The sequence below is a fragment of the Hoplias malabaricus genome, chromosome 5 (genome assembly GCF_029633855.1).
Source record: "Hoplias malabaricus isolate fHopMal1 chromosome 5, fHopMal1.hap1, whole genome shotgun sequence".
NCBI lineage: Eukaryota > Metazoa > Chordata > Actinopteri > Characiformes > Erythrinidae > Hoplias > Hoplias malabaricus.
Window position 1 is genome coordinate 8,159,820 of NC_089804.1, and position 144,179 is coordinate 8,303,998.

Genomic DNA, 144,179 nt, shown 5'->3' on the forward strand with positions numbered 1-144,179 from the left:
CATTTGTAGAAAGCCACATTCCCCAAATACACATCTTAAAAGAGGGTAATTCTGGGACCTTTATCCCCCTTTTTCTGCAGTAAGTGCATATATTAGATTCTATAATGACTTTACACTATAGGCTTTAGAATATTTCTAAGGGCTTTATTGCATTCAGATGAAGTACAGATATTGGATGATTAATTCTTCATCAGAAAAAACACTCCAGTTCACCTTAGAAGTGAGCTTCATTACTCCAGAGAATGTAATTCCACTGGTGGGGATTATACCCCACTAGTCAGTGCTTAACACTGGGCAGCACATGCAAAATTAAATGCTTGAGTCAGCAATGAGTGCACCTAAAAGAAGCATGAATCACTCAGGAGGTGTCTTCTAACTTCTGGACACAGTGTATAAAGGCCCACAAGAACATTGTCCTGCCGTTTGATTTGATCCACTTTGTCCCCCGAGTGTTTGAGTTGAGTTCAATACGACTGTATTGTCTGTTCTTCCACTGAGATGATCAATGTGGTCACTGTACAGCCAATTGAATGTGCCGTTATTAATAGGCCTCCTATTAACGTCACAGATGATGTCCACTTGTCATGCCTTCTGTAAACCTGCCATAGATTTGAAGCCAGAGAACATAACTCTGGGCACAAATATTCAGTTTAAATCTAAGGGGGGTACTTTCAATTTGCAATATACTATATCAGTGCAGTTTATTTTAGTGGCGTGAGACTCACTGTACCCACAGGAGTTAAGAACAAAAGTATTCAAATCTGTTAATTTTATCTGTCATCATGTGGTTCTCACCCCTCATTGCTCACTAGCAGCTCAGTGCGGAAGCACAATATTTCTGGCATAGAGTGAACTAGTAAATCTGATAAATATTCCATATATTTTTGGTCAAATTATCACTACTTTGGAAGCTTATGTGTGTTTAATTATTTTGAAGAATTTAATTAGAGACTCACAGAAGTAATATTTTGTAAAAATTACTGCAAATATATAGAGGGAAGTGAAAAGGTGTTAAAGGTATGAAAATTCTGCATCTGCATTTTAAATGCAAAAGACTCGCATTGTACAAGTGTTCATACATAATAACTCTCTAGAGCTCTCTGTTCATGGCTTATTCCTATTTACTCATGAATTTCATTCATTCCTATATGTAAAGATCCAGGCTCCATTGGATGAGATATGCAGATGGCGGCTCCTAATAGAGAATTTCATACAGGTATACACATTACAGTTCTCTAATTCCAAATGTGAAAAGCCTGTTTATTAGATCCAATACCCTGTAAGAGGCACTTCAGGCACAATTACATTCAAGTATACACACTGTTGTTCTCGGTTATTTATTTATTAACATGTAACACTCCAGAATGCATTTAAAAATGTGAGGAGGCGGGTTCTGTTTTAGATCAAATATCACAAATATATTTCATTATAGAGGATCTAATCCAAGCATGCACACTGTAGACCTGAAGTCACTGTTTATGTGCTAGTATTTTGTTAGCATTTATTAATGTAACTTATTACACTTTTGGGAAATTGGACATTATTTTAGGATCGGAAAAATGTCTTTGCCAAGTAGCTGCTAGAATGCTAAATTTACAGAAGGAAAATTTCAAAAAAGCTACTGATTTTAAATTAACATCAATACAGCTGTTTCTATGGTTTCAATTGTCATTCATAGTTACAATTTTTAAGTAAAGCTGAAGCTTTAAGTGAATACATATATTAAAGATTTTTGTTGTGAAGTTCTCTCTCTCTTTCTGCTTAAGGCCTGGCTCGGCCATCTTCCTGACCAGGCTGAGAACAGACAAACAACACAGAGAGAACATGACAGCTGACAGGCTGCACACGCTACTGACACATAAGCTAATGGTGAGTGGCTCACACTGAGTATGCCATACTGCCACAAGCTATCTACTGCCAACAGCTCGCATACAGCCACCACTAGCCGCTAAGTAGCTACCCTTACATACTCTACCTAACCAAAAGCTACAGATACCAGACAAGTATTTGAAGATTTTGAGACATTTAGCTTGAAACATGTGAGTTAGAATATCATTTTGTTTCCATGTTTTGTTTAGCTCTCACAGTGGTGCTTAAAGTGCTGTCTCTTAAAATTAGCCTAGCTGGGCTCATGAATGCCTACTCTGTCCCCAATTTAGCTGTTGGGGTTTTTACAGGGAAAATTAAACTAATTTCTAATTACTTCTCTCAAATTATAATGGTATTATTTAACTTATTACCTGGGATACCTGGGATATTACTATAACTCTACATTACACTGGATTAGGAATACCCACTCATTGTCCATTTTATCAACTCCACTGACCATACAGGCACAGTTTGTAGTTTCACTGTATACTATCTTATCCCCATTTAACCCTGCTCTTCAATGGGCAAGACCCCGACAGGGCCACCATAGAGCAGGTACGATTTGGGTGATGGATCATTCTCAGCACTGCAGTGACATTGTAGTGGTAGTGGTGTGTTAGTGTGTGTAGGACTAGTACAAGGGGATCAGACACAGAAATGCTGCTTGAGTTTTTAAACACTTTGTCTACTTACTGTCCACTCTGTCAGACACAACTACTTTGTTGGTCATGTAAAGTCAGTCATCTGTTGCTGCACAGTTTGTGTTGGTCATCCTCTAGTTCTGGACACAGAACACTGCCCACAGGACACTGTTGGGTGGATATTTTTGCTTGGTGGACTATTCTCAGTCCAGTGGTATCACTTGAGAACTCTAGAAGCCCTCAGTGTCTAATCCACTTGTAGCAGAACAATACACACTAACCCACCACCACCATCACATCAATGTCACTGCAGCACTGTGTCCATCACCCAAATCATACCTGGTCTGTGGAGGTCCTGAGGGGGTCCTGACCATTGAAGAGCATGGTGAAATGATAGGAAAGTATGCAAAAAATAGGTGGTCTACGTTTTTGGACTATGTAATTGTAGAACTACAAAGTGCTCCTGTATGGCAAGTGGAGATGATAAAAATGGAAAATGAGATAGATAGGTGTTCCTAATCCAGCAGTCGCTCAGTATTTATCAGCTGTATACAGGAAATAATTGTTTAAAATGGTTTAAAATTTGCTATTCTCCCCATGTCCGCGTGGGTTTACTCCAGGTGCTCTGGTTTCCTCCCATGGTCCAAAAACAGTCCTCTGTGAAAGACTGGCGCCCCCTCCAGGGTGTTTTCCTGCCTTGCACCCAATGATTTCAGGTAGGCTCCGGACCCACCGTGACCCTGAATTCGAAGCGGTTTCAGACAATGAATGGAAGAATTCATAATATAATAATGCAAAAGGATGAATTTTATGTTTGTCGAAATGTGCAAAGAAGCAAAGAAAGTATAGGTTGCACTGGCTAAAGAGGGCACATTTTTCACATTTCCAAAAACAAATCCTATGTGCTGTGTAAATGTAGGGATTCTATTGAGACTCCGCCCAGACAAGAACTAGCACAAATTTAAAAGTAAAGTAGTGTAAGGGTTAACTGTTTAAAGCAGTGCAAGATTATATACATTTATATAAATATTATATATTTATAGAACAACAGGAAAAAGGAAATTATATCCTGCACAGTTATGTTTGGTCACTGCCCCCTAGTGCACACAATTATGTTACATTAAAATACACTGTAAGGCCAAATGATTGTGAACGTCAAGTCATTCAAAGTATCATCTGAAATCAAGAGTTTAAATAGGTGTGTATGTCCCCTTTGCCACATTTACATAGTCTGCTCTTCTTCTCGGAAGGATTTAGGCTAGATGTTGGAAGATTTTGTGAAGAATTGATGGCATTCAACCCCAGAAGTATTAGTGAGGTTGAGTACTGATGTTGGACGATCAAATCTGGATCAGAAGCGCCACTGCAGTTTATCCCAAAATGTTGGCTAGAGCTCAGAGCTACAGAGAACACAGTTCCACTGCTCCACAGACCAATGCTGGGGGGATTTATACCATTCCAGCTGTCATTTCGCATCGAAGATTGTGATTAATAAATAGTGCCTCACATCACATTTCATTTCAAGTTTTTCTACAGAGGTTATACAAGCTGTGTGTGTGCAACTGAACATCTGTTTTTGGAGTGGGTGCACCTTACAGTAGCTAAATATACTTATTAAAATTCTGAATATATTATAATATATAATATTATAACTTATTAAAATATAATCATCAATTACCCTAACATTTGAATATATTTAGAACTAGAAGAGGAAATATTTTTATAGAAATCGTAGAATTTGTAAGTTTTTTTTTACAGAATGAAAGATTTAAAGATTTACCATGCATTTGTTCTTGAAACACAGAGAACGTTTAACATTTCAAAAGTGCAAGTTCAGAGCTGTTGATACAGAATATACACTGGATTCTGTAATGAGCTCTGAGGCAGAGTGCAGGTGCACAGTAGCTGCATTAGGACAAATCCAACAATCATCAAGTCTAGTACGTGCTGTGATGCCATCTAGATTTGACAGCAGAGACTTTAGGAGGCAGAAGGAAAGGGGATAGACTACAGGTGTATGAAGCTAATAATGGGAGGAGCTGGACCAGGAGAGAGCCAATACAAACAAGTCCTTTGTCTTGCCAGAGGGGAGGCCTACACTCTAAAAAATAAAACATTGGGTCAACGTTTTGCGACAGTCTTTTTGAGTTGTGTCAACTTCTGGTAAAATTACAGTGAACAAAGTGTTTTGAGTACAGTGAGTTACTTTGACAGACAGTAAAAAGCATTTTTATCTAACATGAACTTAATAAATGTCACCATCAAAAGATATTCAACAGTGTGATTACTTTTATTCCGTACTGTGGTCACGTCTCACATCTTTCACATACTTGAAACAGTAAAAAATATGTATTATGTTTACTGTATAAATGTCACAGTTATAAGGCTCGATTTCAGTCAATTGAGTGAGAGACAATTTAAACAACATGAGAACATTCATAAAAACAGGAATAGAAACTTAACTTCTCTCTCCTTCGTATTCATCTCCCTCTGTTTAACTTGTTGTGCCTTCAGTCTCAAAGCAAGTAAATAATTAAATAATAATTTTTAAAAAACGCAGAGGGTCATAAAGGTGTCCTTGGTGATTGTAACACTGCCTCTTACAGAGTTATGTAAAGCTAGCTGGCTAATTCTGCCTATATCCACCAAACACAGGCCATCAAAACAACAGAAAAACAGGCAACCCTTAACATACGAATAAAATAAACCACCTATATGGGCCATGAAAATGGTTATAACCCTCACCCTTGTAGCTTTTTTGTGCCTTATCCACAACAAGGTGTGTCTTCTCCGGTAAAATCCATCTTGTCCGAGTGGGCGGGAGAAAGCAAATGAATGAGAAAATGGCGTTGTCCAATACAAATAACTGCCAGAAAATTATTTTTGCTTTTTAGTATTTAATGGGGGCGGCACGGTGGTGCAGCAGGTAGTGTCGCAGTCACACAGCTCCAGGGGCCTGGAGGTTGTGGGGTCGATTCCCGCTCCGGGTGACTGTCTCTGAGGAGGTAGTGTGTTCTCCCCGTGTCCGCGTGGGTTTCCTCCGGGTGCTCCGGTTTGCTCCCACAGTCCAAAAACACACGATGCAGGTGGATTGGCGACTCAAAAGTGTCCGTAGGTGTGAATGTGTGTGTGTGTCTGTGTTGCCCTGTGAAGGACTGGCGCCCCTTCCAGGGTTTATTCCTGCCTTGCGCCCAATGATTCGAGGTAGGCTCTGGACCCACCGCGACCCTGATTCGGTTACAGATAATGAATGAATGAATGAATGAGTATTTAATGGAATATATTGAGTTCAGGGTAGTCAGGAAATTGTGTTGAAACAACATTATTTTTCTAATTATTTTAGCTGCATTCAGTCATTATATAATTTTTGATTCATTGTTCGGATAAAGAATGTTCACATACTTTTAGCTAAACTTTTTACCTTGCGTTAGATATAACAATCCTTATAACAATACATACAAGATATAACAAACCTTCGCAGGAATTTGAAAAACCTGCTGATGGAATTGTTGTGTAACTAGAGTGGCTGAAGTCTTCTAACAGTCCATCCATGTAATAACTTGCTATGTAATTAAACATGCAATATCATCAATATCAAACTCTTCCTGACTTGCCTGAGTAGACCTTAACATGCTAAAAACCCTCTGTTTATTTGTAATATGTTTTTATTTTCTTTTTAATTGGCAGTCGGTAGTCACCATTTGCTGGGCATTGCTTGTGCTAGGCCAGCACGGCATTTTTAATCCAACACTTGCCTTTTGTGCAGGTTTACAGTGGCTCAGTAAGTCACACAGCAACATTTAGCAGGATTTATGTCCACTGGATGTTAAAGAGCTTACCTTGCAACTACTGCACCAGTTCACTGAGTAAGCTACAAACCCTAATAGACGTAATGGAAGCAAGGATCATTAGGCCTATTGTGCATTGCTAAAGCACACGTTAGTGTGATACAGCTTTGAGATTATATGGACTTAACAGAGGATTTCATATCCCATTAAAACACAGAAACATAAAGGCCAGCTGTAAATGCAGCATTTGAAGGGTGTTTTTTATAATATATCTCTATAACTGTTACATTTAGTAGAGCACTGATGTTTTTTTCGGAAGCAGTCAAAATTGCACTTTCAATTTTTAGCCAAAATTTTGACCAGAAAATAAGATTCTAAGAATAGGAATCTAAGACTTGTAGACACCTCTATACTGCACCTGCACATGAGTTTAAGGCTACCATGCTCAAAGCCGGTCATTGACTACAGAGGTATCAGGTCCTCCAGCACTGGGGCTTGATGCTGTTGAGAAATTGAAATCTTGCTCCCTGAGAGAGCACCATTCAATATCTTATGGAGCTAATCAAAACATCATTACCTAACCTAAGAAATGTTCATGTGACTGAATGCAATGTGGATAAGTAGGTGTATAAAAATGTAATATAGAGGGTGGCACAGTGGGGAAAGGGCTAGTATCACTGCCACATATCTCTGGTCCAGGGAGTTGATTCTCACCTCAGGTCACACTCTGTGAAGAGTTTGTTGTGTTCCCCCTGTCTGTATGGGTTCCCTCTAGCTGCTCTATGCTCTGTGAGTAAATGTGTGAGGTTGTGATGCCCTGCCTTGCACCAAGTGATTCCGTGGGCTCTGGTATGGAGTCAAAAAAGAGTCAAAATGATTTTGAGATTTTGACTCCATATGTCTGGACCCACTATGACCTTGCTCAGGATAAAGCACTTACAAGAGGCAAATAAATACATCTAAAACATCATAGGCCTGAATGTGTGACAGGCTTCACCTTCTTGATGACATCATTGCTTTAATAAAATCGAGTGAGAGAGTGAGAACAAAGCTTTTTATCAGAACCTTGAGATATTGTGCATTTAATTAAAATGAGTCAGAAATGTGAAACTGTGTTTTACGCTCTCATATGAGTTCTAACTGTTTGTTTATTACAGATTTTATCTTACGCAGTGTTTTCCTTAAGTGTCCCAAGCAGCCTCATTAGTGCTGAGGTCTTTTGAGGAGTAAATCTATTTGTGACTTTCTGTTTGTTTACTACGACAATACAACAACCACTTCAAAGAGTAAATTAATTTGATTAATTATTCATTCATAATTAAATAGTTAATTATTTACAGGTTTTTAATTATTACTGTAGAGAATTAAGAAAAGATCTAGGAGCCAAGATAACCCCCTATTAGTGAAAACCATGGGGAATTGTTGAAAAAATGATAGATGTAGAGTTTTCTAGTCAGGGCTTTTACATTCATTTGAACCATTCATTCACTGTCCGTAAGCACTTATCCAATTCAGGGTCGCAGTGGGTCCGGAGCCTACGCGGAATCACTGGGTGCAAGGTGGGAACACACCCTGTTGGGGGCACCAGTCCTTCACATGGCAACACACACTAATACATTTACTCACACCTATGGACATTTTAGAGCAGCCAATCCACCTACCAACATGGGTTTTTGGACCGCAGGAGGAAACCGGAACACCTGGAGAAAACCCACCCAGACACAGGGAGAACACACCAAACACAGTCACCCGGAAGGTGGGGCTGGGGGTGTGTTATAACTAGCACAGACATTTTTGTGCTTTGTAAATCATTTAGAAAGGTTCTTTGTGAGACCACGTGTACAATGTTTGAGCAATGGATGTAAAAGGTGGCAAAGAGGTTTGTCACTGTGCCAGAAAATATGTGGATATATTTTTTTTGTCCAGAAAATGTACGTCTACAACAAATTTCACCATCAGAATAATACATATACACATACTGCAAATAGTGAACCACCCTCAGACTACAGAGCAGACTCTAAAGCCCTATTCAGACAGGATTAGTTTTACATGGTGGGGGGGGTAATGCAATTTTTACCACATGAATATGTATCTGTAATTTTCATAGTTGAAATGCCTATAAGGAACCTCTGTATACACTGTGTCATCACACCAAAAACAGGGTCACTGCTGGACTGAGAATAACCAACACTATAACCCACTAAAGGGAGTAATAACAGGTTTGAGACTAGCAGCCTACAGGAATTTATCTAATGCTGTCAGATCTGTTGCTCCTCTGGGGAGTGCTCTGGGTCTTCTTCAAGAGTGTAGAGTAAGCAATGTTCCAACATCTAGTGTTGAATCTTCCCAAGTGTATGCAACAAAAAGGACAAAGTATACTCTTGATTTCTGAAGATATGTTGGATGAGCAGCTGTCAGTACTAGTTCTTTTCCACCAAAACTTTCCTTTCTGGATTTATTGGAGCCTTGCTGTTTTCCAGTGAACCAGCACATATTTCCACCAGTTTAGATGGGACCCAAGGATACGTCATCAGTGGGGGGGCATTGTGGGGGCTCAGTCCCATCATCACTGTGGCTGAATTCAGAGCCAGGGCCAGAGATAAACAGAGTCAAGAGAGCGCCATTTTTGACCCTTTGTTTACAGTGGTTAAGATCAGAGTGAAATCTGACACATGTACATTTTGCCAGGTTCTGAGCTATCCTGCTGAGCTTGTGAACAGCAGAGAAATGTAGCCAACATGTGTTTCACTGAAACACACACACACAGAGCATGTTTTTTTTTTTACCTAATATTTATTTATATAGCACTGGGTAAATGACACCCTCCAGCACCAATGTGAGATAACACTTTATTTGAGGCTCTGAGCTCTTTCTAGAGCTCCTTATTTTGACATGCCGATGGACTACTTAATGGTTCGTGTTGAGGAACCAACTCTGCTTTCGTTTCATGTGTGAACAAACTTTTCTGGTTTCGCTAACCTTATATCGGTGGAAATGCACAGAACAGTTCCAAATTAGGTTCACGAATAGGAAACATTCTGGTTCTTCATTGGTGGAAAGGTGCTGTACCTGATTTCACTGAAGTTCCTACAGTTTAATATTTTCATGTTTTTATTGGAAAGATTTGCTTCCAAATTTAGTCAAAAGCCTTCAAAGAAAAACAGAAGAAGCTGGGTGCAGCCAAGGGGATTTGATGTCCAGCGTGCCACCATATTGTTGTTATTTGTTGTTAGGTAGGCGGGGCAGTTGTTTTAGCCTTGTTTTAGTAATCCACTTTCCCAGTGTAGCTACCCTTATGTACTTATCTTCCCTCATTTGGTGTGTATTTGGTGTGCTGTGTGGGGTGATCTTGTGCCTGGTTGCCAGGTTTGTTAATACAACAATTTTATCTAACCACCATGTTGCCCTTGCCTCTTTTGATGCAGATGCAACACTGGTGTCAGAAGTGGGATATGAGATGAGTTGCTCAAAGAAACTTAGCCCAGCAAGCTGGTCTAATGAGGGAATCAAGCTTCATGCCTGCCCACAGTATGATGGACTCAGACAGTAGCAGACCAAACACAAAGCCGGAGACAGTAACCCGATGGTTTCCCGAGCATGCCCCTCTGCAGTGTCCTGAAGCCAGCACTGATGGCAGACTGAAAATGGTGTGAAACCCAGCAATGGTGGCCCTGAGCTTCATACTCAATGGCAAGCTAAGCAAAACAACAACCAGGAGCGGTGGACTCAAATCCCTCACCACATCCACAGAAGACGGAGAGCTGGAGGTTACGACATGGACAGCGATGATCCAACAAATTCATTACGAATGCAACAGAGGGATCTTGGGATCCCTTCCACACTCAGCTCTGGGTAGAGGCACTCCACACCATGAATGGCTGGAGTAGGCAGCACATATCAGCAGCATATCAGCCAAGCTTTGGCTCCAGCAGCAGCAAAGGAGACACTGTGAGAGCGGCAGTGGGGAGTGGGGATGAGGCAAGCAGCTTGGTACTTTATCCATTGAGCTGGTGAAGCAGGCCTACCCTTGTTTTGAGGGCCATAGGGTTAGCTGACACAGGAGGTACTCAAGCAAAATGGCGGACATTACCAAGGACTCATGAATGAGTGTTTGGTGAGGTGGAGCAAGCAGAGCTCATACAGGGCATGGAACAACCACAGCGAACAGACCCGTGTAGCATAGCAGTGATAGTGAATGGAGGTTCGGCAGTGCCTCGGGTAGTGAAAGCCACAGCAATTTATGCATTCAAATAGTTCTAGTTTATAAGCCTCAGAACCTTTAAAGGAACTAAGAAGTGAAATCTGGATATAAATGAAAATTACGTGTCTCAAGAGAATCAGCTGTGTTCAGTTCCTCAGAGTCGCTACAGACGCTGTGTAAAAGTGTCTGTAGAATTGAACACTGACTCTATATTAGAGTGAAAAAGCACTGATGGCAAACAAAATATGAAATATTAGATTTTTTCTCTCAGCCTTTCCTTCACTTTCTCACCCTTACTCCCTTTTCCTTTATCTTTTTTTCTTCTCGCCTCTTTCCCCTTTTTCTCTTCCTTTCTCCCTACGTGTTTATTCTTTTTCTCTCAATATTTTGTTTCACTTTTTCTTTCATATCTCTATTTCTCTTTCTATTTACTCACTGATGCTCCCTCTTGTCTCTTTCCTTTCTCTTCTCTCTCTCTCACACTCCCATATATTCGATCCCTCCATCTCTCTCTCTCTCTCTCTCTCTCTCGCACACACACACACACACACACACACACACATACGCGCGCGCACACACACACACCCCTCCCCTCTCATCCTATCTCTCTCGCGCTCCTTTTCTTTCTAACCAACCAACCAACCAGCCAACATGGCCGCTAAATCGGACGGAGCGGCGGGGCGCGCAGCGGAGCCGGAGCGCGAGCTGCTGGATGCCGAGCACGCCGAGGATGCCGCCGCGAGCGCGGTGAGCAGGGAGCGCGAGCGCGCGCGCGCGGGCCGCTCACCGCTGCTGGACTCCTGCTGGGTGGTGTGCGCGCTGCTCGTGCTCTTCTCGGACAGCGCCACGGACCTGTGGCTGGCGGCGGACTACTACGCGCGGCGGGAGTACTGGTGGTGCGCGCTCACGCTCGTGTTCGTGGCCGTGCCCTCGGCCGTGGTGCAGGTACTCAGCTTCAGGTGGTTCGTGTACGACTACACGGAGATTGAGGAACGCGGGGATGAGGACAGGCGCGGGGAACCGGAGGCAACGACGGACGAAGGGGGCGACTGCCATCTCATCGGCGGGAGTAAAGGAGGAAGAGGAGGAGGAGGAGGAACAGCAGGAGGAGGAACCCTGCGGTGCTGCAGGGCGTGCATGTGGCTCTTCCAGTCCGTTGTCCACATCCTGCAGCTGGGCCAGGTCTGGAGGTGAGACCGCCTCTCTCTCTCTCTCTCTCTCTCTCTCTCTCACTCTCTCCCACACACACACACACACGGTTCTACCACCGCGTGCACTGGCAAATTACGATCAATGCACTCAGCTGAACTGAATGGGTTTGTTTTATTTTTTAGGCGCGTGCTCGCGGTGCGGTAGTAGTTTGCGGTTTGCGGGAGACAGATGGGCGCGCGACTCGATCGCTCTCCCTCGGATGCACGCGTGTATGTGTAAGTGTATAACAGAGCGTGTATTTAGCACCTGGTGGGGACCGAATTTCCCCCGTATGGTAAAGAAACATTAGGGGGTATTCAGTGGAGACTTTACATTCTTTTCAGTGGACGTTCGTGTCAGAAGGTGTAATTCCACGTTCATTTCTATTGGCCCATTCGTAAAATCACAGTATGTAAAGCAGCGCGTATTTGCATATGTTAAAATGAGAAGTGAATTTGTTCCAATATTGTTGACGTGTGCTTCTCACGTGTTGTATTTTGTGACGCTGGGTCCTTGTTGATTGTACGCTGTGTACACCTGCTCCACACACACCTGGTCCGAGAGATCATTAACCATATCCCGTGTTGAAGCGGGTGTGTCCGCGGGGAAGGGCAGCACTTGAAGGGGCAGGACTCAGGGACCAGGGAACCTCCCACTTAGGTTTTTATTTTTTTCTTCACCAAAAATGTACCTTTTTCAGCTAATGACTTGATTCTGGTCACTGACGCTAACGTCGGGTTTCCGGTCAAACATTAGTCCGTGGAAATAACCTGTGTTAGCTAATGCAAAAATAGGTTATGTACGATGAATTTCAGCCAATCATCTCTGTTTGTCCATTTCAAAATGACTAAATTCTGTTTTCAATTCTGAAGATAAATTATGCAACTCATTTGGTAAACGACTGAGTTCAGGTGCAGTCCACAATAGACTAGAAACTGAGGAATACATTATTTCATTGTCTGTAAACGCTTATACAGTTCAGAGTCGTGGTGGGTCCAGTGCCAACCCGGAATCACTGGGCACAGGGCGGGAACACACCCCGGAGGGGGCAGCAGTCCTTCACAGGGCGACACATACTCACACATTCACTCATACAGTCACGCCTATGGACACTTTTGAGTCGTCAATCCACCTAGCAATATGTGTATTTGTACTGTGGGAGGAATCCAGAGCACCTGGAGGAAACCCATGCGGACAAGGGGAGAACACATCAAACTCCCTACAGACCTGACCTGGAGCGGGTCCCTGGAGCTGTGTGACTGCAACACTACCTGCTTCACCACTGTGCCACCCCCAGAGGAATAGAAATACATACAGAAAGAGAGAGAGAGAGAGAGAGAGAGAGAGAGAGAGAGAGGGACCACAGGCTCTCACACAGTGTTACAGTTCAGCTCTGGAACGGATATGATTGGTAAAGGCGGCTGCTTCGTGTGCCAGATTCCTCATAGAAACCAAACCTGTGAGTGACAGAGCTGCTATTAATCACACCCTTAAATAACTAAGGGTTTAAAATGGTGCAATGTCCTTTCTATTAATCAGCCTATTGTCCATTCTATTACTTAGCTCATTCCATTTAATGCTGTTTGATTGACAGAAGTTTGAATCCATTCTCCAATTAAAAGATAAAAAGTGTACATTAAAACAACTTGAAATACACACCCAAACATCCTCAGAATAACTTCCAATACCTGTCAGGATAGAAACCGAAGAGTTTCAACCCTGTTTTTCTATTTATATATCTTCTGGTCAAAAATAAACACACAGGTAAGCTCCAGAAATCTAGGTTTGTTGCCAGTACAGACACTTTCCAAAACAAAAACAATTAAAACCCCCATAAATGAATCACTTTAAAAAACCACAAAGTATATTACTGAGTAAAATGTAGCTTCAAATATGTGTGCCCCCTTACACTGGGTAAGAAAATTTGAGGCGTTGGTGAAAGGAGGCCGTGTATGTTTTCTGTAAAATAAAAAAGCAATGGAAGAGATGTAAACATTGGGCCTACTCTCAGCTCATGGGGAGTAGCAAGCGAGCTAAGTGGCTACCCATAGTTAGCAGTGAGACCCTGCAGCCCTCCAGGTAGGAAGACAAGCTCTGGCTCATGCCGGGCCTGGGTGCATTGTTGGAAAGTTGTAGCAGAGGTTACAATGTGTCGACACATTGGACATCTATGATACTTTGCTCTGGACTGACATTAGACATTGGGGCTTTGTACGGTTCAAATGGGGTGGTCATGTGTTATGAGACTTGGAGAGACAGAACTAGGAAGTGCAGCCAACTGGGATGTCCCTGGCCCTGGGTCAGAGAGTTTCAGGAGTTGGTGATTCACAGTTTCAAGACCTGTGATTGTGTTTTGTAAATTGGCTACAAAGGGGCCATGTCGTCCTTGTCTGATTTCAGTGTGAAAACATTTGACAGAAGGGCGGCACGGAGGCTCAGCAGGTAGTGTCGCAGTCACACAGCTCCAGGGACCTGCAGGTTGTGGGTCCAAGTCTGGCTCCAGGTGACTGTCTGTGTTCTCCCTGTGTCCCCATGGGTTTCCTGTCATGATCCAAAAACATGTTGGTAGGTGGATTGGTGACTCAAAAGTGTCTGTAGGTGTGAGTGTGTGTTGCCCTGTGAAGGGTGTGATCCTGTCTTGCACCCAGTGATTCTGGGTAGGCTCTGATCCCACCTCAACCCTGAACTGGATAAGCAGTTACAGACAATCAATGAATGAACATTTGACAGACCAGGCTATCAGATGCAGTTCTGGCTCCACTGGTCACAGCATTTTCTCTGTTCATTTCTTGATCTTGTCAGTTTTATCTCATGTTGGTCCCATTTATAGCTATATCTCAGCCTTCCATAGATGTGGATGCCTTCAGAGTGGCCTTTTTCTATTCACTCAGTTACCACTCTGCAACTGCTTGGATGCCCTGCCCATCTGAGCTTGCTCTTATGGTGCACTGTGATAGCATCTGTCACTCAAACTCTGACTCTGATCTCCTCATTCTGGGTGTGATCTCACAGCGTTCTTCCCCACATTCATCTCTCCATGGCCCTCTGTGCCATTGAAAGGTGCTTTTTACCCCCTCTTGGCCGTTGCCCATGTCTCACTTTCATACAGCACTGCAGGCAAGATTGTGCTGTTGAAGGGGACAGCACAGGTAGCCATGTCCAATTATTCCTTCAGCACATCCTTGATCAAGTTGAATGCCCTACATCCTGCTCTTATTCAGTACAAGATTTCCTCCTTAAACGTGCCATATTCACCTCCTATCCCAGGTAGATGTACTCCTTTACCACCTCTATTTCATCACCTCCTACCATTATCTGACCCAGTGCTATGCCATCAGACTACAAGAACATTATTTTAATGCTAAAGATCTTCAGGCCAGCTGCTGAGCTCCTGGTGTTTAACTCACTCAGCTTGTTCTGTAGCTGACCTATGCTTTCTGCGATGAGCTCAATGACGTCTGCCAACAGTAGGTGAGTCATTAATACGTACACCACCATCCCAGTCATTGTCTCTAATGATCATTTTGAGACTTTGACTAGATGCTGTCTCTTTGTTTAATGCCTTTCTCAACCAGGTCTCGTACAGGTGATGACAACAGTGCCATGTCGGTGGAACAGTTAGAAGTCGTCATTTTATGGAGGTTCAAATACTGTGCTGTATCTCCTTGCTTCTTGAGGGACTGCAGGAATGCAATTATCTCTGAAAAAAAATACTACACTATAATAATTTGATAATACTCAGAAACGACAAGTCCTATCAATATTGAATACATTCATTTATTCATTATCTGGAACCGCTTATCCAGTTCAGGGTCAGTGTGGGTCTGGAGCCTACCCAGAATCATTGGGTGCAAGGCAGGAATAGACCCTGGAGGAGACGCCAGTCCTTCACAGGGCAACACACACACACTCACACTTTGAGTCATCAATCCACCTATGGTGGAAGGAAACCGGAGCACCCGGAAGAAACCCATGCAGACACGGGCAGAACACACCAAACTCCTCACAGACAGTCACCCAGAGTGGGACCTGAACCCACAACCTCCAGGTCACTACCTGCTGCACCACTGTGCCGCCTTATTTTAAAACATATACTTGAATAAATGTCATTTTCATTATATTATTTGTTTGAACCTGAACATACTAGACTGCTAGTACAGGGCCAGATCAACATCGTTCTACTTAATAGGCACAAAAGTAGAAGAGTAAAAGTTATTACTGCTACAAACAATGACAAACTGCCAGTTAACTCCTTTATTTTAGAGGAAATGCATGAGTGTACACAAACATTTGGATATATAGTAAAACTGCTGAAAGAAAGGCACAAAATTTGTCCCAGCTAACTCAATAGGGTTCAAAAGAGCTGCTTCATAGATTAAATATTTATTTTTTGGCATCTATTTAATCATGCCTAATTATTTTACGTTACTTTATATTTTATTTATCTCTGATCTGTGATCTAATGGCTACAAAAACTGGCACGGTCCTGACAGGGTGTATTTAGCACCTTGGATGATGATGGGCCAATCGGGGTCAGTTTTGAACTCAGAATTTGATGTGGTTCAGTTTGGGTCATTTTCAAAAAGAATTTGAAACAGAAAGACTCTTGGACACACATCTGAAGATATGGTTCAGGTCATGGCAGATTCAAACAGAAAATTCGAAAGCTGTATTTGACTTCAGAATTAAACTGTCCATGTCCAAATTTTCCAGCTATCACAAATCAAAAACCCAAACTAGCCTGTTCATTATGCTGTACAACACACTGGATACAGCCATCATTTTTCTTCATCTGAATACGCTTTAGTCAAGTGTTATGAATCAAATCAAACCATCTGCCTATATTGTTACAGCTGGTACTTGCCTAAATAAAATCTGTAAGTTAGGGCAAGGTTAAGCTGCGTGAATATGATCACATATTACAAAAATAAACCTGCCCATTGTAAAACCGTGTGTTCATGGCAGTTTTATGTGTAAATGTAATGTTTCACAGGAAATATATGTCATAGAATCACCCATATCTGGAATTGTTTTTGTTTTTGATGTGTTATTCAAAATAAAGCCATTCTGCTCTGTTGGCCAGTTAGCCTAAACTTTTGTTACTAAAATTTCATAATACGGAAAACTTTTCCTCAGACTCTGAAAGCTCTCTGGCTGGCTGTGTTGTTCACAGACTTCAGAACTGGTGTGATAAATAATGAATGTGGGACTACACCGAGTCTCCCTCAGAGAACACAGAGAAAGCACACTCTGCTCCAGTCCGCCCCCACAGATTTGGCCGCCGTCTCGCCGCTCCGGCATGTTTGCTAATGCTAACTGGAGGGAGGCTCGAACTGCTCGTTCAAAGCGCCTTCGCTGTCGGCCAGCTTTCTTCCTCCTGAGAGGAATCATTCCCTCATCCTCTCCTAGCAGGCAGCCTCTTTTTTGTCGTGGTCATGTCTTAATCTGCCTTTCTATGGCTTGAAGGGTTTCTCTATTCCATTTTAGAGAGGGAAATGGAGTTGAAGGAAGAGCAGCTTCAGTGAAACTGGCACGTTTCACTCTGTATGCTCTGGGTAATGTTAACTTACTCTGTGTGTATTCTGAGTAACATTTATCTCACTGTCCATGTGCTCTTGCAGCTCTAACATTAACTCATGCTGCTCTTATAAATAAAGCTGCTACAAAAGGTTCATTGGGTGATGCCATAGAAAAACCATTTTTGGTTCTAATATGAACCTTTTTTACTAATATGTTTAAATGGGTAAAGTATCTTCACACATGCATTTCTTAAACAAAAACAGTTCTTTATGGAACCAAAAGTGGTTCTTCTATGGCATCGCTCAAAGAAACTTTTGTAGCACCTTTACTTTTAAGAGTGTATCTCTGTGTGCTTTGGGTAATGCTAACCCACCTTGGACCTTGAGTATTGCTAACACTTTCCATGTGCTCTTTGTAACATTGATTCACTGTGAGCATGGAGTAAGGTAACCCACTCTCTGTGTGCTAACACTGACTCTTGGTGGTGTTTTGGTAATGTTACCACAGTGTGTGCTTTGGGTAATGCTAACTCTGTCCTTGGGCTTTAGGGTAAATACTATTATACACTCAGTGTAACAGTAACTCATTCTTTGTATACTTTGGCTAAACTCTCCAAATCTACGTCTCTAACTAACTGTCAGTACTTTGTGTAATGCTAACTCTGTGTGGTTTATGTAAAGATAACTCACTGTGTGATATGAATAAGGCTAACCCACTGTTCTTGGGCTTTGGGTATGGCATCAAAATAAGGCCAAATGTTTAACTGCTAACAGTGTAATGCTAACTGACTCTGTGTGCTTTGGGTAATGCTAACTCTGTGTGTGTGTTCTTGCTCTGTCCATATTATCGCAAGATGCAATGAGATATTACTTCTGTAGACTTGAGAGAGTCAGTTATCCCAGAATTCTTTTCGCATCAACCTCAGTGCGATGACATTTTTTCTTCCCTCTGCTGTGATGGTGAATCACCAATACGCTTGCGTTCCAATTGCCGAATGACCATTCCTCCTGTTGTTAGGAGTTTGTACACGGCAGTTGAACTTGCCCAGTCTGTACTACCAAGTACAGCAGTCCGAACTTGATGTAATTGTATTTAAAAACAGCTGGAGTATTTTCTGGTGTACCATGTGAGTTCATCAAGCTGAACAGTGTTGATAATATAATCTGTAGATAAAACTCATCAGTGGCAGTTTGGCCTGCATCTGATCCAGGCCCCTGGCGAGAGAAAGCGAAAGAGGGAAGATCTGGACCTCAGCCCAAAATCAGCCTTCATTCACAGGGGATCTCTCATAGTATATGAGTGCCTGGACGAGGGGCTTGAATTATTAACACAGAGCTACAGAGGACTTGTGAGCCTCAGCGATTGTCTAGGAGAGGATATAGCATTTCCTGTTATCCTTTTCCTAAATGAAATCGTTTCTCTCTCTCTCTCTCTCTCTCTCTCTCTTTCTCTCTCTCTCTCTCTCTCTCTCTCTCTCTCTCTCTCTCTCTCTCTCTCTCTCTCTCTCTCTCTCTCTCTGTCATCTATGCCCCCAAAACAGGTCAGTCTAGTTGTCCTATACCAATTCAGGTTCAATCATGACATTTGCTATTCATAAACACGAAAATAAATCAACTGCTGTGACAAAGCAGGGGATCATGCAATGCCAGAACAATGATAATTGTGAGAAGAGTGTGTAATTACAATTAGAAGTTGAGGTAAACATATCAGTGATAATAGCAAGCTGAGGTATTGAGCTGTCACAATATTTGTCAGAGACTCAAACGGATAGGTATGAGCTTTGTGTGTGTGTGTGTGTGTGTACTTGCTTGTTCATGGGTAATAGAGTCTCTCACTGTCTCTTGGTCTGGGGCAGGCAAAGACATACTGTACGGTCAGTGTCCAGTGCTGCTCTTCTCCTAGCATGTATATAGATTGTAGATTTTATAGAGTATAGTTTTTCAGCAAGTATTGGAGAGTTCCAAGTACAAAAGTTTGTAATGTACAGTGATCCCTCGTTTTTCGCGGGGGGAATGCGTTCCAAGACCACCAGCGAAAAATGAATTTCCGCGAAGTAGAGGAAAGATATATTTTTTAATGTATTTAATGAGTATTTGGACTTTTAAAACCCTCCCTGTGCTGTTAACAACCCACCCTTTGCATTAAACAGTCATTCTATAATGTTTTTCAGCTGGAACTACAAGTGATATCCTACCAGTTTCTTTAATAGAGTCATTCCTGAGCTGTGATTTAGCGTCAGTAAATTTCACTCAGATGTAGACATGAACAACACATGTAGTGTACGTAAAATACTTGTAAATGATATATTGATATGTCAGCAAGACGTTACTGTGCAGTATAAGGCATGTCGTCTGCTACCAAGAGGTTGCACAGGGTCTACTACATTATTCAAATGAATAACATATAGAATAATAAATGAACTAAAAAGAAGAGGAAAAGGTTTTGAAAAACGAAATCATAAAGATTTGTGCACTCTTCTTTGCTGACAACGGGCAAATAATATAGAAAAATTTTATGAAATTTTAATGGATTTAATGAAATATTTTGGCTATTCATCTTAAAAGTTTTTCCTAGATTTTCCCTCAATATCCGCGATATAGCGGCCATAAGCCCCCTTGCAAAAACCCGCGAAGTAGCGAATCCGCGAAAGATGAACTGCGAAGTAGTGAGGGATTACTGTATTTTGTATATATATTATATTTTTTATTTTGTGTACAAGTAGTCTCATTTGGACTGCCTTCTTTTTTTTTTTTTAAATGTGGTCAGTTGAGGTGGGCATTGTGATGCTAAGTTTTGTTGTGGTGATTAACAGTATGTTTTTGTGAGCATATTCCAGATATCACTGACAAATTGCAGGTTTCATTATTCTTAATTCATTAATTCATTATCTGTAACCACTTATCCACTTCAGGGTTGCGGTGGGTTCAGAGCCTACCTGGAATCATTGGGTGCAAGGCGGGAACACACCCTGGAGGGGGTGCCAGTGCTTCACAGGGCAACACACACACTCACACCTATGGACACTTTTGAGTCTCCAATCCACCTACCAACGTGTGTTTTTGGACTGTGGGAGGAACCCGGAGCACCCAAAGGAAACCCACGCCGACATGGGGAGAACACCAAACTCCTCACAGACAGTCACCCGGAGCGGGAATTGAACCCACAACCTCCAGGTCCCTGGAGCTGTGTGACTGCGACACTATTTAATTATTTCTTTATTTTCCTAAACAAAAACAAAAAAAAAGTAAAAGCAAAATTGGCTTCTAAGTTCCCAATACTACTATTAAGCTTTTTTAAAAATACATGCTATTCACAGGACAACATTAAATGAAGTGCTCTGGAGCAGCTGCACATGAACCTAATGTCCCACACCACGCCTAATGCCAAACATGGTAAGAAAGGTATACAGTCTCCCAACACTGGACCATGGAGCAGTAGAATTGCCTTCTCTAGAGCAAGGGAGTACCATTCAATCACTGTAATTGTAATTATCCAATATCAGCAATTGATTTCACTAATGCTCTCATGGCTAAACACTACCAAAGCTTCAAAGAAAATGTTCCAATATCCAGAAGAGCAGAAGCTGTTACTGCAGCAATGTGGTGAATACGACCTATAAATAGAAGCAATGCTGGATGAGCAAGTGTCCAGAAAACAATATATATTGAAGTACGTGTTTGTTTTGTACTGTGTCCCATTGCATGCAAACATCTGTTCATGCTATATCTCTCCATGTTTGTTGTTTATCATTGGCCACTTCTGTTGTCCTACATACATGTGACACATGTGGCACCACATGAGCTCATCTGTTTGGTGGACTTGGCAAGTCAGCACTGTTTTGATTGACTGTGGCAAGTACATTTCACTTCCACTGCTGTTTATATCAGAGGTTCTCTGCTTATTTAAGGGTTAGAGAAGATACTAATTGTTTCCCATCTGTATCAGATAATCAGTTTGTTACATATGTAAAAAGGTTCACAGACACTCATTCTAGTGAAAGACTTCAGCTGTTTTAATGCACAGTGTAGGGCTTTAATTAAAACAATAGTGTGAATAATGTTTAAAAAGGCATTGACCAATAGAATGGTGAGTAGCTGCACATGAACCCAATGTCAAGTATGGGGTACGGTGGCATAAATATCTCCAGCATTGGGCATGAATGATCGAAATACTTCCAGTGCATTTAGGATGAGCTGAAATGGTCTCTACATTTAGGAACTAATCATCTAACATCTGTACCTGAAATCACTATGGCTCTTGTTGCTAAATGCAATCAGATTAACTTATATAAGAACTGTTTTACAATTAGATGTTGAAAGATTGCTGTATATTGCACAGAGCAGGGAAGGGCAGAGGGAGGATTTATTCAGGAGAAAAAAATGCAGTGGACTTGTTGTCTTTTATTACGACAGAGTTTTATGGTCACGGCATTAAAAAAAAAAAAAAAAAAACAAGATTCAGAGAATAAAGTCAGAATTCTGAGAATATTCTCTGAATAATTCTGAGAAAAATCTTGGAATATTTGAGTAAAATATGTCTGTAAAATTCAGAGAATATAATCAGAATATGTAGAGAAACACTCTTTGGGTTATTATTAATTATAATATGTAGACAGACAAACTCACAGTGTGTGCGCCATGAGTGAGTTGTGAAAGAAGCAGTCAGTGAGGTGAACAGAATTATTTATTAATCGCATCCACGCGACATGACGACCCCGTCAGTGCGGCCCCTGACTGCGATGCATAAGGCTTTAGTTTATTGTACGAGTCCGAGCCGTAACGCGATGGAGCCTCGTGGGTACACCGGAGTTCCACTCGCTCTGGATCCATCATTTTCGTGATCATTAACTGTATCCTGTCAAACTACATGCCATGGGTTCGTGCACCGATTCAGGGTTTAAGTACTAATCACGATCTGGTCCTGATGTGGAAGAGAACTGTTTATTCCTGTTTTTAATCCTGAAATCTATACCATAGTATGACTTAAGCAAAACACTGCATTCCACAGTAACACTGTGTGTCAGCTCCATTATACGCAACAAATTATTCAGAGAATAAGATTTTTTCTCAGAGTTATTCCAAAAATATTCTCAGAATTCTGACTTTATTCACGGAATCTTTTTTATTTTTTCAATGCCGTGGCCCTAAAACTCCATCATATTTTATAATGGTTCTCCTCCAGGATCATTTTATTCCTACTGTTTTAGCCATACAAGATTTTTAGGGAGCTTACGTTATCACATTCCAGATTTGTGATTTGTGTGATAGTTTTACAGGTTTAACTGTGTCTTTGATTTATGAAATAAAGTAATCCACCATGTCTGTATTAACAAAGTATACGTTATATGCTTAAACATCATGTCTTTAAATTCCTACCGTTTTTTTATCTTTATTTAGGCAAAAGCTGTTGAATCGTGTTGAATTTGTGTCTATAAATAACCATGACTTTCTTTGCTATGCCCAAATTCCTGGGATTGCAAGTATCCAATTTAGAATAATTCCACATGCAAAGCTGCAGAATGGTTTCTAGTCAGAAGTGTTTGTTCATGCATAGTTACAGTTGCTAAGTGAAGGTTTGTCAGTGTGTGTGACAAGCAATGTGAGCATGCTAAAACATAAGGGAATACAGGACTTGAACACACAGGGAACCAAGGCAAGGTTAATCTGAAGAAACAAAAGGGCAAAAACGAATTCCTTTGAAATGAGCATGGTGTAGAACAAGACAGATAGATGGTATATATACACACCAGTCAATATAATAAAATATTACAACATTTGATGAAGAGAATAACACTGATTGTCTTGTCACAATGATAAACGTTAGGGTTTGAGATAGAATAGGCATCAAGTGAACAGTCCATTCTTGTTTTTGGATGCAGGTAAAATGGGCAAGTGTAAGGTTGTGAGTGACTCTGACATAGGTCAAATTGTGATGGCTAGATGATTGGGACAAAGCATCTTCAGAATGGCAGGCCTTGTGGGTCATTCCTGGTATGCAGTGCTTAGTATCTACCAAACATGGCCCAAGGACAGGCAAGCAGTGAACCAGGGACAGGTCATGTATTTAAGGTTAACTAACGTGCATGGAGGAGAGATGGACAGCCTGTCTTGTCTGATCCCACAGAAGAGCTACTGTGGCAAATTATACTGAAAAATGTAAATGTGGCTTTGGTAGAAAGGTCCGGCGAGAAACCGGCGACAGGGTCATTAATGCATGTGGCGAGCTAAGGCTAGTTTTTCAGGTCCGAGCCCATGGAGGAGGTACTGTAGCACAAACTGCTAAACATTATAGCTGGCTATGAAAGAATGGTGTCAAAACACACAGTACATTGCAGCTTGCTGTGTTTGAGGCCGCATAGCGAGAGACTGGTCAGCACACCTGTGCTAACCCCATGTGTGTCACTGGAAGTATCTACAATAGACACATGAGCATCAGAGCTTGGCCATGGGCGATAAAAGAATATGGCCTGGTTTTATGAATCCCCTTTTCTTTTACATCATGTGGATGGCTAGGTGCTTTACTGGGGATAAGATGACATCGGGAGACAATCTTGAGGAAAAAGGCAAGTCAGTGGAAGAGGTGTGAGACCCAGTGAAATGTTCTGTTGAGAAGTCTTGGGTCCTGGCATTCATGAGGATGTTACTTTGATATATACCACCTACCCTACACACACCCCTACAGGGCAACACTTATCCTAATGGTATCAACCTCTTTCAACAGGATTATGCATCCTGCCACCCTACAAAACTTGACACGACAAAGAGATTGGAGTTTTAACTTCAAAACTTGATCTCCAAATTCCTCAGATCTCTGCAATCAATCATCTGTAGTTCTGTTAAAGGATCTGTTGCTAATGTCGTTGTACCAGGAAAAACTGGACAGAATTCAGTAACAGAATTGAATGCATGGTTTGGTCGCTCATTGCTTTCCATCTGCTCTGGATGTGTACACAACACGTGTACACTTTACAATTCGGGGTATAAGAAAATATCCATACATTTGAGTTTCGCAGAATTATGTTTTGCAATACTGCATTGATTCTCAAAAACACAGTATCGATTTTAATTAACGAACATGCAAAGATTGTTGGCAGGTGGTGGGGCATTTTGTGTTGTGTTTAAACTTCTGACCACAATAAAACATGTGATTTAGAAACTATGGGACATTTCCCGGTCCGTTCTCACATGCACTGACTCTGACTTTAGCCGGAATCATTACTAGGGTGAAGAGGATAAAGTCTGGGTAATATCCGTGACAAATGTTGCAGGCGTTTACACCAGCAGCGTTTCAGAGTAAACTCCGGAACTTTCCTGGGTCTTTTTTTTCTTTACGAATGCTGCAATATCTCTTATTTTTTAGATAGAAACTTCTGATAGATACATTTCCCTCAGATTGCTTAAGAAGTACAGTTACATTGGATGTTACAGGAACTATGTATTTTTTTTTATTTAACTAATTGAGATTGAGAAAATATAAACAAACTACATGCTGTAATTTATATACTTCAGGAAAACGTGGAAACCTTTTAAAGCAGGATCCAAAATAAACCCATATTTCGTATCTGTACACTTTTCTTTTAAATAGAACAGTGGGATTTGCAAGTGCCTTAATCACAGTCCCTGCAACATCCAACATCATTTCACTACTTATATTGGTTAAAGAAAAAAAAAATAGTAATAAAATAAAAAAGCTTGCAGGATCCTTTAATAAACATTCATTCACTGTCTGTAACCGCTTATCCAGTTCAGGGCTGGAGCCTGCCTGGAGTCATTGGGAGCAAGGCGGGAATGCTCCCTGGAGATCCCTGGAGCTGTGTGACAGCGACACTACCTGCTGAAAATTGAAAACAATGTTGCACGTATCCAACTGTTATAATTAAAAGAAAAGCGTATCTTTATGCACACAGATTTTATGCTTAATGTGGTTTCTTTCTTGTACCATGACACTTTTCCTAATAATTACAATAAATCGCCTTGCTTACAATAGTGCAATATCACAATATATTTATTGAATCATAATCATACCCCTTTATCGTGTTATGTATTATATCGCCAGGTTCTTGTCAATACACAGCCCTATTCACAATGGGTAGCGTACACTGATGTATCCTCTTATCACCCAGGGTACAGCAAAAAAAGGACAATATGTTATTGTTGTTTCTGTGTAATGTGCTAAAGTTAAATTAAAGGATGACAAAGACACTTGACTTGCAGCTGTTTTGGCATGTGTTTGAAGTTGCTTTAATGGTCTCCTCCAGTATTTGGACACCTAGCAAGACGGCATCACAAAAGGTGTTTCCTTGGGGTCATTTCAGAGTTTCACTGTCTAAGGGTGGGTTTGGGAAAGAATGGTAAGGGATTATTGGCCACCTGAGTAATGCTCAGTACATTCATTACCCAAGCCAAGCACTTACAGTACATAAAAAAGCTTAATAAAAATACATATATCACCAATATTGTTTTCAATGGCTTTTTGCCTTTTGTGCCTTTTAGCTTTTGTGGACAGAGCAGCCCTGATTTTCATCATGAATTCCTTACAGAAATCAGTGGAAATCATCAAAAATCAGCCATCAGTTGCATAACTGAAGCCTGTTTTGGCCAGGAATGCACCAGCCTGATGTTAGAAGTTTAGACTTTCTGTTACACCTTAATGTTACACTGTCATGCCAAGGTGCTGTGTAATTGCTCCACTATTTAAGGTGGAATAGCAAATTCAAATTAACATAATCTCCAGAATGCAGCTGCTACATCATTTATCTTGGACTTCCAGCTGAATGTAAATTTCAAATTCAAATAAAAGTTTAGGCATTGGATTGTATTGTTGTCCAAAATCTTTGCTATTTTCACATGCAGCACTATCACACACACACACATACACACACACTTACACACAGAGCAGCTGTGGCGGGAGCATGATATGTGTGTTGCAGGTGTTGGGAACTGGTGGTGTGTGTCCGTGGGGTCATTAAAGGAGTTGATGGGGATAGTCTTTGAGCTGCAGGCAGCAGAGCCGTGAGGAGAATTATAAAGCAGGATGGCCTCTCTCGGCCCTCTGTCCCCTCAGCTGCCCATCAGTGCCACATTCTCTCTCACCCAGAACGACAGCACCTTTCTGCGGTTGGTGGTGTCTGTTTGTTTGTTTTTGTTTGCTTGTGTTGTCTCTTAGTTGATATGGTTTGTGTGTTTTTTTGTGTTTACAGAGCTTGGTCATTCTCTCTGGGAATACATTAATAAATGGCAAGTCATTTCCTCTGTGTGTCACTCCTCTTTCCTTCCTAACTTTGAGACACTCTATTTTGTTTGTCTGGCCCAGTGTCTCCCTGTGACTCCTTAAATGTGCTCTATTTTGCTCTCTCTCTCTCTCTCTCTCTCTCTCTCTCTCTCTCTCTCTCTCTCTCTCTCGCTTTTTTCTGATTTTGAGGCTGCCTGAGCTGACCTAGTTCTCCCGAGCTCCTTACAGATGCTGGTAACACAAACATCATAGCAGAGTGACATGAAGATTGATATGTGTGTGTGTGTGTGTGTGTGTGTGTGTGTGTGTGAGCATGTGGGATGTTTGCAGATATCTGTCTTATATTCAACAAGGTTGATTTATTTGAGTGGCAAGTTTCTGTGTCAGTGAGTACTGTGCATTTATGCAGAAATGATACATCAGGTGGGTTTTGGAGTACTTTTCAAGGTCTTTTCTGTCTTAGTGAAGAATACAGATGTATGTGGGAGCACGGTTCATTTGTCCAAAAGTTTGTAGACACCTGCTGATCCAATGTTTCTTCTTAAATCCAGGGTGTTAACAGGTTGTATTTTCCCCTTTTGTAGCAGTAACAGCTTAAACACCACTGGAAATGCTCCATTACATGAAGATGAACCATTGCTATGATTATTTGATTGCATTTAGACATGAAACCACAAGTGGGTTCGCATACTGATGTTGGATTGATGCTTATGGATCACAAATGCCACTACAACTGAAAGCAAATGTAATGAATGGTGTTCCTTGACTTCAGAGAATGCATTTCCACAGCTCCACAGCCCAATTTTGAGAGGCTTTACACCTTTCGTGTTGATGGTTTGATGGTTATTGGGCTAGATGACCATAGGATTGTGAATTCTCATGTGTGTCCATAGCTGCATCCCATTCTGTTTTACTTTTCTTGCAGTTTCTCCCACCTTCAAGATGTATCTGTTGCTGTGTTTCTCTTACTTTGTTCATGTTCCTCTGAATGTACGGTAGCACTATTTATACTAACTTGCAGGGAGAGGTTAGTCAGTACAAGACTCTATGGGAGAGGAAGCGTGTGTTTGTGTGAGTTTAGTTCTGTTAGTTACCCCGTTCTATAGGTTGCAATGGTCCTGAAGCAGCAGTAGATATTAATATGGGCCAATAGACACAGGGCTGCAGGCACGTTATGGTCGAGTAAGTCACGCAGATACAGTATAGCAGCTCCCTGCAGAGAGTAATTGTTCACTGGAGCCAGCAGCTTTCATCTGGGACATCATGGGGTTAACAGAGCTGCACTCAAAGTTTATGACGCTCTTTAATATAAGAATGTGAGGCTGTTACTACATTGTAAGGGACACTAATTTAAAAAAAAATTGATTTCTAGATTACACTTGTAATATTTTAAACTACAGTCAGTAATTTGAGAATAAAAGTCTACTGAGAACAAAGTCATTACTTTAAGATTAAAGTACATTTTTGAAAAATTAAAGTGAGATTTTTGACGTTTTTAGATGTCTCCATCCAGATCTGAGCAACACACACCACCACTAAGACACAGACACAAACACAAACACTGACACACAATCACACACAGACACAAACATTGACACACACACACAAACACACACACACACAGACTTATAACAATATTTTAACAAAACACTTTAAAAAATAGAATAAGGTCAAACTAATTATTGATTTTTTTTTAACAGTCTCCATTAATTGTTGTCATAAGCCTCTTTAGTTTATTTGTGTTTGAGTGTGTGTGTGTGTGTGTGTGTGTGTGTGTGTGTGTGTGTGTGCTGCTCAGATTCAGGATTCATGCATCTAAGCATAAAGGCCAAAAATCTTCTCCCTCAGGCAGAGCTTCAGAAATTGGGACGTTATCCTGAAACCATCAACTGAAGCGATACATCCTGGTAAAAAAGAAAAAGCCTAACGTGCTAATTTTTATAATCTGCTTAAGCCCTGGAATGAGGAGAGGGCTGGCTCACAGCTTTTTCTGTAATGTCACATGGAGGATGAGCTTCAGTCCCCTTACATCCCATCCACTGCTCTTTCACTATTACACTTGTCCATCACATTAGCACACACTGATTGGCTGTGACTGCTGTGTGCGCCCAACATCTGGATTAATTACCAGATCACAGGTGCTGGAGAATGATGTTTATATAGCATGTGTGTGGTTGTGTGTGTGTGTGTGTGTGTGTGTGTGCGTGTGTGTGTGTGTGTGTGTGTGCGTGTGTGTGCATGCATACGTGCCAAGGAACAGATAGACCAACACACACATATATATATATTCCACTCTCTTGTTCTGTAATAGAATATAGATTGAAATTTCCATCACTCACATGGTGTCTCTTTCTCCCTCTGTCTTTATCCGTCATTCTTCCTTTCTGTCTCCTGTTTTCTGACTCTCTCTCTCTCTCTCTCTCTCTCTCTCTCTCTCTCTCTCTCTCTCTCTCAGCTACTCAGCTATGTTTGCTACAGTGTAGAGAGTAGGTTGTAAACTCTTTACTGCTGTAGAGCTGATCAGTCATTTGGTTTTATTTGGCTGTTTGTCCTGGTTGCTTTGTGATGAAGTTTTTTTCTAAATTCATCAGTGGCTGTGGCACGGTTTGAAGTTAAAGTTGCTTTATAAAATGGGCATGCACATCTGTTATGTTAAATATCAAAATCCACATGGTTCCTCTCTCTTTGTCTGTCTGTCTGTCTGTCTGTCTGTGTCTTCCCATTACATTAGCATCTTCACTTTCATGCTCTCTATTTTTGGCACCTTTCGGCGGTACAGTAGGGCCTCCCCTGTGGCATCCCGTGACATATCTCCATTGTCATCAGAAAAAGAGAAAGAGACACACAGACAGAAATAAGAGAAATGTCCCATGGGGAACTGAGGGAGAAGTACAGAAATGGAGCGGTAAATCATTGAGGCATTTCTCATTTCAGTCCTCAATGGCTTTGTTTACATAGAGCCTGATAATCCATTGTTAATTCTGATAGAACTAATAGCGCAATAACAGAAACATAAAAGGCTCATGTAGAATAGAGTAAACTGATTGAGACAAAAGAGGATTAAATTTCTTTTAGACTGAATGAGGTGGGCTTTGTAGTTTGTTAAGTAGAAGAATTATAGCGACTTTTAAGCCTGCATCTGATTATAGTCCCATGCACATTTTAACTGAATTTCAAATGGTTTCATACTCACTTTCATAGAAACAAATGTAAAATGTCACTTTTATATTTACACTGCTACATTTTGGTGGTAAAAAGTTCAAAATGGCTTTAACTCTAAATAGTACATTTTTAGGCCGGTTGTTCCATTTGTCATTCATTCATTCATTCATTCATCTGTAAGCACTTATCTAATTCAGGGTTGCAGTGGGTCCAGAGCCCACCTGGAATTACTGGGCGTAAGGCAGGAACACACCCTGGAGGGGGCGCCAGTCCTTCACAGGGCGACAATCACTCACACATTCACTCACACACTCACACCTATGGGCAATTTTGAGTCGCCAATCCACCTACCAACGTGTGTTTTTGGACTGTGGGAGGAAACCGGAGCACCCGGAGGAAACCCACGCGGACACGGGGAGAACACACCAACTCCTCACAGACAGTCACCCGGAGCTGGGTTTGAACCCACAAGCTGTGTGACTGCGACACTACCTGCTGTGCCACCCTCCCATCATTCATATCACTCATAAAGTAAAATCGATTAGTGAAAATTTCATCATAGCCAAACTTGAAACCTTCGCTTGTTTATAAAACTGACATACTGTTCTCAAGGAGGCTATGAGAAAGGAATTCAGAGATAGTAGGTGAGAACAGTTGGGAGTTCATAACCTCTATTTGACTCTGCCCTATACATATTCATGACCTTGTGATTATATTCAGGTTCATCAGGACTGAGGTTTGATTACACTGTATCTGTAGCTTTCCTGAATGTCTGGTCTGGTTTTTAGTGTCTCACTTGGTGATAATGAGCTCATAAACAGAGCAGAGAAGCCATGTTTACTGACAGACATTGAGCAGTTCATCAGCTAAGTTTTAAAATGCTGTCAATAATTCACAGAAACTCAAGAAGCAGGTTCTGAGAATATGCTGATTTTCTATCACTTACTCTGTCAGTTCCAGATGGAGCTTTAGTTATGGTGAAGGAAATGCATTTCTAGGCTGTGCAGTGGAGTACATCATGAGGAAACTCTCTTATTCTGTCATCTATCATTTGCCTTTCCTGAAGATCTCGATAGATGAAGTGTTGCAAGTATATATATATATGTATGTATGTGTGTGTGTGTGTGTGTGTGTGTTTGTGTTTGTGTGTGTGTGAGAGAGAGAAAGAGAGACAGAAAGAAAGAGAGATATTGAAAATCATATAGATATAGTCAGATCTTGCACAAAGACTAAACAATATACATTATGTCGCAAAGAGTATGTGGGCATCTGCTCATTCAGCATTTCTTCTGAAAGGGGTATTAAAGTTCAGCAAGCTTCAGCAAGATGGATGTAACTCCATCTGCACTTGAGTAAAGGAGCCCCATCCAGTACCTTTGGATTGAGCCGAGTTAAGTTAATGCAGTGCTTGTGAGCCAGGAATAATCATCTAACCTCAGTGTCCTTACCAATGCCTTTGTGTCTGAATGCAGTCAGAGCCCCACAGCAATGTCCAGAGTAGTCGTAACTCAGGACCTCACACCATAGGACTCAAAAACACCAAATCCCTGGCTTGTTATCCAGCTTATATTGTTAGAGTTCACTTTGTTTCCTCAGTGCTGTTTCTTTTGTGAAGAATATGTTCACATGAGGATTAACAGATAGAGGGTCTGGAACAGAGAACGGAGTCTGCATCGTACAAATCAGTGGCCGAGTCACAGAGCCAAGAAGTTTAGTCGGACTGCATATTTTGTCATCGTTATTCACACAATACTACGGCTGGTAAAGCTGAGCGTTTAGCTTTAATAGCGCAGGCTATTGCGGGTTGTTTAGGTTTTGTGCCTCCGTCTACTGATAAATGGATGTATAAATAAATGTGGAGTGGAAGGTGTATTTTAAGGCCAGGGCTGGGAGAATGTTACACTATTCCCACTGGTGCTAGGTTTGCTGTGGTGGTAGTTTCACAGGCCAAACAATACATAGTGAAGCGTCTGCATTTCATGCACACACATACAGAGAGAAAGAGAGAGAGAGAGAGAGAGAGAGAGAGAGACCACAGCTGCCCTGGATTTCTCTCAGAGCAACACCCCCCCCCCACACACAAATGAACACCTCAGTGCACCTTTTGATACACATTTTTTATTCCGGTGAGTATTAATTCTGTGGCTCCAGTTTGTGCCATAAATGTGAAAGACAAGGCAAAACAACAAATCTACAATAAGCCTTAGCTCAGTGATGCTGCTGCTGTTTTTCATGTCTAACAACTGCACTCTGGTTAGAATCCCACTCCTCTTCCGTCTGTGGCATATTTAAGACTTCCAGAAAGCCTGGAGTAAAGTGGTTTCCACATAAATTTGTCCCAGCCGTTGTAAATCAAAACAGCGGTTAGTCTGAAATTCAAGGCTTTCCATTCAGCTCCTGAAATTATAACCAAAGGAGAGCCAGCTTAACTCTGCCTCTGTTGACAGAAAAAAAACATTCACAGGTCGGTTCAAATCATTTTTGACACAAGATTGAAATGAGGGTATCACTACAGCACATGCAACATTTAAAAACAGCAAGCCTGGAGATGAAATTATGGGGAAAAGGATTTGAATTCCAAATATATGTCCTCGTACATCACAAACATAGAAATACCGTTTTTAATACTATAACATATGGATGACAAGGCAGCTTAGAAGAGATTAGGTGATTTCCATCTGGTGTTCTGAAAGACATAGTACACTATAAATCTAAAAGTATGTTGACACTTGTTTTTTCTAAAATCCAAGGTTTCATTAAGTGTGTGTGTCCCCATTTGGTGCAGTAATCATTCTTAGGCTGTACACCAGTTGTGGACAGTAACAAAGTAAATGTAATTCGTTACCCTACCTAAGTACTTTGTTCGTGTATCTGTACTTTACTGAAGTATTTCAGTTTTAGGCGACTTTTTTACTTTAACTCCACTACTTTTCAAAGTTAAACATCTTACTTTTTAATCCACTACATTATGAAAATCTGCCATTCCTTTTAGTTTATGTGGAATAACTGTAACATGTCTCCCTGCTCCACACAGCTCTCCACATGACACACAGCGGCACCGTTGCTAGGAGACAAACGAACACAGTCACTGCGCTAAAACAAGAGAATATGTTTATCCACCTAAAACCAATATTACTAAAGGCAGGCTTTTTTATCAACTCTTGTGTGAATTTGAGACTGTAAGTAAACATTTTCAGTTCTTAGAACTGTTATGAATTAACGAAATGATTTGTAGCCTTTAATATTAGAGTCATCAGTAACTACTATTTATTCATATATGTGTCACAAATCACTCACAGAGGGTGAGAGTCACTTGGAGATTTATTAAACACAATACTAGGTCAAAACCAGAAGAAATATTCCAAAACCCAAAATCAGGACAGAGATATAAACAGCCAAAAGACTGAAATGAGTATCAGGCAAAAAAGTCAGAAAAACAAAACCGTAGCTGCTTTAAGAAACAGGTGTCTTAGAATTACAGAAATAGCTCACACTATATAATATATATACACTACACTAAACAGAGGGCTTAAAGGAACACTAATTAATATTTTTACCTTAAAACTACAACTTCAAAATCATTGCGATGCTGCACTGACCTACAGGGGTTGGACAATGAAACTGAAACACCTGGTTTGTCACTTTAAGGGATAATGTTGTCCAGTCAAATGGCAGAGAGACTGAACAGGAAGTTGCTGGTAGACCGGGTCAGTGCTGAGAGATATGTGGGGAGAGTTAGAGATAAAGATTGGCATGGCTTTTGATACCATGGGTGCCAATTAGGCCAGTTCCTCTGCTGTGATGACAACTCTCCTCTCTCACTCTCCCCCAAATCTACCCCACCACCCCCTCCTCTGCTTTCATTGATTCAGACTGATATGGTCGGTGCGGCTTTAAAACTACAATCAGGGAGCTGTGATCAATAAAGTGGCAGATCTAGTGCTGTATTTTCCAACACACTGCTGGGAGAGGACAAGTATTGCTTCACACTGACTCACACTGAATTCACACTGAGAGGAAAAACTCAGTTGTGAGAACTGAAATTTAAAAACCCTGGTTAATACAATTCAGAGTGTTTGTATGTGTATTCATTTATTGTAAGGGTACGTTTTATAGGAGGCTTTTTCAACTGTGGAGAGGTGAACAGAATTTTCTGTTTAGTTAAAGTATTTAGTTTTGGTGTCCTCACTAAAGACTGACAACGTACTGCACTAAGGGTCCTCTGACTGAAAGATACTCTACACCGCACACTGGAGGAGGGTGACCATCTGGTACATGAAATAAAATGATGGTGGATTACACAAAAGAGGGAACTAGACAAAGCACAGAACACAGATTCAACACATTACACACAAACAACTGTCAGCAACAACTGGAAAAACCTTAAACACTGAATAAACAAGAGGAAGGCAGTAATGCATCATGTTTTTACTCTCTCTCTCTCTATCTCTCTTTCTCTCTCTTTATCTCTCTCTCACTCTCTCTCTATCTCTCTTTATCTCTCTCTCTCTCTCACTCTCTCTCACTCTCTCTCTCTCTCACTCTCTCTCTCTCACTCTCTCTCTATCTCTCTTTCTCTCTTTATCTCTCTCTCTCTCTCACTCTCTCTCTATCTCTCTCTCTCTCTCTCACTCTCTCTATCTCTCTTTATCTCTCTCTCTCACTCTCTCTCTCTATCTCTCTTTCTCTCTTTATCTCTCTCTCTCTCTCACTCTCTCTCTCTATCTCTCTTTCTCTCTCTTTATCTCTCTCTCTCTCTCTCTCTCTCTCTCTCCCAACCCTCCCTTTTTCACACACAAACATACGACTGAATGCCTGCTGCTCAACATCTTCGGTAAGGGACACGGCAGTATTCAGCAATGTCTCTTTTGGTTGAAATCTGAAAGTGCCATTTTTAGGCCTTTATCTCCCACAGATTTTCAGCTGCCAGATCTGAGTCCATTGTAAGTGCTAAAGATTTACACAGCAATATTTCAAATAGCATCCATAGAGCAACAACTACTGTACAGTTTCTATTTCATATGGGAAAATGAATCAATTCATCAGAGCAGCGGCAAATAAAAAAGACAGTACAAAACTACTGCATGGGCGATATTTTATGATTTTTTTCCCAGTCTGATTAATGCAGACAGTACACAGTAATATTGGATCAAACTGTATACTAGTGTGCTCTCTGTAGAGCATTTGTAATTATATTCAGATTTGCATACAATTGTATATACAGGAGTCTCTGGTGGTTTTTGTGAATATGAATATTTATTTTTGAGTGCGTGTCCTGCTCCTCCCACAACAAACATGCAATGTGTTCATCTATGTGTTCATTTCACCATGTTCTATTTGAATGGTGCATTCTGAAGGCACACATTGAATGAACAAATATCAGCAGATTAGGCTTTTACACAGTGTTTTGCAACACTCTGAGAACACAAGGATGGTACACATACTGTACGAGTGCATTTTACAGCACTGTTGTTTTCACAGAAGGTTTGTTATAAGAATGTTTTGTCATTCACATGTCGGTCGCCCCAGGTTGTTTTTTCAGTTATTATCTATAAGCCTCTTCAGACCTCATCACAGTGGCTATTTAATTGAAGCAGTTGACTGTGTTTGAAACATCAATGTGAGGCAATGGACAGAGGTCTTTTCCTGTCATTACATCCCCGCCGTGGCACCTTATTAAGCACAGAGATAGATAAAAAAAAAACTAACTAATCAACACAAAACATTGACATTGAGACAGGTTCATTGATTCAGTGTGTTGTTTAGGACCCCCCCCCCCCCACCCCAGACACAAACACAAACACACACACACATGCTGCAGGCCTGAAGTGTAAGCAGAAATTGCCCTGGAAAAGTCGTCAACTAAGCTAATTAATCTGGGTGTGATTGTGTGTGTGTGTGTGTGTCACAATAAATGTTAAAATTTGTTTGTTTGTCCAACACACACACACAGCAGGTAAGGGTTTGGACATCACCTATAGAATGGAAAATTGCTATGTGCATTTGATAGTGAAGTTAGGCACTTCCATCAGCTTCCATGGGAGGTTTTCTATTGAAGCTAAACAAAAGGTGCTTCTTTGTACGCTGCATGGCACCTGGAACCAGGTCATTTTTTAGTACCTGCTCACTTGTGGTTCCAAGTGGGCCAAGTAGGGACCAAACGTGACATGTGAACCTTGCACAACGCTGATTGATCAAAGACTCTTCAGTCATGAAGAAATGCAGGCACCTAGCACAAAATAACCATTTGACCAATCCCTGTGCTATAGTATGGAGAACCTTGCGGGGGGTCCCACACTGTATTGGTGCTTTTCCACTGCATGGAACCTACACAACTCTGCTTGACTCGGAACAGCTCTTTTGCTTTTTCACTTGCCAAATCTGGTGCCTGGTCCCTGGAACCGGGTATGTTTTCAGTCCTGAATCACTACGGGTTCCAACCATGCCAAGTATGTACTAAATCATGATGTGTAACCCCTACAGAGTGCTGAGTGGCCAGAGAGATGTGTCTATCACCAGGAAACACAGAGCTCATTAAAAATCCAGCACAAACCACCACTTGTAAAATCTCTTAAGTTACAGCAGCTTTCACATTTGTTTTTATCGGACTCACAACAGCAGCTTGTAACTTTACCTTGCGGTGGTTTGAAGAGGTTTATATGCTCCTTTGGCCGATGGCTGACAAAAATTTCCAGTGAAAGCTGAACGTGCAACAAGTAAAACTGATCTGTGGGAACTGGGGCGCAGAGCGGTGTTTAGTCCAAAAAACTAAAACAACACACAAATACACAATAAGTAAACAGTGCCTAACTTTACCCGTGCCGTTGTTGTGGTTTTCAAAGCCAGCAATTCCTGAGAGACAGGGTTTCGTGACGTTACTGGCTCCATTTTGCAGTGAAGCCCTGCTAGTGGAAAAGCGACAAGCTTTTAACGTGCCAAGCTGTGTCGAGTCGAGTCGTGTGGAGCAGGACCCATGTGGTGGAAAAGCACCATGAAGCCTGAACAAAGCAAATAGCATCTTCATTTCATGGGAGTTTTCCTTTATAGAAAACAAGACCATGCAAGCCTAGATTTACCGGTCCAGCACTGGCTACAAAGCATTCAGCATGCAAGCATCGCTGATGTTTTAGAAATGATAATGATGAGGATTAAATTTTGTACAACCTGTGAGCTACCGTTGTGTGATTTAACCTCGGTATGTAAACCCCTAACTTCCTCAGGAGATCCCATTTCAGAGACCCATCTCACATATGTGCATTTCAATACAGTTAGTCAGGCCAAATGGTAAATGCTTCTTCTAGATATTATTTACTACATTCTGGTGACTCATTTGCCCTGTGCAGTATCTCACTTTACATACCTTAATACCTGCTACCACTGTACTGTGATACGTAGCACAAGGCACTAATGGGACGCAAGCTAATGGCTTTGGTGCAGCAAACTGCACACTGAAGTCATTTCATCTCCTCTTGATCTACTTGAGTGAACAGAGACACAATGGTGTTTTCAACCTTACTTCTTCACCAAACACACACAGGTGAATATAGAGAGTGACGAGATGCTGTTCTATTCTGTCCCATATACCAGCAGCAGTGTAGGACATGACATGTTTTTAGTATCATTAAAGATATTACAAGGAGAGAGGGTGTATGTGTGTGTGTGTGTGTGTGAGTGAGAGAGAGAGAGAGAGACAGGGAGGGAAGAAGGGAAGACGTGTTCCTGTGGCTTCAATGTGGAGATGAGCTGAAGAAAGCTGGTTTTATTGAACCTCATAGACACACTAGAAGAATTCCAGCAGGCAAAATACACACACACACACACGTTAGGTTTTTGTGCTCTGTTCTGTTTAATTCTCCACTGACATCCTGCCAAAGTCAGCATGTATTGTTGTGTTTGTTTTCATATATTTTCTGGAATTTTCTACTAAAATGAAAGCAATTGGGCGGTTGCAAATGAGTCTAAGGTCATGCCAAATACTAAGAGTCTACTAGAAGGATATAAAAATTCTGTGGAGCAGTGTCCTCTGAACACATCAGATTTGAGCTGGAGTGGTGTTTGTGATCCAGAACTCAGAACTCAACATCAGTACCTGACCTCGCATAATATATATGTGGCTGGATGCAGTCAGAGTCTCACAGCAGTGTTCAGACATGTAGACTAAATCTTTCCTGGAAAAGCAGAGGGTGTTACTGCAGCAAAGTGGGACCAACTTCATACTAATACCCTACACCCTGGATGAGCCAAATCACGTACTATGATGAGAACATGAGGTTTTATCCCAACAGAGATGATAGGATGTCATATGTATCACTCTGAGTCCTAACAAGGTAGAGTTTGCTCAGCGGATGGGTGTCAGACCAAACGCAGTGTCCTTAATGAAGCTGTAAACGTATTAGTGGATCAGAGGAGGAAGGAAAACATTACGCATGACACAATCGCGCCCCTATGCAAAGCCTCCTGGGAATTCACTACAGGCTAAAAGATTCTCCAAATCTGTCACCCAAGCTTAATTTTCCATCCCTGTGTGTGTTTGTGTGTGTGTGTGTGTGTGTGATTTTATCTGAGCACACAGTGTATAATTTATGTGTCAGCAGCGTGCTATCACTTACAGTTCTGCTCTCTGATGTTGTGATGATTATGTACAGGAGGGGCTCATACAAATAAAGGCTATAATCCCTCTTGAGCATGGTAGAATACTAATAGTCTCTCTCTCTCTCTCTCTCTGTAATGTCCTGTTGTCCTTGTTTCCTTTTGAAATAGTGGCTTGGGAACTGTTGCCAAGTGCCCTTAAAGTATCAAGGAACATAAAATATTAAAAATATTTGTGTGGTACTAAACCCCAAATGAAACAAGATAGGAATATAATAAAAAAATAATAAAACATGGCTCTGAAACCAGCTGAATTTGCTGTTCAGAACCGGTGGAGAATATATTCCATTTACAACATTGTCCAGAGTGATTCACTAAGTTAATAATGCTACACAGGTGTTTTAGGAGTCCTGCCCAAGCTTGTCAATGGTATAGAAGAGTGCCCAGGTTGGAACTGCCCCCAGGCCCCATGAATGTAAATCTAGTGAATCCAAACATGCCAAACAAAACCGGCCTGCTGTGCTGTATTACAGGTGAATTGTGTCAAACTGAGTTTGATGTGAACGCCGTGACACAAATTTTCAAAACAACGTCAGTTATCACCTGAGCAAATCATTTTGGCCATTATCGACATGTCCTCATGTTTTCACACATGTCCATATACTCAACAGATTTACTTCATCTTAATGTTTTGGTTTCTGAGAGTAATAAATGTGTTGCCACTTTCATAAAGCATGTTACAATCTTAAAAAAAAAAGAACAAGGGACACGTTTAAGGTATAGGCTGCCTGAGCCCCCAGACATGGGATGGAGGGGGCTTGCTAAAGCCTCAGAGCTGGCCATGCACAGCCTCCCCAGTGAGGTAATGCACTGCGGAAGAAGTCAGAGCTTTGATCCTAGAGGCATAGCTCAAAATATAAGCCTCAAGGTTTACGGACTAAGGCAGGGAGGGCTATGGCCCCATGACTTTCCTCAGTTGGTTCTGGCCCTAAATATTGGTTCTGGCGTGAGCTCAGTGAGAAAAGTCTCCCTGACAGGTATAAAGGGCTGAGGAGGCTTGAGGAAAGGAACAGGGTTGTTTAAGGTTTAGCTAAAAGTCTGGTTTATTCTGATGGTGTAGCATGTGAATAAACAGCAAGAAGGCCAAAATCCTCCTGTCCCTTTCTTTTCTTCCACTTCTTTGAGGTGGCAAACTGTTTACCACACTGCACACTTTAATTTCAGTTTGGCAGCTCTTCAAAACTTAGGATAGTATGTAAACCTCAGCAGTCCCCTGAGGAAATTCAGGGTAAAATTCACTGGTGATGTTTTTATGATAATGCTCTCATTTATGGTACATTTCAATCTACTACATTGTGCATATGTTTTATGCAGTGTGACTTATAGTTTCAGTTACATGTGGGCGACTGTAGCGTTAAGAGTCTTGCCCCAGGTTTTCTATTGGTAGTGTTCCTACCCAAGCCAAAAGCTGAACCCATGTCTGCCATGTGGAAAGCAAGGCCCGGACAATAATTCAGTATCAATAAATATCGCAGTTCAGTATTTTTTAAACTAAATTTAAAATTAATATTGAAATAGCCAAGATGTTTATGTTTGATGGTGATGTCATGTTTCTTGTTTTTTTGGGGGGTGTTTTTGGGCAGTTTTGTGGCTTTATATTGTTCATATCGATATCAGAATTTTATCGTATCGACCATATCGTCCAACCCTATGTATATAGATTTTTTTTTTTAAATTTAATCTGATATATATATATATATATATATATATAAACACTTTAAATGTATTATCACATTAATGTATGGATCTACAACTCCTACCATTCCACAAACTGTGAGATAAAATTCAACAGGGCTGTTCAGACAGAACAACATGAGCAGTATGCTTTTAGATCCTTGTGGTAATTTAACCTTAATATGTCACAGACATTTAATTATGACTCCAAATACCTGTGGTAACTTACAGAAAAGGTGCTTTAACTTTTCACTTTCCTATAGCAACAAAATGTGGAAATCAGAAGAGCTTTAAGACGAGCTGCTGAATGCAGTGTCTTTTTAACTGGAGATTTACTAAATAAAGGGTTCTCTCTGACTTGTATTCAATAATTTATGAGTTCAGTTTTACTCGGAGGCCATTGTGGCCCTGTGTGCATGTGCTCTTTATCCCTCCTTTATGATACTAAGCTGATAAAGCTGTAATTAAGTAGTGCTGCCAGTTTTCAGGGGGAAGTAAGCCAGGCCTACTGTTCAGTTTGCCTCGGCGTAGCAGCTGAGAGGCTTGGCTTTGCTCTCATGTTCTGATGTCAGCAAAAGTTGAGCTTGGATACTCTCCATGGTCCTGAAGGGCAAACGGGTGCCAGTGACAGTATCTGTGTATGTGTGTGATACACCCTATGACCAAAAGTTTCTGGACACACGCTGATCTTATATTTCTTCTGAAAGTAACAGTATTAAGTGACTGTTGCCTGCATCTGTGTTGGGGTTGTGGGTGGATGATGGGTCTTTATACTACATACTGAGACATTTCTCTGAGGGTCTGATGACTGTGAAAACATTAGTGATGTACTGATGTTGGATGATAAGTTGTGGATCACAAACACCCCTTTAACTCAGACCAGATGTATTTGTTTATGCTCCAACATTTCAGATAAAGACATAGAAGGCTCTGTACCCATCTTTTCAACACTTGGCTTTGAGTATGCTGACATTATCCTCTTGTGTTAGGATCTTGACCGACCTGTTTTTAGGTTTTAAATGCATCCATAGATTCCATAGATTTGTTTACTGCATCAAGACATTTTGTCAGGAACTTCTATTAAAAAAAAGAAAATTATTAAATTATAAAATGCTCTTGTTAAAATACTGGCTTTTCTGTTGTTAGGGTCAGTTTCGACCCAGGAGGTATAATTTTAAATCAGAAATCAAAAACAAGTGCCAAATCTGTAATCATAACACACTGTACACCAACAGCCTACAGCTAGATCTTCCTACAACCACTTGAGCTTCAGTTAGGGGCTTCTATCTTTGCCTGTCTCACAAAACAAGAAAAGACAGACATGTCCAGACATGTAAGGCCAAGTCAGTTTAGAGTTTGTGTTTTGTCGAGTATATATCTCCAGTTTACAGTATGAGATGGCAACCGAAAGCTAACACAGGAGGAAGGTTAAGCTCATGTGCATCTGCTCTGGAGTGTCCCATTTCATTGCACACTTTTCTATAAAGGTTATAAGAGATGTGTCACAGGACCTCACACCAGAATCGTGTGCTGAAGCTGATGAATTCTCAAACACTATAAGGACATGTGGTGCTTTCACTTTAACTCATGCAAGAGAGAGAGAGAGAGAGAGAGAGAGAGAGAGAGAGACTGCAGCACTTGTAAGCTAATTCTGGAGTGGTTCAGATTGACAAAGAGAAAAGACAGGCATTGTCCTACAAAGAAAGAGGAACAATCGACAGAATGTTCTTGGGAGGATAACACAGCTGAGTCTACACAAACAGAACATTCTCACAAGCTCTTGACCAGAGTGTGAAAAAAACACACAGTTCTGTTTATGCTTTTTATTGTACAATTATCATACAAGCTGGTAGGAGTCAGCTACTCTAATATATGCTGTCTCTCTCTCTCTCTCTCTCTCTCTATCTCACTCTCTCTCTCTCTCTCTCACTCACTCTCTCATGAGCAATTTAGCCTATCAACTTTGAATACAGATATCATTTATGCGTTTCATGAATATTCATACAAATACTTGCTGTTTTATGATTTCAAGTTATGTATGTGTAACTGAATATGTGTGTGTGTGTGTGTGTGTGTGTGTGTGTGTGTGTATGTGTGTGTGTGTGTGTGAGAGAGAGAGAGAGTAGGTATATGCGTGATTGCATTTCACTAGGCATTTTACGATGAGGTGTAGCTTAATAAAAGTTCAGATAGCAGATAATAATGTAGATGTTGTGTGAAATGTTATGAGGGGGCTGTAATGCTAATGGTAGTGTTATGTGGGGGGTTCAGCTTCTAAAACACTAATGACTTAAGTAAACTGAACAAAAGACTTAAGCATCCTCTTCTTTCATTTCATTTAATTATTTCTCCTTTTTTGCGTCACTTTCCTGACACATGCTGCGGTAGCATAGCCAAGCACAAGGTCTGACACACAGTACCTGACAAGCTGTTGATGCCTTTATGAGATATATAAACACACACACGCACGCACACACACACACACAGACACTCATCTTTTGCTGGCTCATTAAAGCTTCATTCAACATCAAGTTTAATTTCTGAAACAGGGCTGGTGTGTGTGGGAGTGTTTGGCCAAAATGTCGTTCAGCATTCTGCAGGTAATCAAAGCAGTCATCTCCCACCCCATCAGACTTCAGCAGGAGAGTAATGGGTTGTATGTGTGTGTGTGTGTGTGTGTGTGTATACACATAGAACAGACATGTGTGTAAATAAGAGAAAGAGAAAAGCTGCATCATGAAACCTTTGGGCCCTGTTCACACCAGGCATTAACACGGGTGGCATGTGTGAGCCCTAGCTGTTTCCACCTGGCATTTTGAATGTGTTTCAAGTGACCAATTAGTGACTGGATTTCTCACATAAACACATTTATTGCTTCACATGGTTTGGTTTGTCACTGTTGAGGTTTCGTGAGGATTCATTACCATTCTCACTGCAGACATGACGTGGCCTGAGGCATCCTAGAGCAACTCTGAAGGTAGCATTAGTGATCAGATTACTCAGTGCTCAGAGATGCATTTTAACCCCCGTCATTCTTGTGCTCAGTAATGGGCAAGAATGTTCCAATCATCCAGGATGCATGTTAATGTCAGGTCTAAACAGGGTCATGAGCTGCTTCTCATCTGGGGGAAATGTGGTGAAAAAATAACAGGGAAACTGCGGGTCTGTCCCAAAACCTAGAGAGCTGTCTAACTAGAGAGCATTTTATGTCTCAGGGCAAGGGTAGTTAATTAAAATTCATTAAGATCCAGTTAGAGAAAATTTTCTCAAGGTCCTGAACATGGCGTATAATTTGACTTATGATCGGTGCCATATCCTGTACACTAAAATAGCATTATAATTATAGTATCTTTTTATGTAGTTAACAATTGAATGTCAAATCAAATACACTTTCACTTACATTTCAATATATTTCAACAAGATTTATCAATAATTATTAATAACAAATACTCTAAATAAAATGGAAATTAAAATTTCCAAATAAAACAATGATTCTGAGAAAAAAAGGCATATTTAAATAAAGTCCCTAATGACTTGTGTTGTAGTTGCAGTTGACTTTACTGCTTTTCCATAACCAGCAGTCTGATTGGCTCTTATTGTTAAAGGGCGTTATCCATTATCCATTAACAGAACCCATGTTCAGCTTTATGAGAATTTGAACCAGTTTCTGGTTTTATGTCACACAACACCGTCGTCCCGAAAGTATCCCAATAGAGTGCCCCTTGGACTATTTTTACTGGCCCCAGGACAGCGGTGTCTGGAGCTCTGCTCTGTGTGTGTCATTCCTACAAGTCACAGCTCTTAATGCAGAGATCTGATTGGCTGAGTAGCCAACGTGTGATATGCAGAAAAACACGTGATTAGTCTGTGCATTTCCTGGAGCGCTAAACCTGAACCGTAATGACTAGAAGGGTCACACCACTTAAAACAAACATACTCTTCAAATTTAAACAGCTCTTAATAGTTTTTTTAGTTACAGGTCCAGGTCCAGATAGGACAGCGTCTGAGCCCGGATTCGAACCGTGGTCCGCCTATTCGTGACCCCATCATTGGGTCTGTCCTAAAACATAGTGAGCTGTCTAACTAGAGAGCATTTTACGTCAAAGTGTGCGCGCTCCCAATTTTGATACCCCATTATGCTGCCAACTGAGATACTTTAATCTGGCTGAATTCTAAGGCAGTATCATCGCAAGGCATTTAATGCATTTAACGCAAGAACAACTCCCGTCTATTTCCCTCTTCTTCCAGAATAAAAATAATTAAAATGGCGATAAAAACAGGAAAACTAGATGTCAGGCACGAGGGGTGGACTGACTGAAGCGGACGCACTTGCTAAAACACCGTAAACTTTTAATTAAACAAAACAGAATACTACAGAACAGACTTAAACAGAAAGGAAACACGATGACGGAAAAACAAAGGAAACAAAACAAGGACATGAAAAACAATGAACTAGAAACAGCGGAGACAGACAGACTTGAGAACACAACCGACTAGACACGATACAAAGAACAAATGACCAACAAACAGGAAGTGCAGGAAGGGGACTTAAATACAAAACACAGACGAGACGCACCTGAGACAGATAACAAGGTGGCAGGGTAAAAAATGACACAGACGAGGAGGCGGGACTAGAACAACAACAAACATAGCCATGTGCTAAAAGAGCACATGGTCAGGGAAAACAGACATGACGAGATGAGGGCGTGACGCTAGACTTCATTGCACTGAAATGTCAAAAGACTAAATGCTAAAATACTAAATATTAAATACTTAAATGCAAGAGAACAGGGAATAAGGCAAAATGAAACACCAAAGAGCTGATTTATGGTAGTAGATTAAATGACATCATATCCTGTATTCATTAATTTAGCAATTGTTTCTTAGTGAAGCAGATGCCAGTAACTAACAGACATCACCAACTTTCAGCTGAAAACATCCCTCTGGTTCCCTTTTTGCAAACTCCAGTTAACACAGGGTGCTCTCCTTTGTTTCTTCCACTGCATATTCTTCTTTTTAAATAAAGTACAAAATTCTTGCAATGCAGAGTTTGTACACGTACAAACATGGCACAGAATTTAAAGCATGTCTGGACACCTCCGTGTTGATCGTGCTAACTGGGCGTACACTGTGGTGTCTCTCTGAAATCTGGTAAAGTGTTTTTCTGGGTAGCCACTTCAGTGGGGATTTAAAGTGGCTTCTCTCTTCTCTGCAAGTATTTGGACAGCTGGCAAGATGGCATCACAAAAGCTGTTTCCCGGTCAGGGAGGAGAGGAGGAGGACTGGTAATAAAAAGGAATAACTTTTAGAGTTTCTAGATGCAGCCAAAGTGAGAGAGAGAAAATAAGGGAGAAAAAAATGACAACGAGAGAGGGAGTGGGGGAGTCTCTTCACAAGAGTCTTTCTGTTCTTGGCCGATAAGTCGGGAGAGAGAAAAGAAAGGAAACGGGCAGATTTGTGTTGGTAATCTTGTGGAGAAGGTCTACTTTGATTGCAAAGAGAAAAGTGCAAGCATTAACTTTTCCCTCCATGCATCAGCACATCAGCAATGGCTGACTAATGGCCTTTAGTGATGTGCCTCATTCAACAGCTGATTTACATCACCCCTCATTACACACACACACACACACACAGATTCACAATAAATGTGGGCAATATGACAATTTGTAATCATTGCCATGATAAATGGTGGTATGATATGCTTTTCTGATTATATCATGTTGTCAGTCCACGCAGAAAACTACACAGCTGCTTGTATCATAAATACAGAGCCTATAAACAGCAGTGTTTATAGTGTTTGCTATGTAGGGCGGCACAGTGGTGCAGCAGGTAGTGTCACACAGCTCCAGGGACCTGGAGGTTGTGGGTTCAAGTCCCGCTCAACGTGACTGTCTGTGAGGAGTTTGGTGTGTTCTCCCAGTGTCTGCTTGGGTTTCCTCCCATGGTCCAAAACCACACTTTGGTAGGTAGATTGGCGACTCAAAAGTGTTTGTAGGTGTGAGTGTGTGTTACCCTGTGAAGAACTAGTGCCCCCTCCAGGGTGTGTTTCTGCCTTGCGCCCAGTGATTCTGGGTAGACTCTGGACCCACCGTAACCCTGAACGAGACCCTGGATAAGTGGTTACAGACAATGAATGGATAATTGTTTGCTTTGTATCAATTAACTTAGAGTATTTAGACTTTGAAGCTTTTATTTCATAATTACACCAAAGTATATTGGCACTACTCATTATAATTATAACTGACCAATCCATTTTTCTTTCTTTGCCTTCTTATAATCATTACTGCCAAAAGAAAAACATGTGTCTGTCTCTGTCCTCCTTTATATTTTGCTACTTTTGTAATTACTTCAACACTGGACATGGCAGGGGCCAGACACAGAAGTCTTATTAGGCCAATATGTTTTTAAAAATCATAAAATAAAATGATGGCACGGTGGCGCAGCAGGTAGTGTCGCAGTCACACAGCTCCAGGGACCTGGAGGTTGTGGGTTCGATTCCAGCTCCGGGTGACTGTCTGTGAGGAGTTGGTGTGTTCTCCCCGTGTCCGCGTGGGTTTCCTCCGGGTGCTCCGGTTACCTCCCACAGTCCAAAAACACACGTTGGTAGGTGGATTGGCGAATCAAAAGTGTCTGTAGGTGTGAGTGAATGTGTGTGTGTCTGTGTTGCCCTGTGAAGGACTGGTGCCCCCTACAGGGTGTATTCCCGCCTTGTGCCCAATGATTCCAGGTAGGCTCTGGACCCACCGTGACCCTGAACTGGATAAGTGCTTACAGATAATGAATGAATGAATGAAAAATGATGGCCGGCAACAGATTGACTATGTGACAGGACAAGAATTAACAAAGCTAGGACTTGGAATGAAAACTGCTTTACAGACAATGAATTAATATGAATGAGTATTTCATACTTGCAACACACTGATACACTGACAGATTTTGTTGAAAGCTGATGTCACATTCTAAACCTACACGGTCTATTGATTTATAAACCTATATACACCCTGTATGACTAGGTAAAGTCTGAACATTGCTGTTTTGGATGTCCAACATAAAGTGATTAAATACAAGGGGAATCTGCAAACTTTTGGACACATGGTATAAGTAATTACATTCAGTTTACAACAGCAGCCATAACTGTTATTTCAGCTGTGGTGTACTCAGGGCGATTGCTGACACCAGTTACTTGCTACATACCTTTACAATCCTCTTTACCAACAAACGTCAAATAAAGGTCAGTTTATGAGAGCTGCCGATCGATTAAAGCTAGTAATTACACTGAATCCCATTCCCTTGATTAAATGGAGACATTGACTTAATTGAGACTGCGTTAAATGGCAAGGCCACCACAGCATTGGTCTTGAGAGCATCAGCACTGAGCGGTCAGTCAGTCAAAAGAGAAGGAGCAGTCAGTCAGTTTAGGAGACTGTAGGAGACGATGGATTTCTCAGGCAAAGAAAAGGAGCCAAAATCTCCTTTCTGAAGCGTGTGTGGGCTTGGGGCAGAGAATATTGCCATCGATCAGCACAATTATTCACCTGAACGCCATTAGAGTGGAGGAAATGAGGCTGTCTGAGGCAGTGTCTGGCTTCTCGGGCCCATTCGTTTCAGTTAGAGGCCGAGCCAGACAGGAAGGAAGTCTCCACAGCAGCGAGAGTCTTATTAGAGCCTGAATTACACCTCTGCCTTTTTTTTACCTCTTTACCTTGTCTCTGGCAAAAGGCAGATCAGGGTTTACACTTTAAGCTTTTGTTTATCCCATGCACAAAGTACACATATAACACACTGTAAGAAGCACGTACTGTAAAGGTACATTTCCATTCATCAATGTACAAAGTGTATGTGCTATTAAGGATACAACAATGGCCTGAAGGTAGGGTTGTGTCCATCTTTTGTGGCATCTACTCTTCCAGCTAAATTAAATATTAGTAAGATAGAGACGGTGAGCACGGTGGTGCAGCAGGTAGTGTCGCAGTCACACAGCTCCAGGGACCTGGAGGTTGTGGATTCGATTCCTGCTCCGGGTGACTGTCTGTGAGGAGTTGGTGTGTTCTCCCCGTGTCCGTGTGGGTTTCCTCCGGGTGCTCTGGTTTCCTCCCACAGTCCAAAAACACACGTTGCAGGTGGATTGGTGACTCAAAAGTGTCTGTAGGTATGAGTTAATGTGTGTGTTGCCCTGTGAAGGACTGGCGCCCCCTCCAGGGTCTATTCCCGCCTTGCGCCCAATGATTCCAGGTAGGCTCTGGACACACCGTGACCCTGAACTGGATAAGCGCTTACAGATAATGAATGAAAGATAGAGACATAAAGTCATAAACAATAACAGTTAGAAAACTAGACACTTCTTCCACTTGGAAGTTAAATGTTTTAAATGAACACTAGGTAGTATTTTACCTTAAAATTGCAGCTTAAATGTCATTATGATGTTCTACTGACTTGTAACAGTGAGAACAGAGCCTCTGTCAATGCTACTCCGGGCTCAGCAATGCAGAAACTGTGCTATGAAACCTTTGGAGGAGGGTAGCAAAACAATCCCCGCCCCCTTGATTCAGGACAGAGCTAAAAATGTGAACTAGCACATGTGAACTAGCACTAGGTAAGATCTGGCGTTTTTGTTCCTGGGCTCCCCCTACAGTTACTCTGCAACTGTAGGGGGAGCCCAGGAACAAAAACGCCAGATCTTACCTAGTGCTACTTTAAGTGCATCTGAGGTGCTTTTAGACTTTATTCATTCAAGTAATAGCTATCCTTATATTCAGGAAGCCTGAAATGAGCAGGTGTAAACAGGGTCATTCAGGAGACAAATATATAGAGTATACGGCCTTACATACATTCACACATTCACACGAGTGGTAAGTGAAATATGGATGCCAATTTATATAATAGTGTTACAAACACTGCAATTTACTTCCAGAAGTCTGAGTATTAACTGCAAATAGAAAGAAACAACAAATAAACAAGCTAATGAATGTCACTGCCTCTGTGCATAAGCAAAATAGAAAGCCATTAAAAGGTAATAACAACAGTTAAGGCAGATATGAAACAACAATCAGAGTCACATTAGCACACCACTTAGGAGAACACACACACACACCCAAGATTGTTTTTATGTACGGTGGGGACGTTGGTTAGACTTTATTTTTGTGGAAATTTGCCCTCACCTTATCCACAATGACTATTAGTCTAAACTTAACCTTTACCCTAACTCTAAAACATGTCATCACCTTAAAATGAAATGCTTGATGTTCTGGGGTCCAGTCTGTGGACCCCACAAGAGAAGAGATGCCTCTAGAGTGTGAGTTGAGTGGTACCCACTATGCAATATAAACCAGGCACACAGACACACACACACTAACACACATAAACCTTGAAAGCAGGGCAAAATTACTTTTTGGATATTGGTTACCTCTCTCAACTTATTAGCTATTGGAAATGACATATTTATTGGCTGTTTAAGCCCCCTGCTGGATGTTTTTTCACAATGGAGGACAGTAATTGAGTAATAATAAAAGCTAATTCTAGTCACCAACACATCTCTAGGAGGGCATAATTAATAGAGGAAACAGCACAGAACAAACATTTCCATGATTTAATATGGACCATTAATGATTCAATACAGCAGAACGATATCAGTGGGCTCACGCAGGGTCTGATCGCTGGTGAGTGTGTGTGTGTGTGTGTGTGTGTGTGTGTGTGTGTGTATGGTGAGAGCAGCGCTTTGTTTTCATACAGCTGCGCAGAATAAATAAATGAACTGGCTGCAGTACACAATTTCATGTTTGATAAATGTTACATGACTTCCTACTTAGAATGAGACATTTATCTGTGGCAATGAGATTTCACCACACCTCCAAACACTTATGGACACCCACACAAAGCAGTGAATAACATGCTCCTATTGTGGAGTTCAGCTTGTATAATCTTAATAGAAAAGCAGCTACACAGAGGTTTAAAGTCCCACGCCCAATGCCATAATATAGTTCAGGGTCGCGGTGGGTCCGGAGCCGGAATCATTGGGCGCAATGCAGGAACACACCCTGGAGGCGGCGCCAGTCCTTCACAGGGCAATACACACTCACACCTATGAACATTCCTGAGCTTCCAATCCACCTACCAACGTGTGTTTTTGGTCTGTTGGAGGAAACAGGAACACCCAGAAGAAACCCACACTGACACAGGGAAAACACACCACACTTCTCACAGACAGTCAACTGGAGCAGGACTTGAACCCACAATCTCCAGGTCTCTGGAGCTATGTGACTGTGACGCCACCTGCTGCACCATGGAGCTGCCTAAGTATGAACTATTATAGAAATGATATTTTTCATGATTATCATATTATATAAGGATCAATATCTATAGCACAGGGGTAATTAATTCAAATCCTTTAAGGTCCAGTTAGAAAGATGTCTTGAGATGTCTCTCAAGCCAAGGTCCGGAACATAATGTATAACATAAAGTATAATATGCCTTATCCTGTACATTTTAATCGCCTTTTAGGTATAGTATCAATTTATGTAGTTAACAACTGAATATCAAATCTAATTACACTTTATGCTGAAGGACAGAACTTAGTCCGTAAATAGAATCCATGTTCAGCTTTATGAGAATTTCAACCAGTAATTGTTCCCATATTTTTAATATTTCTGGTTTTACGTCAAACAACACCGTCGTCCCGAAGGTATCCCAAAAGAGCTTTTATCATGTCCCTTGGAGTATTTTTACTGGCCCAGGTCTATTTTATAGATCCAGGTCTGGATAGGACAGCGTCTGGGTCTGGACCGTGGTCCATCTATTCGTGACCCCTGATATAGCCCATAGTGAACATTTTCATTCATTCATTATCTGTAACCGCTTATCCAAATCAGGGTCATGGTGGGTCCAGAGCCTACCTGGAATCATTGGGCGCAAGGCAGGAATACACCCTGGAGGGGGCGCCAGTCCTTTACAGGGCAACAAAGACACACACACACACATTCACTAACACCTACGGACACTTTTGAGTCGCCAATCCACCTGCAACGTGTGTTTTTGGACTGTGGGAGGAAACCAGAGCACCCGGAGGAAACCCACGCGGACGGGGAGAACACACCAACTCTTCACAGACAGTCACCTGGAGCGGGAATCGAACCCACAACCTCCAGGCCCCTGGAGCTGTGTGACTGCGACACTACCTGCTGCACCACCGTGCCGCCCATAGTGAACATTTGTAAACAGTTAATGCACTGTTTGTCCTGAAACTCGTCGTCCTGTTGGATATATCCCAGAAGTTAGGCCAGCTGAGAAGGAAAGTGAGCGTGTCCAAGTTTTGAAAGTTCACTCTGGGTCCTCCTGGGAGCTGTTTGTATATGAACAGAAGGCTAATATATTCTAAAAGGACTTTTCATCATTTGCACACACATTTATCTCTTGGGAGCCTGCTGAAAAAGCTGCTCTTGAACTCATTCTGGTTCCTGCATAATCAACTTACAGAGCTGTCTGAAGTCGTATTGCTTGGTCGTCTATTCAGTATTACCATTCAACTTCTGGTAATGGGCCGAATCATTGCTGTGGGAAGGAAAACACCAAAACACAACTGTTTCAATTGTCTTTTACTGCCATTTTGGCCAAAATAGAGAAAATCTTCATCTACCTCTGTCAGAAGAGCTTTCATTTGATGTTCAAAGTTGCCAGAGGGAAATGTGCTGTAATCCACTCAGGAATTAAGTGACGATGTTCTATTTCTACCCCCAAAGTGATTTGAATATGGAGTATTGGCATGTGGGGATATGGGAGTGTTGGGATTTTTCCTGTATATGAATGGAGTTAAAATTGGATTTTAAAAAAATCTGTCTGGATGTGATTGGATTTGTGTGTGTGTGTGTGTGTGTGTGTGTGTGTGTGTGTGTGTGTGTGTGTGTGTGTGTGTGAGAGAGAGAGAGAGTACATGCCCACACACACACACACACATACATGTGTGGACTCAGCACCTTAATACTACGCCTGAAGTCTCCATAAATATTTCTATTTCTGCAAGTAGAACAAGCTATGCATTTTTAAATCACACAGATTTTGTTGCTGTAAACCTACAGACTACTATCCATTCCTTGAACTATCCATTCCTTCATTCCTTGTATGTAACCATTTCACCATATTCAGGGTAAAGAGCCTACATGGAAACACTGGGCACAAGGCAGGAACACACCATGGATGGGGCGCCAGTCCATCACAGACCATTTCACAGTCACACATTCACTCACAACTATGGACACATTTGCTTGGACAATCCACCTATCAGTGTGTTTTTGGACTGTGAGTAAACAACAACACTACCTGTACCTGTGTGAAAACAACACTACCTGTAGCTGTGTGACAACAACACTACTTGTACCTGTGTGACTACACTACCTTTACCTGTGTTACAACAACACTACCTGTACCTGTGTGAAAACCACACTACCTGTACCTGTGTGAAAACCACACTACATGTACCTGTGTGAAAACAACACTACCTGTAGCTGTGTGACAACAACTCTACTTGTACCTGTGTAACTACACTACCTGTACCTGTGTGACTACCCTACCTTTACCTGTGTTACAACAACACTACCTTTACCTGTGTTACAACAACACTACCTTTACCTGTGTGACAACAACACTACTTGTACCTGTGTAACTACACTACCTGTACCTGTGTGACTACCCTACCTTTACCTGCGTTACAACAACACTACCTTTACCTGTGTTACAACAACACTACCTGTACCTGTGTAAAAACCACACTACCTGTACCTGTGTGAAAACCACACTACATGTACCTGTGTGACTACACTACCTGTACCTGTGTGACAACAACCCTACCTGTAGCTGTGTGACAACAACACTACTTGTACCTGTGTGACTACATTACCTGTACCTGTGTGACTACCCTACCTTTACCTGTGTTACAACAACACTACCTGTACCTGTGTGAAAACCACACTACCTGTACCTGTGTGAAAACAACACTACCTGTAGCTGTGTGACAACAACTCTACTTGTACCTGTGTAACTACACTACCTGTACCTGTGTGACTACCTTACCTTTACCTGTGTTACAACAACACTACCTTTACCTGTGTTACAACAACACTACCTGTACCTGTGTGAAAACCACACTACCTGTACCTGTGTGAAAACCACACTACATGTACCTGTGTGACTACACTACCTGTACCTGTGTGACAACAACCCTACCTGTACCCGTGTGACTACACTACCTGTATGACAACAGCAGTACCTGTACCTGTTTGACTACACTACCTGTACCTATGTTACTACACTACCTGTACCTGTGTGAAAACCACACTACATGTACTTGTGTGACTACTCTACCTCTACTTGTGTGACAACACTACCTGTACCTGTGTGACAACAAGACTACCTGTACCTGTGTGACTAGTCTACCTGTACCTGTGTGACTACACTACCTGTACCTGTGTGACTACTCTACCTGTACCTGTGTGATTACTCTACCTGTACCTGTGTGACTATACTACCTGTGCCTGTGTGAAAACCACACTACATGTACCTGTGTGATTACACTACCTGTATCTGTGTGACAACAACACTACCTGTACCTGTGTGACTACTCTACCTGTACCTGTGTGAGAACTACACTACATGTACCTGTGTGAAAACCGCACTACCTGTACCTGTGTGACTACTCTTCCTGTACCTGTGTGACAACACTACCTGTACCTGTGTGTCTACACTACATGTACCTGTGTGAAAACCACACTACCTGTACCTGTGTGGCTACACTACCTGTACCTGTGTGACAACAACACTACCTGTACCTGTGTGAAAACAACACTACCTGTACCTGTGTGATTACACTACCTGTACCTGTGTGACTACACTACCTGTACCTGTGTGACTACACTACCTGTACCTGTGTGAAAACAACACTACCTGTACCTGTGTGACTACACTATGTGTACCTGTGTGAAAACTACACTACCTGTAACTGTGTGACAGCAACAATACCTGTACCTGTGTGACTACACTACCTGTACCTGTGTGACAACAACACTACATGTACCTGTTTGACAACAACAATACCTGTACCTGTGTGACTACACTACATGTACCTGTGTGAAAACCACACTACCTGTACCTGTGTGACAACAAAACTACCTGTACATGCCTAAAAAACTACGCTACCTGTAGCACCACCGTACCCCTGCATATTTTTGCAAGACTCTATACAATTTTGTGTAAATTATTAAGTAGAATTACAGGAATATGTGCAGTCTTCAGTTTAGATGTGTGACTAATTTATTCCACATGTAAATCAAGTTAGTGGTTAATCTGACACAGCCCCTGAAGGCCTCACAAATTGGATCACTCACTTGGCCGTTGCTACCTAGATACCACATAAAAAAGAAACGGACTGGACCACTTTAAAATGGATATTTAAAGATCGTAACACTTTTGCATCCAACCAAACTTGGCGTCATTGCTAGTGTGCTTTCAAAGATTAAATACATAAAGCATGATGAATACGAATGAGCTGAAGTTTACAGATTAGGCTGTCTATGATGGCCTAGTGGGTCCTGAGGAAGTAATTAATGGGCATACAAATGAAGGATAAGTGTGTGTGTGTGTGTGTGTGTGTGTGAGAGAGAGAGAGAGAGAAATTGTTTTTTCAAATTGGATTTTAGTAGGATGTGATTGGATGTGTATGTTAGGGGAGGGGTGAGGGTGGGCTTTTTGACATTGGAAGTGTTTTCTTTTTTTTTAACTGAATGTATTTTAATTAGTTAAGTCATAATAAAGTTAATCATTCCAGTCTCTTGAAGTGTATGTGCATGTGTGTGTGTGTGTGTGTGTGTGTGTGTGTGTGTGCACCTGCTGTGTGTGTGTGTGTGTGTATGTCTGCGTAGAGGAGGGCTGAAGAGCAGTCACTCTGTGGTTGAGTGGGCAAGTGGGCCAGCAGCTTCAGGAAAGACAGCTGATTCATACTGAGTGGCACTGGAGAGGGTGCTATTTATAGGCACATACACTCTTGCCCACTGTAGGTACACCCCTGCATTACAAATAAATAAATAAATATATATATATATATATATATATATATATATATATATATATATATATATATATATATATATATTGTCACGCCTGTAGCGGCGGACGTCTCGCTTCCTCCCTCTGATCAGGACACTGCAATACTTGACTCTGGGAGAGACTTAGAGAACTTCAACTCCCAGGATTCAGCTGATGGTCACCTGACATCAACAGCCAATAGAACTCCTCTCACACGATCCAAGTCACCTGAGTTCTGATTCACAGCTGTTTCGTTTTTACCTTAATCACTCACTCACCATATAAACCCGGACTCTTACCTTCACTCTTTGCGAAGTATTGCTAACTCATGTTACGTACCGAGCGACCTTTATCTCTGAAAGCCTACCCGTGTATGACCCTTGTTTACGTTTCTCTGGACTCTGTGTTTTGGATTACGGACTGCTACTATTTATTACTTCGTGTGTCTGACCCTAGCCTGTCCCTCACTATTCTTTGGATTACCCCTTTTGTTGTAATTGTCTTCTCTCTACGGTGTGCTTTGCACATCCTGAAAGTAAAGCTCTTTTTGTTAAACACCCGCGAGCGTCTCAGTTGTTTACCAAGCCTGACAGAATACTTCGCCATTAAAATGCAGACGGCGGGTTCTGGTGATTTAACAACTGCGATCGGAAACCAAGGTCAGTTGTTAGGAGAACATCACTCCATATTGCAGCAATTGTCTGAGTCGGTCACTCTATTAAGACAACAGCAGAGCCAGCAACAAGAGCAGATGGCAGTGATTTCTGAACATTTAAAAAATCTCGTTCCCCAGCGACCTTTTGCGCCTCTGCTCGAGCCTCCGTCAACCCCGAGTGAAGTTTCACCTGTTTCTGTTCCATCATCTCCTTATAGCGTGAGTAAGCCGGAGAAATATGACGGTTGTATGGACAAATGTCGTGGATTTTTGTTGCAATGCTCATTATATTTCAATAGCTCCCCTCCATGCTCTGATTTCGCTCGGATATCATTTCTAATATCGCGCTTAACTGGTAAAGCTCTCGATTGGGCTACGGCCGTGTGGCCTAACATACAGAGCATTTCCTATGATCGTTTTGAAAAGGACTTTAAGACTGTTTTTGATCGTCCTAATGAGGGGAGGTCTAATGGAGAAATAATCGCAAAGATTCGTCAAGGCAGTAGATCGGTGGCCGACTATGTTTTAGAATTCCGTATCCTCGCTGCTGGTAGCGGCTGGAATGAACCAGCATTAATAATTGTTTTTCGGAACGGACTTAACGGGGATATTCAGTCGGAATTAGCCTGTCGGGATGAGAATCTCTCATTGGAAGGATTATTTGACCTGGCTATTCGTTTGGACCATCTTTTAAGTGCTCGTAGAAGTCGCAATAGTGGAAAGACATCCCAGGTTACCCACATTCCTAACTCACGGCAACAACACCACAGAGTAACTACTACACCTGGTTCTTACAATAACCAAGCATCCGAGTATCCTACTCCCATGCAGTGTGATTCGTCACGGCTTACACCAGAGGAGAGGATTCACCGTCAAGACAACGGGTTATGCATGTATTGTGGCGCAGCTGATCACATACTTCGTCAGTGTTCAGCTCGTCCACGCAAATATCAAGCACCTCTTTCTGGAAAGCACCCGACAACTCCGCAGAGAAAATTGGTGAGTACCGTCACAAAAGGACTCATTTCGAGATCATTCACTATTCCTGTGGACATTCACTGCTCTCAGGCTTGTTCTTCTATATTTCCAGCGTTGATTGATTCGGGAGCAGAGGGAAATTTCATCACTGCGGCAGTGGTAGAGGACTTGAAGATACCTGTTATTTCCATGGAGCAATCTCTACAAGTATCAACTATAGATGGAGACCCTCTAGGAACTGGTTTGGTGTCACAAATGAATGTTCCTGTACTGTTAGAGACAAGTGCTTTGCATAAAGAAAAGATCAGTTTTTTTGTTATAGACTCATCAGACTACCCTGTAATTTTGGGCTTACCTTGGCTAATGAGACACAATCCTGTTATCTCTTGGTCCGAAAGGGAGATTTTGTCTTGGTCTCTGCACTGTTTTAAGCATTGTCTGTCTAGACCCCATATCAACATTCATTCCACTTCGATTGAGAGCCCTGAGACTAGTATCCGGTGTGATATTCCTCATGAATATAGAGACATTAGTGAAGTCTTCAGCAAACTCAAGGCCATTTCCCTTCCTCCACATCGTTCATACGATTGTGCTATAGACATCATTGAGGGAGCTGATCTTCCTAAAGCTCGGATTTATCCACTTACACAAAAGGAAAATCAAGCTATGGAGGAGTACATAAAGGAAGCCTTACAACAGGGTTTTATTCGTCCCTCTACTTCCCCAGTATCGGCAGGATTTTTCTTTGTAGAAAAAAAAGATGGGGGTTTGAGACCTTGCATTGATTATAGAGGCTTAAACCAAATAACTAAGAAATTCACATACCCTTTACCCTTAGTGCCTGAAGCGTTGGAACAGATTAGAGGTGCACATGTCTTTACTAAACTTGACCTCCGTAGCGCTTATAATCTAATAAGAATTAAGGAGGGGGATGAATGGAAGACAGCTTTTTCGACTAGCAATGGACATTATGAATATCTAGTAATGCCGTTTGGTCTGGCAATCGCGCCTTCGGTCTTTCAATCGTTTATCAATGATGTTCTGAGAGAGATGCTGGGAAAGTTTGTAATCGCATATTTAGATGATATATTAATTTATTCACCCGACATTAAGACACATGTTCAACAGGTTCGTCAAGTCCTCAATAGATTACTAGAGAACCAGTTGTACGTAAAAAGAGAAAAATGTGAATTCCATGTACCCAGAATATCGTTTCTAGGATATATAATAAGTAATCAAGGGGTAGTCATGGATGACAATAAGGTGGACGCTGTTATTAACTGGCCAGTTCCCACTACCATAAAGGGTCTACAAAGTTTTTTGGGGTTCGCTAACTTTTACCGCCGTTTTATTAGAGATAATAGCACAATTGCGGCTCCTCTGACCTCCTTACTTAAAGGGTCCCCTAGAAAGCTCCAATGGAACAGTTCTGCTGTCACTGCTTTCCAGAAGCTTAAAGAGGCTTTTACCACAGCACCCATACTTCATCATCCAAATCCGAAGATACCTTTCGTGGTGGAAGTAGATGCTTCAGATGTCGGGATTGGAGCAGTTCTATCCCAACGTTCAGAAGGTGATAATAAACTTCATCCCGTAGCATTTTATTCTCATAAATTAACGTCGACAGAGAGAAACTACGGTATAGGGGACAGGGAATTATTAGCCATTAAATTGGCTCTCGAGGAATGGCGTCATTGGTTGGAGGGGTCACTACATCCCTTCCTAGTTTTAACGGATCATAAGAACCTAGAATACGTACGTAATGCAAAAAGACTCAATCCTCGTCAGGCTCGTTGGTCTCTTTTTTTTTCACGTTTTCAATTTACCATTACTTACCGCCCGGGTTCTCGTAATACCAAAGCTGATACTCTATCTAGACAATTTGTCATGGAGGAGGACTTGGAGAAACAGACAGAAGAAATACTGTCACCCGGGGTGGTAGTAGCGGCAGTTAGATGGGAGATTGATGAGAAAATTGATAAGGCATTAGAAACCACGAATATTCCTCCTCAGTGCCCTGTCGACAAGAAATACGTCCCTAGGGAATTCCGAGATTATTTAATCACTTGGGCTCATTCTTCAATTTCCTCTGGTCATCCAGGAGAGAAACGTACTCAGGAACTCGTAAAGGCTAGGTATTGGTGGGAGAACATGTCAGTTGATATTCACCGTGTTGTAGCCTCCTGTTCAGTTTGCGCACAATGCAAGACACCAAAGACTTTACCTGCCGGGAAGTTGCATCCATTACCTGTTCCTAACCGTCCATGGTCTCACATTGCAATTGACTTTATCACTGACTTACCCCCTTCACAACATTTCACCACTATATTAACAGTGGTAGATAGATTCTCTAGAGCGGTGAGGTTCATTCCATTTTCCCAGATTCCTACAGCCTTTGAAACTGCTGAAGTTTTGTTCAATTATGTGTTCAGAATGTTTGGAATTCCGGAAGACATTGTGTCATACCGTGGTCCACAGTTTACTTCCCAGGTTTGGTCCGCATTTTTTGAACATTTGGGAGTAAATGTAAGCTTGACTTCTGGTTATCACCCTCAGTCTAATGGACAATGTGAAAGAGTTAACCAGGAATTGGGTAAATTTCTTAGGATATATTGTTACAAGAACCAGACAGAATGGGTTCGTTTCCTCCCTTGGGCCGAAATGGCACAAAATTCACTTGTAAACTCCACAACAGGTATTACACCATTTGAATGTGTGTTGGGTTATCAACCTCCGATCATGCCTTGGACAGCGGTGACTACTGAAGTTCCAGCTGTGGACAGCTGGATGAAAAAAAGTGAACAGGTATGGGAACTTACTCATCAACATATTGAAAGAGTTATAGGAAGGTATAAAGACTTTGCTGATCGTCACAGAAAAGAGACTCCAATTTATCAGCAGGGAGATCGGGTCTGGCTTTCTACAAGGGACTTCAGATCTGAAGGCGGTTGCAAAAAACTGACTTCTAAATATATTGGTCCGTTTAAGATTATTGAAAGAATCAATGAGGTTACATACAAGTTGGACTTACCTAAACAATATAAGGTTTCTAGATCTTTTCATGTGTCCCTTTTAAAGCCTGTGGTTCCAGGTCCGTTAGACGAAGAGATACCAGGTGAGACACCTCCGCCTCCGGTGTTCATGGATGGAGATCCGGTGTACCAGGTTCGTGGGTTGCTGGATTCCAGGAGGAGAAGTGGTCAACTGGAATACCTGGTAGACTGGGAGGGTTATGGTCCGGAGGAGAGGAGTTGGGTTCCTGCCAAGGACGTTCTGGATCCTGCATTAGTTTTAGAATTTCACCATCTCCACCCGGACAGACCAGCACCTCGTCTTAGAGGACGCCCTAGGTCTCAACCACTTGGCTCGGGCAGGGTGTTTACTGCTCGACGTTCTGGGAATCGTCGTGGGAGGACTTCTTCAGGTCAACGATCTCTTGACTTAGGTGGTTCAGGAGGCTTACCTCTTCGTTCCGGAGCGAGTCGTCCTGTTCGACCTCGTCCTTCAACTGCGCCGGACTCCTTGGGGGGGGGTACTGTCACGCCTGTAGCGGCGGACGTCTCGCTTCCTCCCTCTGATCAGGACACTGCAATACTTGACTCTGGGAGAGACTTAGAGAACTTCAACTCCCAGGATTCAGCTGATGGTCACCTGACATCAACAGCCAATAGAACTCCTCTCACACGATCCAAGTCACCTGAGTTCTGATTCACAGCTGTTTCGTTTTTACCTTAATCACTCACTCACCATATAAACCCGGACTCTTACCTTCACTCTTTGCGAAGTATTGCTAACTCATGTTACGTACCGAGCGACCTTTATCTCTGAAAGCCTACCCGTGTATGACCCTTGTTTACGTTTCTCTGGACTCTGTGTTTTGGATTACGGACTGCTACTATTTATTACTTCGTGTGTCTGACCCTAGCCTGTCCCTCACTATTCTTTGGATTACCCCTTTTGTTGTAATTGTCTTCTCTCTACGGTGTGCTTTGCACATCCTGAAAGTAAAGCTCTTTTTGTTAAACACCCGCGAGCGTCTCAGTTGTTTACCAAGCCTGACATATATATATATATATATATATATTCCATAAAATTTGGTAAAAAACAGATTCTGCAATGTGTTCGATTTCATGAATATTTTTTGAGCAAAATCTATATATTTTTAATTTTCTGACTTTATTTTGGTGAATAGCAACAAAATAAGAATTTGATACAAATAGTTAGGATAGAAGCAAAATAAGTGTGAATATTTTATAGAACTCAAAACATTCTATAATGAGCAAGTGAACTAATAACAGCCGAGGGGATCATGGTTGGTTACATAGGGGACCAGACTCTCTCTAAGCAAAGACGGCTGTATCTCACCACTTTTTGCCAGACTTTGTGAGAGAATTGTGAAATGGTTCAAAAACTTTTGAACTGTTCAATGGTAGATTTCAGTATATTTCACCATCTACTGCACAATATACTGTAGAAAGATTGAGGTAATCCAAAGAAATCTTTGACTGTGTAGGGTAACACTGTTGAAGTGTCTCAACTTTGAACCCTCAGATAGAATGGCATGAGAAACTGTCATGCTACGGTGAAATATTGGAATTTTTTTATCATATAACACAGTCCAACATTCCAACAATTCTGTTACACAATGAGAAAGCAATATATAAATTTTACGTTGAATGGCTAATGAATTCTCTGGGCCCAAGCTCTGGTCAAATGCTATGGTCAAATGAGTCCATGTTTCAGCCTTTTTGTTGTATTTTCCATGCTATTAATGAAGAGGATCATCTACACTGTTACCAGTGAAAGGTGCAAAAGCCCACATCTCTCATGGTGATTGCATTTTTAGAGAAACAAATGCTGTGATCAAGACAACTTCCTTTTCTGGAAGGTCCGCATTAATTTCAGGAAGAAAATGGCAGGCTTCATTTTGTATGTGCTACAAACATGGCTTCACTGTCACGGAGTGTGTGCTAGACTAAGCTGCAGTCCAGATCCATCTCCTGTGGTGCATAATAAAGAGGACAATCAGAATCTGTTTAGCATCTAAAGTCTTGTTTAAAGCAAGAATGAACAAAACTCCCACTAGCAAAACATTAACAATTAGTATCCTCAGTTCCCAAATGACTAAAGTGTAATTAAAAAGAATAGCAATGTAACACAGTGGTAAACACGACTCTGACCCAACTTTATAAAATGTGTTCATATTTATGAAATGCACTTCAGCTGTTCAGTGAAAACACTGCTAATAATTTATTTGCCTTTTATTTGTCTCTTTGTCACTTAAAGCTTCAAGAGAATTAACTAATCACATATTTTTGCTTTTATTGCATTTTACAAAATGCCCCAACATTTCTGGAAATGTGGATTCCTCCACTTCTGAAGTAATCACAGAACCTATCAACCAAGATGTCTACAGAAAAGTTTATTGTAAACCATGGTCTATACCAACTCTTTATGGATCACCGTGTATTAAAAATGTGATCTTATATCAGACCTGTAAATGATTTTGTCCAGCTAAATATTTACATAAAGATGAGCAGATTTGTTGTGTCTGGACCCCCAGCATAAGCTTTATTAAGCCTGTTTAAACTGATGCTTATATTTTTTTAAAGCTTAAAGAGGGAAGCTAATCCAAACCTGACAAACCAAAAGTCTCACACTGAACAGAATTGGCTATGTATAACTATAACTATCTTTAATTCAGACCCATAGTTAACTCTGCCAATGTGGATTCATATATGTAGTCGAAGAGACACTACAGAAAAGATTTGTGGACACCCACACGTCCGATATTTCTGCAAAATCTAGGCTATCAATATCCACTCTAACACTCTAACTTTTGAGGACAGGTTTTTGCTATTATATATGTACGAATTTGATTGCATCCATCCACATATATATCTGTGTGTCACAAATACCTCTGCAATTCAATTACAAAGGAAATGGATAGAGAATGCATTTCCACAGCCCATTGCTGGCTAACTCTTGGCATTGGGAATAGCCATTGCTGCTTTTCTATGGAGTTCATGCAACTTGCATGTGCTATATGTGTCAGCATTGGATGGATCTAAAAAAGCCTGATTTCACTCTTTAGAAGGAATGTTCACAAACTTTTGGCCATGTAATGAAGTCAGAACATCTGGAAAGTTAGAGAGAGGGAAGAAAAAAAAATCACACGTCTGCACCGTTCTCTGTTTCTCTCTGTCAAATACTCCCACAGGAAGAATGTTGTGAAAAGTCGATGTCAGGTGTTGTAGAAGGTGTTGTTTGGAGAACAAAGGATTAAATTTAGGAGAACTTGAATTGTACAAGGCTGTGGATCCATTGTCTTTTGCAGACAATAAAATGCTTGTGTATATATATCTTTATTACAACATGTATGAGTACACTGTCAGAAAAGCTGTCACTGTTGTGGTACTCTCAAGGGTACATTTCAGTACCTATAGTTAGGGAACATAACTATTCTATAATATTTGTAGAGTCATACACCCAATCTCATCTCCAGGACTTATATTATGTTTTTTTACACATTTCTATAACAAAGTCATATAATTATTCACATCTTCTCCTGGAGAAGAGAATATAATGTACCTTTAGGAATAAAACTGGACTTTCAAGACCATGGCTGTTTTTTTAAATGTACCTCTACCGGACCTTTTTTATGAGAGTGTAGAGTTTGTGAGAAGCCCTACAAGGCTTTCCCTTTCTTGCCTTTCAAACCAAGTTTGACACATTCCTGCAGTTTACATGCTTTCAGCATTTGACCCTCACTTCCATCCTTTGTAAACAAAGCAAAACACCCCAGTGCTTTTCAGGTTTAACATCGCACCACTTTCATGCTTCTATTTTCTGTTTCGGGGCCACGGTTTGGTTGGTATCACTGTTCGGAAGCAGATTTTACCATGAAATATGTTATTATGCTTAATATTAATAATAATAATAATAATAATAATAATAATAATAATAATATGGGCGGCACGGTGGCACAGCAGGTAGTGTCGCAGTCACACAGCTCCAGGGACCTGGAGGTTGTGGGTTCAATTCCCGCTCCGGGTGACTGTCTGTGAGGAGTTGGTGTGTTCGGGTGCTCCGATTTCCTCCCACAGTCCAAAAACACAAGTTGGTAGGTGGATTGGTGACTCCAAAGTGTCCGTGTGTGTGTGTGTGTGTGTGTGTCTGTGTTGCTCTGTGAAGGACTGGCTTCCCCGCCTTGCGCCCAATGATTCCAGGTAGGCTCTGGACCCACCGTGACCCTGAATTGGATAAGCGGTTACAGATAATGAATGAATGAATGAATGAATAATAATATGCAGGATGTACAAATACCAAACCTTACCTTTCAAAATTATAATTAAATAGTTTCCTCTTTTATTCAATGTTTGCAAAATTGAATTAAAGTCAAACAAGTGAATAAACTGCAGACATCAGCAGGAATAACAACAGCTGTGAATATCAAAGTTACTGCAGCAAACATTGGTTTCTAATTTATTCAGCTACATCTTATTTTGCATCAGCTTTGCATCAGTCTTGCGTCAAACAGGACTAGGTCCAATTAGCGAGATCCAAAGAAGGTGGATTCAGTGAGAGAATGGGGTTTTGACAGGGTTTGATTCACACAGAGAGGATCAGTGGGTTGTTAATTGCCCCATGGGAGAGAAACAAATGGAATAGAAGAAGAAAATGCTTGTCTGTGCGAGTGTGGTTTGAACACAGACTGCTTTTGTGTTGTAAAGTTCACTTACAACACAAGATAAATGAAGATATTTTCAAAAATGCTTCTTTACACCAAAAAGACAAAAGATAATGTATGTATATTATATATTTCTTATATATTATTAACTGTCCTTACAATTTTTTTACGGCATACATTCCTTTTACATTTAACTTACAGCTTACAGTTGATCGGCTGTCAGCAGTCTTACACTATATATGAATAGAAGTCTGATATCAGCAGAAATGTCTACAATGGATGTCTGTGAAATTTGGGATTAATTGGAGATTAAATGTGATGCTTGGGTATCAGCTCCAAGAGCTGAACACCTGTGTTAAAAAAAAAAGGTGTTGTGCCTTGGGGTCCTAGGAACATTAACAAACTCTGAATCTGTCTTTGTTATTCTCAGTTCAAGAGCCTAAATCTTCGCTGTACAAGATCCTCTTTTGGAATATTTTATACATATTATTTGTTTTATTTATATATATATATAAATAAATAAAAACTATACACACTACTCAACCCGGCCCATGCCTGTTGCAGGAGCTCCGTTAGTTGGTGGACATTTTATTGGAAAGTTTTAGCCGATTGCACAGCTGCTCCAGCATATCCCAAACATGTTCAAATGGATTGTAGTCATGTGAGTTTGTGTGGCAGTGTGGAGAATTCATTGTTGTGTTCCTCCAACCATTCCTGAGAGTTTCCTTGTCAGGAAAGACCTCTTGAAGATTTGGGATCAGATAGTGAGCTAACAGGTCCCTGTAGCGTTCACCATTTCAAGGATTTTGGTAGGATGACTAACAGTAGTAGGGCAAGAGAAAGTTCCCCAGACCATCACACCACCATCACCAGCTTGTAGCATTCCAACGTTGTAACAAGGACAGCAGAAAATGTAAAGAAGCAAACTGTTGATGCCAGCTATTTCTTGGCCAGGCGATTATGATAAAGCAGGAATTGTACACATTTGCTGAAGAATTTCTTTAATATTCTGTTGGAAAGTTTTAAAGCCTGGGAACACAGCGTAATGTCAGTGATGCTGAGTACACTGTACTTTATGCGATATTTTTGGAGAGATACCTGTCAGTTATGCTAACTTTAAGCCAAGGCCATGTGAATGTGAGGAGCTCTGTGTGTGTGTGTGTGTGTGTGTGTGTGTGTGTCTAATATCTTAAATGAGAATTGATTTTTGGTCTGTTCAGACCGACCTCCAGTTCTCTCTTTTTCACAGCGAGCCCATTCAACACTGACAGCTACACACACACACACACACACACTTAAACTGACAGGCCGACTTTTACTGACTTGTAGGACAACTACTACCAAAGCTTGGTAGTCTTATTAATAGACCATATACCCCCATATAGCAAAGGTGTCCCTTTTAGAAGAATATTTGTCCAAAACTAACTGCTCCCACACCAAGTTTTGTTCCCATTTTGAAGTTTATTTCTTTACGTTATGTTTAGTCTCTTACACCGATCGATGTGACGTGTAGTTAGAGGCACACCCTCATGAAGTTAACACAAACTTTGCATCAAGATGCACAAGGCCCTCAATCATTAAGGAAATATACAGCAAATCAAACGTTAGAAAAGCCAAAGAGATATATTTCATGTGTTGGTCTAAAACAACTATTCTAATTTGTTTAATATTCAAACATCAAAATATCATATCTTCATTCTTGTTCATTTTTTATGTTTAAAACCGTAACATGTCTGAACAAACCTCCTGGCTTCACACAGTTCTCCGCCCTGGCACAGTTGCCAGGAGATGGACAGATACAGTCAGAGCTTTAAAACAAGCGAACCTCAAGTTCTGCCTAAAACCAAGTAATAAGAATGGCAGACTTTATTGTTAGCTGTTGTGCGTATTGTAGACTGTAAGTAATCACTTGTTTCAGTTCTTAAAACCGTTATGAATTAACAAAATGGTTTGTACTTTTAGAGTCAGCAGTGACCACTCTTCATTTATATTACATGGTTTATGGAGCTGTAGATGTCATTAATCACTCCAAATCGAGGGTGAGAATCAGTTACAGGTTTATTTAACAGCGTTTAACACTGTTAATAGAGTATATTAACACAATACATAACACGAGGTCAAAAACAGAAATATTCCAAACTGGAAACTGGAAACTGCTCAGGTTTGCAGAAATAGCTAAAAAAAAGGCCTAATTTTCAACTATGGAGACAAAGCAAAGAGCTAAAAGGAACTCTATATACCTTAAAATTGTGGCTTCAAAACTATTGTGATGCTTCCCTGAGCTGTAACAGGGAGAACAGAGCCTCTGTGAATGCTAATCCTGGCTCAGCACTGCAGAAACTGCACTTCTTTTAGAGGGTAGGCACATTTTGGGTCCTGCGGACCAATCACAGTCATTGTGGTCTGCATCGATGCGACGTGTAGTTAGTTTTGTAGAAGTGTATTTATGTATTTGGAGAGGTGTAAGTCAGGCTACTCAGGAGACAGGGACCTCTGCCGATTTGGAGGGAAACACCTTGGTGACAGCTGATATAACATTCATTTGGCCGTTTCTGTTGTGTTCATCAGTGTCAGACTAATTAACGACATTCTATTAAAAAATCAGTGAAGCAAGAGTGACACTAGAGTCTTTTCACCTAAATTGTATTGATTAAGCATCAGTCTTGTTACAAAATTGATAATAGGACATTAGAACCATAATAAACCATGGTACTTTTACTTTCAATACATTTGAAGGTGAATACTTTTGTACTTTAACTCAAGTGAAGATCTAAATTGAGTATCTGTACTTTAACTCAAGTACATGGTTTGTGTACTTTGTCCATTACTGGTTTTGACCATTATGAAAATACCTGCTACTTTTTACATGGTAAACCATATCAAGAGAAATAGTTACATTTCCTTATGTGTACTTACATTGATAATATCTTGTTCCATCAAGACAGTTTTCCCAGACTACAAATATCTAAGAATTTGCTTGAAATTATTAAATAAATAAATATGGTCAAATTGTAAGCTGAAATATCAAATATCACAAACATTTCTAACAACTGCCATAACAAAACTACACTGTGTCCAAAATTTGTAGATTGTCATGTCTGCATACACAGCTTATACTGTATAGCTACCATGGAAAACCATGAAATTATCAGGAGAACATGAAAGTTTTGAGGTGACATGTATTAAAAATGTCCTGTTGCCTTGGTTGTGCAACAGAACCCATAATTTACTTGGCTAAAACATATGAGCTGATAAATATATATATGAAATAAATTTAGCAGTGGTGTGGAGGTGTTAGCATTTAGCTGGTGAGATTAAACTAAGGTGTTGAGTAGCTAACATTAGCTGGGAGGTCCTTCATGTGTCCTTATAACACCTTCTCACATACACACACACACACACATACTCTGTATGCTGTCTTCAGCTCCCTCTCAGTCTGATTTCTCTGGCTAATTAAACAGTACAGCTCACAGAGAGATCTTATCAGAGCTGAGAGGTTTAGCAGAACACATTGATTGCTTGCCCTCCTCACTCACTCTCTCTCTATCTTTCTCTCTTGATCTCTCTCACTCACCCACTCACTCACTCACTCACACACACACACACACACACACACACACACACACACACACACACACACACATCAAGTATAGACCTCTAAGTTTTTCTGCTATGAATAAAAGGGAAGGTGGCAGATAGCAGCTTTATGTATAGAAAGACACTTCAGAAAATAGCACTGTCAGTACCTGAGTGCCCCCCAACACACACACAAACCCAGCATGTTTATCTTAATAGGACTTTACACTGAAAAATCATTTTATGCCCCAAACGTTGACTGTTACCGATCAAGTGTGCCACTATAATTCAGCCCTCACTGTGTTCCATTAGAGGTGCTGGTCATCTTGAATGGCCTTTTAAAATATCCTACTTCTCCAGACATATTAATTATTAAGTAACCACGTATGGCACTGCTCTGAGATTGCCATGGAAACAGAGGAGGTCAGGGTAAGAGGAATGACATCAAGAACTGGACCAGCAAGTGTTCCCTATCCTTAGAGATAAGTACAGTACATTATTGCTACTTGAGTAAAATAATGACCCAATTATAATTGTCCAGAAAAAAACTGCTTAAGTATAAGTACTAATTAGGTATTATACTTAATACTACGCATCAGCTACAGGGGTAAAATGCACCCCCTCCAGCCCCCACAGCATTGGACTGTGGAGAAAAGGAACCGTCTTCTCTAGTGTGATGAAAAGCCATTTCTGCTCTGGAATTTTATATTAAGATAAATCCAATATTTTGTACTGGGTTCCACCACATTGCTGCTACTTGCTTCTACTATTTTCTTCTGACAAGTGCTGCTGTCTGTGCTGACACATCGGATGATGGGAAATGTAAGGCAGTAGAGGATACATCTATGCTGCCTTCAAAAATCAGCCAAATGGAGAAACCTCAGCAGTCAGGATTTTTATACAAACATTGAATTCAGTCTTGACTCTGCACCTTCCTCTTCAGAATAGTGCCTCAGTAGGCAGCATTTAAAATGTGTCAGACACAACCCCTCTCTAACTAACTCTCCTCATTTCCCTTTTGATTTTGATGCCCTGCTTGTGAAGGGAAAATCAAAGTCTATTATCTTGAACATTACCTCGCCTGCCGCCGGAGTCTAAATAAAAACACAGGACTAAACCTATTTCATTCATTCAGGTCAGATGCATAAATCATACATGTAACTCAATAATGTGACCTTAATAAAGCTCTTGTGGTTGAACACAATCACACTCTCACAACATTGTTTCAAGGTTTAATGGAAAGCCTTGTGGAGACTGTAGCTGTATCTAAGGGGGACAGGCTATGTTCTGATACACTTGCTCCACTGACCCTACTGAAACACTTTGTACTTTTTCAGTTACACACTGTAGTCCACCTGTTGCTCTGCATATCTTCACTCCCGCCGCCATCCAACCAACCAACCTAAGCCCTCTTCTCCAACCAATAGGCCACGGCTCCCCGCGGTGTGTTAGTGTGTGTTGTGCTGGTACGAGTGGATCAGACACAGTAGTGCCACTAGGGTTTTTAGACAGTGTCCATAGACAGTAGCTCATCAGTTGCTCTACAGTTTGTGTTGGTCATCCATTAGTACTGGATTATTCTCAGTCTAGCAGTGACACTGGTGGCTATTAAAACTCCAGCAAAACTGCTGTGTCTGATCCACTCCTACCAGTGCAGCACACACTAACACTGCAGCGCTGACAATGATCCACCACCCAAATTCATACCTGCTTTGTGGTCTTCCTGTAGGTGTCCTGTGGGTGTCCAAACCATTGAAGGGCAGGGTGAAAGGGGACAAATAAATTATGTAAAACAATGGAATACATCTGTAATTGTATAACTACAAAGTGCTCCTGCATGGCCAGATTGGACAGTGAGTGTAGAAACAAGGGTGTGGTAATAATGTCATGGTTACTTGGTGCGTAGTGTACATATCCCTCAGTATATATCCATGTGTGAATGGAACTACCTCCTTCCATCTTCAGGTTAATTCAATCCTGTGTACTGAAGCACTCCCACTTGTTGCTTTTTCAATAAAACTGTGGGTTATTAGAGTTTGAACTAAAATTATTTAAACTCATACAGTTGGTATTAGTTGGGTGATTTATGTAATGGATTTCTACAGTGTATTTATATTTGTAAGCATATGTTTGCATGGGTGTGTGTGAGTCTGCACGCTCTCTCATGTGCTTGCACGGCTGAGCCTAGAACATCTTTTAATGAGAGGAAAATCCAGGCTGAAAAACAATGACTTGATGCTGTAAAGACCCTCCGCACGTTCCTTTGTTCCAGACCACTGGCTCTGCTAATTGGAAGGATTTGTTCCACAAGCATGCCATGGGGAAACAGATACACGAACACACACGGTATGGAGTCACGTGACACTCCCACCTCTGGACTTCACCAAAGTTTGACTCAACTTCTGAAAGAGTCTGAGAGTTATAGACAGAAGTCATAGCTTTTCTTCTGCTATTGGCACTTTGCCACCAAGTCCCCCTTCCTTCAGAAACACGTTCAGGTCACTGGGGGTTTAAAGCAGTGTGAGTTTCTAATAAAGAGGAGCTTTAATGATGAGGAAAGCTGTTGATGATAAAACTAAGGATTTGATTTATTATTAGAATTTATTGTAAAGAGCAGTTGAAAACAATCGACTGAGTGGGAATTCCATTCCAAAATGTATTGGATGCTTTAGACTTTTTACATACTTTTTATTTTAAAGACAAAGCTGGGCAAGGCAAGTTTATTTATAGAGCTCCTTTCATACACAATGGCAATTTGAAGTGCTTTACAGAGAAATGGAACAGTAAAGATCAGTTAAAACAAGTAAAACTGAAATAAAACAAAGCAAAAATGATCCAAAATTATTATTAAATGAATAGAAATAAACATTATTTTAAAAATGATACATAAAAATAAAAGCATTTGAAAATTCCTGAGATCTATCACCTCAGAAAGGCTTTGCACAGATAGTTACAATAAAAAAAGTGTTAAAGACTATTTAAAAATTATACTCTAGTCAGTTTTCCTGCACTGTGTGGAAGAAAGTATAAGCTGTTATTTAATTCTTGAGATATAAAGTACTTGCAAATTTTAGAACTTCCAACAGCTGATAAAGCTTATGAGAACATTTACTTGGGTCTCTTCTAGCACCCCGAGTGAGGAAGAGCACTAAAAGTTACTGCTTTCCAAATCAATAGCAGCCGTAACTGAATAATATCTTACTTCTATGTAATACATCTAGGCTGGTAATCAATCCATGGCATATATTGTACTGCTATCTAAGTCTTAAGACACCCCTCATAAAGAATCAATTCAGCCACTTCACTGTAAAACCACTGGGGGCACAGACATTCAATTGTGCACATGCCAGCTTGTATAATCGCCACAGGAAAGAAGCTCCGCAGAAGCTGGGCATGGCCTTAGGTCACCAGGCTCAGTGCTTCAGGCATGTGTCTGTAAAGCAGTGGAAGTACATTCTCTGGAGTGATGGAGCTCGATCTAGTATCTTTGTGATGAGTTGGAGTAAATCATTAAACATCTCTGAACTTTTTTTTTCTTTTTTTCTGAATGCCATCAAATTGTCATCATCATTTCTCAAATCTTCCCAGAACTCTAGAGCCTGTTAGACAAACTACTCCATTTAAACTTGAATAACCTTCTTTAAAGTTCACAAACCTTTCGCCGTAGTGTAGTTCAAACAGAATTTCAGAACTAAAGAAACTGGAGTTAGAGTAAATGACACACTATAGACAGTATTTCTTGTCGATGCCACTCTTGTGCTGTCAGTCTCCATGGAGATAACAATCAGCTCGTTTGATTGGCAGCTGCGCTGCATGGCAAAAAGCAGAGATGGATGGATAGTGTGCTTCACAGAGATTGTTTTATGACGTCCAATCTCTGCGACGTCCTCTAGAAAGACTGACAAAGGGATAAAAGGAATGAAGATATTGCATTTATCCAACTGATTGAAAGTCTGAGTCATTCTGGTTTTTTCAGCTTTAAACAATGTTCAGGCTGTGTCTCCCAAAAACACGCAATCCCAAACTGTGTACACTCTTCTGCACACAGTTCTTTCCTGTCACATCTAAATACAGTTGAGTGGAATGAAAAAAAACGGCAAAATAAGACATAAAAGCGAGCCTCACCAAACCACCTTTCTTTTCACTCTTGCTTTTATATGAACACACACACGGGCCTTGTCTTAGTTGTTAAAAATCCTTATAACCTGTATTATGTAGGTTAACAATGATGTAAAAAAAATTTTAAATGTTCCCAAATTCCCCAAAGTGTTAAATGTTGTTATTGGATATGTGGTTTATTTCCTTAATTATCGACTTTCGTAAGACATACACACACAGTAAATGATTCAAGTGATTTCATTTAAAATGGCCGACATTAGCCAAAACCTTAAATGAACAAAAGCAGGCCACAAACTCTCCAGACAGGGCTCATGATTAGTGCAATTTTCTAAATGCCTTACTGTTGTAATTATAATGAAACTTTACTGGAGATGCCAACAGGATTTAACCATGGCTGTAGTCCAAGTGAGCATAACTACTCTTATACTTTGGGATATACTTTGTCCTCCCTCACCCAGAACGTGTTGGCTATTATGATACCACTGGCCAGTTAGTATTCTCTTCCAGGCACTTTGTGCTGAGGGTTAATTTTATATGTACAAGTGTTAATTTCTCTGTTTTCCACAAACCTCCCATCTTTAACCTTCCTACCTGTTTAATATACATTAAGTTTGTACTAAATTGATCATATCCTGATCTAATATACATTTTTAAGACCTTTTTTTAGGTATTTTTGTTATGCACCTGGCCTGTGTTGCTCTGTTGTGTATTACGCCAGTCAGTCTGAATGTTACAAACATAGCAGACAGTCTTCTGTGTCAGACCCAAAGGTTTTCTAAGGCTAAAGCATTGGACTGGCCAAGTCAATCACTTGATCTAAATCCAATAGAGTGTGCATTTCACATGCTGAAAATAAGCCCAGGGGCTAAAAGCTCCCAAAAATAAGTAGCATGGAAGGCCTGGCAGGGCATCACCAGGACAAAATAACCTGTGTGTGGTGATGTGTTGTGGAATATCTTCACATAGATGATCATGATTCTAGCTGCTGATACACTGAGGAAGAGACTGACTCAAAGACTTTATTTAAAGGTGTCTACAGCTGGTGCTAAGATAAGACCCTTGAGATTATTTGCCTGGCCTTAAGTGCAACCACCTTCAGTAGCTACTTATTCGAGGGTCTTTCTGGCTTCTGTTTTTCTTCTTGTCAGTGAAAGCATGCTCAGTTGGGTTGAGGCTAGGTAACTGACTTGACCACAGAAAAAAATCAATTTCTTTGCCTTGCTCTTGGGGTATTTTCACTTTATGTTTGGGGTCTCTGTGCATTTGAGCTGTGAAATACCATCCCTATTAGTTTTGTGGCACAGTGGCTCGGTGGTTAGCATGTTCGCCTCTTGGGTTCAAATCACAGTGTGTTTTGGTTGAGTGTTGAATGGAATGGCGTTTTGTGCCGTGTTGATTCTGAAGTGCCCTTGGGTGTGTAGAAAGGCACTATGTATGTATGTGAATGAATAAATATATAAAGACTTTTGCTGTATTTGATGAAATCTGAACTGAAAGCATAGCCCTATGCACTTCAGGATTCATTCTGCTATGTTCTTTTATGGTTCCAAACATCAGTAAACACCAGTGACCAAGTTTCTCGCACACCTATGCATGCCCATGCCAGAACAGTGCCTCCGCCATGTTTACCAGATGATGTGTTATGCTTCAGCTCTCATGCCAAACCTTTCCTTCTCCACACTGTTCTCTTCTCCCAGCATTCTGAAGCAAATTAAGCTCCGGAATGAATGAATGTACTGTATATCAGTATCACAGAAGCCATCTTGAAGGCTTCATCTGACAAAACAAGGTCAGTGTTTGAAAATGCTGACATCTAGTTTATCAAATTTGCCCAAACTTCTTTTAATTGGAGAATAAAAAGTCACTTTGACCAACATGAAAAGGTTTGACCCATGTTTTCAGGCCCTGTTTCTCCACTGATTTACAGCAGGCCTCCTTACTTATTTATTTCTGTTTGTTTGTTCAGATTACTTGCTTTCAAAAAGTTTCTCCCTACATCTTCAAAGCCAGAAGGACTAAATCATGGCTAAACTCGACGCGGAGCTCCAGGCAGTTGGCTCTCGGCGTGTTGCTGTTGTCTGCCCACTTCTATTCCTTCATCATCCTCACTTTTCATCCCCACTTTTTTTTCCCTGACTCCTACGCTTTCTCAAGCAAGAGCCACCAAAAGGACTGTAGCCGTGAAATGGGCTGCAGAGCTCTGTTACCAAGGGAAATGGATATATAGGACTTTGGGCTATAGAAACTATAGAGCTCCTCCTACTCCTGCTGTGTTCAACCTACAGCTACCAGAGGTGGGTTACAGCATTAGACCTTCTCTCTTTCTCTTTCTATCTCCTTTCTTCCTCCTTCCACCCCCATTCCAATATTTATGTCCAAATGTTTATAGACACCACTTTGTAATACTGCTACTCATCTCAATACCATCTCAATAGAAGATTATTCCACCGAAAGAGTGGAGTGCACTGGAACTTACCCACATGAGCATAAGGTCAGCGTACCTTGTGTCGGCCAAGTGTTGGCTAGAGCCCAGCACTGTGAGACTGAATGCCATCAAATTTTCATAGATGTTCCAGCATCATGTGTAAAGCTTTCCCAGAAGGCCAGAAAACCAGGGGAACAAACTACCACTCAATGCTCTTCATTTTGCAAGAAACTAACAAAACAGGTGTCCTCAAACCACTGTCCATATTACCTTGGCTTGTGCAATACGCTTAAAAATATAAAAATATAAGGCACAACATTTTTCAAGCTAGTAACAGCTTCCAGACAGGCCTTTGCAAAGTTACTCTCTCTCTCACGGTCCTTCACAAACTTGTCTTTTTTGGAATTTGATGCTAACGTCATAAGCCTGCAAACATGTCTGTGGGTTTTTATATATCAAAATAAATGCATGAGTAATTACCGGGTGGTATACATTATGATTGGGTTTATTGTGCCTCTAATTTGCCATATTATGAATCTGATTGGCTATATTGTGAAAGTGATTGGGTATATGGCGTGTCTGATGAGGAGTATTCTATGTGTGACTTGGTAATATTACAGAAGAGGGCTGAGTGCCAGGAAGCTCCTTCTGTTTGCTTTATTTCCGCTGCGATCCCGGCTGTTCCCAGAGTCATTTGCACCTGCTGTATTTAGTGTCATTCAAAGAGCACAGGTTGGCAAGTCCGCTCTCCCTCTCTTCCTCTCGTTCTACTACTGCTCGACTGCTCTTCCATGCACCCTCTTCTCTCTCTTTATTTCTCTGCTTCGTTGCCTTGAAGAAATTATCTTTCAATTGCTTCTCAATGTCCTTCAGTGAATTTGTCGCACAGAATTACAGAGCCTTGAGGCACATAATTATCAATAGAATTCGTATCAGTTTGTTGTGTTTCTGTGGACAGGTTGTTGAGACTGTCATGTTACTGGAGTAGCCCAAGGGAGAGACAAACCCCCCCACACCTCTCTCACTCTCTCTCTCTCTCTCTCTCTCTCTCTCTCTCTTTCTCTCTCTCTCTCTCTCTTTCTCTCCTTTCTCTCTCTCTTTCTTTCTCTCTCTCTCTCTCTCTTTCTCTCCTTTCTCTCTCTCTCTCTCTCTCTCTCTCTCTCTCACACAAACACACACACACATACACACACATGCAGGTGGCATGGCTGCTTAATGAGCTTCTCTCTCTCACTTGGCCTCTCTCTGTAATGGACTGTAATGGGGGGATGTCAGTGTGTCGTTAGCTGCACATTTATTCTCATTAGAGCTGAATGATGATGATTACTTTGTCAGAATCAAGATGACTGGAGAGAGAGAGAGAGAGAGAGAGAGAGAGAGAGAGAGAGAAATAATATGTATGTTCTGCTGGATTCATTTCAAATAGCAAGAAAGTAGCCAATAGATTTGTCTGTGTCTAATTACACCAGAGGGAGACCCTGAGCTTTCTAGGCCTTCAAAATGTCCTGATGAGTTCTAGGATGGTCATGCTGGTTGTATTGACCTTTTTCGTGTTGAGGTAAAAAATCAAGCAGAAAGAAAACATTTAAAATACATTTTAAAATGGCTAATTTTTTTTTCTCTGACAGCTAGGTATATATCTCCATATTATCCCACTAATCAGGACTTCAGGAGCTGATCTGAAGGCCTTGCACATCAAATGTAGGGAACAGTGGAAGTATCTACAGTCCAATCAAGCCATTTTCATTCAAAAGAAACAATACTTCCGTTGTAAAAACACTGTGGAGCTAAGTGAGTGTTCAGATGTTAAAATTGCATTATTGTGCAAAAAGAAAGAGAAAAATAAACATGAAAAGAATGCGCTAGGACCACAAAACAAGACGTGAGGTACTATATGCCCGCAGATGTCTTTTAAAAAATGAGAGTAAATGCTATATCACAATAGATTCAAAACATATTTCTGTTGAATATATTTAATTTTTTTTTTGTCTTGGCACTGAAAGATTTTTCACTTATTTATTTTTCTCTGATTTTCTGACATTTTCAACATTTTATCTGAAAATATACAAAAACAAACAAGTGTGTTTACACATACACACACACACATGCACACACACTCTGCATGCATCAATAACAGAAGGCACAGGATCCCTGAGCTCTTTATTTCAGTCAGTCAGCACAGCCAGGCACTTCCACTATTCAGCATCAGCCAAACTTTACAGCAGTGTAGACACATACACATACACATACACGGTCTGACAAGTTGTTGGGGAGGGGGGTGGAAGTGGGTTGTTACCATCTGGAGGCCAAAAACTACGGAGCCCCCACTGAACCATAAAACTGGGTGAGAAAGTTCACTGGTGGGTTGTTAGCTAGTCATCAAATATATGAAAATCAATATTAAAAAGGAACATAAAAAATATTACTCAATGAATCATGTATTTATGCGTAGTGAGGCAGTGACAGAAGGAGGGGAGGGATGAGGTGAGAAAGGGAGCTTATTGAGTACAACTTTGAGTATACAATTAGTGTGCATCTGAACTTCCCATGCCAAAATAAAAATAACAGAGGAGGAAAATCCTTGAACTGGGTTTGGCTAAAGATTCAGCGCAGGGAGTCTTAACTAGAGTTAGTATTGAGATGGTACTATTTTGTCAGTTTGCCACAACAGTATTAACAAAGGTGTTGAGCACCTCACTTTCATTCATTATCTGTAAGCGCTTATCTAGTTGAGGGTCGCGGTGGGCCCAGAGCCTACCTGGAATCATTGGGTGCAAGACGGGAATACACCCTGGAGGGGCGCCAGTCCTTCACAGGGCAATACACACACATTCACTCACACGGACACTTTTGAGTCACCAATCCACCAACATGTGTTTTTGGACTGTGGGAGGAAACCGGAGCACCCGGAGGAAACCCACGCGGACACGGGGAGAACACACCAACTCCTCACAGACAGTCACCCGGAACCCACAACCTCCAGGTCCCTGGAGCTGTGTGACTGCGACACTACTTGCTGCGCCACTGTGCCGCCAGCACCTCACTTCTCAGTAGAAAAGCACTAACAAAATACAAGGCTCTGCAGCACATGAGCTTAAGGTCACTAAGCCCAATGCTAAGAGTTGGCTAGAGAAGAATAAATTGCTTATCATCAATCAATTCTATTCTGTGAATCTGTAACTGCTACAAAGATGGATAACCTACCTATTCATAGCCTTAAAAGAACGGTCGCGCAACAGGTAGTGTCACGGTCACACAGGTTCCTGGGGTTGTGGGTTCAAGCCTTGCACCTGGTGACTGTCTATGAGGATTTTACTCTCCGCATGGGTTTCCTCCCACGGTCCAAAAAACACATGTTGATAGATGGATCGGCGACTCAAAAGTGTCCGTAGGTGTGAGTGTGTGAGTGAATGTGTGAGTGTGTGGCGCCCTGTGAAGAGCTGGCGCCCCCTCCAGGGTGTGTTCCCACCTTGCGCCCAGTGATTCCAGGTAGGCTCTGGACCCACCGCGACCCTGAACTGGATAAGTGGTTACAGACAACGAATGAATGAATGAATTGCTATTGGTAAGTGTTTGTTAGCAATTGTAAAAAAACTGGAACAACATGATTAAAAATTATTAATAAACAGATTGTATTATAAAGTAGATTGTTTACAATAAATGCTGTACACTTATAGGAGATTTTATAGACAGTTCACTCTCATATGTATTTGCTCTCTCGCTCTCTGTCTTACACACACACACACACACACACACACACACAAATTACTGCTCACAGAGCCACACTAATGGCTTGGTGAGCTTAATTTACAGCTGAAACAGGGTCACTGCAAAAGAAATGCCACTTACCTGGGTTTAGCCTCTGATCTATGGCAAAGGCTGCTCAGGCTCTCTCTCCTTTCTGGGTAATTACCCTCATTTAGTTAAAACTACACAGATAATTCCATCTCTACTGGAGTACTAAGCTCGCTCTCTCTCTCTCTCTCTCTCTCTCTCAGAGAGCACTACTGTTTCATATATCCCAATTAACTCAATTGTCTCATTACACCACAAGATTATATAAACACTTCATTGAAATCAGAAACCCCTTCTTAAGCTGATCAAAATTAGAGAAAGATGCTTAATTTAACATTAATCTTCTCACTGAATTATAGTATTCAGAGCAAGGTGAACCTGGAACTGGTATGTGTGTGTGTGTGTAGGACAGCAGTACCATGCATATCACAATATAAGCATCTCAATACAATGCATGCGGGAGTCTGTGAATATTGTTGAATTGATTGGATATTTGCCGTTTTAATTCGAAAATATTGTGGACATTGAAAATTGAAAATAAAGTGAAGACTTCAGACTTTGAAGTTGATTTTTCTTTTGTGAGCCACATTCACATTTGTACATTTCACATTTCATAACCATAGTAAAATACCCATAACTGAATATGTTCTGAAATACATTCACATTGCAGAAAATGTGGCCCAATTCTGATATATTTATCTCATATGTCCAAATAATTGTCCAAATAAAACATGTATCTCCAGTTTTGTGGATGTTTAGTTTACTACATCATTTGAACACAGCAGCTGTCCTTCACATCATGTGAAAAATTCATGCCGAATGAACCAATAGAATTTAATATTATTAACCTTCACTCCCAATGAAATGAATGAAGTTTTTTCCTTTAATATTTTGAGAGATACATGTTTATAACTGGACAGTGAGGATTTACTATGTGTATAGTATTATCTGGCATTTGATGCAGCCTTTAGCTTTTCTATAGCATTCTACTTTTGTCATTCATTCTGGTGGTGTATATGCGTGTATGTCACTGTATGTATTTATATATGTGAGAGTCTATGAAGAAATCATGTCCAAGAATTGTGTTTACTTGCTCGTGTCACATTTCTGAAATAAAGGGTATTAACAGGTAGCTGTGCCCCTGTGCTGCAGTGACTCTGTCTTTACTGCAGGTGTTGGGAGAGTGTCAGTAACATCAGGTGCCAATGGATGATTAGTTCTATACCGCAAGAGCCACTTTAACTCTTCTCAACGGTAATGAATGTTCTCTATCACTAAAGCACAGTTCCACTGCTCCACAAAACAATACAGAGGGATTTAAACCCATATACTTGACTTTACAGCTCATGTGCAGCTGCTCCAGAGCATCCCACTTCATGTCATGCTTCCCACTGGAGAATCGAGTTGTGCTCTCAATTACACAATTAACCTGAGGTGTCAACAATGGATTCAGATTAAAGTAGCTTTTGACCTCATAGTCTGTGTTTTGCAGTAGTCTGCCAGTCATTACAGTTCGTCAAATACAGGACTCTACTGAAAGTATAGAGTAAAAATGCTGAGTGAGTAGCAGGAGTGAAGGACTGAAAGAGAGAGAGAGACAGCCGGTCAAATGGCTTTTTAACCTGCACCAGCCGGCCCAGCTGTGTCCTCTCTGGCTTTTTGGTACAGTGCATTTCGTGTAATTAGCCGTATTTGGAGAAGTTAATGAGCTTCCCCTTTACACAGCCTGTGCGCAGTCAGACTAGAGCCCTGGAGAGAAAGCCCTGTTTCAAATGCAGTCAAGTACCTTGGGTTGAAGAGAGAGAGAGAGAGAGAGAGAGAGAGAGAGAGAGAGAGAGAGAGAGAGATGGAGAGGGAGCTGGAGAGAGTGTTCTGGGCGGGACTGTTTCCCAGTTTTCATTCACACTCAATGTGAGCATTAATCATCTTAATGACTGGACTCCAGCTCCAGAGCCATGGGACTCAGGTGGGAGGACCTACACTGGCCAGTAGGAGGTGTTAGCTGTATTAGTGCTTAGCCAATAACAGAAGCCCAGGCTTTCAAAGAAATTGAACATGACACGGAACTTGATCCATATACTGAGTCAGTTTATATCATTTAGCAGCCCCTTACTAATCTATCCTTCTGATCAATGGGATGAGACCTCCACCTGGGTTTCATCCTCTTGTGAAGTCACGTTCTGTTCGGAGTTTGGTGTGTTCTCCCAGTGTCTGTGTAGGTTTCCTCCCTGTGCTCCAGTTTCCTCCCACAGTCCAGTAAACACATGTTGGTGGACTGGTCATGGCACACCGTCCACAACTGTGAGTGAATGTGTGTGTGTGTGTGTGTGTGGTGCTCTGTGAAAGACTGGTGCCTCCTTCAGGGTGTGTTCCTGCCTTTCATCCCATAATTCTGGGTGGGCTTTGGACTAACCATGACCTTGATCAGTATAAAGTCACTTACAGAAAATTAATTAATTGTATAAAATGTTTATTTTTTGGTGCGTGTCTGTAGAAGAAGGGGCATTTATATCACTTTAGCATCATTACTATATTTTTATAGGACTGTGTGGCTGTTTCAAATACATTTTGAAATTGTATCTTTTTTTTTTTTTTTTTTTTTTTTTTTTGCATTTTTAGCTTTCATTCAAGTCTCCTCCCCTGAATGTCTTAACTCCTCCCACTAAAGATGAGGAAAGAAATGCAGAGAAAAGATTCAAGGTCAGAGGGTTAAACACCAACAAATGTTGTCCTCACTGTTTTCACATCACCATGCTCTATTAATGTTTCATAACACCATCAGCTTGATTTATTAAACACAATCAGGTCACTCTATTAACTACAATTATCCAATAAAAAAACACAGGGTAGGGGAAGGCATTGTAGCAGTGAGCTCCATCATGTGCTACAGCAATTAACTTCTATGTAGTGTACAGTTAAGTACCCCTCCTCTCCCGTCAATTTCCCCAAGAACACTAAAAACAGATTAAAAATCCTTAAATATGGTAGATTTTGGTTGAGATTAAGGACAGAGGAATCAAGGAGACATTGCGTTCCACCCAAAATCTGACAGAACTTCAAAAGCTGTGGAGAATTTGTCCATGCACTCCATACTCACTCATATTTGAGCATTTTTGTGCTTGGTTAATTGGTTTCATTGTTTAAGAGAACAATGTGTAATTGTTGCTCGGGCTGGAGCGCAGTAACTTGGCAGAGCTTCTCTATCTCTCACCTCATCTTCTCATCTCCTCCGCCTTCCACAGTCTCACACCGCCAAAGTAGGACATTTTCACCATGCAGCTACCAAAACGGAGCGCAATATCCTCAGACCTTCAGCATACCAAACGTCAGAGCTCTGAGAGACATATGGAAACACTCATCAGCTCTTCTAGTAGTGATTCATATACTGGTGTTTTGGAAAAACTGGAAAAAGCGTGAGAATTCTCACCTGGAGGGACTACAACACAGTGTGAATGTTTTATTCTTGTCTTTAAAGAGCTAATGTGAGGGAAAGGATTATATTTTTCTCTGTTCTTTAAGTAATAGTTTGAAGTTTCCTATTGCACCATTCACTCACCAGTCCATATAGTACTATACTACAGAGACCACTCCTCATTTAATTACTATGCCACTCAAAAAGCTATTAAGTACACGTTATTCATTTTCAGTGTCTGGGGGGAGCAGCAATATAGGATTAGCCTTTTTATTTTTCTGTATGTAAGGCGTGGACCCTCATTTGTTCGCTTTAACTGAAGACTTTCTCTTTTTAAACATGTGGTGTATTTTATGCCAAATTTCAGAAACATTGCTTGAAAAAAGAAAAATGAATAACTTGTACTTAATGGCATTTTGAATTCATCATAGATGTGATGACACTTACTTTCATTCTGCGTATAGTAGATTAGCCACCTATTCACACAGAGCTGAACATGCTACTGCAGGATGCCTGCGACAGAACTACAATGCTGTGCTGTTCTCTATTGGGAAAGAAATCTCTGCAGCCTTCCAAATGATGAACGCATATAGGAGAGGCCAAAGGTTTTTGTGGGGGAGATATTCTTGAAGAGTTCAATTAAATGGTGTTTACACTGTGCAATTCAAACCATTGTAGCTTTTTAACTAATGTGATGTGCTTCATTTCTTCATTTCTCAAGTCATTTATATTTTCTTTTTTGATTATGTGGAATATTCTCTTGAATGGCTTGACCTCTGAGTAAGAAACAGAGAGGAAATTGTAGAACATGGGCCCTTTAATGGTAGAGTTTTAACAGCTGCTTTTATGCAGGTTAAATCAGAACGTTCTAGTTTTATTGAGCACTGATCATCACAAAACCACAATGTGAGTCACAGTCAGTGTTTCTACCTGTGCTTCTCTCATCTTCAGGTGCATCTCACTTTTTTAAGTCAGTCTGTGCTCTTCTCGCTTGTTCAGTGACTCTCATTTTGCTGTTCCATTGATGTTCTGTTGCTTGAGTTTGTGAAGCAGATGCGCTGTTTATGTGTGCAGTAGAACAACGCATTCAATCTTCCAGAATCCTCTTTGATCAGGTTAGACTGGAATAAGACATCTGCTATTTTTGCAACATGTTCACATGGCGTAGTGGCCTGTTTCTCTTCATCTCTTTGTGTTTCTCTCTCTCTCACGCTCTCTCTCTATCAATTAAACACGCAGACACACGAACAAATGCATATATACAGAGAAGTAGAGTTACTACTTTTATTGTGTTTTACACTATGTGTCCAATTGTTTTTAGACACCCAATATAACTAATAAAAACAGATTTATATTTAGACCCCACTGTGGACACATACAGCTTGCATAATCTCAAAAGAAAATGTCATCAAAGTGAACAAGTCCAATCCAAGCATCAGATAGAGGGTTATAAATCCCCAAGCTTTGGGCTTTGGAGAAATGGAAGTGTGATCTTCATCCAATACATTTGAAATGTGTAGGAATGTCATTTGTGATCCAGAATTAATAATCCAGTATCAGTGCCTGACCTCACATGCCTTATGGCTGAATGCAATCAAATTCTCATGTTCTAATACGTAAAGTAAAGCCTTCCCAGAAGTGTAGAATCTATTAATAAACTTCAGAATTTCAGGGGAAAAGTTGGATAAGCAGATGTCCACAAAATTTGAGGCCGGTAAACAGTGTCCAATCATCTATGTGCTGAAGCAGCATGTCTACTACACAATAATAGGAAGCAAGGCAAACTCCAGGCCCAGCACACAATCCTGCAGGAGTACATATTAAGGGTTTAGTTTGTTTGTTTGTGTTGGGAGCTGCACAGCATGAGAGGGAGATGATAGTGACTCAGCTTGAAATGTTCTCCACATTACCCAGTGGGGACAGAGGTCATAATTAGTGCAACACACACATACACACACAACCAACACACTTTTTTCCATCATGAGCCAGCCAGTCTGCACCATCTCTGGCTCCTAGCTGAATAACAATCAGTATTTGCAATGGAACAATCAATAATATCTAATTAAAGTTCACTAATAATGATTGTTCTGCTTCTAATGATATGGTTCAAGTCATGAAGCATGGAATAAGGGTGAACACCCGCACCAAGTCGGATGTATTTTGATTTATCCAGCTGTTTATGTGTTTATAGTGTTAGATGTTCCATATGTTTTTGGTATGATAGTGTTAGTTTATTCATTCTGTTTGATGAATGTATAAGATGATTATAATAATTTATGGGCTTACTTATGTAATGATCAATTGTTTTCATTTTAATTGGTTCAAACATCTCTTTATCTTCAGCTAATCGAGCATGCACTGTAAAAGCACTGTGATCAGATCTGTGTGCATGAAGGCACTGTGATCAGATCTGTGTGCGTAAAGGCACTGTGATCATATCTGTGTGCGTAAAGGCACTGTGATCAGATCTGTGTGCATAAAGGCAATGATATCAAATCTTTGTGTATAAAGGCACTGTGATTAGATCTCTGTGTGTAAAGGCACTATGATCAGATCTGTGTGTGCAAAGGCACTGGGATCAGATCTGTGTGCGTAAAGGCACTGTGATCATATCTGTGTGCGTAAAGGCACTGTGATCAGATCTGTGTGCATAAAGGCAATGATATCAAATCTTTGTGTATAAAGGGACTGTGATTAGATCTCTGTGTGTAAAGGCACTATGATCAGATCTGTGTGTGCAAAGGCACTGGGATCAGATCTGTGTGCGTAAAGGCACTGTGATCAGACCTGTGTGCGTAAAGGTACTGTGATCAGATCTGTGTGCATAAAGGCACTGTGATTAGATCTGTGTGCATAAAGGCAATGATATCAAATCTTTGTGTATAAAGGGACTGTGATTAGATCTCTGTGTGTAAAGGCACTGTGATCAGATCTGTGTGTACAAAGGCACTGTGATCAGATCTGTGTGTGTAAAGGCACTGTGATCAGACCTGTGTGCATAAAGGCAATGATATCAAATCTTTGTGTATAAAGGGACTGTGATTAGATCACTGTGTGTAAAGGCACTGTGATCAGATCTGTGTGTACAAGGGTACTGTGATCAGATCTGTGTATGTAAAGGCACTGTGATCAGACCTGTGTGCATAAAGGTACTGTGATCAGATCTGTGTGCATAAAGGCAATGATATCAAATCTTTGTGTATAAAGGGACTGTGATTAGATCTGTGTGCATAAAGGCAATGATATCAAATCTTTGTGTGTAAAGGCACTGTGATTAGATCTCTGTGTGTAAAGGCACTGTGATTAGATCTCTGTGTGTAAAGGCACTGTGATCAGACCTGTGTGCGTAAAGGCACTGTGATCAGATCTGTGTGCGTAAAGGCACTGTGATCAGATCTGTGTGCGTAAAGGCACTGTGATCAGATCTGTGTGCATAAAGGCAATGATATCAAATCTTTGTGTATAAAGGGACTGTGATTAGATCTCTGTGTGTAAAGGCACTGTGATCAGATCTGTGTGTGCAAAGGGACTGTGATAAGATCTGTGTGTGTAAAGGCACTGTGATCAGATCTGTGTGTGTAAAGGCACTGTGATCAGACCTGTGTGCGTAAAGGTACTGTGATCAGACCTGTGTGCGTAAAGGTACTGTGATCAGATCTCTGTGTGTAAAGGCAGTGTGATCAGATCTGTGTGCATAAAGGCACTGTGATCAGATCTGTGTGCATAAAGGCAATGATATCAAAGCTTTGTGTATAAAGGCACTGTGATCAGACCTGTGTGCGTAAAGGCACTGTGATCAGATCAGTGTGCGTAAAGGCACTGTGATCAGATATGTGTGCGTAAAGGCACTGTGATCAGATATGTGTGCGTAAAGGCACTGTGATTAGATCTGTGTGTATAAAGGCACTGTGATCAGATGTGTGTGCGTAAAGGCACTGTGATTAGATCTGTGTGTATAAAGGCACTGTGATCAGATGTGTGTATAATATTGGGGTGTTTTTGTTTGCCATTTTTATCACTTTATATTATACTTTTTTTGTATTAATTATTTATTGTAAAATAAAAATAAAATTCTTGTACAAATACTGATTTCAAAGTTAACAATACTGTAATTTGGATACATTTTATTTGGATATGTATGGGCCCAAATTACCCAATCTATTCCATCTGTTCTTCTCTGGTTGTCTTTGGAATTGTTGTACTCATTTTAATGGAATAGGCTTCTGAAGTCAGAATGAAGTTGATGTGTCAGAGACAAAGTGGTATCACTTTCTTTGCTTGCTCCCTCCAAGTATGGTGTGATTAATCTAAAGCTTTGGGGTGTCATTTCATATTTTAAACAAGAACAGTGTCACTGATGCATAGCACTCAACATCCCCCATATTGGAGCATGCATAAACATGAGATTATAGTTAATTTCCATGCAATTATTTGTATCTACAAATCAAAAATAATAAATAATATAAATCAATGGCACAGATTTGCTCTTGACATTTAAGGGGACTTATGAATCTACACACCACTCCCCTCCATTGCCTTTCTGTTTTAGTTTTTTCCTTTGCTCCATGATAAAACGACAACGTAAGAGAACTGAGAATTGTGCAGTTAATTTCCAAACCATGTTATTCATAGCTATAGACAATTTTAGCTTGCTGTTATTATGATGGACTCATTCCATTAGCAAACATTATTTTAAGTGACTTTTACATTTCACGTTTCTTTGAAAAATATCACCTTATTGTCCACCTTCTTCCTTTTTGCTGCCATCCTCACTCGCTTTTGAGACCAGTGTGTCACCCACGATGCACAGTAATACTCGCTTATGACTGTAAAGATTTCCTTCCAGTTTTGGCGCTGCTCACAACCAAACTATAGAGGCTCACTGGACAGCAGGGAAAGGCACAGCCAATCACACTGGCCATACATGTTACGGGGAGGAGAGACTCGAGTAGAGAACATGATTTAACCCTTTCTGCACCTCTAGGTTAATGAGATGTTGACAGATCTGGTTTGAAGGGGATCAAATTATTGGTGGGACCAATTCAATAATCGCTGGATATTGGTGGAAACATGTCACCTCAATCCATGCTAATTCTATGCCCTTGATATAAATTATTAATAATAAATAAAAATAGTTCAAATACTCTTTAATGATTTTACCTTCTTTCTAAAAACCCACACACAAACATCTAACTAGTGTAACTAGTTTCTTCAGACTGGGCTGAAGAGCACCACATTTATCAAAAATGCATTCAGAGGTTAGTGATACACTTTTCAGGTTATATTTGCTTTGATTGCAGCACCACTGTTATGACTCACTGGCAACTGTAGGCATTGACTGGCTCTAAAAGTGGGTGTCATTGAGACGCAGGCCTGAAGAAACTAGATCATGTCTCCATCTGTTTGTTCGTATCTCTACCGTTTTACCACTTCAAACCACTTATGCCCTCGGAGCAGAGGAGACCTCATGATTAATGCAATCTTTTCATCCAGAATGAAGAGAGAGAGTCGCTGGCTCGCTGCCCGGCTTCTCGTGTAGGCCTCTGAACAACACAAACACGCTCTCACACACAGACATTTTAGCGCCGTGTTTTGGCTGTTGTGAATGTGAAATGTTCTTGTTCTCAGGCATTGGACGATGCACTTGGAGCCATATTCTGTGAGCTAACGCACACACACACACACACACACACACACACATACACACAAACACACGCGCACAAACGCACACACAATGGAGTTAATTGGCATTGTCTGCAAAGAATCACATTCAGATCTCGCAGAGTGCCATGCAAGCCCAGTTTCTCCTACATTTTTCAGCCTATTACAGAGTAGCATGAAACGCAATCTTCTCCAGCAAACCTATCAGGCACAAGCAGGGACCACACTTCTTCCCACAGCAGCCTATCCACTGAGAGGAGGACACCAAGGCCCTTCTGCAGCCTTTTAGATAATGCAGCTTGCCCGAAGCTGCTTCAACTTTAGCAAGAGAGTGAGAGAGAGAGATAGAGAGAGAGAAAGAGAACAAGAAAGAGCGAGGGGGAGAGGGAGAGAGAAAGAAAGAGACAGAGAGAAAAAAGAGCGAGATAGAGAAAGAGAGAGAGAGAGTCTACTCTACTCTTGTCGTCTACTCTTCTGTACCGGTGCACTGGTAACAATCTGTTGAATTTCTAGCCCAATTTAACCCTTGAAAATCGACACTGTAAAAATATATATGTTGTTTTCCTTTAAATTATCAATAATGTAAAGTTGTATTAAATCACTTGAACAGAATCTCAGAGAGTGTGATTTTCTTAGTTAAATTACTGCACAAATTTCACTGAAAAAAGTTGTTATTTTGAAGTGCATTCTATTTACATTTTAAACCATTGTTAGTCAATGCATTCTCACCTAATTTTCAAAATTTGTCCAAGATTTGTCCTTGCAGATGCAAAGGCATTGTGTCTAATCTGGCAGCTCACCCACTATTTCTCCTGAAATTAATTCTATCAATATTTTACCCCCCACAATAACAGTAATAACTCTAAACTTCCCATATAGATAATTTGATTACTGAGACCATCATTTATAAATTATTAGTAAGAGAGCATGAAAGAATTTATTTGTGGGTCTCAAAAACTTCCAGCATTGACAAGTTCAAGTGCTTTCAACTTGTTTTCTTTTGTTCTAATATCAAAAGTATGACAGCGAATAGTCTTAAACTGTTTTGGAGTGACACAAACTATCCTTTGGCCTTTGCCTTGTGTGTGTGTGTGCGTGTGCGTGTGTGTGTATGTGTGTAGGTATATCCACACGCTGTATCTGGGAGTGCAGAGCCGGTGGCACACTGAGCCGGGTCACCGTCACTGCTACTGGCGCCTGATGTTTGAGACGGCTGACATCAACATGCTGAGGCTGCTGGAGGCCTTCCTGAAGAGCGCTCCCCAGCTAGTGCTGCAACTCAGCATCATGATCCACAGCAGACACATACTGCCCCTTCAGGGTGAGAGTGCACAAACATAAACACACACACACACACACACATTAGTGGATCAATTTTCACTAGGATACATTACCATGGCAACTTATGCTGCATATCTTACCTGCTCCAGGGTTCAGTTTAAGTTCGGAATATTAAAACATACTTCTTAAAACACCCAGGGCCAAGCTTGATGACAGCCTGAAGATCAAAGTCTCGGTTGGGGCACCTGGAAAGTTTATGGCATTAGTTATGTGAAAAGCAACAAACCACAATACACTAATATTATAAACATGAAGCAATAAAACATATGGCAAATATTGCACAGAAATATTCTTTCCCTTCTTTGCCAGAAGTGTTACTTGTATTATCTTCATCACTAGCTATTTGTCCTAAACGCAATGCCTTTATGTGTAAGAGCAGGAGGCGCATCTGAGTATCTAAATATGGAACAACAGAAAGGGTTGTACTTCTGTTGTTTAACTACTGCTCAGTTAACATACTAACTTTAGTTGAATGCATCATAAAATCTCAAATTATTGCAAACTAATTCAATTCATTTGATTTGGCACAATTCAGATGCAAACTACTTATATTTTTTGAGAATTATTTACACAGTAAAATATACAATACAGGAAGGGTTTTTGTTTCTGCACTAAGAAAATGCTTTTGTGCCAAAAGATATTGTGTGTACATAATTATCAAAAAACAAAACTGATTCAACTCAACTGTCCCTTCCAAGGTTGTATAAATATGATTTGTTTGGTTCATATTTGTGAAATTAGACAAAAATATATTAGAAAATTAGCATAAATGAATGTTATTTCATTGATATCTCAAAGATCACATTTGGTGTGCAAACAGTTCTCTGTTATTCACAGTTTTCAATAAAATAGGAAATATAAAATAAGATAAAAAATGTTGGGTAACTACACCAGTTCCTCCACACACACACACACACACGTGAGAACACACTCATCTATAATCTATAGCCATCATTCGTTACTGTCCTGAACCATGGCAACCACATAGTACTCCTGCTTTGAGAACACATACACATGATTCTCAACCTGATTTCTCTATCAATATACCTGGCAATCTGTAGGGTGAGAGCATACACACCAAAACATAAACCAACATACACATGTCATAAACACAAAATAGTACAGCAAAAGGGCAGGGGGGCCAGGACATACTTGGTCTCCAAGATTTCTGACTGTTCAAAAGAAAAAAATGGCACAATTTCAAGTGTTAACACTCAGCTAATAAAAGTTCTGTTGAAAGGTTCTTTTTTAAAAAAGAAAAAATAGGATGCTCTGAAGCCACTTCAGTTTGTGAAATGCAGACCACACCCAAGTGTGCAGGGCGAGGAAGGGACACTCTGAGGGACGTTGGATTGAGGTCTGGGAAGCTTCTTCTGGGGAAATCTGCGGTGCAAGATGAGGTGTTTGGGGATAAAAGTGGATTATTTACACACCACTACACACATTAGCACTAAATGTTGCTCCTATCTCTAGTCTTGTTTTCCTTCTTCTCTCTCTGTGTGTGTGTGTGTGTGTGTGTGTGTGTGTGTGTGTGTGTGTGCGCTTCCACATGTCAATGTAGCTGTAAACCCTAACTTCTAAAGATTTTTTTACAAAGATGCTGACCTATTAGTCATTCAGGGCAGAACCTCTAAGCATGGCACTGGTCAGTCAAGCATCCCTGGCAAAATTATAAATAGTGATGAACTGAAATGAAAAGTCTTAATGAAAAATAATTGCGAAGAATATATTGAAGGAGGTCTTCTATAACTGCATCACTTTTGCCCTACATTACCAGTACTTCTAATTATTGTTTTGTATTGAGAAGTTTATGCACTGTAACTCTATTAGAATAACCCTCTCTGTGTAGTGTAACTTAGACCTACACTGGATATAAACCAGAGTAGGGTAAAACTGTTGTTGTTACTCAGCTATGCTTCACCATAGGCTTTGATGGTTATAATTGATAGAAAACCAAATCTAAACTCTTATCTCTTACCCGCACTTGAATCTGTTGTTCAGAGTCAAACACAAACTACATATAGGTACCTAAGCTAGTTCCTAAATTAGACAGGTCATTTCAGTCGTCCCCTTTTGTCCTTTTCTGTTCAGATGCAGCTCTAACCTCAGCGGCGTCCTGCTGGTTGATTTCATAATGATCGGACATCGTGGGTCCTGAGCTGAGAGCATGCGCAGGAAAATGCTCAATGCTACGAATGCTATCAGTTCGCTCCAGTTAGAAGCTATGCTAATCTGGTTCAGCTCCAACTGAGCGAGAGAGAGAGAGAGAGAGAGAGAGAGAGAGAGAGCAGTGTTGAGTGAGAGAAGGACTAGGTTTGGCAGTGAATTGGATATTTGAAAGGAAAACAATGAAAGAACTGAGATGAGTGAAAAAGTTTGTTGTTTTGATTCCTTATCTTGTCTAAAGTGTGTGTGTGTGTGTGTGTGTGTGTGTGTGTGTGTGTGTATGTGGTCTAGATATATTCCATGATTTGGGGGCCACATTCACAAAAAGCTTATCCTAATAAAAGTAAATCTCTACATGTATCTACACAAGGTGAAGACAGGGTGTTAAACTACATACATAAAGAAACTCTATATGTGTTTGTCATAATATTAATAATTTATGTAATATTCAGTATTCACAAAGACCTGTCTTTAAAGTTTGTTTTTGGGACCGATGCAAATAGTGAAATTGATAAATGTGAACAAATTAAATCCAAGACTTATATATATTAATACTGTTAACCAGCCATAATTATATATATATATATATATATATATATATACATATATAATAAAAAAATAAAAATAAATGGCTGGTTAACTGTATTAAGCTATATAATATACATGACATAGAAATGGGCTCTCAAAGCTCTTTGTGTGTGTGTTTGTGTATGTGTGTGTGTGTGTGGTTAGCAAGGGACAAGAGCAGTAGAACAAAGGATGTCTGCAGGGACCTTGTGGGTAAACAGACAAACAGACTAGCCGTATTAAAGTGCTGATCTCAGTGATACCGTCAGACCTATGGAAGCCCTAGAGATAAAGTTCAACCCTCTCTCTCTCTCTCTCTCCCCCTTCTGTGTCTCTGTCTCTCCTTCTCTCTCATGCACACATCTTCCACCTGTTCGCTTCCATGCACACCCCAGGGTACCTGTAAACAAAATATAAAGCATCTGTCTGTCAAACCAATAAACAGTGTTTGTGTGTGTGTGCGCGCGCACACCTGGGAGGCATCGTCCCAGGCATTCGCTAAGCAGAGTGATGGGTTGTTGTCGGTGCAGGTGCTACAGCTCAACTGAAATATAACTTAAGCCTTAAAGCAATGGCAGCAAACCTGACAATCACGTCACAATTTCAGCTGTAGATTCAGGCGTCCCCTGGCCCTTCTCTCTTAAAAGAGAGCCTGTCATTACAATGCAGTATGTGTTCCTAATGTTACGCAATACTTTTAAAGAGTCACACAGCCTTCCCAGAACATGCGCCTCCAATATCACTCGAAGAACAGGAAATCTTCATTGAGGTGCATGTCATGAGAGACATTATTTAATGCATGAATTATGCATTGTTCTCCCATTAATAATTCAGTTGCATGTCCAATTAGCAATGAATCACATCAGAGCTAATTAAATATTGAGGGGTGGGGTTCTGAGAATGCGCAAACCTAGGTCTTTCATAAAGATTCTGATTAGCTTTTATATTTAGCGCCGCAGGACAAATTGAAGTTTAACAGTGATAAGACCGTAGTGGTAATCGACCTTTTTAGAGCTTATTTAATGAACTGAACAAAGTGTGTCTTGATTTTGGCTCAGGCTGAGTTTGTGTTGAGGACTCTGTGTTCTCAAACCCTTTTAAAGTTCCAATTACACACACCCAAATAATCTATGGGTCCTGGGTTAAGTGTTACAAACATAAAAAAAAGGAATTCACACATTTTTATGCATTAACTTTCAATGAATATCAATATAAAATAATAATAATAATAATGAATTATTCCAAGTAATTTTGGAGTATTTCTGTTGGATCATTCATCATGATATTTTCACACAATGTGAAGGACAGCTGCTGTGTCCAAATGATGCAATAACCTAAAACCAAAAATAGAATACATTATTTTCTTTGGACAGCAACAACATACATTATTGCTTTATTGAATATAATAAAATATAAACTGCAATGAATTATAAATGTATGCCCTGGTATCAGTGTATTTTCTATCAATACATTTTTACACACCCAAAATAAATACAGCACTGCAAGTCAGAGACCATCCTCTGGTTGCTTCAGTTTAGAAGAAAATAGACAACATTTCACAGAACTATATCATCTATCAGTTTTTCATTTCTTCACTCCTTGTTTTTGTGCACCCTACTGGAATTTTAAAACCAACACTTTATAGCTCCCACTCCAATGGAAGCTGTCCCCAGTCAGTGTCACTACGTAATGTCTGCTTACAGGAAATGTAACCAAATAATGGTGATCCCTGTCTTTCACACTGTACTGTGGTTACTTACCATTTCTCTCTTGTTCTGAGCAGGTCTCTCTGCCTCTGCCTCTCTGGTCTCCTTGGCCTGGATGATTGCATCCTACCAGAAGGTCCTCCGAGACTCGCGGGATGACAAGCTCCCCATGTCCTACAAGGCAGTGATCGTGCAGATGTTGTGGCACCTGTTCACCATCGGTGCTCGCACCATTGCTTTTGCGCTCTTCGCCTCTGTCTTCCAGCTCTATTTCGGCATCTTCATCGTGGCACATTGGTGTGCTATGACCTTCTGGATTATCCAGGGAGAGACGGACTTCTGCATGTCCAAGTGGGAGGAGATCATCTACAACATGGTGGTGGGTATAATCTACATCTTTTGCTGGTTCAATGTCAAGGAGGGACCTGCACGCTTTCGCTTGGGCATTTACTACTGCGTCATTCTGGTGGAGAACGCAGCACTTACAGCAGCCTGGTACATGTACCGCGGGCCACACACTTTGGACTTCTATGCCCTCATTATCGTGTGTGTGGTTGTGTGCAGCTACGCCCTGGGAACCTTCTTCATGTTTGTCTACTACTGTCTGCTCCATCCAGATGGACCGATCCTTGGCACTCAATGGAGCTGTGTAGAGGAAGGGATGGGGGTCATTGGATTAGGTGGCATCGGGGATCTCGGGACACCTCTACCCCAACCAGATGTGGTCACCAGCCCCCCAAGAACCCTACCAAGGACTACGGGTGGGGACCGAGAGCCAGGGATCGCAGACCGGGACAGTTGCCTGCCCGTGTTTCAGGTGAGGCCACTGAGTGTGCCTCCAGTACCATCCCCTCGAACACCCAAAAGCGAGGGTCCAGTGATTCGCATTGACCTTCCCAGAAAGAACTACCCAGCCTGGGATGCACACTTCATCGACCGCAGATTGAGGAAGACCATCTTGGTGCTAGAGAACACGTCTCCAGTGACGCCACGGATCCAATACCGCAGCCTCACCAGTCCTAAAGAGGTGATGGAGTATGAGACTACTGTGTAGTGAACTTCAGACCTCCCGCTAGCAGGGGGCTCCACTTGTGACTCTTTGTCTCTTGCATCTCTCAATGTATAGAGACACAATGGAGAGCAAGCCAAGTGGGCAACACTGGGAGACTCCCAGAACATGGTTGGTGCTATAATTTTGGGCCTGTGCATGCATGAGGTGCTGGACATTGCCGTTGCCTAGCAACGATCATCTGCTCTGAGAGAGTGTGTCTCTGGCAGGGACAAGAGGACCATGAATGAGGTTAGAGTTTAAAGGTCAACTGGTAAAGGACTGACTGCTAATGGAAATGACATTTGCTTAAAAACCAGAGCCACGATGCCAGAGCTAAGGACTGTTCCGAAAAGTGAAATGCCATGTCCATAGAGGTTATGATGATGATGATGATGATGATGACTTTGATGATGATAAAGTAGGAGATCGCAGACATGTTAATGCTAGAAGAATTGACCAATCAGCTCAGCCCTGAGCTGTACCAGTCTAAATCTTTAATGTTATAGTGACTCAAAAACAGTACCAGTTGTGTATTACTTTGCTTCTGTGAATGGTGAGAGTAGCCAGTTCAATCATCCATTTTCCTTAACAAAAAAAGTAATTGATTATTTATTGATCTATTTATTAGATTTATTTTTTATTACTCTGTGGCCATGATACAATTCTTCAATGGTATATCCATGTATACATATAATCTTTTTGTTATATGTATACAGTATATTGGAATGGTGGCAGTGTGTTGGTATGAATGTTTTTTTTGGGTTGTCTGTATGTTCAGTTGGTCTTGATCATACTGCATTGTTTATCTGTAAAGATAAAAAAAGGCAGAAAACTACTTACAAAGAAAAAAAATCAAGCTATGATCAAAATGTAGTTGGAAAAAAGTTGTAGTAAAAATGGCTGTACTGACAGCCTTGGGAAAAAAAAAACAACAGAAGCCAATGTGTTCTTCGGGTCTTTCTTTTATTTAAAAAAACAAAAAACCAACAAAAAAAAAAAAACGTTTTTCTCTTGCTTGTGAGGCAGGGGTTCTGTTGAAGGAGACAAAGCTTTTCCACTGATGTTTGCTGCTCTCTGTGGGATTGTATTTGACTTGAATAGTAGGAGGCCGTTGATATGTACCAACGTAAGATGAAGGTGGTGAATTTTAGACTGACATTTATTTGAATGTCTCACAGCTAGTGGTGCTACTTTTTTTTTAACCAGTTCTTCACTTGCTCTGGTCCCCATGCAAGATCATGTTAGGTGTTGGGGCATCTACTTTTATTTTCTAGTATGGAATCTGATTTTAACAAAAAAAAAATAAATATATATATATATATATATATATCAATTGGCTTAAATGACCTATAGTGTTGTCCATCAGCTAAGACACAGGTGAGGTTGAAAGTTTGCCTTTGTAGATTTGCACTGCAGCTGCTAATCTAATGTAGCTATCAAGTCTTATGCTATGTGGCTCGGAGGTGGGAAATGTTAGCTGTGAATTGTGTTTTTCAACCTCTGTGCATTTTAACTTCAAAGTTGGATAAACACATACGGCAGGTATTACTAGCAATACGTTAGACAGCTCACATTAAAATAAATTTAACATTCATTATGTATTTATTTTATGAATAATACATGAATAAGGTACAAAGGGTACAGACCAAATTTAGGTTTCAAAATGGCTGCTGCTGTTAGCTATGTGACGGTTGTATATTAGTATGTTAAGCAGACTCATAGATACGGTGCAATTCACCAGAACCAAAATGTGTACAACAATTATCAGATCAACTACATTTGGGAGAAACTGTAAATTTTATATATATATATTTTTTTTCATTTGACTTTTGACTTAAGCTAGAGCTGAGAGACGATTGTGAAATCAAAATGCGTGTTTGTTCCTCTGCACCATTTTTTAAACATCACTTCAAAACCAAGCTGGGTTCAATATAAACAGAGAGTTTTGACCGTTCCAGCCATCCATCCTTCTCTTCTAGTGAAACTTTGAAAGATGGGTTTTGCTAAATTTAGAGAATAATCAACTGTGCTACAGACGGTTCCCAGACATTTGCTGATGGGTGAGTCTACTTTAAAAATGAATAGGATGGCAGCACGGCACCCAAAGCTATAGAGGGTAATTACCAGTGACATGACTCCAGCTTTTCTGGTGGAGAGCTGAATGCAGCGTTCCGCTCACAAACGCACAGCCACTCCAAGGCATGTCTTTTGGCAGGTTGCCGTGGTAACCATGAACTGGTTAAGCTGAGCACTGTTGGTACCCCATTGAAGAGCGCTTGAGTAGCACGATTCTCCAGAGAGCTGACCTATCATTAGTTCCACTCCTGTAGCCCTCTCACTGAGAGCCCTAGGGTCAACCGCAACCTCTGTTTTATACACACACACACACACACACATTCACCAGCTGAAAACCCCAAGGCCAGCTGTACAGTTAGTGGGTGACAATTCAAGGCATTATTTGCACATCCTCATGCAATTTAGATATATTCAGGCAATATCATTAATTTACCTTTTGATCCAATACTGACACTGATACTCCATAAAAAGTTTTACTTGCACAAATATTGGTTTATTTACTTATAGTTGTGGCATACATTTAACACAATGATTCTTTTCATAGTGAACATTTTCACTACACATGGGTGTTGAATAGATCAGAGAAAACAGCAAATTAGCCAGAATTCCCTTTTTATATTGAACATAGTCTTTATATTGACTAATGGATGTCCACACATGCTTAACACACCATAATGCAGGGTGAGATGTATGAGGAGAGTGGATTACAACACTGGATATTTTATTACACCCCGGTTGTTTATATATTGGAGAGTCGTTGCATTAGAGGTAGACACAAAGCAAGGCAAGTTTATTTATAGAGCATCCTTTCATACACAATGGCAATTCAAAATGCTTTAAAAAACAGTACAGGAAAACTATAATAAATTTAGTTAATAAATTATGTTAGAATAAATACAATTTTAAAGATAATTTTAAAAAATAAGCAATTTAAATGATTTAAAACAAATTAAAATATAAAAGAAAAATTATACAATAGAATATAAAATAAATAGTGTAAATTAATACGTAAAAAAATGATAAGCTGAAGTGTGATTGATTCTAAGTGCAGTGCTACATAAAGTAGTGTGGCCAGACGTCCACTTTTACCCGGACATGTCCTCTTTTTTAGACTTAAAAAAATGTCCGGGCGGAATTTCACAAACGTCCGAGATTTTGTTTTTCTAGAGCTTACACAGAACTTCGAGAAGTTTCGTTCACAAACTAGTCCCGCCCTCCCCTACTCCGATTGGTTCACTTGAGTGAGAAGGGGGCGTGGTGAAGTAGCCTAAAATCTTCTGAGTGGACGGTCTGACTGTAGAGCTACCGTTATTGGTCGATAACCTTCTCTGTAAACATTTAATTGGTCAGTCTGCACGTCAGTAGTCCTTGTTTATCTCAGGCAAAGCTCATGTACCCACCCTCAGCTCGAGCAGCTATGCCGAAACGTAAATGTAAGTTCTCGGATGAATTAAAAAAGAAATTCCCACGTTTTCCCATGTGTAGCAAATAAAGGTGTAAAGGACCTAAAAGCACACATAGGTTCAGCTAAGCATACAACGGCAGCGGGGGGCGAGAGCTCATCCCCCCGGAGACGCGTGTCCTCTTTTTCATCATCTCAGATCTGGTCACCCTAACATAAAGGCACAGGAGAAGCGAGGCATATGCTTTTATCTTACACATTTGAGTCATTTGCCACTACATTTCATTAAAAAAAAAGACGGACATTGAGTGTAGTGGTTAACAAAAAAAAAGGTAATTAAATATCGTTGCTAGGATTGGTTCTCAGAAAAAATGTCAGTATTGGCATATCGATCCCTCACTCACTCCTCATTGCTGCACCAGTCACAGACAAAACTCTCTCTCAGCTCTTCCCAGTCACAGTTCAGTTTCAGGTTTTGCAGGATTAGTTCACTTTTAAGAAGCACAGCCTGTAAATCGTCCCTCAGACGACCACAGAATGCTCTAAATATTTCCCAAAATCTTCACACTGCTAAGATAATTGGAGTCGACAGCTAATTCTCCAGGCTTTATCAGCTCGTTCAGCTTTCCTAGAGCAACGGAAACATGAAAATGAGCTGAGAACTTTCACTCTCGTTATTAAAACTCGCCACTGGTTCACTGAGAAGTCACAGGAAAGTGTCAGTTTTGAAAAGCCATGGGGTCATTTCCTCTCATACAAGAGTCCTGTCTCTTTGAGCAGGGATTTTAAATCCAAAAGCCACAATACTGTTTCAAAACACTTATGAAATCACTGGCAACATCTCACCAAAAATGGCATTAATAGTTTGCGGTGTTTGGCTCCAGTAAAAGAAAATAATTTTTAAAATCACCTCGTTAATGGATATGCACCGTCCTCTTTAGTTACACACTTTACCATCAAGGGTGAGTTTTCCCTTTCATTTTTTCTCCTGAATTTTAATGTATCGTTTCAGTTAGTGCAGCCGAGTGTAAATAAGCATTAGCTGAACCAAGTCACATCCGTCTCATCGTAGCACACACCGAGAGACCGTAAGAAAAGTTATTATCGAGTTATCAAAAGAGAAGTGTGTGGTTATTCAGTTTAACGGCCGCTTCAGCCCTCCTTCGGTCACTGCACTGATGGGCCACGCCCCTCATCCCTGCTGCTCCGATCCCACACTGACCCCTTATGGCTGTCTGTGAGAACTGCAGCTGCATAGGGCTCTACAGGTCGAGCCGAGGTTTGTTGTCATGTCATGTGAGAATGCAGGCCGTTCAGATATACAGTGGCATTCTTGTACAACAACAGCATGCTCCTACAGCTAAATAAACAGAGAGAAGTACAATGGGGCACCAGAAAACAGGTAATGGTAAAGCATAAACAAATTAAAAGACCCAAAACAGTACATGGGACTGAGAGTAGGTACTGAGGTAAATGTAGGAATAAACAGGGACAGGAACAATTGTACAAAACGCTAGGTACACTGAATACACAATATACACTGTGGGGTAACACAGTACAGGTTATAACTGAATATATATAACATAATTACAATACAGTTAACAGGAATATACAGGAAATGCAATAAACACAGTTACACATGGTTTAGAGGGTCTTAGAGAGCCATAGAAAAAGGTTTAAAACTCTCTGAAGTGTATCTCTGCCCATCAAACACTTTAGCATTAATCGCATTGCAAAAAGTTTTACACTGAAAATGTGATGTAAATATTTTATTATGAATTTAGGAAAATGAATTCTAAAGATTTTTACTTAAATCATGCTGTTAAATGCTTTGCTCACCCACCTCCCCTTTTTTGTTAAGTCCATCTGAGTGTTTAAACATTTGAAGTGGTCCTTCCTGACGTCCTGTTTCAATGGATCCTTTACCAGAGGTGAGGCCACATTTCTACTGCTTCTGATTCCCAATCACTCAAGCCATGTCACAAACTGTATCAGGAATGTTTAAATATTTGGTGTAGGTTTAGAATTAAGCTCATGTTTTCTGTAGCTTTTTAAGCATATTTTTCAATATCTAATGCAAAGCCATCTGACAATAGTAGAGTCCATTACAGCAGCAAAGGGTAGACAAATACCTGATCGATTCCCTTAATTTCAAAAGAAATGTCAAACTTCAGAAGAAACATAGCTACAAATGTATTGCCATGTATTGTATTTTTGATTAGTTTGTTTTTCTAGTTCAAGTTCATGTCAATTCTGTTTCACATTTCTCTTATATAATTAATGTGGGATTGAGCTGAATAACTAGAAACACGCTTCATGAGCCATTTTCACTCTGTGCCAGTAATGGACGTCAGTGTGTTTGTTGTGAGGACTGAGTGTAGAGGTGCTGGTGGAGAGTTTAGATTGGGCTCTCTGGTGGAGTTTCCTTTTTAACAGGAAGCTGATTTCCTGCACTAGCTGTGGTGTCCTGCCTGGCTCCAGGGGACTGAGTGTAGATCAGGCCGGCCCTGCCCACACACACACACACACACAATCACAGATGCAAACATACTCCCATACACCAACAGCTGACATGGACTATGAACCTAAGAAAGCCAAAAAGGTAATGTATCTTCATTTCTATGAGACCCATTAACATCAGATGTTCATCAGAAGCTTGACAAACAGTAATCTATTAATATGTCATGATTGTTACGCGCCTATATGTTCTGGAACGTTGGGAACCCATGGTCCAGTGTTATGACTTGTTATGACACTGTAAAAATGAGTATTTTATATATATGATTTACAGGGGAATTTTAAACATTTTAATCATAGAGACTTTCGATTTTGTTGAATTTTAAATCATGGGACAATATACAAAATATGTCATTGACAAAAGGTTTTTTAAATAAAAATAAACACTATAATGTACATCCGTACAAAGGTACATGTATATCCACTGTAAAAGATGTGCTAACTTATTTCCACTCAAATGATCAACAGCATTTGACATTGTATGACCAGTGGTAGATTACTTGTAAACATACCTCACATGTATGTAAATGTGTGTGTTTGTGTGTGTGTGGCTAGCTTTAGGACACACCTCCACGTTCATTGCATTTCCACCCTGTGCTGTTATTTGGTTGGTTTGGATTCCTTTTACCTTTTAAGTGAATAGGTCAGTTCACCTGGTTCCCTCACACTCAGTCAGAGTGAGTCTGAGGGTCTTACCTTTTCATACGAGCACAGTGTGTGTGTGTTCTGTGGCTGTTGCCTGTAGGTTTAGATCTAAGCCACTGGGGAAATGATTTCTAACTTAAATGTGGCTTTTTCAACCTCCCGTAAGCTGTTTTTTTTTACTCACCTGTCATCTGACAGGCTGCTTTGAATTTCTCCTCATTCAGAAAGCAGTCTGGACTGAATCACTGCTTATAATCTCTTTAGAACTTCAATGTCAGTGTGAGACTTGTATCATTTCCACAATAAAGCATGAAACTGGAACATTCTGAAGCAGCCACACACGAGCCTAATGTCACCAAGCGTAATGCCGAGCAGGAGCCTGTAGAGATATAAAGCCTGTGGAACAGTGGAACGTCCTGCAGATTCCTGCAATCTGAATATCACACAGACCCAGTGCAGTCGCCTATGTCTTATTTAGCACTGATCAACCTAGGGTGTGTACTAAACCATTTCCTCCATTCATTTTGCAGTGTAAGATCAGAAGAAAGCATTGCATTGCTGGAATTTACTTTCCGCTGCTCTGAGCCTAAAATAATTTTTTCATTAACGAAATAAAAAGAGCATAACTAATCTTAGCAGCTGCCCTACTTCCCGTGTCTTCCTACAGCATTGTGAGGAAAGCATTCTAATTAACATGCAAATTGAACAGCACATGCAAATTGAATGCTTATTTACCTTTAATGAAGGGGTTGGATTCTGATTATGATAAAAGACTGTTATTTTTTGCTAATGTGCTATTTGTGTAGTGCTATGGTGGAACACACATGTACACACACACATTCAGCACCATGCCATAGTCAGAGACCACACCTCAATGACATGAATCATAAAAGTAAAAAAAGATATTAGCTCAAAGTTAGCCTCCATACTGTATTTAATAAAACATTCCTGAATTAAACTTTTCTACCTTTGGCCTTCGACATCACATCTTTTGGTTTTTAAGTAATCTGTCATTATATTTTTTTTAAAAATTGAAAGCTCAGTCTTAGAGGACGGATGCATTTTCTCATGATGCCTTGGTCTCCAAGGTGCCAAGTACAGAGTTCTGAGTTCACTGTATGACTGTGTTTGATGTGCAAATGTACATTTTTATATATTTCCTGTTTGTAGACAGCTCCAAATTATTTACGACCCACTGTGCTGAGTCTTCTTACAGATTAAGAATGAACAACATATTTCTATATCTGTATTTGTCTAGAAACAACCGTACATTTTCAGATCTGAAGCAAGAATGGCGCTCCATTCTTCCATTCTCTATTTTCTCTGAAAGAAGAAAAATCTAAAAGTGTCAGTTTTGCTGGTGTAAAATGTCTTATTTTCTCTGTATAATTTTTTTATGTCCTTTTTTATTTTAACTTCAATTTCCAGTTCATTACTTAAGAGCATCATATTTAATCTCAGGGCCCTACGGTGGCACAGCAGGTAGCTGGGACCTGGGGTTGTGGGTTCCGCTCCGGGTGACTGTCTGTGAGGAGTTTGGTGTGTTCTCCCTGTGTCCGTGTGTGTTTCCTCCAGGTGCTTTGGTTTCCTCTCACGGTCCAAAAACATACGTTGGTAGGTGGATTGGCGACTCAAAAGTGTCCAGAGAGTGTGAGTGAATGTGTGTCGTCCTGTGAAGGACGACATGCCCGATGCAGGGTGTGTTCCCGCCCTGTGCCCAGTGATTCCGGGTAGGTTCCAGACCCACCGCGACCCTGAACTGGATAAGTGCTTACAGACAATGAATGAATGAATGACTATTTAATCTCATATCTTCAGACATATCTATTGAACAGTGAATAAGGTTTACTTAATGGATGCGTTGACTGACAATTAAAATGATTAGCGGACAGCACACACCTACATACATAAGTTTACATTACTGACTGATGCTTTTTCACACATACCAAACACACAATTTGACTCACGTACACACACGCTCAGTTCAGTTGATTGATGGGTCATGTTAACGAATCTACACATTGTAAGCACACACTTACTGAGAGATATGTCAGAGAGGAGGCTATGGAGGGATTTTACACATTTACTCGCTCTCTCTCACCCTCTTTTTCTCTCTCCCTATTTCTCACACATAACACACACACACACGCACGCACGCACGCACATGTAAATCAGCAGGTCGCTAATAGGGCATGTGTTATCTCATCTGTGCCTCTCTACAGGAGACGTCTCCTCTCTCTGACAGCTGTCTCTCTGATGATGTCACAGCAGGGGCTTCAGGCTCTCTGCTGATGTTCAGTATTACGTGAACCTGAGTAAGAGTAGCTCCTTAAATAGACAAAGCTATCGGCCACCCTTCCAGCTAAAGAGAGAAGCTGATGCAAAATCACTCGAAGGGTCAGCCCGAGAATCTATTTAGCATTTGTTTATTACTTTTATGACATGACAAAATATTCCCTCAGCACAGAATACATTAGAGTCAGTTCAGGTTTCAAAGCAGGACCCTTGTTTCAGAGGTATTCGCATCACAAGGCATATTTTAAAGCTTATTTCAAACTCTATAATAAGAAAGGTTCAGCCTTTTTACATTTTCACATCTTCTACCCCCGGTGTGATTCATGCTTCAGGAGATCGTTCATTTGCATAAAGGAGAGGAATGTGAAGAAACGAACAGATTCCAAACCTGGAGTGAAAAAATGACTGAGAGATTTACAACAGAAGGGGACTTCTAACAACCACGCAAACCTAGTAGACCATCAAAACTCTCACCACCAGATGAACTGTATTTAAAGCTTTGTTGAGCTTGTTTTACATCTCAAAACATGTGTTACCAAGAAAAGGAAATTGACAAGAATGAGGATCATTCCCAAACCATTAACCCACTGGCTTTCTCAGAACAAAGGACTGGCCCAAGATCAGAGACCTCAGCATCACTGAAATAGTTTGGAATGACATGGATCATAACACACACAAACTAATTTCTAAGACTGAAAATTGTGAGTGTGGGAAAACTGCAGCATTCTTTAAAGGACTCAAAAAAGGGAGGAAGATATAAAAGTGGATACACGTTTTCATTGTTTTTTCTTAATGCTGCAAAATACAAAGTTTGCACTTAATTGCCATAAATTGCCAAAAAAACTAACCTATAAACCTATAACCTATTGGCTAGTTTTTCTTAAGCAAGTATATTTGCTGTTTATTGTGCTTTAATTTGTTGTTTTTTTAATGATAAATGTTAACGGAATCTTCTAATTCCTTTATTTCTCATCTTATCAAAATACTTTACAGTTGATTTGATATTTGAGAAGGGAACCATGTTTTTAAAACATACAAAACAAACATACTCTAATTAATTTTTCAGCATTTTTGTTGGTAATTTGTTGTAAACTGTAGAATGCTGCAAAACCAAAAAAGCAACTTTTCTAATGGTTATGACCAAAAGATTGTACATTATTTTAACTACCTGATTAATATAATCTCTCCTGTAAAACTGACCCCAGCACACCTTCCTGTTCCTGTAGGGATTTGTCTCACCAATTAAGCGTCTGGTGTTCCCAAAGTCAGCTCGGCGTCAGAATGATAGAAGCGGTGTGTATCGCAGGCCCCTTCACACTGTGCCTCTCTACCCTCCAGACTACCTCATCCATCCAGAACGCCTCATCTATGACTACGTGGAGAAGGAGGTCAAGGTCAGCTCAAAGATACATCACTTAACACTGGCTAAAAGCTTCCTGAAAAGGCCATATTTATGTATTCATTCATTTTTATTTACAAACCAACAAAATATGCACAAAATAGTACGCTACAGTTAATTCTGTTTTTTAATGTTTGCATTTTTGTAGCATAAAATTATGAGTAGATTACTCATTTTTTATAAAGTTAATATTTTATTCAGTTATTATTACGTTTTTTGCTCATTTTTTGCATTGGGGAAAAAGGGGTTCTTCACAAGAACCGTGTGCAAAGCAATGGTGCTCAGGGGCCTCTTGAGACCCTGATCCATCTCTCTTCATGACAATGTCCACAACTAATGATTGACATAAATTCTATCGAATGCATCTCTCAGTTCCTGGGTCATCTAACGTGGGTGTCATGCTCTCTGAATCCATCCAGCAGAGACGAGCTGCTGCAGCTTCTCGACACAGCCAGGGTGAGAATATTTTCATCTCATTGCAAGCTCCCAATTCCTAGAAGATATACAATATTATACTGAGAACATGTCAGGCGGGTCTGCACAGTCAGAAAGTGACACTACATGTCAGTGGCGGACTCAGACTGTTTGAAGGGCAGGGGTGTAAAAATAAAAAGGGCACCTAGTGCATGACACCGGTCCCCAATATCACACCAAAACCTATGATGTAATGATATAAGAGCAGTTCTTAAGACACTTTATGTAATTTTCTTGCTCTAGAAGCACATCATCATAATTTATTAGAAGAAATGGCACCTAAGTTATTTATTTGCCGTATGGGCAGCCAATAGGGCATTTTGTCTCGTTTTTGCCACTCTAGATGGCATTTTAGCGATGAAAAAAAATCACAAATCATCAGTATTCTGAAGTGGTTGTATTACTTGATGTGAGATGCAATAGGTAAGAAACGATGTGAGTTTGTATTTGTCGGTTGTGGTTTCACTGTAATTTCAGTCACTGTGTAAAATTCTATAAAATATTAAGTAATTTTATTACTCTGGACCCATTCTGCTGCTGATTGGCTGAAATGTGAGTGTCAGTGAAAGCTAGGGAACACAGCTCTAGCTGCTGTAAATATGACTGAGAAACTGAAGTCAAAATACTGTTAAACAAATTGAATTAAGTGTCTGAAAGAAAAATTGTTACAGGTATATTTTATATTAAAGCGCAGTGCCAGAAATGGGTTTGCCCCCACCTCAGTGAGAGGGTGGCACATTATTTTCTGAGTGTAAGTAGGGGCAGTAATGTGTACTCTTCCCTTTTCTGTGTTTCTTGAAGAAGCTGAAAGTTCTTCCTCTGCAGACGAGTGTCGAGCAGGACTGTATCCTCAGTCTATCTGCTCGCTGTCTGCTGCTAACCTGGAGAGACAACGAGAAGCTGCTGCTGCGCGTGCCCACGCATGAGCTCGCGGCTGCCTCCTACTTGCGGGACGACGCACTGCACCTGCTCGTGCTCAAAACAGGTCACACACCGAGCAAAGCTCTCGACCCTGCCTGGTTAACCTGTCCAAGTGCTGTTTTTATACGTTAAAAGACAGATAAACGCAGTAAGACAGTCAGGATTTCGTACATTACAAACTTAAAGCACTAAGCATTATAATAGGAAATAAATACTAAACCTGTAATTGTGATGAATAGTTATTTAGTAATCTAGTTGACCCACGTTTACATAAACAATGACACCAATGTTGTGTCTGTGCAACTTTCATGAATTTCATGTCAATTTCAAATCTTAGAGTTAAATAAGAAACAAAAGATTCTGAACTGAGAAATCTGTAAAACATAGAAAACTGGACAATAAAAAACATACATTTTACATCGAGATTGATACAGTACATTATTTAATTATCTGCACTCAGATATTTAATCATGTCCTGTTTCTAAACTTCTGTTCATAAATAATACATGACATTTTTCAGACGTAAACAAATGTACGTATGAAATCATCAGCAGCAGCCATCTTGAATTTTTGCCTTCATCATTGCCCTATGAAACATGGGGCCTGTTTACAGCTGGCAACATGCACTGTATGTCCACATAATATCCATCTGGATTCTTACCATACCAGATGAACACACCAGTGCATTTCTGTTTTACTTCCTCTATCCAGCTGTAAACATGGTTTCTCACATGCTGTTAACAATGTATAATACTCTTCTAAACTTTGGGAATAAACATTTAACAGCTGCGATTTCTGCAGTGATCAGTGACACCACTGTCCAGAGGAACTTCTGGAAATGACAGAGAAGAAAGAAAGAAATTTGCCCAGTTTTACGGACACAACCATGTACAACCATGGACATTTAAGATAATCTGTGAAAATTCGGCCACTGATCTCCAGAAAAACAGCGCATCCAGCATTGCTCCTCCTTTCAACCGGCATGATTCCACTTCCGTATTTGTGTCCGGACATGGAAAACGTATTCTGTTTATGCTCAAGTTAAATATGGTCTCTGACATCTTTCGAATGTGTTTTGAGTGATCGATAATATTCCGTCCACAATGTGTCTTGTGGGTGTTCACACCTGTTTTTTCAAGCAGACAAGTGAAATCTGAATCTGTTCTAATCAGTAAAAACGCATGTTAATGCCAGGTGTAAACAGGCCCTATAAGTCACACTTTGAACTAAACCTGAGGCCGATGGTGCTCTTGTACCTTTGTGTGGATAGTAAAATTCTAATTCCCCATGTTGAATGTTTTTGACTTATTGCTATTCCAATTCTGTTGCATGCCTCAGGTCTGAATGTGGACACTGTCCTAGCGGGTGGATCTCTGGAGAAAAGGCCCACTGGCCTGGAGGGCCGCAGACAGACCATGAGCAATGCAGACCCTCGGCCTGCTGGGGGCAGCATGGAACGGCGACACACCATCTGTGGCGTGGACTGGAAGCCGTCCTCTCGCCATGAGTCCAAACAGAGTGGCAGCAATGCAGGAGGAGTAGGGACAGCGGGAGGAGGGGTCGGTGGGGGAGGGGGCAGTTTGGAGCGGAGGCAGGTAGGGGGTAGCTGGGAGAGGCGTCAGACTAGGAAGCCATGTGGAGGAAGCTGGGAGAAGAGGCCTGTGAGTGGTAGCTGGGAGAGGAGGCCAGTAGGGGGCAGCTGGGAGCGTCGTGGTCCTGCAGGGGGAGGAGGAGGAGGTGTGGGGGGCAGTTGGGAGAAGAAACATGGCCCTGGGGGGAAAGCAGGGGGCAGCTGGGAGAGGAAGCATGGACAGGGGGGCAGCTGGGAGCGCAGGCATGCCTGCATGGGGAGCTGGGAAAGGGGTAAGACTTACGGCAGCTGGGAGAGAAGAAACCACAACCCACTGGAGCCCACTCCCTGCCCAGACGCCTACTGTAACCTCGTCATACTTTCTGTGGAGAACAGGGTGAGGGAACAAAGGATGAGAAAATTAATTACATGGATGGATGGATGAATTTATACAGGAATGGAAGAAACCATATGTGGGACGCAAACATAGATGGATGAGTATATGTGTGGAGGGATTGATGGATGAATTGAGGGACACAAAGATGGATGGTTCCATGTAGAGATGATCTGATAAACTGAGAAATATGAGTGGTTGGAGGGCAGTATGGTGAACACATGGTTTGCTGGAGTTGGTCAGTTGTGTAGTTGAATGAATAGAAAGGCAGATGTGTTAAACCTTAAAACCTCAACCATATTAAATCCAGATGTCAGCTTTTCTTCTAGAGTAATATATTAATGTCCTAATCCTGAAGCTTAGGATAGGGTTTAATCTGGTGCAGTCAGTGAGGGTGGAAGCAGTAGAGAGGAGAACTTGCAGTGTTTTGCTCTGCAGTAACTGTGGTGATGAGTGGAGTTGTGACAGCAGTGATGTAAACAGCGCACTCAGGAGTGGCCTCCCTGCTGTGATGTAATACTGAGCCTTACGTAACACTCTGCTGTGTCAGGGATCTGAGAATATCATAGAGAGAGAGAGAGAGAGAGTAGTCAGTGAAATGATATAAATGGTACTGTGCTGACCTAGATCTTTATCTGACTATTAGTGTGTGCACAAGCTGTGTGTGTGTGCGTGTTTGTGTGTGTGTGTCTCGCATATTGATTTTTTAATATTCTCTTTATCCTTTCTGTTGACAATATTACAAACACATAGGATGCTGCAGAAGAGTACTGTGCCCTCATCTGTCAGATGTTCCAGATTATCTATGGACACCAGACCATTGAGTGTGTGGACAGGGCAGGATATCACTACACAATGCCTGACCGCTATTGGCTGCAGAGAAGTGAGTGACAGCATCATAGCTTGTTTGAACTGAACCGGCCTTTTAAAAAAAATACACCGCACAGTTGTAGTCGGCGATTCAAAGAGTGGGGGAGTGACTAGTCCACAGTTAAAATGTTGTGTTTGAACAGCTGGGCAAGAAAGTGATACACTACATGGCCTAAATTATTTAGGCACCTGCCCATGTTCATTTCTTCCTGAAATTATAGGTTTTAATAGATAGAGAATAGAGAAGCTTTATGCTAAATGTTGAAACATTTCTGTGGGAATTTAATAGCTGATTAATTGGTGATTTAAGGCTGACGTTAAATACGGAAACGTATAGGCATGGAGCCTTCTGTCCATACTCTGCGTGCATTTCGAACGTAATTTGCACCTATTCTGAAAGACGACGATGGGGGCCGTGCAAGTTGCGAGCACTTCCATATGGACACGACAAAGAAGAAATGGCGGAACGTTTTGAAGAGAGGTTATTTAATGTTATTTGGTGCCCTTCCAGACCACCGCCGTCTATAACGCTGATTTGTTTGTCGTTTTTAAATTAAATGCAGAACTACAAGTTCCTCAGCCATCGCCATGTTTGATTTTTACTCCTAACTGCCCTCTACTGGATGTGTTGCTCAACAACCATGTCAACGGAGCTGACGCAGTAACGGATATATCGCTTGAAGTGCACGCATATATTTCCGTACACAGAGGGAGTATAAATTAGCCTTAATACTGAAGCTCCACTCAAGCTTATCCTAAAAGTATTAGCTGGAGGTTTAACACTTCAGAGAATGTAGCTAGTTCCACTGGTCTTCAGCGCAATGCTGGGAGCTTTAGATATAACGCTTTAGCCAACATTTGGCATTGAGGTTACCATAGGCTAATATCTAGCTGCACCAAAGCATCCCATTCTATTCACACTATTTTTCTGTGAAGATTTAAAACAACTGAACATCTGTGTTCACAGTAGGGGCACCTTGAAGTAGCTTTATTCACAAATTACCAGCATGAATCTATAATGTCTTCAAAGTTGCCAGTCAAATTATATAACAGGAATGATCCATTTTGTGAAGCAAGTTTTGACATTTTCCGTATTTTAAATAGGTTCAAGTTCCAAATTGTCTTCATCTCATTGTGATCAGAGACATCCTGCCTCTGTGACGCTGTCTCAGCACTTTCCATAATTAGGTGTAAAAGGGAGGTGTCATTATTCATCATTGTAATGTGTGCCCACAAGCATGTAATTAGTTGTGATTTAAGGGGGAGGGAGGGAATGGTTGTGTAATGTTTAATGTGCAGAGCTTCACCCTTCATCATCGCTCTCTCTTTGTGTTTCCAAGGTGACAGCTGCCTGACAGATATGACATACGGATACGATACAGACTTCAGCTGCTGCAGCTCATAGTGAGTGAAGGAAGAGTATCCACACTATGCTTGAGTGATTTCTCTGCATGTTCATTTACTTTACTCATTTTGGTTCTGCCAAGTGTAGGAAAACATCAAATGTCTGGCATGAAGTCACTGTGCTGGTCTCGCCATGAAGTTGTCTACCCTATTATGGGCAAAAGCTAGAGTCTGAATAATTTATTTTAGTCACGGCAGGTCTGTAAAATAGTATACTCACCTTTCCAATAGAGCTTCTCATGTTTATTTAATACAGTAAATGATGTTTGCGGTAGTCAAATTCTGAAGCTTTGTGAAAGCCTAATCTACTGTGTATTTTTTTTAAAGTAAATTGATTGCTCTTTTGATATATTAAAATTATTTACAATAACTGCAATGACATGAATTTGAATAGCACTAAGCTACATCAAGTCTAAAGAAAATCTAAAGTAACAAGCAAAACAGATATCTAAGATACAGCCACAATAATTTATAAAGTTTTTCAGAAGGAAGTATGTCTAAAAAAAAAACAACAGGGGTTCGTGAAACCTGGAAATTGCTTATCCCATTTTCAGGTTCATTTTTAGTTCATCTGATTTATTCTTTGTGAACCCAGCATCCACATGATGAAAATAATGTTATTGCTATGAATATGCTTTACTTTTTAAAAAGGATATGAGGATATTGAGCATATTGGAAATAATAAGACCTGCGAATTGCAAATTACTCATTAAATATCTAACTGGTTTGACGGCCCTAATGTGTGTGTGTGTGTGTGTGTGTGGTTATACTGAAATGGACAAACATGTCAGCGTTTGTTTATGCAGGCTGTCCTCAGCTTTCTAATGACACCCTCGTGTATAGGTCAAACTCCCTTGATAAGATCCCTTGATATTTTTTCAGCTTTGATTGCATGTGTTTTTTGTTCCATAGTGATGGTTCTCAGGACGCTTTTGAGCCATACTACAGTGAGAACTACAGTGAGAACTCCTCTCTCTCCTATCAGGACTCCCATCACAGCCTGGCATCCATACACAGCGACTCAGAGCCTAGTAATGCAAGCCTGCAGCTCATGCAGGAATACATGATAACGGTGAGGCCAACACAAACACATACAAGAAAAATAATTATATTTAATGGCCCCTTCCCCACCCCCCTTTGATTTTTGTTTACCCAAAGTTCTTCCTAATATTAAATAGTTATAGCCTCTGTGAAGCCAGCCATCACATCTTTTCAAACTTCTGCTAACACGGTGCTTTTGGATGTCTCAACATGCTTAGAGAAGATTAACTGCTCTGGTTTAGTTATGGTATCTAATAGATATTTGCTAACATTGTGCTGATGGGGAAATGCAGGAGGGCCATCCTACCCAAATAGAAACATGCTCTTTAGAACTCTCAGACACGAATGGCCAAGGTATCACTGGGAATCAATCTCCTGATGATAAGGTCAACACTAGGACAGTTGTATGACTGGGGAGCTTAGTTTTCTTATATTTTTAGCCAGAAATAGCATAAAGGTTCACCATTTCTACCCTGTAGCCTGCAACTGTAACACTGCCACAGAATCTCTGGAGATACTCTATTGCTTTAACATAAATGAAAGGCTAAAGTACTGTAAGCATTTGATAGTGACATTGGTATGTGCTGGATTTGCAGCATAGTTTTCCATACATGGATTCCCTGACTCAAAGGTTAAAAGATTAAATATAAAAGTCTGACATCTTTTCCTTTAGTGGGCCTTTTGCAGCTAAATGACTTTTTAGTTTTTCTTTTAATTTGACCTGAACTAACATTCCATAATGTGCCTGTTGTTTGCATTATCTGTTCCTGTGTGTTCTCAGCTGAGGAGTAAACTCACACCTCAGGAGATCCAGCAGTTTGCTCTGTTGCTAAGGGAATACCGCGTGGGCGCTCCCATACACCAGTTCTGCTCGGACCTGCTTCAGCTCTACGGAGACACGCGCAAGTTCCTGCTGCTAGGTGAGCGCATAAATATTTATGAAGTCTGCAGCCACAGGTCACAGCAGACCTTTCACTTTAATCCGCTTCCGTTTCATCTCCAAATCTCACAGTGTTCCTCTGCCCTTTTCCGTCAGATTGGTCTCTGATGTGCCTTTTGCTGGCATGCTCAGTAAACTCACACTTATTTGTATGAATTTTCATTTTTAAATATTCATGAGCCATTATATTTGACATCCTTGTCAGGGTTGGGAGTAACATGCACCTAGCGTTTGCTTATTAGTATGATTTGATCACATGCAAAGTCATGAATATTTATGAACACCCATCTGGCAAATCTGTCATAATATGAAATTTTAAGAGTGTCCCCTCCTCTGTTTACTGTAGTTTATGTGTAGTTTTTTTGGCCAGAACCACCTCTGATTAATATTTAAAATTAAGGAGCCTAAAGAAGATAAGCGGTTGCAGACAATGAATGAATTAAATAAAATTTAAATATGGCCACACCATCCAACACCAACTTTGAGAGACCAAGTCTGTACATTCTTGATTAGTTTTGGGGTTTTAGTACCATTTTTAAATCTAAAAGAAGAGATTAGAAATTGAGTTTCTCAAAGATGAAAGCTTTAAGTACTGTTAATATGTGGGGGTAATTTTGGTGCTCTACCACGTGAGAAAGACATGTGTAAGGCAGCTGAGGTATGTTCTGGTAGTGGTTTGTGTTGAATGTTAGTGTCGCTTTGAAGGAGAATATATAAATATCAGTGACTCCTTTGGGAACAGCTTTTGTTGGGACGTCACAGCTGTAACTCATTGGTGTTAGGACTTGAATGATGGAAATATTAAAGTGGCAGTAGGAGACATTATTGAATTATGAATTAAATAATGATAGATTATAGATAAAACATAATTTTAAAGTTTTTTTTATGTCAAGTAAGTATTCTGTGTAGGGTATCTCTGTGTTTAATGTGGACCATCATCTAAAAATATCCAGTCAGAAAGGGCTCTGGTCACAGGCAGACTATTTAGAGAGGGTGACGAGAACTTTTTGTGCATGGACAGAAGTGAACCACAGTGTCATACTGTACACCGTCACCGTGGACCTACAACCTAGGTGTTTCTAATAAAGAGGCCAATGAGTGAAAAGCCAAAGATTTTCATGGTCATGAAAGACTTCAGAAGAGTACAGTGGAAACTGCCAGGAGTCTGCAATACAGTGACACAGTTATATAACACACTGACAGTGCAGCCTCTACCTCTGTCTGCTCACATCACTATCAAACATAACCCAGAACCAAGCAGATGTGTCAGCGCTCTTTCTGTTGGCAGATCTGTACAGTTGCTTGTGATATGATGTGGGTTTTAAAGCTATGTCTAGGAAAATAGAGTGATGAATTTACTGTAGTACAGTCAACACTGTGCTGTAGTTGGGCTGTCTGAAATCGTCTGTAGTGACTGGGTGAATATATGAGCGACTCTGTGGTGTGTAATGCCCTGCAGTGGACTCTCACCCTGTCCAGGCTGGGTTCCTGCCTTGTGCCCCACCATTTTGGGTAGGCTCTGTGACCCCCACGATGTTGCGTTAGCACAATTTGTATAATCTACCTAGAGAAACATTTAATGAGATGCGTTTACATGAGACAGCTGAACCTGAGCTTAATGCCACCATACCTGATGGGAAACATAGACTAGAGAAGTATAAATCCCACAGGAAGGAGCTGTCACTGTAGCAATGTGGGCAGAAAAGCTCCATACTGATTACAGAAGAGACAATGGATGAGCAGGTGTCTGGAGCTTTACATCCTTCTAGCCTGTAGAAGGTATTGGATATGGCGATCTTGGGTTCATTGGTGGCTGCTCGAGAGTGTCCCATTCTATCAAATTTGGGTCAGTGTCAGCAGTGGATGGATCTTAAATTAGCTGATATCTCTCATTAGTAGAAGTGTATGTAGTGTATTTTTCCCATCTACAAATGATGTACATGCTTGAATCACTTGTCTTTTTGTCTTAGTGTGGAGCTTATCTACACAGAGAAGATTTGTGAGTTGTTGTTGTTGGTGTGTGTGTGTGTGTGTGTGTGTGTGTGTGCGTTTGCATGTGTATTTGTTGATAACTAAAGCCCAGCTGTCAGCATCTAATCTGTATTAATCTCTAACTGCATTGCAGATTTGTTCCCTTTCTCTCTATACAGAGAAGTGTTCATTTTTACAGAGCTGTGCTCATTTTCATCACACTGATCCCGTCTCCAGCTCTAAGCCATCCCTAATGACATCAACACGGGGACGTTCAATGAAACGCACTACAGGGCAAAAGTTTTGAAGGCACATAGTCAACCATTGTTCTTTTGCAATCAAGAGTATATGGCCCTGTGCATGAGGACCTTAGGCATCTAGTGCAGTTGTTTCTGAGTGTCCCATTTTATTATGAATGCTTTTCTATGGAGACTGTATGTGTACATAGCTGAATGCCTGTGTCAGAAATCGGTGCAACTTCAATAACTGTAAATTGCTCAGGGAAGGTATTTACAAACTCAAGGACTTAGAGTAAAGCATTATCCTAACCCAAGCTCTCTTTTCCTCTCTTGTCTCTGGCAAGGTATGAGGCCATTCATCCCTGACCAGGATGTGGGCACATTTGAGACATTTCTAGAAGGGATCGGTATCCGCGAGGGTGGAATTCTGACAGACAGTTTCGGCCGAATCAAGCGCAGCATGAGCAACACCTCCGCCACGGCGCTGCGGGAATATGACCACTGCTCCCACAACTTCAACCAGCGCATCAACGACATCACACATGACATAGAGGCACTGGGCTTCGAGGAGGGAGATGGAGACATAGAAGAGGAGGACTATTACCTCTGAGAGAGAGAGAGAGAGAGAGAAGAGAGAGCATGATGGAGCACAAGAGATAAAACAAAAGAGGGAAATGAGAGAGAATAGGGGCAAGGACACAGGAAAATCAGATGGAGGGAAAGGAAAACAATGAGACAAAAATCAAAGAGAAGCCGCCTCTTTATGTATGATGTGCAGTAGAATTAAATTAGAATATGGCCTTTTAGATCCTAAAGCTCCTCGAAAGACCACTTTGGATTTATATTCTATACTCTTGGCAGAACATAGCTCTCTTTAATAATTTATAATGGGTGCCATAATTATAAGCCTCCAGTTTAAGGGGTTAAAGTCAAGGTTAAATAGCATGCCCATCCTCCTAAGTGGCATATGCTTGCACTGTTTACAGTCAGCGGGTGGGGGTCTGTGGTACTTTTGAACTGGTTGATTTGCATGTAATTAGCATGCAGGTTAGTGGATTACGCCTCGCACATAGCTGAATTACAAATGACAACACTGCAAATGTGAGAGAGAGATTTACAACCGCGAGAAACAGAGAGAGATAAACAGTGTGGTAAGTGGAGTGGGAGTGCTTAGGAAATACACTGAAAACTGTAATGCACTGAATTTTCTTGATTCCACTGTGTAAATCATTTGCAAATAAATAAAATATATTACACCAGCACAATTTTGACCATTCTCAGCAAACTGAATGACATAACTGTGTTTGTGAGGAAGTGATCTGTTTCCTTCCTGTGTTTTGTGGACATTGTGCATTGTAGGAAAAACACCACGACATTGAAAGGATAACAATACTTTTGGGGAAAGGATGCACATATGTTAAAAAGAGAGCATACAGGAGAATGAAAGAAACATTCATTCATTCATTCATTCATTCATTATCTGTAAGCGCTTATCCAGTTCAGGGTCGCGGTGGGTCCGGAGCCTACCTGGAATCATTGGGCGCAAGGCAGGAACACACCCTGGAGGGGGAGCCAGTCCATTACAGGGTGACACACACACACACACACACATTCACTCACACCTACGGACCCCTTTGAGTCACCAATCCACCTACCAACGTGTGTTATTGGACCGTGGGAAACAGGAGCACCTGGAGGAAACCCACGCAGAAACAGGGAGAACACACCAGACTGCTCAGAGACAGTCACCCCGAGCGGGTCTCAAACCCATCCCCAGATCCCTGGAGCATATTTCTTTTCAAATATGTACATGATTGCTTTTGTGATGTACATGCATTATTAACTAGCCGAGAAAGAACTGTGAAAGAGTGTGTAATCAAGACCCTGCTTACAACTGGTCACATCATCCATCTTGAGGTACAGGACTGTGACTGGATAACTCCATCTCGAGTGCACATGCACCCATGATGCATTTAAAACGGATACAAATCCGATCACTCAAACCACGTCAGGATTGAGCCACATGTCTTAGCAGTGTAAATGCAACCATCTCTAAAAGAAGCATTCAGCTCCTAAAACAAATAAATCTCCCCTCAGTACAACCAGGACTCCTCCCAGCACACCAGGAACTCCTCTACATGCAGTACACCACTGGGCACACAACCCATTTCTGCAAGGAAGAGATTTATGGAGGATGCACATTGTTGGGGACTGGAAAAAACAAAATGCTTAATAGCAGAATGGACTGACACTGCTACTAATTATGAGGGAGCAACCGCACAGGATCCCACCAGGGGGTGGGATTAAAATATCAATACCACAATATATCGTATCGCTTTCTTTTTCAATACATTATCTATATTATTATCACTGGTACCAAATATCAATATTTTTATTGAAACATGCAGAAGCCCTAAACAGCCTCTCCTTTCAATTTAACTAACCACAGTCTCTACTCTATAGCCCCACGTGGTGGCGCTAATCAAATGAATAAGGTAAACCTGTGATAAAAAGGCAGTTTGTCTTTCAAGTCGACAGTCTCAGCCCACTTCAGCTTTTACAACACGGAAGTCGTAAATGAAATGGACAAAGACTGTGATTAGCAAGAACTCTCTTGTTAAAATGGAGTACACAGACAATGCAACGAACCTGCACAGCCACCATCAAACTGTTCTTGGACTGTTTTACTCACTTAGACTTAGAAGTGTCAGATTTTGTGGAACTAACACTAATAAATACATAATTCCGGCTATTTGCCTGTTTAGGAGCATTTTTATTTTCTTCACTGACACAGATCCTGTGATGTATCATAGTGGATTTTCTTGCAGTATATCAAGCATGGATTTTGGCCTGACCAACCAGAGACACATTTGATTTCCAAGTGTAAATGCATGTGGCTAAAATTATGTCTGGATTATCACAGGAACTGACCAGGAGTAAAAGAGGTGTAAATGTTCTTTTAAGGAAAGGGTGCACATTTATTGAAAGAGGGGTGAGAGACAGAGGGAAAACAGTGAGGGAGAGAGGCTATTAGAGAATAGTAGAGAAAGCCCAGCTGAAGCGTTAGTTACAAAATATTCTCTGGTGAGGGAGAAAAAAAAAAGGCGGGTGAGGAGATGGAGATGGAGGGGGGGGGGTGATGTGGGACAAAGAGTGAACAGTAAAAGTAAGAGCAAGGTAAACAATGATAGCAATGATAGAAAAATCAAATGTTTATATGAAAGGATGTACACGAGATAGAGAAAACAAGGAGAGAGAGAGAGAGAGAGAGAGAGAGAGAGAGAGAGCTTAGTTGTTTCTGCTTATTACACACTAATCTGTAAGAGCATGTGGTTGGCTGCATCTTCCTGCTGTGAAGCACTGCAGTCCTTCGGGGAAAAGGATGAAAAGCTCAGCACTGCTGACATTCTGGTGCTGACTGTAACCTTGCCCACAGACCACCGGCCAGTTCCGGTCCACTCCAATGGCCTCTGCGCTCACAGACTCTGAGGGTCATCAGAGGGCACCTACATCTGCCAGGCTAATCACCACTTATGTAATCGGCCTGCTTCAGATTTTGCAAGAGGGAGGGGAGCATTATAACATAAGAATTATATCCCCACTCACTGTGGTCAAATCACAATCACAGGCAGTTATGTGATTATAACCCTGACTGAAAAATATATTTCAGTATTGGTACAATACACTTAAGAATTTCCAAGGTCATATGTGGTTTAGAGAATACACAGATCCTAATGTCCAGGTGAAACATATATGTGGAAGTTGTGAATGGCCAGGTCAAGCCAAATATCCCAGTAAATGTTACTGTTTCATAAAGCTTTAAAGCAATAAACTAAATTCATGCCACAATGGCATCTGGAAATATTGTCTCATTGTCTCTTTACAGTGCTGATATGGAACAGCTGAAGGCTGGTTTAATCACTGCTGGCTGTCATGATCAGACCACTCTGCTATTTTTGGTACATTACCATAATGGATAAGCCAGAGGTTTCAAAGTCTGGCCAGGTCAGAATGCCCTTACTTTTAATAAAACTCAGTGAGGTAGATTTGTTGAGGTACTGTGGTACAAGACCATATTCAAATGTTTCTTGTTACATTTATTCATTCCTTCATTGTCTGTAACCACTTATCTACTTCAGGGTTGCGGTGGGTCCAGATCCTACCCAAAAATCATTGAGAGCAAGGTGGGAACACACCCTGAAGGGGGCACAAATCCTTCACAAGGTGACACACTCATACACTCACACCTATGGAATCTTTTTGAGTCTACTTTAAGATGCATACATTATGGAGTTGGTTCTTATTTTATATTTAGTCTCTAATTTTACAGTGCAATTAGCATGACAGCATTTTTGATTAAAAGAGGATATACTGAGACTGACATTATTCAGTTAAAATGCTTGAAATGTAATCTGCCTGGTCAAAAAAGCTGATATATAACAATAGCCACTATTCTACAATATATATAATGTGCATCCTAAATACCATCAAATCCAGCAAGGTTCCTGCATCCTGTGTGCAATGTCTGTTCTTGTAAGAAATGGTGACAAACTCTCTATTAACCTCTCTATTCTATTTTTGTTTATCTGGTGGAGATATTAATGACCCTTGCAACCCCCTCAGACTCTAGAGTCTCATACAGCGTGTTTTCCCTCTCTGCATTTATAGCTAAACAGTCTTATGTTCGGGATGAATGTCTAGGCACATGTGAGACCTCCAAATATAATTCTGTTGGGCTCTCGATAATCGTTGTTATTCGGTAAATAAACGGAGGCAGTATCGCCCACTCCTGCAGCACTGTTATTGTACCTCAGCGGCCCTGAAATATGAAAATGCTTTGATGCTATTTTCGTGACGTCTCAGTGTTCCATGCCCATCCAATCAGATGTGTACGTTTAGCATAGGGGTGTCCGAAAGCCAATCAGCGCGCAGTGGGCGTGGCCGGGCGCATGGCGCTGGAGTAGAAGGCGCCGAGTGTGAGATGTGTTTCCCTCGGTGGAGAATGGCGGCAGCTGCTGCGTGCAGTGCGCAGAGCCCGCTGAGCTGCACGGGGAAACTTCACCGGGATACCACCAAGAAATGCCGGGACTCACGAAGGAGGAGAGAAGCACTCCTCTTCCTTACCAACATTTCTCTGGACGGGCGGCCGGTGCTGCAGGTGAACGACGCGGCACTCGGGGCTGGGGAGCTGTGCTCCGCGGCGGTGGCAGGAGAAGTGTCTCCGGCGGCTAGCAGCTGCGGCTCATTCACTGGTCTGTCTCCCTCTTCCAGCGCCAGCGGCCTCAGCCCAACCGCCGCTCTCCGGCTCCTCGCCGTCCCCAACATCCTCGTGCTGCCTTCGGACTCGGACTACGAACAGGACGTATTCCCGGAGCGGGAGAGCGGCTCTTTATCCTCCTCGCAGGGAAACCTCCTCCTCTCTCCGTGCAGCCTTCCACACACTCCGAGAAAGTCCCCCACATTGCTCTCGGTCCAGAGCTGCGGCTCCTCTCTGGACTCCAGACAGAGGTGAGAGATGGAGACCTGCTCCGTGATACTCTGTCTGTCTGTTTATAAGTTTGAGAGGTTCAGACTGAGGGTCTGGGTCTCAGTGCTGCTCAGTCATGTATTGTGACTCAGAAAAGCCCTGTTAAATGTTCGTTGTCTAAAGTTTATTAAGTTTTTATCTTTAAAAAAAAAAAGATCAGAATCGATTCTGTCATCCCCCACACACACTTCCTTATTCCAGAGGTTGTGAATGAATGTGTCTGTTGTTCATAACCAGAGGCGAGTACCGACCTGTTACTCTCCCCACTCCCATTTACTCCAGTCTAAACTTCTGCAGTTATTTTTGGTGAGACTGGATAGTTGCAGAGTGTTTTTATAGTCTTAATTCCATTTATCAACACTCATCTCACAGAACAAATGAGCTTAGACTGTATCTTGAAACTTTTTGTGGTGACATAATGTCGCTCATAATGACAACTTGCTTTTGTTGTTGTGATTTTTGCTACAAAACAGACCATTTTTTTTCAACACTTAGACCACGTTAGTACCATTTTACCAGTCCCCCCAAAAAAAGTTCTTAGGTATGTATAGTTTAGTAAAGGCAATGTTTATTTTCATTAAATGAATTTTCAGACGGAGATGGAGAATGTGTTGTATATGGTTCTATAATTATTGTTTTATGTTATGAATAGTTATAACAAACAGGACATTGTGACGCTAGAAGAATTTGATTTTAGTTCTTTTATAGAATCCTTTTAAACAAGGCCCTGTACTGAACCCTGTACAACACACATTCCATGTTTAAATAACTATTTCACTATTAAAATGGTTCTGAACAGAACTAATTCCTTTACTAAAGAAACTTTGAAAAACATCTCATTTTAATAGAAACACCTCCTCCGTATTGCTGTACAGTGTCTTGTCATTACACCCAAAAATATTTCCCTTCAACTGCCGTGATTGACCAGTGTCAGAAAAAACGTCTGCTGACATTTATGTGTCTTGTCTGTGTCTTGACGACATCATTCTTCAAACACCTATTTGGAACAGCATGGAAACATACACATCTAGGCTTATTTCACGTCATAACACGGTTATATTTGTGTTACCAAACATCCCCGCAGTTGTATTTTACTTTTTTTACTATCCTTATTCTCATATTTGTCAGTTCAGCACTTTGATTTTACTTTGATTACATTTCATTACAATCGGTTCTGCAGGGTTCTCATGGTCCAGGGCAGTTTGAGTGCTGTCCAAAACATAGCTTACATTTTTCATTGCTCTCCAACGATTGCACAATGCACCTTTGATGATAGGGAATACAGATAATACACTGCATTAAGTGTTTTAAGACATCTATAGCGTACCCTCATGAAGTGTCCAATTGTTCCTAAATTCAGTTCAATATTATCGTGCGCTACATGTTGAATAATGTAGGGATTAGTCAGTAGACGGCTAAGATGTTTTTGACAGTTAGCTTTACATCTGCTTGATTCATTATTTAATGAAGAGTTTGTTTAGAGTGTAAGCTAGGGCTACTTTGACCCACCCTGAATAATGAAACAAATTCAGATGCTTGAACTCGGTGGGCGAGGCCACAGCTCACACTGAATCACACTGCTGTCGTGACTCATAGGCTACAGTGTTTACATATGATATCAGTGTTTTTGAATTTGCTTTGCATAGGATTTTTGTTGACTTTACTGTGAAATGCACAGCAGGCCACAGTTAAATCTGTTGTAACATGTCCAAACAATGGTGCGTTAAATATGAAAAGCCAAATCAGAAGAAGAATGCTCCCATTCAGGGGGTGGTTTGATATATTACACATCAGCTCACAATATCAGAATAACGGGACTTATTATAGCTAAGGCTGGTAAGAGGTTGATGTCAGGATTATTATAAAACAATGAGTGGTCTTTTTCCTTCTCTTCCTCTTTCCATCTTTAGAATGGGTGTGGTCATTATCTGCAGCAACAGAAGTAGTCCCACACTTGAGCAATTCTACTTTTCTTTGTCACACAACTAAGAAGAGGAAGTCATCAGTGCATAGAATGTTGACATTTTGCTTTTTCCGCAAACATGCAAACTCTCTCACCAATGCCTGGAGATATCAAAACAGAAGGTGCAGTCACATCTGCAGGCCTGAGCATATTACCGCTCCATTAGTGGTTGGGAGTACAGTAAACTACCCACCAATGTTAGCTCGTATATGTAATATTGGTTATTGATTTGATCTGATTGATTGATTGATGTCAGTCATGATCCCCAGTTTAAATTTGATGCCATAGCAGAAAGAAAAAGCCTTTTGTATAAGACGTTTCTAACTGAATAAAGCATTAAATGTGGCTGGGGATGTGTTATAGCAATGAATGAATTATAGCACTAGATTTTTTTTGTCAAACTTGAAAAAATAAAAAAATAACCAGGACAATTTGGGATTACTTTTATAATAAGTAATGCTAACACTACTGTGTACAATGCTGATATGTCCTATAGTAATATTAATGAGTTCAATTCAGTTCAATTCATATATATAGTACTTTTTATAATGAGTTTCATCACAAAGCAGCTTTACACTGATCCTTGTCCGAGCCTCTTTAGAGTAAGCCAAAGGTGACAGTGTCAAGAAAAAGAAGCCCTGAGAGGAACCCATTCTCCTCTGGTCAAAACCAGATAGCACAATAAATAACAAAACAGCAATAGAATAGAAGAGAATATACTAAAATAGAATACCCACTAAGTGACTAAGTGACAGCTTTAATAGTGAAATAACCAAACAATAACATAATTAAAAACTTCAGCAAAGTAGTAAAGACTAACTCCACACATAAATTCACCCTTCCTCCATGACGCCAGATGTTTACCATTAGACAAACGAGCGTCTCTTCCTCAGAGCTGAAGTGTGCATGATGTGTGAGACTGATAACTAATGACCTTTTCTGTATCGCTGTTTCAGAGAGAAGGGGAAATGTTTGCTAAACATGCAGTTTTGGACATGCAGGTCTTAGTCATGGCTTTGTGTGAAGGCCACAGTACATTATACTTATTTTACCTGCTGCTGAAAGTGTGGCGGACTGTAATCTGTAATAGAAATGTCATGGACCTTTGCTCTTCCTGAATAACTTAATGGTGTTAGATCCAACGAAGAGGCTATGCATAGTTCACTTCACCTCCTGCCCGCGTCACACTTCCACTGGGGAGTTTTAAATAGGCAAGTGTTTACGACAGTGCGAATTAGAGCAAATTACCGCCATTAATAGCAGACTAGGACAATGCAGTCAGAGGCTAGAACACGTGGCAGAAGAGAGGGGTGATATGTCTTTACACATGTGAGCTAATGGCTGACTCCCACTGAAAGGGTCTTTATGTATATGTTTGTGATGCATTGGTGTTGCACTTTGATCATTTGCTTATGCTTGGCTTTTTTGACTTAAGTGATTTTTGCATCGCAGAATGTTTGCAGGAAGAGTAGAAAAGATGTGTGTAGGTTTTTGTAATTTTTTGGCATCAATACCAAAGGAAATGACTTCATTCCGCTTATACAGCTTTACTGGAGGAACAATCAAAGAATTTGTGTAGGATGGGCAAAGTTAAATGAATATTTAGGCTTATGGTTCAAACATAGTATCTGTCACATTTATCAGGTTCATGTACAGGACAGTTACTTCAGAAGAATGCAGTGTGCAGAGCTGAACTTGAAATCTAAATTTTTAACATGTTTAATTACATGATTCTTGATTATAAATATGTAATTATGCCCATTTTCTCATAATTTCATCAAAAAATGTAATGTTTGTGGGGAAAAAAAGTGTATATTTATATTTGCAATTTACCAATGTATATTTTGGGCGGCACGGTGCTACAGCAGGTAGTGTCACAGTCACACAGCTCCAGGATCCTGGGGTTGTGGGTTCCAGTCCCGCTCTGGGTGACTGTCTGTGGAAGTTTGGTGTGTTCTCCCCGTGACAGTGAGGGCTTCCTCCGGGTGCTCCTGTTTCCTCCCGTGGTCCATTGGATTGGTTACTCAAAGGTGTCTGTAGGTGTGACTGTGTGAGTGAATGTGTGTGTGTGTCACCCTGTGAAGGACTGGCGCCCCCTCCTGAGTGGGTTCCTGCTTTGCGCCCAGTGAGTTCGGGTAGGCTCCGGACCCACCGTGACCCTGAAATGGATATATCTGGTTACAGAAAATGAGTGAATGAATACATATTTTTTTTGACAAGATTAAATCAGTATTTTATTTAATTAATTTTTTTTTTATATATTATTTTATTTATTTATTTTTTGTAAACAAGAATTGTTTACCAGAACATAACGCATAAGTTCAACTTGAAAACATCAAGAAAACAAAAACATTTATAATAAAATGTATTACATTTCTGATAGTTTTTACTTAAAGTCACAAATATTTATAATAAAGCCCTTTTGACAGACAGGATTTACTTGAGAACTGGTTAAATGTTTTCAGCAATGAAAATTACTTTAATATTCTTTCTACCCGTATTGATATTTTGATCTTATGCCACTCATTGATCTTAAAGTTCAGTCAGAATCCATCAGTACAACACTTGTGCTGTGTGGCACTTTCTGCCATGCCACCAGGCCATATGTCCCCTACTCAGCACTAATACCATGCATGGTCCAGCCAGGGAGGATTACCACTGTTTATTTAGCCCAAGTCCTAGTGACGTGCCTAAGGCCTGCCTACGTCCAGCCTCATCCACTAGCCAGGGAGCCATCGCTCATCACACATTCTGAGGCCCAGAGATCTGCAAAAGTAGAAATTAGTGTGAGAGAGTTTCTGTCCATGCTGGGATGGTAGATTAAAAGGCTCTCTCTTGCTCTGCATCCTTCTTCATCCTTCTAAGTATCTGATCTGTTAAGAAACACTGTTAGGGGAATTTTTATAGTGATTTATTTTGAGATGCAAGCATTGGGCACATCTTTGTTCTCCTTGCCTTCTCATCTCATGGTCCAAATATAATTCCTTCATGTTTTGAAGAAAGCTCAGTGTCTGTGAATCCACACATTGAGACATAAAAAGAACAGAGATGGTGACATTCATAAAGATTTTACATTTGAAAGCACATTGACATTTATAGTGATGGATTGAACCACGATTTTCTTTTATTCTCATCCTGTCTCATTTGCTTGAGGCCAAAGTTGTGGACTCAAAAAAGACTAAATAAAGCAAGACAGATAAACGGAGAGTGAGTGGAATCAGCTGAATAAGTAATGGAGAAATTAAGTGACACAAAGTGTAACAGGGCTATGTTTCTTCATGTTTCTGACAAGAAAGCTATTCGAATGTGCTTTTGTGCCTGCTCTCGCTCTCTCTCCAAAGGTGCACCTGCTTGTCTGGTTTGGATAACGGTAATTTAGATTCCTGTGCGAGGCACAAGGTCACTGGTGGCTCAATAAGTAGAACAGATGAAGGGCCTGTCTGAAGGGTAGGGCTTGTTGGTGCTAGACCTGCAGAAAATGGTTGTGTAACTCTCTTTCATATAGAACAGAAGGTGTTCTAACCCTGTTTCCCTGGCCTAAGCATATGGATAAAATCTGTAAACCTTTCATAGACAGGCAGACACAGAGTAAGATGTTACACAACACCCATTACAGCGATGTGGGCAGTGGCACAGGAGATGTTACAATAATTAAACTCAAAAACAGAACTTGGTGTGGACTCTGAAAGAGGCATTTTTAATAACCAGTCATTTCCTCTCTAACATATTGTGACCTTTAACAGAACACACAGCGGTTTGCAAATGTTGCCCTAATATGACATAAAAGTGGAGTCTGATTATAATAGTACAGACATTTACTGGATTAAGTACCTGGTTTAGGATTGGCCTGACCTCCTGATGTGGAAATACAGTGGTGTCATATATGTACATATAGTAATTGGAATATTGTTGGCATAAGCAGCCAGTTTAAGTATTGTAAAAGTGATCTGATGTAGGAGGGCCAAATTCTTAAATGGTTTTAGATTTATTGCCGTGAAATCTTCAATCTCTGCTGAAATCAAGCACACAGTTTCCCAGTTTTGCTGAATTTTTGTAGAGCTGGACGATATAGTCTAAATTTATATCACAATATATTTCTTAACTTCGGACAATATGATATTATTCCGATACTGATATGAACAATAAAAAAGCCACAGAAAAACTGCCAAGAATTGAAAGCATTATCACATCACAATCAAACAACAACCTCTTGGCGTTGTAAATATTAACATTTTTAAACTAACTCTTAAAATTAATTAACTCATGGCAGTGCCCTGTAATATACCTCAGTCAGTGACAGATGCTATAAGTTGTAAACAAACACCCCACCTAACTGACCCACAGACACTCTAACTTACCTAAGTGAAAATAAAAGGAAACAAAACACAATGTTTTACCTCACTCCCTCGGTTTATACAAAAACACACACAAAACCCACTCCCAAACAAACAGCAACCAACCCTACTCAGGTGAAAAAATATATATACACACAGTTACAAAAACCTTTACAAAAACAAATCTAATGTCTGTAATCAAAATGGGGCAAAACAAACTCGTACTCGATGTAGGAATATCACAAAGTCAAAACCAGCAAAACACACAGAATTTAATATACACAAAAAGCACAGAGCACAAATACGGCTGACTAGCAGCGTACACATAGACGTATTTATGATTCCCGCCGAGATGATGTACAGGAAACGCTAACAGACAGAACACATGGACTGGATTTTGGAGCAGGCTCACACATAAACATACACAGCGCAGTGTAACATATATATGTAATACTATTTACATAATTATAACAGTCAGTAAACCAAATCCTCTGATGACATAAAATATTCCTTTTCTATATAGGACCTAGGACTGTAAAAACGAAGACCAGTCATTTGACTTGGACTGAACAATATGATTAGATGACTTACCTGCCTTTCAAACAAGCAGCAGCACGCTGCCCAAATGCACATGTTCTGTGTGTATTCATTTATGCATGCACGGGGGCTCCACACGTGCTTCTGTAGGTTGAAAAAAAAGGGGCAGAGAAATGTATAACTGCTTGTACTGCTAAGCAATTAATAATTAAAAAAAGATGGAAAAAAGGCTTCCTACAAAATGATGTTGCATAAAGCCAGAGGGCAAACCAAGGGGAATATCAATGCCGCTGATAGCTGGTGTTTACCTTAGATGCGAATGAAAGATAATGGAAGTGGATAGATTTTGAAAACAATGCTTTGCGCATCTCTCTCCAAAGCTCTTTCGGACAAATCATGTGTCTTCAGCCATTTTAGGGGAGTGGCTTTAGAAGGAGGACTAAAAGTACGGGGTGTGAGTTTTTTGGTAAGATTTTTTTCAAAAACACTGGTTCCTATTGTAATCTCGCCGTAAACCTTTCAGCATTATCCCTGCTCTTAGGCAACAGTATTACAAATGGTTTGCTGATAAATTTAATGTATAAAATGTTTTATCAATTCAGCTTGTATTATCAATCAGTCAAGTCATGTGTCAAGATTTTGCTTGGCACTGGAGCTACATGATAATTGCTATCAAAGTCAAAACATATCCTTTCAAACCACACCTTTCCAAACCACCAAGTCTTCTTTTAGATCAGTTGCTGGTTGTTTGTGTTCTCGAGTCTGTGAAAAAAACAAAAAAAACACGTTGGTAGATGGATTGGCTACTCGAGGGTCCATAGGTGTGAAGGAATGTGTGAGTGTGTATCGCCCTGCAAAGGACTGGTGCCCCCTGCAGGTTGTGTTCCCACCTTGAGCCCAGTGATTCCGGGTATAAGTGGTTACAGATAATAAATGAATGAATGTTGCTTGTTCAGGACACATTGTGTTAAATACATATGAATGAAACATGTATTGCCATAATGGGAAGTGTGTTTAAGACTATCTTTCCGCTACACTGAAGTTTTGTTAATTTTTCCTGTGTCTGAAACCACATCATATTTGTGTGACCTTGAAGAAGACCTGAATTTTGTTTGCATGGGCTGAGAAGAATTTAAGGGCTGAACACTACAGAGAAGATTTGTGAAGTTATGGATTGCTTGCATTTGTTAACAACTTAAATCTCATAGCTCCACCACAATAAAAACAAATTTAAAAGAAGAAAATCTTGATTGATTATGACAGGGGTAAGTGGAAAATTGTGTAAATCTCATGTCCTACCAAACCATTCTCTTAACCTCTTAAAGCACATAATTGGCTGATAGGTTGAGCATGTGTTAGGAGCAGTTTGAACAGGAAAATGTGCAACACACAGGGACTCCAGGAACAGACCTGAGGAAACACTGATCTAATGTAATAATAATCACAGACACAAAGGCATAAGATAAAAGGGAGAGTTACCAATATATGCCTCTGTGGGCCAGCTTGTATAAGCAGCCAGAGCCTGCTTGAGCCATGATTGACGAGCGGCATGGAGCTGGTCATTCACAGCCTCATAAGCCGTTATGAGAGATACTCACAGGGAAGAGGAAACTACCTATGTAGAGAATGCCCTCTATTCATAACTACAGCAATGTCCTAGCCTTAGAGACATGTCATTTAAAGACCATGATATAAAATAGATGAGAGAACATGAGTTAAAATGCATGAAGGATTTATGGTACTTTACCCCAGAGAAAATCCTCTCTAATGGAAACCATAAATGTGAAGCCAATTACAGTGGGCTTTTAAGGAAGTCTTACACGAGGAATATGTTAAATTTAGCATTAAAAACTGTTTGAGATTTGTGACATGGTGATAAATCTATGTGTTTTGTGTCATTTTTAACTTTGAAATCTTTTAACTAATTCATGATGAAGAGAGAATGGAGGGGAGAAAATCTAGGTATATGGGTTTTCTTATGTACATAAAAAAGGCATTTCAAAATGCAAGCATGAAAGTGTGTATCTGTGGAGGTGGAAAGTCAGAGACCACCAGACTGCTGTGAGGATTTTGGTCTTGTTATCACCCACAACCAGTGTGTCATCCCTTTCCGGTATGCTATTCTGTGTTTGAGTGTTTTGCTATTCTGTGTTTGAGATAACAGTGTAAATGTAATTAGGGTTACAATGTACAGCAATGGTGTTAAAGTCCAGTTGTGTTCCCTGAAGCTACATTGCATTCTCTTCTCCAGAAGATGTATCCAGAATTTTTTAATCCAGAAGATGTATCCAGAATTTTTTAATCCAGAAGATGTATCCAGAATTTTTTAATTATTAATAAAGATTAAAGTGATTTTTTTAAAGAGTAAAAAAATGTGTGATATGATTAATTTGATGTGTCTTTAACTTTTGCTCTCCTTCTGCCAGGACCCGTAACCTGTCTGGTTCTCCTCGTCCCCGTTCCTTAAAGAAAGTCCATTTCATTAAGAACATGAGACAGTATGACACCAGAGGCAGCAGGTACGTGTGTGTTTGTGTGTTTACCTCTGAATACCTGGTACTGCTTAAACCTCTTTATTATGAGTTTTAATTTAGAATAACAGCCTCCGGCTGAAACTTGGCAACACCTTTTTATTAGAGACAGTTTGGGTGGGTGTGTGAAAGTGTGGGTGTGTATGCTTGATTTTTCCATGCTGATTTATATTAAGACTAACTGCTACAATAATCATATAAACAGCAACAACACCAAGAATTGTAATTGTAAGCAGTGTTTTAGGTGAAAAATCAATATGCAGATATGCAGAAGTGATGTTACACACCTGTGTTTAGCTTGAGCCTTGCTATGCCTTGTTTTTACAGTGCCAGAAAACTGTGTGTATGCATGACACATCTATATTATATTACCAAATGTATGGGGACAGCTGACCACTACTCTTGTTTGAACATTTTGGACATCACCTGAATCACAGGCTTTATTATGGAGTTGCTCTAGTTTAAAGCTTTAGGCTTTGCAGCTCCTTTGTGAAGGTTTTCCAAATGATATTGTATGACTGTTTAGTATTTGGGAGGTCAGGCACTTTTTTAATACATGAAAAGGTCTGAAGGGTAGTAAGAGTGAAGGACTCTCAATCAGTGCTCCAAATGATCCAAAATCCAGTTTGATGTCAGATTTCTATGCAGACCAAATTTAGTTCTCCACACACAACCTGTCAAATCATGTTTTTATGATTTCTTTTTGTGCATCAGTCATGCTGGGACAGGAAATGGCATTCCTCAAACAGCTGCTGCAAAGTTGGAATCATAACTGTTTAAAGTGTCTTTGTATGCTGTAGCAGTAACATTATTTTTAACAGTAGTGGTTGGTGATATGGCCCCAAAATAACATCATGATTTTTCTGCGATAACAATATTCTTGGTGATATGACAAAACACAGAATATATTTGATTAATTACAGGAACATGCTATTGCAACAAATTAAATGTTAAAGGTTTATTATAGTATGAATGTAATGGTTTCAAACATTCAGTAGAAACAAAACAAAACAAAAAAAAATGTAAACATTTGGTTATGTAACTTCAAGATCAAGATTCGGCTTGTGTATAAAATAAATATAATAACCAATAAAGGTACCACAGATCTAAAGTGCCGACAATTTGGTGCATGCATATAAATAGCTAATATAAACAATTTTTACATAAAATATTTTTAAAGCCTTACAGTAAATAACCATTGATTCATTCATTCATTGTCTGTAAGCGCTTATCCAGTTCAGGGTCGCGGTGGGTCCAGAGCATACCTGGAACCATTGGGCGCAAGGCGGGAATACACCCTGGAGGGGGCGCCAGTCCTTCACAGGGCAACACACACACTCACACCTAAGAACATTTGAGTCGCTAATCCACCTACCAACGTGTATTTTTGGACTGTGGGAGGAAACCAGAGCACCCGGAGGAGACCCACATGGACACGGGGAGAACACATCAACTCCTCATATACAGTCACCCAGAGCAGGACTCGAACCCACAACCGTGCCGCCCAGTAAATAACCAAACAAATACAAAATAGATGCTATGCTGAGTCAGTGTAGTCTGTCTGTTAAGAGTTTTTGACTTGACTTTTATATGCCACATTATTGATCATACCTTGTGATTGAACAGAGGATCAAATGAGTCAAAACAGAGTTATGACATCCATGCAAACAAACATACAACAGGCTACAAGCATGCAAAGCTCATCTGAATTCTGCACTGAAGTGCAGAATGTTGTTCAGTTGGCTGATCAGACAAATCCAGGTTATTTTTATACGATGTTCATGGAAAGATCAGAGCTAGGTGCAAGTAACATGAGTCCACGAAGCCTGCTTGGTGTGAACAGTAAAGTCCGGTGATGGCAGTGTGATGTGTGGGGAATGTTTTCCTGGCACACTCACTGACTAACACCTGAATGACACTACATATATGAGAACATTAACATTGCTACATTAACCCCTTTATGGGTGCTGTTTATCAACATTCAGAAAGACACGAGACATTTACCTCATTCCACTCAACTTACAATTTATGGCAAACAGGTTCTGCTTATCTGGAAGATTTTACACTATAATATATCACATTTCTGTGAGGATTTAATGGCTTTCTGCCCACAAGTGAAATCAGGTACAGATGCTGCATTCTGCTGCATTCTGCATTCTGGATCACAAAAGCCACTTCTTCTCGCTCCAGAGATATGATGCAGTATTTAGCATCAAACTGCTCCTCTTTGTTTTGTAAAGTGTCTAGTCATAATTTTTATAATGCTTATGTATACATTACTGTCACCAATCAACAAGCTAATTTTGTTATTCTACCCATTCAGCTCTTTATTCTGCCTTGTAGATAATAATCTTAGCATTAATGTTATCAGTATAATTGCTGTCTTTTGGGCAGGAATTGTTTATTCTACACTTTACCTATTTATAAAAATACTCACATTTTTAAACACTGTTTTTTCCCCCAAAATGTTCTGCTGGTTACTAATCTGTAATCCTCCTTTGATCGAGTATCAGGGGCACAGGAAGTGGGGGTGTTGAGGTGGCTGCTGTACCCAGAGATGTTAAGATTATTAAACAGCTATTTGTAACAAGTGCTAACAAATAAAATTAAAAAGAGCATTTTAAAATAGTTTGACTGTAGTCAAGACCAATGTGTTTATTGGAATATATTTAGAACCTGCTGTAGCCATGCTACATATTGTATTTTCTTGTCCTAACTGTTGTTTAGGGGCAGAGGCCTTTTAATATTAAATATTGACTAAAGACAATTGGTCCCTGAGCCAAATATCAATACTCTGATTGGTTGCAGTTTAGCTGAAGTTACCTAAAGCTCATGCATAACAGGTAAGTGTATTAAAGCAGAAACTATTTATTTTAATTAATGTGGGACATTTTCTATTTGTGCATTAATACTAAACTTTTAAAACAATATAAATGGTATTCGAAATATTCATTTGATTAGTTCTGCACTTTTAATGCGAAAACACTTGGCCCATGTCTCGGATCAGAACTGATTAAACAACCAAAAGAATAATAATAACAAAGATATTCTTATAGCAGACTCGTGTGGTTCACTGATGTGCACAAAGCCTAAAGGTCAGTGCTGACTTGTTGTGTTTGTTTCAGGATGAAAGGGATTCTCAGCCGCAGGTCAGAGAGGAACGGGTTTTGAATTAGTCTGATCTGAGGTTTTGTGCTTTTGCTTCTTTCTCCCTCAGCTCTGCTCTTCCTCCAGCGGAGGAATGACAGCTATGTTTATTAAAGGCTCATTATAAACAGTCTCACACTCTTACTACCCTTCAGTTTCCACTGCTTTTTCCTGAGCTTTGGCTTTTTTTTTTAACACACTCTCATTCAGGCTAATACAGGGAAGGAGAATGAGTGATATAGAGAGACTGATAAGGTATTTTCCACTGGCTGAGAATCAAAACTTGATTTAAACTTGACTCAGAGCGACCTATTCTACTTACAATAAAATATAGTTATTTCATTTTTCTGAATTATAGTGAGCGAGTCAGCTACAGTATCCTGGCTGAGATAATGTCTTGCATATCAGTGAGGTTGAGAGCGCGGGTGTAGACGTTTTCTGTAGCGTGTACAGTTGACTGCTCCACCAAACACAGGTGCTCTGGAGGACTGTCAGTTGAGTGTGTGCCAATGTCATCTTTCTCTGTCACGCATTGAACAATGACAAATATAGTGTATGTTCCAATTAGGTTCTTTTTCTGTTACAGGATTGTGCTCATCTGTGCCAAGAGGTCACTGTGTGCTGCGTTTTCTGTTTTACCATATGGAGAGAGCTTCCATATAAGGTACCATATACTGTCATAATCCAAATAATTTAACCCCATTGCAAATTTTATTAGAAAAATGTACAAACTTCCAGCTGTATTTAAATAAACAAATCAAACAATGACTATTAAAATAGCTCAGCACAATTTCTCCAAATTCAACACAAAATATTGAGGCTATGTCAGTCTCAATTATTAGTCGAATTAAAAGTTTACTTTGGAGAAGCCATTTATATTGACTGTATTGGGCTATTTCAGTTGTTCTTGTCTGACTGGTTTATTGCAAAATGTAAACTGTAATTTATACTAATAAATGTAATTTACGGTGGGAGTTAAAGCATTCAGGAATATAACTAATCTGATGTTGCATTTTTTATTAAGGGTCAGTTTGTCACAGTATATATGGTGATATTGGAATCATATCAGTACTGTCATATTGAGAAAGAAAAGTATCTGCATTGAATAGATGGCATCAGACTGTTTAGAAATATGGTCGGGTACAGTCCTCATATTTTATGCTTTTAACTGTATTTTTAACTGTATAGGATTCATATTCACAATGCTAGTTTGGATGAATGGTGCTCCAATTTCTACAATTTAGGAAAACACTATCATTAGCTGTCTGTCAACATTATTGTCACTTTGAATATGAATGTCAGTAGAAATGTAGAGTAATGAAATCAAGGAGGCTTGCAATTCTCCATCTAAAAAACATATTTAGCCAAACTATGCTACAAGAATGATGCTAGTCATGAAAGAACTTGTATTGGGCATTCAAATTCAGTTCAACCAAGGAAAAGCTCTGTGCCACTGTGCCAAAATGAGTGTAAGAAAGCAGATGAGACGTTCTACCAGTGTGTGATACAAACTATGGAAAGTATAAATTAAATGCAACATTCAAATACTTTTCTTAGTACATAATAACAAATCAAACAAGGTCTCCAAAACCTTGTGTATTTATTTATTCCACAGAATATTTTTTCCATTTTTGTAGATGGGAGTTAGAGATTCAGTCTGTGTTGATGTGCAGCATGTAAAGTGTTCAATTTTAATACGGGTTTTCAAAAGACCACATCTTAAATTGAATGTGCTTAAACCAATACATACCCTTAACCAGAATAAAAACAAAAATAGAATCAATTTGCACTGATGATTCTCAAAATGAGTTTACTAAGACCTTCTATTCAAACTTGTTATAAATCCTTCCCTCTCTTCATTTCTTTTAGTGTCTTATACTTAGCGTCTTGAATTTAAACAGCAGTAGCTTGACCCCAGAAGAATTTGTGAGCGTGGATTAGAATGTGTACTCTTAGTTTTCCTCCTGGGATTCAGTGTCTTGACTGAACAAATGAAGCAGGAAAGTTTCCCACAGTTCTGAGCCCAAATGGGCATGACCTGGCCTGTGACCTCACTGCCAATTCCCACCCTCCACTCCAGCCATGTTCCCGAGTAGCTTACTGAAGCACAGGCGAGGGGGAAGCTGACCCTGAGAAGCGGAATGCATCTGTTCATTCTTTCCCATCCTTTATTTGGTCATAAGGAAAGACAGGAAATTGCACAGCTATACTGCATTACGTAAACAGCTCAAAATAAAAGAGAGGAAAATAAGAGATTTTTGTTTTCCCTGATGGAAAGTCAGATGAAAGTGTAGAGGCATGATGAGGAAAGTATAGGTGATGGTGAGGATGTATTTTTTTTTTTGGTGAAATCTCTGGATCCTGTTTAAATAATAATAATAAAAGGAAAGATAAAGACAAACGGCTAACCTCAGCAAAGACAACACAAATTTATTCTGTTGTTTTTGCTGGAGGCGGTGGGAGAACTACTCAGAAACCACCTGATGGAGTTGTGAAGGATATTTTGCTGGTGGTTAGGTGTCCTTTTTTCTAATGCTTACATTTTTTTTTTTGTTAAGATTGAATGGTTTTGTTTATTTCCTTCCCCCTCCTGCTGCAGCATATGCATCATATTGTGTTTATATCTTCACGCCCTTACTTTCTATAAAAACATGTGGTTCTAGACCGCCTCAATGTAAAGCAGACTGATGCAGGTCACGTTCTAAACCCACCAGTGTGTGAAGAGCTATTGTCTGTAACCTAGATAAGCTACATACAGCTCCCAACACAAAAGTGTTTGTGAGTGAAGAGACTGGCAAAGTGAGTTTTTTACAGCCTTTAGAGTTGGAAGGTGCTGCATAATAGGTGAGCCTTAACGAAATGGGCTTGGATGAATGGAAACGGCCTACTGAACTGATGCATGTTAGATGAGTTGGCAAGGCTGTTAAAGAGTGAATGTTATCAGTGGAAACCTGCCGAATTTTTCAGCCAGGAGGCTTTCAAGAGACCAGCTTCTCTCTCTCTCTCTTGCTCTCTCTGTCTCTCTCTCTCTCTCCATCTCTCTTGCTCATCTTTCATCTGTATACAATAGACACTCAATGTATTCTCTCTTATGCTGTGATCATGAAGAATTTATGATGATCTTGTCTAAAATAGAGCTGCCCTTGCTGGTGTGATCTAAGTATGCCCTCATTTTATCAAGATGAATGTAATGTAGATCATCTTTTTTTCAGTATCTCTCCTTTAGAATGAATGTTCATAATCACTGACTGAACTAAATATTTCTCTCGCATCCCTTCTCTCTTGACCTTACCCTTTCTATTTCTGCACCCCCCCCCCCTCTCTCTCTCTCTCGTGCTTTCTTTGTTTCTTTCTTTCTTTCTTTCACTCTCAATATATGTCAGTGACCCAGCCCTAAACACTCCGAGACGGAGGCACTCTTCTGCAGGAATTTCAACTTCTCTGGAAATGTTTCCTGGACTGGAGGGAGTGGAACTGGGCATTTATGGCAGGGTAAGAGCTCAATCTGTTACTAGATTATTCTGACTCTCACTAGAGCTGTCTTGGTTGTCAGTGGTGGGAGAGCTGAGTGACAGATTTGATTGACACCCTGCAAAGCAGTGAAAGGCCTGTTTCACTGTTGTCTAATGGGCCAGTGGAAGCTCTTTGTGACATCAATTTGTGACATAAAAAATAAATAAATAAATAAATAAAAAACAAGACTGTCTGCCAATAATATTTTTTAATAGATTCCATAATTAATGTGTTATTTTAAACTTTACCTTTTTTTTTTTTTTTTTTTTTTTTTTTTTTTGTAGACAGTATCCTATGCCCAATTCCTGTACCCCACTAATGCTTTGGTTCGGGAGAAGCCACCAGAGATTGCTTTGCAGATTCCCTACTCCAGAAGCAGCATCCCACACAGCTACCCTCCATCACGCCTCAACAGTACTGTAGGCCTTGATCTGGGTATGAAACCTATATTAAAAACTTTAAATACACTTTGTGGCTGAGTTGCTGTGGTCCCCGATCACTTCCACTTTGATATAATACCTCAGACATTTGGCAATTGACAGGAGTATCAGGAAAACAATAAACTAATCCTTCTCCATTTTTCACAATCTGAGTTTTGCATTGGTACAGATTTGCACTGGTACAGATGTTTTGGGACTAGAGCTTAAAAAAAAACTGCAGATGACAAGACTTAATAAAAGTTCTGGGTGCCCATTATTTTGCATGTCTGAAGCATCAAATATCAAATCAAGCCTCCTTAAACACACATAGAGACACATCTTACCCTCTTTCTTTCTCTCTCTCTCTCTCTCTCTCTCTCTCTCTCTCTCGCTGAGGAAGCTTAAAATAGGTTTGAATATGTTGTGTGACTCACTGAATGGGGAGGGAGACAGCAAGGAGTCTGCTACAGCTGATCATTAATATAGCACATCAACATGTTTGTGTGTGTTTGTCAAGCTTTACTTGTATTCCTGTATGTGTAAGTGTGTGTGTAATTAACACAGATCTTATCACTCATATCATATTTTTTTCCAGATTTATTAACCCTTCAGTAACAAAAACATGCTCTCTGTCAGTGAATCGTGCATGTGAATGCTGCTTTGAATAAAAGCATAATGCGTACTTTTAAATATATTTTATCACATTACCCAATCACTGGGTGCAAGGAAAGAACACACTCTGCAGGGGGCACCAGTCCTTTGCAGGGCGACACACATTCACTCATGGGAGGAAACCGGAGAACACATCAAACAGACAGTGAGGATTGATCATTTGTGTTTAAAAGAAGCAATGCTGAGTTTTTTATAAGCTAATCAATCCCACCATCTTCAGTCATATAGCAAACAAATCCATTATTCAGGGGGCAAAGATCTCAACACTGCAGGAGGAAGAGTATCCTTCCTTTCCCACAGCAAACATCTCACACACTTCTAAGACAATGTTGCTGAGGAACCACCTCAGTTTTTACAAATGCCTTAGTTAGAGATGTTAGAACCTGAACATTTAGAGAAATCTTTTCTATCACTGAAGCTTGTGGTTTTGTTTGAGGTGATCATTGTCCTTCACACTGCCATTTCCACAGTTCATATGCATCCACATTTGATTTAACATTAAAATTCAATTCATATCGCTTTTGTCATTTTACATGTGTCAAGTTACATTTTACAATTTACAAGTGCAATATTTATTTATTTATTCGTTTTATAATTCTCCTGGGTTCTGAAAAGTTGCTCTACAGTGGGGACATCTGATTGATATTCATGAGGGAAGGTTTTTGCTTCTACATTTCAGTTAAGAAACAGAACATTTGTAGACATAAGACTGATAAATTGTGTGCTGTTTTTCCCAGGTCTGGATGACTCTGACTATGATCCCAATCTGTTAAGTGACCCACAGTGGCCTTGCGGGAAGCATAAGAGAGTGCTGATCTTTGCCTCCTACATGGTAAGACAGAAGGAAGGGTTTGTAGTGACTCAGAAAGTCAGTGATGGCATTAATGTGCCATATGGAGTATGAAATCAGGGTGCTATAATGTGATATATTTGTAGATGATAAATTGTAAGACAGTAAACACTAATGCAATATATTAATTACTAGTTGGTGTGCATCCTCTGTATTAGTGTAGGCACAGAAATAATTAATCAGCTTCTAAACACTTAGTTTTTACATTTCTGAACGCAAGAGAGCACCACGCCCTGATGATTGATCCAGCCCATTTTCTTAGTCACTGTTGAAAATCAAAACTCAAATGGTTTGTTGCCCCTTTGGTGACTAGTTTCATTTAAGGCTTTTATATAGAGGTTTTAAAAGCTGTACATGACCATAATTGGTGCATCATAAGAGTTCACCAATTATACACTGCATGTTTACAAAGTTTTTATTTCTACAAAGATGTTTAATATAATGGTAATTTTGATCAGCAGAGAAATTTGGCAGAACACTTATAAGTTACTTGTTCCCTGACACTCTCCAAGCTTCTCCCTGTCTGCTTCCTTAACGCTAGAGTAGGTAAGGAATTAAGCCTTGACAGCAATCCATGAGTGGTTTGTTTTGCTGTCTCCAAGTGGGGCATTTTCAGGTTAATATTCTTTTCTTTATATAAATACTAATCCTGGCACTCCATCTCCCTCTGAGAGGAATGGTAGGCTGTTGTTGAGCCTTCATGCTGTGAGGTTAAGCTTAATGCAGGCTGGATATAGTCAAGCTATATTTAAACCAGGGATTCTCTGACCTACAGACACAGATATACACCACACTTAATCAGCTAACGTCATCACTAAGCACACCTTAACTGTGCTCATTATAGCAACACACAGGTTTGATGTGGTGGCATGTACCCAGCTGTATATTATGATATTATGTTTATTCTCAGACACTTCCTCTCTAACTGTCCCTTTCAGACTACAGTGATAGAGTATGTGAAACCATCAGATCTGAAGAAAGACATGAATGAGACGTTTAAGGAGAAATTTCCTCATATTAAGCTCACACTCAGCAAGATCAGGAGGTATACAGACACACACAAACGAAACACAACTACAGCTGTTAGTGTTAATAAATAAAGAAATAAAAAACAACTACTTATTATGTAAAATTAAATAAATGATTTAAATGAATTGAAATTGAGATCACAATATGATGTAGAACATAATACTACATAAAAACGGTGTAATGCAGATATAACAGTACCATTTCTATGACTTAATGTTTTATTGCACGTTGGTTTGGTGATTTTAATATGTATGTATGTATGTATGTATATATATAAATTGTGACATAGCTCTGTTCACCGCTTGCATTACCAGTCTGAAAAGAGAGATGCGTATTGTGGGGGAGGAGTGTGGTCTGCAGACGGTCACTATAGCTATGGCCTTTGCTTACTTTGAGAAGCTGGTGCTGCAGGGCCGTCTTAACAAACACAACAGAAAGATGGTGGCAGCTGCGTGCCTCTTACTGGCAGCAAAGATCAGCAGTGACTTCAAGAAACAAGAAGTTAAACAACTGATAGACGTGAGTAATAACAAGGAAACACCTGTTCAATAAGACATCCCACTTTGCAAACTCATTTCACTTCACATATATTTGTCTTATGTAATACTTTAGTGATTTTTGTCTGATCTGTAAATAAAGCAATGTTAATGAACAAGTGAGGTGTTAAACTCACCTCAGCATGTCTTTTACAGTCATTTAAACCACCATCAACAATAGAGGAGTCACTGTTGTAGCGAGCAACACCACACCAGAGTCTATAAGAACTTTGGCAACACCATCATGTTAGATTAAAGTTAGACAGATTTAGACTCACACACAGATTAACCTCACAAAAGAGGCCAATGGGGATGCTGTATTTCTCTCTCTGTCTCTCTCTCTCTGTCAGAAAAGTGAATTATTATTAATACTAAGATTTTTCTGACTTTAATCTCAGAATTATTCAGACTTTATTGACACAATCCTATATATTTTTTCTTAATGCCATGGCCCTAAATCTCTGTTGTAATGTACACTGACTTGTTATTGAGAAGATAAATTATTTTAAATAATAATTGGTGTCTGTGGTTTCAGCACAGTACTAGTAATAGTCAGTAGTGGAATGTTTATTCTCTCTATGGACAAAGGTCTATAAAATTCAGAATGCATACATTTCCATTTCTGAGAATACAAACAAGTGGGTCAAAATATCTCCTGTGTTCTTTTCATCTCAGAAACTGGAGGAGAGGTTTCGCATCAGCCGCCGGGAACTGATTCCATTTGAGTTTACTGTGCTTGTGGCTCTGGAGATGGCCCTGTACCTGCCTGAGAGCAAGGTGATGCCCCACTACCGCAGGCTGGCCCAGCAGCCCTGAACATCAGTCGGAGGCTCAGAGAATCACTAAGAACCAGTCAAAATCAAACAGGAGGTGGTAAAAGAAAAGATGGAGAAATGCGTGGGTCCCCCTCACCCCCAAGTTGTCAGCAACAATGTTTATCTCTGAGCTCTGGGGATAATGGATTAATTTATAGTCTTCAGGCCAAGACTGAGACACTGAGGTTTTGTAGTGAACTTGGCTTGTTTTGTTGCACATGGGACTAATTTGTGGGAATGATAGCAAAAGATTGGATGTGATGTGCAGCTTAAAATGTCAGCTCTAAATGTCATGGGAAGAGAGTTTCCCAGATCCTGTCTGTATGTGTGAGAGTACACGTACATGTGTTTTTGTTTGGGTTGTTTTTTACATACTGTGGCAGTTGACCAAAAATAACCTATATTTTTTATTTAAAACGTAACTCTCCTTTTGTAATCATCTTTCTGCAAATTGTAAATATGATCACACTGCATCAACTACAATTAGTAGGCATTATTATTAGATCCAGGCAATGTATTTGTATAATATTATAAAATATGAGTTTTATGGCAGTTTTGATGAGTGACCACTGTGATGATGATCTGTGTTAAGAGATTTTTTAAGGCCTTGCACTAAGGCTGTAATTGTAATGCTCTACGTTAGAGTGGATTCAAACTAAAGCACATTCTGTGCTACTGTATTCTTTTTTTTTTTCTTATCTCTACCCTTTATAATGTAGACTGTGCCCCTGGTTTACTTACCACTGTGGTCTTTGTGCAATACTTATCGGATGTGGTAGGCAAAACAAAACTTGCAGTTGTTTTCCTGTTCTACATGTGTACACAAATTATATGTTTGCCCTTTCTACGAGTTAAAGTAGAATCACATTTTATTTTTTAAAACTGTGTAGTCAGGTATCTGTTAACTTGTATAACAGAAACAGGCAGTTGGTGTTCTCCAGGAGTGTTCAGCAGCAGAAAGAGTTAGAAATAAAGGGGTGACTGGCTTCAAGTTTTGGAAGAAGGTGTTCACTTTAATGTGGCATTATTTCACTGAGGGAGATTGGCAGTGTTTGACAGGATGAGGGACATGGCATGTTAAACTCTGCCTCCCCCCCTTCCTCATTTTGAATTTAGACCAAATCTTAACACTGTGATTCACTCGACACTCTGTAGACACTGTGGAAGTATAATTGGTGGAAGTCTAACTGGTTCTGTTTGTATTGAGGTCTGTCATTTCGGGTGCTGCTTGTAGTTAGCGCTGTAGTACCATGGTGTTGTATTAAAAGTAGCACAAAAGATAAGTTTGAACAAAGTAACACGTCAGGTTAAGGATGTTATGTGTTAGGGACACTTCAGTTTGGAGGGTGCTGCTGATAATTGATCACAGACGAAACATTTATTATTAATATCTTGTTCAATTCCTGTCTTCCAGCACATTCTGTTTCTTGTATTGGCTTATTGTCCATATCTGTCTGATAGCTATTGCGTATATTTTTATATCAATGATGACAAATATCAGAATTATATTTTGGTGTTGTAAGTTCCCTGCATAAATACAGGGGGTCCTCGACTTACGACATTGATGCGTCGTAAACCGATTTTCGGTGTAAGTCAGTACATACGTAAATAACATACTGTAAGCACTTATCCAATCCTAAAACCTATCCTAACACAGTCCCGAGCCGCCTAACCGTGTATTCTTCCACCGCAAAACCACTTTAAGTCGAAACAAGGCTTTATACAGTAAATGGAAGATGTGTCGTAACCACGAAACATCGTAACTCGGGACAGACGTAACCCGAGGACCTCCTGTACTGAGATTAGACACTACAACCAGTTGAGACGTTTGCACTTTAGCTGTGTTTTTATTGATTAGTGTAGTATTTCTGTCCTAATGAGGGTTTGCTGAAACTGGCCTTGATGAGTATGGGAAATGTACGAAGAGTATTTGGTGGATGCAGTCCTATTTTGGGCTTTAACAGAACCAGTACAAGGTACTTTCCCACTACACACGATATTTTAGGTAGCACTTTATTGGAGGGCAGTATTCACAAGGCTTCAAGACACCTGCACAAACCTTTCATTGAGGTTTTATTGCTTTAAGTGCCAGGTCACATCTTATTTACTTAAGTGAAAAATTAAAACTAAAACTAAAAATAAGCTTTAAAATGTAATGTAGGTTTAGTTCAGTGGTCATGAAAAGTTTACTGACCCTTACAAAGCAGCCTTTCAGTTACGATTATTGATAATATGCAATTTTTGTAAAGTTTCTGTGCAAAATGAGACTTGTGTTCACAGCGATTATGCAGCTCTTCGGCCGCCATCTTGTGGTAAACATTGGCAATAACCATGTCACTCCCCTGAGGCAAAAGTCAGGAAGAAAGGTGACATGGCTGAGAACTTTTTGTTTCCCTCTCAGGTAATAAATGCGAATTCCAAATTATTTAAATCCATATCATTTTAATTGTGTAAGCTCAGACTTTGAAAGTCCCTCTGTGGAATGAGGTTAAATTAAAACATGCGAACCTTTGACCTGAGATGTGGCCAAGGTTAAATCAGAGATAATTCAAAAACACTCATAAGTGCCTGAGAGAGACAGGAGAGGTGAAGACTGTGACTCCTAACTGTAGCACTATAGAAATCTTAAAGATAAACCACTGTATGTGATGCAGAACTGTGTAATAGAGAGTGTAATAACTTGTGCTAAATAGTGTGTATGTTATGGATTTGTGGAGGTGAGGAAAATAAAAACATACTACTTCTATAAGTGAATGTGGAGACACTAAACACAGTCCACCCCCACCCTGTAATTCTGTAACAGTGCTACAAGTCATTTTAACCACAATTTTTCTTTAGAATAATCAATGTAATGTTTAGATATTAATTCTATTTTCCTTTCCCTCCTCTCAAAATGTCATATGCAATTTGTGTCTAAGAAATAGACTGTGTGCAGGCACCTCATTCTGTGCTCAGTTCCTTTTTACTTTTTAATATTTGTTGTATTTAAAGACCTGTGCTGTATGTAAACAGTTCCTGTATAATACATTTTTATTGTCATATATAAAGAGCACTTTGGGGAAAAATATATTTTGTGAATCACTATACTGCTGAATGAGTTCTTTATTCTTGACCTCCTTCATGAACATTTTGCTCTGTGCTCCTCATATTGACTCTAAATCACTGAGCTACTGGGTTTGAATACATATACCTTATTTAATTTATGTGTTCAATTAGTAGGAGACATTTTATAGGGTTTATCCAATCATTGTAACACTAAAATTTCCTCTACATTATTTTTTTCCGTTCCACTGATCATTTACTGCACTTTATAACTCTACAATTACAGGCCAAGTCAGGTCAAAGCAAAACACACTAACCCACCACCTCCACGTCAGTGTCACTGCCCGAATAATACCAGCTCTGTGGGGGTCCTCACCTTTTGAAGGACAGGGGTGAAACGACTAAAAAAGTATGCAGAGCAACATATTGACTACAGTCTGTAATTGTAAATTTACAAAATGCTCTTGTGTGGTCAGTGGAGCTACATGGAAAATGAGTGTAGAAACAAGGCTACTTTACTGGCTGGTCTGTGTATCAGACTATAAGAAAATGTGTAAGCTATAATATACAAGCCTATATTAGTTCTTTCATTTTTTCTGTAACCACTTAATCCAGTTCATGGTGTGTCTGGAACGTACCCAGAATCCCAGGGCACAAGGCAGGAATACATCCAGGACATGGTGCCAGTCCATCACATGGCATCCCATACTCACCCAGTCTCTCACACCTATGGACCCTTTTTGAAACCGGAGCACCTGGAGGACACCCACACAGATATGGGGAGAACACACTAAACCCCTCACAGAGAGTGACCCGAGGTGGGGTTTGAACTCAACTCCAGTGTGATAGCGACACTATTAGCATCACCAAGTCGTCTTAGGCTTAAATGAACTAAATGCACATGATAATAGTGACTTGAATAAGTCACTATTAGTTATTTTCTGGGGCGGCACGGTGGCGCAGTCACACAGC

At 40.4% G+C, this 144,179-nt stretch overlaps 3 protein-coding genes across 6 annotated transcripts; all 3 read left to right on the plus strand.

Annotated features, from left to right (window-relative positions):
- The first annotated feature begins 11,150 nt into the window (after positions 1–11,150).
- Positions 11,151–94,138, plus strand: xkr7b (XK, Kell blood group complex subunit-related family, member 7b). The gene is made up of 3 exons (XM_066671031.1): positions 11,151–11,689; positions 88,425–88,624; positions 93,161–94,138. The coding sequence occupies exons 1-3, from the start codon at positions 11,151–11,153 to the stop codon at positions 94,135–94,137; spliced, it is 1,716 nt and encodes a 571-aa protein (XP_066527128.1). The 3' UTR covers position 94,138.
- Positions 94,139–94,250: 112 nt separating this feature from the next.
- Positions 94,251–115,543, plus strand: ccm2l (CCM2 like scaffold protein). Of its 4 annotated transcripts, none has more exons than XM_066671029.1 (11): positions 98,436–98,574; positions 99,474–99,543; positions 104,296–104,463; positions 104,841–104,924; positions 105,744–105,927; positions 107,202–107,830; positions 108,581–108,710; positions 110,038–110,101; positions 111,014–111,173; positions 111,924–112,062; positions 114,637–115,543. In XM_066671029.1, exons 2-11 carry the CDS (start codon positions 99,526–99,528, stop codon positions 114,900–114,902), a joined length of 1,842 nt encoding a protein of 613 aa, XP_066527126.1. In that variant the 5' UTR covers positions 98,436–98,574; positions 99,474–99,525; the 3' UTR covers positions 114,903–115,543. The 4 variants fall into 4 exon arrangements, with proteins under 4 accessions (XP_066527127.1, XP_066527126.1, XP_066527124.1 ...); XM_066671027.1 differs by lacking the exon at positions 98,436–98,574 and adding an exon at positions 98,674–99,014; XM_066671030.1 differs by lacking the exons at positions 98,436–98,574; positions 99,474–99,543 and adding an exon at positions 94,251–94,383.
- Positions 115,544–119,294: 3,751 nt separating this feature from the next.
- On the plus strand, positions 119,295–143,228 carry cables2b (Cdk5 and Abl enzyme substrate 2b). Its single transcript, XM_066670920.1, has 9 exons — positions 119,295–119,800; positions 129,080–129,172; positions 132,918–132,995; positions 135,715–135,823; positions 136,129–136,279; positions 137,673–137,767; positions 138,724–138,830; positions 139,129–139,333; positions 140,026–143,228. Exons 1-9 carry the CDS (start codon positions 119,295–119,297, stop codon positions 140,164–140,166), a joined length of 1,485 nt encoding a protein of 494 aa, XP_066527017.1. The 3' UTR covers positions 140,167–143,228.
- The last annotated feature ends 951 nt before the right edge of the window (positions 143,229–144,179 follow it).

What these genes read in the sequence shown, in the direction of transcription:
- ccm2l (XM_066671026.1), top strand. Translation starts at nt 100,185, where the DNA reads ATGGACTATGAACCTAAGAAAGCCAAAAAG. An exon ending in ACGTGGAGAAGGAGGTCAAG is followed by an intron (nt 104,464 to 104,840) that starts GTCAGCTCAAAG and finishes TGCATCTCTCAG; the next exon opens with TTCCTGGGTCATCTAACGTG. An exon ending in TTCAGCTGCTGCAGCTCATA is followed by an intron (nt 110,102 to 111,013) that starts GTGAGTGAAGGA and finishes TTTGTTCCATAG; the next exon opens with TGATGGTTCTCAGGACGCTT.
- cables2b (XM_066670920.1), top strand. Translation starts at nt 119,295, where the DNA reads ATGGCGGCAGCTGCTGCGTGCAGTGCGCAGAGCCCGCTGAGCTGCACG. An exon ending in TACTGTAGGCCTTGATCTGG is followed by an intron (nt 136,280 to 137,672) that starts GTATGAAACCTA and finishes TGTTTTTCCCAG; the next exon opens with GTCTGGATGACTCTGACTAT. An exon ending in AAGTTAAACAACTGATAGAC is followed by an intron (nt 139,334 to 140,025) that starts GTGAGTAATAAC and finishes TTTTCATCTCAG; the next exon opens with AAACTGGAGGAGAGGTTTCG.
- xkr7b (XM_066671031.1), top strand. Translation starts at nt 11,151, where the DNA reads ATGGCCGCTAAATCGGACGGAGCGGCGGGGCGCGCAGCGGAGCCGGAG. An exon ending in CAGCTGGGCCAGGTCTGGAG is followed by an intron (nt 11,690 to 88,424) that starts GTGAGACCGCCT and finishes GTATGTGTGTAG; the next exon opens with GTATATCCACACGCTGTATC. An exon ending in ACACATACTGCCCCTTCAGG is followed by an intron (nt 88,625 to 93,160) that starts GTGAGAGTGCAC and finishes TGTTCTGAGCAG; the next exon opens with GTCTCTCTGCCTCTGCCTCT.